General features: G+C 41.6%; 7 protein-coding genes across 11 annotated transcripts; 4 read left to right on the plus strand and 3 right to left on the minus strand.

Annotated features, from left to right (window-relative positions):
• The first annotated feature begins 4,393 nt into the window (after positions 1-4,393).
• Positions 4,394-7,447, plus strand: LOC120805511. The gene is made up of 3 exons (XM_040155802.1): positions 4,394-4,479; positions 4,581-4,735; positions 5,870-7,447. The coding sequence occupies exons 1-3, from the start codon at positions 4,464-4,466 to the stop codon at positions 6,353-6,355; spliced, it is 657 nt and encodes a 218-aa protein (XP_040011736.1). The 5' UTR covers positions 4,394-4,463; the 3' UTR covers positions 6,356-7,447.
• A 409-nt stretch (positions 7,448-7,856) lies between these two features.
• Positions 7,857-11,171, minus strand: spring1 (SREBF pathway regulator in golgi 1). Its single transcript, XM_040156219.1, has 5 exons — positions 10,948-11,171; positions 9,706-9,862; positions 9,438-9,589; positions 9,047-9,160; positions 7,857-8,401 (listed from the first exon to the last, which is right to left on the minus strand). Exons 1-5 carry the CDS (start codon positions 11,041-11,043, stop codon positions 8,318-8,320), a joined length of 603 nt encoding a protein of 200 aa, XP_040012153.1. The 5' UTR covers positions 11,044-11,171; the 3' UTR covers positions 7,857-8,317.
• Positions 11,172-11,682: 511 nt separating this feature from the next.
• rnft2 (ring finger protein, transmembrane 2) lies at positions 11,683-22,362 on the plus strand. Its single transcript, XM_040156218.1, has 10 exons — positions 11,683-11,882; positions 11,988-12,065; positions 13,227-13,744; positions 13,866-13,942; positions 14,842-14,942; positions 15,285-15,438; positions 19,321-19,470; positions 20,694-20,759; positions 20,912-21,013; positions 21,694-22,362. Exons 2-10 carry the CDS (start codon positions 12,019-12,021, stop codon positions 21,826-21,828), a joined length of 1,350 nt encoding a protein of 449 aa, XP_040012152.1. The 5' UTR covers positions 11,683-11,882; positions 11,988-12,018; the 3' UTR covers positions 21,829-22,362.
• Positions 22,363-25,794: 3,432 nt separating this feature from the next.
• On the plus strand, positions 25,795-52,051 carry fbxw8 (F-box and WD repeat domain containing 8). Of its 2 annotated transcripts, XM_040154892.1 has the most exons (12): positions 25,795-26,465; positions 26,546-26,650; positions 27,586-27,750; positions 28,069-28,157; positions 30,988-31,145; positions 31,404-31,600; positions 32,118-32,336; positions 39,736-39,863; positions 43,498-43,671; positions 44,261-44,377; positions 45,106-45,302; positions 51,957-52,051. In XM_040154892.1, the coding sequence occupies exons 1-11, from the start codon at positions 25,974-25,976 to the stop codon at positions 45,269-45,271; spliced, it is 2,010 nt and encodes a 669-aa protein (XP_040010826.1). In that variant the 5' UTR covers positions 25,795-25,973; the 3' UTR covers positions 45,272-45,302; positions 51,957-52,051. The 2 variants fall into 2 exon arrangements, with proteins under 2 accessions (XP_040010826.1, XP_040010825.1); XM_040154891.1 differs by lacking the exon at positions 51,957-52,051 and having other exon boundaries at positions 45,106-45,392.
• tesca (tescalcin a) lies at positions 45,382-56,485 on the minus strand. The gene is made up of 8 exons (XM_040154894.1): positions 55,761-56,485; positions 54,101-54,170; positions 53,552-53,632; positions 51,933-52,072; positions 48,467-48,528; positions 46,681-46,788; positions 46,533-46,580; positions 45,382-46,438 (listed from the first exon to the last, which is right to left on the minus strand). Exons 1-8 carry the CDS (start codon positions 55,819-55,821, stop codon positions 46,346-46,348), a joined length of 663 nt encoding a protein of 220 aa, XP_040010828.1. The 5' UTR covers positions 55,822-56,485; the 3' UTR covers positions 45,382-46,345.
• Positions 56,486-56,508: 23 nt separating this feature from the next.
• fbxo21 (F-box protein 21) lies at positions 56,509-63,782 on the minus strand. The gene is made up of 12 exons (XM_040154893.1): positions 63,554-63,782; positions 62,807-62,942; positions 62,502-62,611; positions 62,188-62,309; positions 61,821-61,967; positions 61,476-61,612; positions 61,226-61,362; positions 60,254-60,433; positions 59,738-59,870; positions 58,992-59,182; positions 58,701-58,858; positions 56,509-57,387 (listed from the first exon to the last, which is right to left on the minus strand). Exons 1-12 carry the CDS (start codon positions 63,775-63,777, stop codon positions 57,146-57,148), a joined length of 1,917 nt encoding a protein of 638 aa, XP_040010827.1. The 5' UTR covers positions 63,778-63,782; the 3' UTR covers positions 56,509-57,145.
• Positions 63,783-64,902: 1,120 nt separating this feature from the next.
• Positions 64,903-100,385, plus strand: nf2a (neurofibromin 2a (merlin)). 4 transcript variants are annotated; one of them, XM_040155135.1, is made up of 16 exons: positions 64,903-65,664; positions 67,078-67,203; positions 67,333-67,455; positions 70,227-70,310; positions 79,155-79,223; positions 79,395-79,477; positions 81,718-81,793; positions 82,392-82,526; positions 82,777-82,851; positions 83,080-83,193; positions 83,337-83,459; positions 83,895-84,112; positions 85,588-85,693; positions 89,050-89,168; positions 90,438-90,597; positions 95,715-96,459. In XM_040155135.1, exons 1-16 carry the CDS (start codon positions 65,551-65,553, stop codon positions 95,871-95,873), a joined length of 1,884 nt encoding a protein of 627 aa, XP_040011069.1. In that variant the 5' UTR covers positions 64,903-65,550; the 3' UTR covers positions 95,874-96,459. The 4 variants fall into 4 exon arrangements, with proteins under 4 accessions (XP_040011069.1, XP_040011070.1, XP_040011072.1 ...); XM_040155136.1 differs by lacking the exon at positions 95,715-96,459 and adding an exon at positions 96,737-98,683 and having other exon boundaries at positions 64,904-65,664; XM_040155137.1 differs by lacking the exon at positions 95,715-96,459 and adding an exon at positions 98,694-100,385 and having other exon boundaries at positions 64,905-65,664.
• The last annotated feature ends 42,568 nt before the right edge of the window (positions 100,386-142,953 follow it).

Below are 142,953 nucleotides of genomic sequence, written 5' to 3' on the forward strand. Positions count from 1 at the left end.
GATGAGAAGAAAATCTGGAAATGTAATCATTTGGTCTGGCGGAAATATGTTTTCTGATTTCCTATCCTCTTAATCATCCAGCAACCGCTCAGATTTGCCTTGCCACCCCATGTGGGTGTCTCGACCCCATGTCGAGGGGGCTCGACTTGGGTGCGGAGGCGGCTTAAGCCAGTGGGCACGGATACTGCTGGGAGCCTGTTACTGATAAACAGTGATGAAAGTTTAGATTCTGGTGTCAGTCCCTCATGTTCAGGGCAACTGCTTCCCTCCTGACCAACCCTTCAGCCCAAATTCAAAGAGAAACCGATCATAGAAGAAGTCGAATTTTTCCCTTACATTCTGTGTTACATTTGAGTCTCCTGTGTCTACCCTGTCTTTTCCCAGTACTTGTCCACCTGATCCTGGAATTCCAGTGGGGGCTGGTGTTTTCTGCTCCAACTCACACCAGCTGTAGTGACATAGACAATGCTACATCTCTCACAGAGCTACTGAGAAGCGACGCAGAAAAACTACTGAATCAATATGTAAGTGCCACCCAGCGAGTCTGTCGAGTTGTCGTTTTTCTATGAATGATGTATTTCCTGTACTACTTGCTGCAAATTTTGCGGTAACAATGTGCAACACTCTGACTTTTGGAGACATTTTGCGCCAAGTACAGTTTTTTTGTTGCTGGCGCAAAAATGTGATCTCGACGCTCTTGCACAGCAGCTGGTGTAAGGTCTTGTGACATAATATCTAAGATTACTTGCAGACAAGATGATCGTACTGCTATTTTTAGTTTGCATTCCAAATTCCTCTGCGAAAAAGCAGTTTTCCCACGACGGCAGGGCACAAACGTTTGCGAGCGTGGGGCCTGCCACCTGCAGCTCGTTTCACAGCCCACCGTGCCTGCTTCGCCTTCCTCCATTACTCCCCTGCTAAAATGAAAACTCGTCCGCCGTCCAAAAATGCCGCGAATGACCATTTCCTTGTCGTGCTGACCCATTTCCGATGAACAGTGGTGGTCAGGTTTTTCACAAAAATCATAAGGAAGGGAACTTTAACTACTGCAGACTGCGACAGAAAACATCACCTTCGGCTAGAACATGCATTGTTGCCAAATACAAAAAATTGAAGTGATTCTTTTTTCTTTTTTTTTTATACACGTATTTATTTTAATCTGAAAGAGCTCTGTAAAATAGACTTTAAATTTCCATTTCATTTACACTTAAATTTCACATCAGTTCACATTAATTCACCCCAACTGTCCTTATGACTTGTGATAATTTGCAAAAAGAAAAGTAGTTCATTTAGAAACCAATAAATTATAATCAGAATTTTTTTCACCGCTGACACTGAAATACTTGCTATTTTGCTCATTTGATCAAAAAAATGCATATTTTACAATGATCACTTTCACTCCACACTTAGATTTAAATGATGAAATCACATCCGACCGTTTCTTTCTTGCAGATAAATGTTCATGGACCCAGGAATGATGCAGTTCCAAGTGATGTCCCAGATTCCACAGTATCTGGTGGCAACGTCACTGAGAAGCTGCAGGACATCTACATTAAGAATGTGCTTTTTTCTTTGCACATTTCAAAAGTACAAGAATATCAGGAAAACGACTGGAGCGACTCAAAAGATGTTGCCGAGCCCTTGTCAGTCGTCAAGGTCAGACTCTCCCACCTTTTTTCTAAAATAAAGGTTCGTCTCAATAGCACGAGATCTGAAATCCCTTTGCCGACAACGCCGACCACAGTGCAGCTGTCCCACGGTGATGCCTATGTTAAAAAAGTATACGGATGGGGTGTCATAGTCAGACTGATGGAGTGGTGTGAAAAAGTGCTGCAGGTGCTCAAGGAGATCGACAGCACGTGTTACCAACAGACAGCAGGGATTTAACGCTCTGAAACGGACTCATTGAGATCAGTTCACTTGCCTCGAGGAAAACTCTGCTGAGGCTGTGCAAAACCACGTGTATAATGAGGGAGCTTTCTAAAACCTGAGAGAATATCTCTGTGGACGTCACCTGGGATCCTTCTCTAATATTTTCTGCCATGCTTCAGATTTTTTACTTAAAACCTGGTACGATCAGAGAAACTTACCTACAGTAACTCTGGGGATTTAGAGATGGACAAAATTAAAATGTCCTTCATTCTCCTCTATTATGAATTTGTGCCAAAAAACTTGTGTAACCAGAATCCAGGTGTGTGTGTGTGTGTGTGTGTTTTGGAGATCAGCTTGTCTGGGGCGCTGCGTAGCTTTGAATAGATATTTATAATTTTAAAATGTTTATTTATTTGAGTTAAATCCATGTTCAGCAGCCTGTGATGTAATTTAGATTAGTATTATTCATATATTTATTGAATATGTATTTATTTTCTGAAAAGGGGGGATCATGTTGTTTTTGTTAATATTATCATTATTATTAGTAGTAGTAGTAGCAGTGTTAGTAGTAGTATCACAGCACTTTACTTTTATTTATCCAAAAGTATTGTTTATGACGTAAGTGATAGGAAAATGTAAGACAATTCCAGTTAAAAGAGGAGTTTTGTCACAAGCGTGTGAAAAGGCTGCCTCCATCCATTTGCACCAGGACCACTTTCCAGACATTACCGTGTGTTTGTGTGTGTGTGTGTGTGTGTGTGTGTTATATTATTTATTTCAGTCCAATGTTTGAGTTAACCTGTTAATAATTTATTGGCTTGGTAACAAAGCAAAACTGTACATTGTGTAGTTTCCTTTTTTTGTTTTGTTTTTTTTGGGTCATATTTATTTTCCGTGCGACGGTGCAGGTCGTCCGCTCAGTCAATCATAGTGAAAAAACGGGCTTGCATCATCAGGCCCCCGTAGCGGTGAGGCGCTGGGTACCGTCGAGCTGTGGGAGGAAGGGTACGGATGTTCTGCTGTACATGACATTCAGCAAAAGCCTCGTGGGTGTGTGTGTGTGTGTGTGTGTGTGTGTGTGTGTGTGTATGCGTGTCCATAGGTAATTTGTAATGTCAGCAGTTACCAAGAGAAGATCTTAAATCAACACTTTGTATATTATTTTTTCATGGTTTGATGCCTTGTATGTGTTCGGCGGCCCGGGCAGGTGGTACTTTCCAGTAGGTGCTGTTAGTGGGGCTGAGAAAGTAAAAGGCTGTTCAGGGATCGGGCAGCCGGAGACAGTAGTTGGCAGCTTGCTGTCAGGTGGCAAGTTTCATTTGTTGTTCTTCTTCTCTTTTATTCAGCTTAAGTTTTCTATGTCTATTTATTTATTTATTTATTTATTTATTTAAGAATTTAAGAATTTCAGAGTTTTCACTTTTAAACAACTGTTATGTATTGAACACACCGAATATTATATGTATATGTTCAGTATATAAACCATATAAAGTAACTGTAACTATAACCTCAGCCTCTGCTGTAAAGTCTGTATTTTGATGCTGTAATGAATATCTCTAATGATTAATGCAGGATACCCTGGCTGAATGCAATAAAGAAATTCATATCTGTAAAATTCTGCATCAGTTTCCTTTTTCTTTTTTTTTTTGGAAAAAAGAGCCAAAGGTTTTAATAACAGCAGAAACTAAACTTTGATTCAATATTTGTGCTAAGAATTGGACCAGTTATTGTCGGTCCTAAACCCGTGTAGTATCGAGTGCTGCAGAATTAGAAAATGCAGTTGGAAGGTTAAACTGGACTGAACCGGGTTGACGTGATAAAGGATACTGTGGAGTTGTGGTTAGAGTTGCATCTACGCACAGGAAGTATTGCAAGAAGGGGATCAGAGCAGGTATGAATCAATCATAAAGTAGAAATATGTCATTGCAAAAGTATGTGAAAAACAATTGACGTATATTAAAGAATGTTGTTTGTCAGAATAAATGTTTAACCTGAAATGATGTCAAGATGAGACAGCTGATTATTTTAATGTTGGGTCCAGGGTAAAAATAATTGCTCATACAAAAATGCAAGTTCACTGCTGTGTGTATATCATGTGAGGTAAATAAAAGCCAGAGAGAGAAGGAGCTGTGTCTTTTCTATCTACAAACCGAAATCCTTTCCCAAACCAAACTTCTATAGGATCCTCTGTTTAAATATGACCCAAAGAACCTGGCTGATTATTACTTTTTCAGTTATATGCAGAATTTTTATGAATGTTTTTTGCACCGGGAAATTCTGCAGGAAGCAAAAGACAGATCTGTTCAATACAAATCCTCCTTAATTTGCAGCGTTTCCTTTCCTCAAACGCAAGGGTAAAGAATACTGTGCAAGTTGCTGACCTGTCAAAGGAACCCAATCTCGATTGGTTTGCTGTTTTACGTTTTTCATCAAAGGATACGACAAAGTTAGTGATAAGAAAAGTTATCTTCAGCAGTTGCTTCACACGCCCCCTTCGAGAGGTGTGCAAATAAAAATCATCTTGTGCGACTGAGATTACATTACTATAGAATTCGGTCCCTGTCCTGTCTGAAAACTTGAGCGGAGTCACTATGAACTACAGAGCAGGTACGCTATGCCATTCAGTTTGACACATATTCTTCACACACTTCGAAATTCATGTGATGATTTTTTGAAAAAAGGCGCGATTGTGCACTCGCAATTTGCAGGCTTTCTGACGGTGGTGTGTGCCTGGATGGCGATTCTACTGCCAAGCCTGGGTGCAGGTCACGCATCGAGGAGGCATGCGGCTGGTGTATCGTGCAGGCCAAAAGAGCTGACAGCCCTCACCAGAAGTCTAGTGGAAGAGAGCCTGGCAACTTTTGTAAGTAGCACAATACGGTGTGTCTCCACAGTACGTCTGGTAGCGTGTGCGTCGTGGCCGTAGACTTCATCACGCCGGAATTTCTTCCCCAAAGTCGGCAATTTGTAATTTCAGTCGCAGAATGAGGAGCACAGAGAAAGTGTTCTTTCAGGGCTGTTTCTGTGAAGCGGCTCTCAACCCCCGTGCAGACATGCAGGCAGCAGTGGAAGGAGTATTTAGATCTTCTCCTTAAGAAAAAGTATTACTGTGTAAAAAAAAATACTGTCCATTACAGGAATAAGCTCTGCATTCAAAGGTTTTACCTGAGCACAGAAATACTCAAATAGTGTTAAAATTGCATATGCAGCGTGTAATATTATTGAAATACTTTAACTTTACTTTAACTGACAAAGTGCAGTGTAAGCTGCCTTTCACTGTTGCGGTTGTTTGAATGACCTCATTGTGTTGAAGTCTTTAGATGTTATGGAGATGCATTGTCACAGATGAAACTATCCAACAAAGTTAAATCAAGGTAAAAATGCCTCTCTGTAAAATCTATAGCGCTGTGATGATATGAAAAGTTTAATCTGAAAAGTAAATAGTAACTATAGCTGTGAAGATTAACGTGGTAAATGTAGGTAAATAAGGAAAAAAGGCAGCATTCCCCCATTTCTCTATGTGGTGTAATATAAGTATAAAGTAGCACAAGATGAACAATACTCAAAACTGTACTTGAGTACACGTAAATGTAAAGTTACTATCCTTGATTATTCATAATATATCTGTGGGTGTCTGAAAGAAAAAAAACATAGGCTTTTCTTTTTTTTTTTTTTTCCATTACATGAGCTTTTTCACTTCCGCGGGTTGGGATGAGCCTTTTGAGATACAGAAATGTGTCTTTATATGGTAGTATTGCCCGTGTAAGCAATTTGATCTTGCACCAATGAGCATGAATGTTGGCTTTTAAAACCACACCCTTATTTATTAATGCGTGGGTGGGGCGAAGATCCATGCCGAGATACTTTTTTTACCTCGTGTGACCCTGCGGAGACAGCGTTTAAAGAGATTGGCGGCATCATTGTGACACAGTGAGACTACAGATTTGATATTTCATGTGATGAGCAAAATAAATTCACTGCTGGTCTTCTCTTTCAGAATAAAGCCAATGGGGAGCACCTTGGCACTTGGTCACCAGGCTTCCCTGAGCTCCAGGTCCACCAGAACGCTCCTCTCATCCCCTCAAAAGTTCATTGCGGCCTCCTCTTCGTGTCTCAAGGCCTGGAGAAAGTCCTGGAGGACCAGAGGAGCAACCTGAATCCCACAGATTTGTCACTTCATAAGGCGATCGGGGACACCATCGCCCACGTCGACATGCTCGCAAAGTGCGTGAAGCACGTTCTCAGAGGGGAATGCTCCTCCAAGCCGTCCGCACCCGAAATGCCCGTGCATGTGTTTGAGAGGAAGCAGTGGAGTCACTCTCTGATGTCGACAGCAAGGGACTATCTGAAGTGGCTGGAGCATAGGCTTGGGGTCCACATTTCAAAGGACAAAGGGACAAGTAACATAAAACATGCAGTTAGTGAGGAACTGTGTCACAAACACTTGGAGGGGAGTGGATACCTTTCTGATCTCAGTCTGTGATGCACATGTGTTTACAGTTTATGGCAGATTTTCTCTAACTTTTTCTTTAACTTTTAAAATTAACTTTAACTTTTAGTTTTTTTTTAAGATATTTAAACAGTTATTTGTCATGTATACTGCATGTTGACTTGCATTTGGGACATTTATTACTTGCACGAGTTCAATGCAAATGCAACTGGTAATTCTTTACAGAAAGCCTAAAGTAGTAAATATAGCTAGTCATTATGATCAAATCACCTTTTTTTTTTAGCCATGTCAGTTTAAAAGAACAGTTTGATATATTGAGAAATACATTTATTTACTTTTGGACAGAGCCAGGCTTGCTGTTTTCCCAGTTTCCAGTATGGAAAAGCTAAGCTAATTGGGTGCTAGCCGTAGCTCCATATTTTCTGTACAGACACGAGAGTGGTATCAGTCTTTCCATCTAATTCTTGGCAAGTAAGTGAATATGCCTTTTTCCCAAAGTTTCATATTACTCCTTTGAAAGGTACATCAGAAATGGCTTCCTTCAGTTAAACTGGATATTTTGCAACAATTGACATGGTTCCCGTGTGACGGCAATTAATCAAAGTGCCAACGAGGCAAATGAGAAGGGGCTCTAATACATTTCCTAATTACGACAGTTTGTTTTCTCAGCCTTCACAATGATTAATTGTTTTGCTCTGGCCATCTATCCCCTGTGAGCGGGCCACATTGCCTGAGGTGGAAAGGGAGGCTGATAGGAATCACCTTCAGAGAGCCCAGGAGTGTGGACCCCAATCACTGTATTCCACCGCGAAATTTGAGGACAGATGGACAGTGCACAGTAAGGCAGATAAGTCCGTCAGACTCCCATCAAAGCAATGATAGAGAACAGCAACACTGTAGAAAAGATTAATGTGGGCCTGGTCCTCCTCAAGTTGAGTGATCAATTATTGTTCTATTAGAGGTTCCCATATTGTATTGTTCTGCAGGAGCTTCAAATGGATCTTTATGCTGAAAATCAGCAGAGTTCGTAATATTTGATGTACTTTGGACAACATGAACATTTTCTAATTGTATTTATATACTTTTTTTTTTTCACAGACTGTTGTCACCAACTGAAATTGTTCCGTCAAAATTTGTCTTTTTTTTTTTTTTACAATACACACCTTTGCTGCTTTGACCAAACTCTTTTTTGCACCCTTACCATTAATATAATGGATGTATGCTCATTTTGGCTAATACAGTAAAATGGTTGGTGATTTCAAGCTCACTTGGCTGCTTGATCATTTTCTCTACTAAATTAAACCCATAGGTTGCCTTGAACAAATCTTTAAATGCATAATTTTCTATGGGCCTTTGGTTGCGTTAAGATTTTTAGCATGCCCGTCATCCTTGCTTTGGATAAACTACACACATATCCCAGTGTTGAACGGTCCTTTACACCTGTAACACAACAGTTTATGAAAATATCAAAGGCGCAAGTAAAGAAATTCTGAATGCCACCGTTCACAAAAAGCATGACTTTAACTGTAACCCATTTCGTTTCACAGTCACTTTTATTAAATAGCCGTCTCATACGCATGCACTATACATAGAAGTAATTACACATTCTTTGCTGTTTTAAAAGATTCAACAAAACATAAAACGGCTGTTATCTTCTTTTAAAATGAAGCCTATTTGATGACATGAACTGGTTTGAAGCGAATCCTGATGGATGAGCTGCCTCTTACGTAGACCTGATGATCATCACGGATGAATGTATGAAGCTTTCTATGCACTTATGAAGTGTAAATAATCAAATCACATACAGCATTTGTCCTTTTTTGAGGTTTTTCTTGGATACCTTCCTTCTTTTGCCACTATAATGCAAAATTATCCAAGAAAGCAGTTCACTTGTAGGGAGTCTCTTCTCCAAGCACTCCTAGTTGTCCAACCAATACACTTTATTGGCCCACTGCTGCTCCTGTACGTCCTGAACCCGAGAGGAAAATCAAATGCTCATACAGGAAGCAGCTCTGGAGGACTCTCTCCGTAGCAGTACTTTGCTTGAGGGTTTCGGTAGGTGTTCTCATGTTGAACGCTCTGCATGAAGAAGTAAATACACAACAGTGCATTTGAATGTACATAGTTGGTTAATTTTTGAAAGGTAAACCAGTATGATAAAATATGATAAAATAAAACATTCGTTCAGCTCCAGAAACAATAAATCACTGATTTTAGGAATTTATCTGATGCTGTTAAAGAGGGCAACTGAGAATTTAAAAAAGTTCAAATTGTGAGTTGTGTAAACAATTAATATTGCGAAGAGAAACAATCAAAGCCAGATAAGAAAAAACTTCAACAATAATAGTCATAAAGAAAACAGCCAAAATTTGCTGTTGACAGTTTTTAACATCCTGGAAATTCATGACAAAATTGCAATGAGTCATACTGTTGCATTTAAGAAAGTTGTTTGCATCTTCTATCTAGCTATGACAGCTGTCTGAAAGATACTGAGATCAACATTATATGAGCAAAATAGTGACTTTAACTGTTAAGAGATAGATGGAACATGTGGTTGCTTATCTGTTGAACTGTTTATTCATTCAGTATTTGTGCTCTATTTCAAAATATTGGAGTAGCTACATTTTACAATCGTTCTGTATAACTGTAATACTTTTTAGAAAGCTAGAAGAGTTGGTCTGTCAGAGCGGATCATTTTTCTATTCCGTTCATCTCATAACATACTTGTGAAGACGTCCTACACTTGGCCAGGCACAGCTCAAAATGATCCTCCACGGCAGTGAAGAGATTCTGGAAACCTTCAGCTGCACGATTCAGGAAGTGCTCAAGGAGAGGTTGCTGGAGAAGATAAGAGAGAGAGCATGTGTAAAACACTTGAGTGCAGATTACAGCCTGTTCAATTTGCTCTTTTTCCCTTGTGGTCACTAATATGCATAGACCTCACTATCAAGATTCAACTTTAGGCCTTATATTATCTGGATTCTTGAGTTTGAAGATCTTGTATTAAAATGTATGCACACTGCAGTACTGCAAGATGAAGCACGTCAACATTGAAGTTGACCCATTTCTGACAGTAATAAAGCAAGCCCCTAAACATCCTCGATGTGACAGATACCTTATCGGGCTGGAGGCAGCAAGACACGCAATACTCGTAGATGCTACAGCAGCCGTTAGCCAGGCAGCTTTTACAGATGTACTGCCTGGTGCTGGGAGCATTGACGTTACAGCAGCCATTAACCAGCAAGTCTTTTCTCTCACAGACATAACCTGTAAAACATTAACACTGATAAGCACATGCACTGATTAAAAGGCAACTAAACAGTCTCATGGCGCTCTTGTGTCGTCATCACTGTATGCTGGTGAGCAATGGCTGCACTACTCACCAAGTTCGTCAGTCAGCAGTGTCTTTCCCTGGATGGAGTTTCTGCACTGAGTAATCTGTCTGCTGCTGTTTCCCAGGTTGAAACGGACTTTCCACGGAATGCGATGGTCTGAATCTCTAACCTCTAAGAGCGTGCGGTCCCGTATGGTCCTTTCCTCCTGGAAAATGCACACAGGGCGTCATGAAACTTCATCGAAGAACAACTTAAAGTTCAGAATGGGGTCAGATGACATGATGACATACCAAGTGAGAAAATATAGTGCAGGCGGAAACTGACTGAACTGGAAAGGTTTCCAATTTGTACAGTGCTGGTACAATACCTGAATTGACAATAATATTGGTGATAATGGTAAAACTATTTTTGATATCTGATATTGAGAACTAAAATGTTTTTCTATATAACCCTTTTTTATTGAATAAAAGAAGACACATTTCTCACAGGTAAATGTTATCCTGACAAAGCAGCTGTACAACAAGTAACTTAAATATGTCATTTTGGGAAAACTGTGGTCGTTTCCCCCCTTTTTAACGACGTATGGAGTGGGGCTCGGGAGTTGGAATATGTCATCTTCTCCTGTCCACATATCGAAGTGTCCTTGTGTCACCACGACACCGAACCCCAAACTGATCCCGATGCCAGTGAGCCACCAACGCGATCAATTTGTCTGTGTGTGTGTGTGAATGGCAAATTGTAAAAAGCGCTATATAAAAGAAGCTATTTACCATTTTATTAGGGCTGTACCTATTATGTTCATTATCGATCAATTTATTTATTATTTCTCGATTAATCGATTGCTTGTTTAGATGTCTAAAACTGTTTAAAAATAAACAAGACCCCAAACCTACCTGGTATTTCAGATAGTTTAACACCGTGCCCTACAACAGAGACCTTTCAAAAGCTAGAGATTTTGCTATGCCATTTCTACAGAGGTAGCTTACCCCTTTAATATCTTCTGTAGCATTAAGGCATTTAGGGCAGTGTTGCAAGTGAACGAGCAAGACTGCTTCACAGTACTGTGCAAAAGTGTTAGCTCATTTTAGATGTTTAGATGTGTATTCATCAGTGGGGCGTCTGACTGACGGCTGATAATCTAAACATCTAAAGTGCCTACAACTTTTGTGCGGGGCTGTGAAAAGTTCCAGAAACGCGGTGCACTCCTTTGGGATATAAAATCGCACATGCCCAGGATCTAATCCAGATAGCTCAACCCTGATGCAGGAGATGTAGTGGGAGTTCAAGTACCTGTTTGAGTGTGCTGGTGAGAAAGTAGATGAGAGACAGTCCGAAAACTACTCCCAGCACCCAGCGCTTTCTCAGCAACCGCCGGAGCACCATCATAGCATGGCTTTGTTGTGGAGACGCCGGGGGTAACGGTGACGGCGTCAGTCAAAAACATCAAACCCCCCGAGGGCGGGTATCGTCTGTCTGACTGACGTATTTGTCAGATATCCGAAACGGTGTCTGACTCACTCAAAAAAAAACAAAAAAACAACAACAAACAAACTGCACAAACCGAGGAATGCTGACCGTGTGCGCTGGGGGTTAGCTAGCTTCATCGGACAGCGAGTGTGACAAAGACGTTTTGTTTTTTCCGACAGGTCCCACACGGGCGCCAGCTAACCCATGTCGTGGGTTCGGTTACTCACAAAACAAACGGTAGCTCTACATATGAATTATTCTCCCAAAACAGCTACGTAATGGGCACGCAAGCTAGCATCATAAAAGTCTGCTTTGTTAGCCTGCTAGCTAGCTGTCGTTAGCATTAGCCTTCTGTCTCTGATAAGCCAAACACTGGTGATTAAAAAAATGTATATATATCAGTATACTATGAAACAACCTAGTGGCGCAGTTTCGTCTCCTTTGAAGAATACTATTCGGTATTGCCCGACACTGCGTCTAACAGCAAGCAGCAACTGTGATAGTTTATCCAGCCAAATCTGACATTCGCCCTCTGCAAAACACATTCCCAACACGGATGTGGTTTGGTGGGAAGGAGGACGCTAATTGGTAGACAGGCGCCCTCGGTGAAGCCACACAGGAAGTTTTTTTTTTTTGGAGCCGGACGGTTGGAGCATCCTCAGCAGCCGCAGCAGCAGCACCACCACCACCACCACCCTTCGCCGATCCGTCCTCTAACTATGGCGAGAGCCGAAGCGCAATACACCGGACTGATTCAGGTAAATTCGTCTACACTGTCACTGCATGTGAGACACACACGCACACACACACACACACACGCAGAGAGAGCAGAGTAAGGCGGTGATGCTGATGTGCATTTGCAGGGCTGGACCATGTGGTGATGAGCGGTGTGCCATGCAGAGGAGACACAGCAGCAACACGGATGGCATGCCCTCTGAAAGGTGGGAGAAGGAGCTCTCAGAAACAGGAAAGCCCTTTGTTTTTTTTTGTGTTGTCTCCCTTCACTATTTAGCCGAATGTATGCGCATCCTCCTGCCCCCCCCCCCACAGTCTTGGGCTTTCCTTAATGGTTTTGCCAAGGCCTCTTAGTTCCATTTAAAGCAAACCATAATTCTCGAGCTTACGGTCATATTTAAGCTGTTATACAGCAGTGGGTTGTATCTCAGAAGCCATTTTTGTGATCCCATAGATGTCAACTTTCCCCCAAGACATAATCAAATGTTTACACCCACGGTTGCCTTAAAGATCCTCTCCAGACATGTTTGAAGATATATATAAATGCTCCGCTTTGAATAATAACCTGTGTCTGATAGGGGCTTTCCATAAAGAAAATTTGATTACCTGGTTAGAAATTCTTAAATTGACATTTACATCTCCTCCCTGATTGGAAAAATCAGGAATCGAATCTTAAAGTCCATTTTCGGTTGCCTACTCGGACCGGGATTGGCTTCCAGACTAGTTGTGATGTCCAAAATTGTGCTCGCAGGTACACGCCTTAAACTCAGACTTTAGGTGAGCACAGAGAAACTTTTCACCTTTTTTGGCAGATGAATTAAAAAAAACAAAAAAAAAACGTCTCCCAGCGTCAAACTCTGAACACACAGTAAATCATTCTTCACAGTGAAGGTCAAACACCCAGGAGAAGTAACAGTGACCAAAACACTTTAAATGCAGCATTTCCGTGCAAGTCATGGCCCCAGCCTGAAACCTAAGCTATGTTCCAGCAAAAAAGAAGAGGAGAGTGGAGCGGTGGTCTGAGGAAACACTACATCATATACAGTATGTATTGAAGTATTGGATGGCACTCTGGGCAGACAGTAGACACCTGTGAGATCACAAAAATACCTCTGGAGATGAAAGCTGCCGCTGCTGTATAATGACAGGACAAAAGGTTTTGACTTTTACGCTTACGTCTTGCAAAGGGTACACAGTGGGACCGAATCACATGGGATGAACTGGAACGTGAACTGTGAGTCAGGCCTTATCACCCAACATTAGTGGCCGACCTCACTAGTCTTCTTGGGGCCGAATGGGAGCAAATCCCCGGAGCCATCGTCCAGGGCCATTGATTCTTTTGCATCCACCCTTTTTTCCCCACTCAGGAGCCGAAGCCAAACTCTGGGATCGGAGAGCAGCCTGGATGAGGGTGGTGTGTTCGACTGCCTGAAGCCTGACTCACCTGCTTTACCCCAGCAACTTTTCTCCGGCCTGGTGGGTGTCCCCTCCGGTTCCGTCTCCTCCGCCCAGCTCCAGGCAGCCGGCTTAGTCCTGGGCTCTCCCCCCGAAGTTTTTATCCAGATGACTGCATCATCCAGAGAAGAAGGGGGCCCCCACCGCCCGGAGGGTGGACCGTTTCTCCCTCGGCCTCCCCAGCACCACCATCACCACCACCACCACCCCTTCCACCACCAGCCCCTGCAGCACAGGACCTCGTCCCTGCTCCAGCAGGCCACCACTGCAGCCGGCGCGGAGAGGCACAGCTCCAGGGAGGAGGCCCAGGAAGACCCGTCCACCCCGGCCCCAGCCCTGTCTGAGTTAAAGGCGGTAGTCACGTGGCTGCAGAGGGGTTTCCCCTTCATCCTCATACTGCTGGTTAAAGTCTGCTTTCAGCATAAGCTAGGTACGCCAGCTTGTGGAAGAATAGTGCTGCTAACAGTGTCTAGTAGCGGACTACTTGCAACAAAGTCTCATTAGACGCACGATGTCTGGTTTAGTGATGATGTTGCCCCTCTCTTCTGCAGGTATTGCTGTGTGTGTGGGGATGGCCAGCACCTTCGCCTACGCTAATGCTGCATTTAGGCACCAAGTGTCATTACGGGTAAAAAAACAAGAAAAACCCCCAAAACTACAGCACAGTCACTGCTGCACTGATTCAGGTTTTTAAAGAGAATAACAACATCCGATATTTTCCAATGTTACCTTAAGCCAATGCTGATATTGACACAGGTAGTCTTAGATATAATTCAGACTAAATTTTTCACACATGCCCACATTAAAGTTATGTTAATGGTTAAAAAGATAATACTGTAGCTGTTCTGTTAATTTGACAGTTGTAATATTTTACACATGCATAGGGATTCCCACTCTACAATCAGATACCATCATTAAAAATCTTGAAGTGCCATGAAGGGAACCTGGCACAAAATAATGCATCTCTATATATTTGTGTTAACATTCTGTTTCCTGATTCTGTGAACCACTTTGTTGATAGCTATACTATACGACGTCCACCTTGAGACAGGAAGTCTTTCTTCATTTAGTCTGATGATTTTGTGTTAATCACGAACAGTGAATAAAACCGAAAGTCGTTCTGTGTAAAAAGCATCCCCCGTATGTCGTAACTTGAGTTCAAGTCTTGTTCAAGCTGTTCTTCGCCTTATTTGGCCGGCTTCTTACCTCACATACCTTTCACTGTTTCTCATGATTCGTGTCTGTCCCTAATGAAAAGTGCAGGGCTCAGGTCACCACAAGTGTGGAGGAAGCAGACAGTTAAAGCAATCAATCAACAATGAAAATGCAGCAAAAAAAAACAAAAAACTGATATTCTCTGTTAGTGAAAATATTAAATGCCCCAGATCATCCCTAGCCACTGTGAGGCAGGATAATAATGCACCTGACTTTCTATTAATTTACGACCTTATTTCAAAAATTGGTGTTGAATTGCAATTTTAGATTGAAAGAAATTTGTTGTAAAGTGTTTCCCTATTGTGTCACCAGGAGGAACGTTCTGTATTTGTTGCTCTTTGGATCTTAATGTTCCTTGCGGGGAACATCGCGTATATCTACTACACATTCAGTCATGAGGAGCTGCACAACAGGTAGTGTACAAACAGGTAGTTTTATAGTAGCTTTGTTTTCTTTGCCTGCCATCTTATGTTTTGGATTTACCTCATATATTTAGGTTTTTCCATTCATTTTGTTTTGTGTAAGTCATTTTATTTTTACTCCCATTTTCTTTAGGGAGTGTTCCTGTTCTTGTCTGGTCTTGTCCTGTGAGTATTTTGTGTTTATTTCGTTATTTTTGTTTCCAGAGAGCTTCTTACATTATGTTAAACATTCGCCTTGCTGTTGCTTGCCATTCTACCATCCCGAGTGAAAACACCAGACCTCAGACCTCTTTACAACAAGTCATCTACATGTTGTTTTCTTTCTTCTTCTAGCCTCATATTTACCAAGCCCAACCTCAACAGCTTTGACTTCTTTGATCTGATCTGGGCAGTGGGCATCACTGACTTTGTCCTTAAGTACTTCACCATCGGCCTGAAATGTTTTGTCCTCTTTTTGCCCAAGATTCTCCTGGCCTTCAAGTCCAGGGTAAGAAATCCACTTTCCTCTCTCTGATCCTTTGTACATCTACAGACAATGTGACTTGTATTCATTAGTTTTGACATCTTTTCATGGGCCATCCATCAGCTGAGTTTACCGTCTAATAACTTAACGCTTTATGAACCATACATGAATGATTTCAACACACAATTATAATGGTGAGGTAATGGACTTTGTTTTCCTTCATTCTGCTTAGTGATACAAATGAGTCAATGGATTTAGTCTTTTTTTAAAATTATTAATTATTATTTTTTAATCATTTTAATGTGCTCATCAAACATAAATGCCAAAAGTAATAGTTGATCCGGCTCCTCTTGTTTTATGTCTTGCTGCTTTTCTCTTTTTCATATAGTTGTAAACTGGCTAACTTTGGGTTTTGGACCGTTGTGTGTTGTAACCGTTGAACAAAACAAGCAATTTTAACATCACCCTGGGCTTTGTGATTAACATTTTTCCTTATTTTCTGCCATGTTGTAGATAACAAATAATTAATTAAAAAATAATGTACAAGTCTGTAATGAAAATAACTGTTGGCTGCATTGCTAGTTATGCAAATTTGAATTTGCCCAAACTGACATAATTGCTTGCTGCTTTTCGCCCAACCAGTTCACGTAAAACTTATTCTACATTTAATGAGCTGGAAAAAAAGCAGCAATAAATACCCGAATGAAGATTTAGACCAAGTTTAAGCCTTGGTTAAAACCTAACTAACCTAAGCTAGGATATCCCCGGTTACTGTAACTCAACACTGAAGTCAGATTCTTCACGGTAAAATTCATCATACTATACCGGCATGCCGGGTTTGATTTTTCCTCTAAACACATTACAGAGAGAGTAGACCAGGAAAACCGTGAAGGGTGTTCTTCTTGGTTTTAAAGGGACACTCCAGCAATTTACTGTTGCACTTTCATAAAGTTAGGGGACTCACGAGACAAAAGTATATCCTAACTTTTAGTCTCTGTTATGGATCAAGCTCCAAAATGGCTGGTTCCTACATTTCCCATAATGCAGCTGAGTAGCATCTGAGTAGCCGATGCCTTTCAAACTCTTAGACTTGACAAAGCTCCTCTGGTTTTATAGTGGGCATTAAACAACTGTTTTCACAAGCTGAGTAGTACTCGTGGCCAGCAAACTGATGTTAATGAATAAAATCTGTGAAGCGCCCCTTTAAAATTTTGATAAACTGGCGTAGCGATGTTTGTCCCCAGCACAGGATAGGCAATGATTGAGTTCCAGAAAGTTAACGCTCAAAGTTGTGAAACTCGGCTCATAATTTAAAAAAAGAAAATTTGCTAAACTATGATGAAATACTCCGCTGAGTGAAGAAAGTGCTAAAGGGTCACAGTGTGAAACTGTTTTGTATTCATAAGGTTTTAAATGGTGCTCCTTAGGTGAGCTTGTGCGTGCGGGTGTCTGTGTGCATTGTTTTGGCCCAAGGCAACAGAATATGTCTGCTGCAAACACACTCACGCGCACACAGATAGACTTCGTACATACAGGTGCAGCTTATATTCCTGGTGTGTGATTTTGTTGTTGTTGTTTTGGACAGGTGGAGGAGGAGAAGGGTTACTAAGTGTTGGGATTAAATTTTTCCGCTGATAAACAGACCTACAGGCCTGTCAGAACCACGGCAGCCGCCGAGCAACTGAGCTCATTTGCCCCCAAGGGGGTTTCAGGGGTGAGGTCATCTCTCCCCGGAGGTGGACCATTACCTTTACCCTCTGCTCACACACATGCAAACGTGTACACACACACACACACACACACACACACTATACACACATGGAGGGATTTGACAGCTTTTAATGGGACACATGTCGAGTTTTAGGGAATCCCAGATTGTATCATCACTGCCCTCTACTAGTTCATACACTACATACTGTAAACTGTACACTACTACTTCACAGAGGCCCAACAGTTGCAGACTATTCCGAACTCTGTGAAGTCACATAATCAACCTCTCTACTTCATAATCGCATCCAACCAGGGACACGCTAATGATCCTACATGATCACTGCAGTCGGCACGAGTCTGCCCAAGGGATAGGAGGCATGCATACAGAAGTACCGTGACGTTTTCATTTTAAAGGCTTTGGCTCACATTTTCTGCTTGTGTTTGAATCATATTAATCATTGCCTAAGTGTGTAAGAATATTCATTGTTGAATTAGAATTTTCCTCACAAGAATTTTTTGGCACCTGTGATATTTCCTAAGTTTGGTGTTCTCGATATCGACCTGCGGTCTATTTTTTGGTCTGCTGCTACTGCTTTACGTGTCTATTCTGTTGCCCTCAAGCAAGACAGGGCCTTCTGTGGCTGAGGGAAATGCTTCAGCAGGAGCACACAAGTCATTTAGTGCCGTGACTAATCCCGTTTCTCGATACTGAATGATTCTGAATCTTTTTAAAGGTTGACTGAATAACATGTTAAAAAACAAAATTAAAAAACAGTAAAAATAATGCCCATAATAAGTTCTGAGAGTCAGAGGTAGTGTATTCAGGTCGATTATTTTCTCCCAATAATACTCTAAAGTCATAAAATACTCGATCTAAAATGCGGAAAGTTAGAAAAGCCGCCGTTTTGCGAAGTTCGAACAAGTGAATGTGCGACACTTTTTGTGAATGTTATATAATGTAATCGTTTCAGCACTAAAGTCCTTTTAAAGTGGTGTTTTCGAATTTGAATGGATTCTTTGGAATGAATAGAAGAGGAACTGGTTAAAAATAAAACCAATTGAAACTAGTCATTTCTGGGTAGTGCAGCCTATGGAAGTTGTAGCCAACAGTTTTAAACTGGATAATATCCACCCCAAAGTAAATAAATGATAAATAACAGTCTAACAGATCAAACTGGGAAGCCGTGTTATTTATGTGTCTGTTTCAGTGTGCAGTGGTGGAGTGGATGAAGCAGTCAGACAAAGTAATGAAATCAAATAAGCAGGAAATTACTCAAACAAGGCCTGCAGTGGAGCTTACTCAAACTCCTTGGCTCGTGTCCAAACTTTAGATTTGACAGTTATTGTGTGGGCATGATGGGCACTGTGGGAAACAAGGCTGAGGGGAAATAAGGAAGATGAATTAGCCGCCAGCGGAGGTCTTCCTCGCCTACCAACCTGGCTGCTTGTGGCCCTTTACCCACAGTCATCAGTCTTTGTCAGCTACCATCCAGGAAGTCATTATGCAAGCTGCGATTGCCACGGGGCCATCGGGGAATCAAGTTTGCCTTCATTTTGATCGCCTCTGTTTTTTTTGTTTTGTTTTTGTTTTTGCTTTTTTTTTTACCGTCCCAAATCACTGAACACACTTTGCGGCAGTGGGGACTTAGACAGAAGTACTTTCCTTCTCTGTGTTTATGGATTGGAGGGGAGGTCCTTTAAAGGCAGCTAGCGAGCCCCCGTAGGGCTGGGTTTAATGCGGGCACTGGGTAGCAGGTGGAAAGAGCCGCTGCCAGTTTCCCTTGCAGAGTGGGGAAATTGCCTGTACCGCTGTGAAACTGTGGAGCTCTGGACACTGGCCATGTTTGGGCTGGAGGCATGCTGTTTTAAGCTTTTAATACCGCACTGCTCTTGACTAGATAGAAGAGTGCCCCGAAGCTGTTCGGCTCTTTCTGCTGTTTGGACAGTTAGTGAGTGGATCAAAGCGACAACACATTTTGTCTGCATTTTTCGTTTGGTTGAAACCTGTGTTAGGACATTTAAGGCTCCTTTTTGTTTCGTTGTTTCTTTTTAGAAAACACCGCCGTTCTCCATAGCAAAATATTAAAGTTGCCGCATTCACAGAGCTGCCCTCCGCATATGGACACAAAGTTTGATTAAAGCATCTAAAGAGGCCTCAGCAGCTATTGTAGTTTCTGATTTGGTGTATTTGTCCAGGGTAAGTTCTACCTGCTAATTGAGGACCTGAGCCAGCTGTTTCGAGCCCTGGTGCCCATCCAGCTGTGGTACAAGTACATCATGGGAGAAGACCCCTCTAACAGTTATTTCCTGGGAGCCACACTCATCATCATCTACAGCCTCTGCAAGGTAATCACAATATGGTAGCCAAATATCAAGCATTTTCTAAATATATTTTTAAATTTTACCCCAATAGAAAGTTTGATGGCTTTCATGGGGACACGTGTTCCCAATAATTTTGGAAATATATACAAAAATTGAATTTTTGATCATTTCATTTAGTATTTCTGGTAGGGAAAGGCGCTGTCTCTGCAACCTAGGGTAAAGATGGTCGAGGTGCTCAGGGAGAAATGTATAACCTGCAAACAGCACTTTTCACAGGTAATTTTTATTTGTCTGCTGGGCTGGAGAGAAATGTGCCCGGATATTAAACACACTAGGTTGTGGGAGTGTCAAGTGGGCAGCGATACTTTAAAACAAGACTGGATGATGAAATGAGAAAAATCACCTAAGCCACGGGACCATTGGAAGGCGAAGGGTGAAGGAAACAGGAAAGCCACAGTCAGATCACAGCAGAGTCAGCCACTGAGCAGTTACATAAAGGAACTTCCCATAAAAAAAAAAAAAAGTTTTATAGAGCTATGAGTCCATTTCAAGTCAGTCATGATATCAAGTGGTAAGCTAGAATAGTGAAACTGAGCTGAGCATGGCTGACTGAATCAGTGAAAGATGCAATGACGCAAGTATTTACACAGTGAGATTGTCACCGTCACAGGTTTTGTAATGTGTCTTGACAACTGCCGTCCAGGCTTCTTTTTATACACCAGTGAATCACCGGATGTAGCGGCCGATGATGGGCTTGTTCAGATGAATTGGGTGGACAGTTTCCCGGGTGTGTCCGCTGAGGTGCAGCGCGTAGGTGTTTTCCGAGATCAGGCCACATTAGTGGTGTGTCAACATTAGAGTAGACTGATGTTATGATGTGCATCAGGGGTTGATTCACCGTTGTCTTGCTGTTGTCACACTGGGCGACAACTTCAATAAACTTTGGAGAAAGTGGCTTTAGAACAAAAAGCTGCACACCGCCCTAACAACTTTGTGATGGCTTTAGTTTAAGTACAATCAATAAAGTTGCTTGGAGTCGTCCACCGCTTTGGTCCGGACTGAAATATCCTAGCAACAATTGGATGGATTGCCACAAAATTTGATACAGACTCTAAGTCTTGTTAACAAATGTTTTATAAAGATAGTACTAGTATACGAAAGTCAGAGTAGCTAAAATAGGAAGGTTTGTAGGCAATTGTAATTGTTCTCATAAAAATGGATTGTGCTCTGTCTGTATTGTGTTGCAGTCCTTTGACATCTGTGGACGTGTGTCCGCCATATGCAAGGCCTTGGTCATGCTTTGCAGCTCCCAGGTCAGGTTCAGACTCATTTTGACCTTTGTCACACATCAGTAAACACCCGCAAAGACGCGCACGATCAGCACGTTTGCATTGAGAGGTCAGAATAAATCCGGAGGAGAGCAGAGTTTAATCCTTCAACTGTCGCTCCCTGTCGTCTCCCCCAGAGTTACGGAGTGAGGGCTGGCAGCCAGCAGTGCAGCGAGGCGGGCGACGTCTGCGCTATTTGTCAGGCCGATTTCAGGGATCCCGTAGCCCTTCTCTGTCAGGTAAGGACTCAGTAAACTAGTTAGAAGAAGGCGTAAAAAGTCAGAAGTGAATTGAAAGTAACAGGTTCCAGTTTAAAGCGAAACCGGGCTGGAAAGTAGTGTTTGACTGTCCTCTCTGGTTGAAAGCGCTCACTCTGCTGAACCTCTGACCACATCCAGCATCACTGATGGGTGGGGCTTGGTGTGGTCAGAAGTGTGATATGTCGTACCTGTCACCGCACATTACAGTGATGTCAGGGTGTACTGATACACACTGAAGTACATTCAGTGTCCAAGCAGCAAGATGAGAAGAAAATCCAAAGGACGGGGGTTTAAAAACAAAGTATTTTGTCCAGCCGGTGTTAAATTACTCTTTAGGCATAAATGGGAAAGGAAACAACTGTTTTAAGCAACAGTTTACTTGGATTTTCCTTTGCATACTCGTGTTGTTAACATTTGATGATATACGTTGTCCTTGAAGGGAGGTCAAAGGTCAGTATCCGCTACTGAAGAGTGCTCACAGATGCAAGACACTCCTCTGGGGCGGATCTTTAATTGGCTGTGATGTTCATACTCAGTAATAATCCGTAATCAGCGTTCGAGAAAATTTAAAGCCGGGGTGCCAAGTGCACGAAGCGTGTTTCACAGATTTTTGGAGAGAGGAATTGAAACATGATCAAATACGTTATGTTCCTCTGCAGCACGTGTTCTGTGAGGAGTGCCTGTGTTTGTGGTTCGACCGGGAGAGAACGTGTCCGCTGTGCCGCTCCACCGTCATTGAGACCCTGCGATGCTGGAAGGACGGCACCACCTCGGCTCACTTCCAGATCTATTAGGCTGCGACAGCCTATCGGATGCATCCGGAAAGATGCAGATCGTGCTGTAACGCAAGTCGGGCGGCGGTGTGTCATATTTCTCTGTTTATCTTAGTGCCGTGATTCTTGTAAATCAGGTTTAAGCATAACTGCAGTAACAGACGATGCCTAGGGGGTCTTTTAATGTTACAGGCATTTGAAAAAAGCCAGAACAGAACATGTGCAGATCACATTCTTTTCCGTGTGGACAAGTTGAGCATCGTAGGAAGCTGGCGGTAGGGGCCACGTGCATAAACATAAACGTAAAGCTGCACTGTTTTTACAGCTGGGCTATTGTCGTACAGTTTATAGCAATAGCCCCATTTTGTGTACATGTTGACTAAGCCGCTGTTGTAAACTGTGAACATTTATTTTACACTAGACAAACGTTAAAAGAATGTTGCATTGATTTAGTGTGGTGATATTGTAAATAGTCACAGCACTTCACACATTTCTTTTATATTCTTCACGATTTTGTCATGTCTGTATTACTCATTTTTTTTTTTTTTTTTTTTTTTTTTTTTTTTTAAATTCTACAACTGATATTTAACATAATCTTTGTCTGGTATTTAGGTTAGAGGTTTGCAATATTTATTTCACAAAAATCCTCCTTTGAACAAAAGTAAATGTCTCAGAATGGAAGATGAAAGTAAGTAACGTAGGTAGAAAATCGGTTCAAACATTTGTTCTGTCTGTAGGTTAAAAAAAAAAAAAAAAAGTTTGTGGTTTGCAAACGATAAGGTTTAGATAGTGAGTAATGAGCGTAAGTTGGTGTGTGACTTTTAATCACCTGGACTGGTAGCAGTACATAGTATGACTGTTTGTGGTGCCGTCCAGGCATCGTAACATTTCGTAGAGTTGTATCAAGTGTGATGCAGTAAGTTTTTTGGTGCAGGCGATGAAGTCAGGAGGATTTGACTTTCCATACTTTTTCATCCACAGCGGGGGCTCATGTCTGACAATCTCCCAATGCTGCAGACTGCATTTAATTGCTATTCTCTATGAATATTGTTCATATGAATCATTTCCTTCAGTATAAGTCATTCTGGGGTTGCATAATGTGAAGAGATTTTCGGTTTTTAATTAAAGCACGTTAGTTCACTATATCCAGGGGTATTTTGTTGTCTAACTGCAATGACACCTGCAGAGAACTTTAGAAAGATTTTATTATTTTAACCACTAAAAATCCATACGAAATATTTAGAAAGTATAAATAGCACACACTTTATAAAAGACAGTTTCAGTAATTCTGCTCACATTACACGTTGTATCAGAGAAAGCTTATTTTCCAGAAATCACAGACAGCATGAACAGCATAGCTTCCTATGCACAGCTCCCGTATCTTGTTTATGATTTAAAAAGCCACTTAACACTGCCCCCGACAGATAATGCCAGTGCACAGGAGAATGCGTAAACATCATCTAAACACTGTAGAAAACATCTATAAAAAAAACCCCAACATTCATCCTCATTATTTACACATGCACTTACAGTGTAGCTTATGTAAAAAAAAAAAAAAAAAAAAAGTACAGTGCATAATGAAGCTCAGAAGAAACAGGCCTGTGTCAGTGCATTTTTCAGGGTTGCTGCACTAATTTCGGCCTGGACACAACTGAAGGTCTGACCGGTTTAACCTCGCTTATGCACTCACACCGTGGAAGGTGAAAATTCAAAGCAGCCCTATTAGTAAGCTTTTCCCCTCCACTCTACCAGGGGAGGATTACATCACTGTTTTCTAACTGGGATGACAGAATCGGAGAGTCGCGCACCGGCTGTGTTGGTGTGTGTGTGTGTGTGTGTGTGTGTGGGGGGGGGACTTGTTGGCTGACTGCGGGGCTGCCGGGGCTTCGGTGCGTCAGCTCGTTATGAACCTGCTGGTGCATCCACACCGGGCCTGAGTTAGTCTTCCCGGGCCAACACCTGGAGTTCGGTCAAACCCCAAGTTCCAACCCTGAAACGCACATTTAACCCCGCTTCTCCCTCCTCCTCCTCCTCCTCCTGCTCCTCCGTCGGTCTTTAACGCGCTGCAGCACCTTTTTCCCTGGACCGCATCCTCCGACTCTCCCGCATCCCATGCTCGCAGTGCAAATGACGCGGGCCCGTTCCTCGTGCGTGGTCCTAAAGGCACCATCTGCAGCACATGAGAGACAATATCTGCACTTAATTGGCATAAAGCGTCCATTAAGCGATGGGTGAGAAGATTAAGACGGCCCTTCCTAACGGGGTAAACAAATGCACCAGTTTTCTTACTCCTCTCCAAGTGTCCATGTAGTCATTACATTTCAACCAGGAAGATAAAACAAACAAACAGAAAATGGCCAAAATTCCGACGTTAACTGGTCAAAGAGTGAAAGGAATTGAGGGCATTTTAAGTTAGAGAGGATAAAACAGGATGGAGGATAAAACAAACAGGCGACGGATGAAAACCTCGACGTTGCCAATGAAAATCATTTACTATTCCTTAAAATGTGAATGAACCCCCCCACAGCTCAGTTTGCCTGCGCTCTATGTGCATTATTTTCCTAACCTGAGCCACCTTTTCTTTTTTTTCTTTTTTTTTTGGAGTTAAATTTAACATAACTTTTTTAAAAATTTTTTTTTTTTAAACGTGACCTAGTATCAAACTGGTGTGTGTTACATGCTTCCAAAGGACTAGATCCAAATTTCTTGGTACACACAAGGCTGGAATGTGTCTGCGCTTTTGCTAAAAAACAACGATGAGCCCAAACGGCCGGTTCAACAGCTCTACTTCTTGCGCTTCACGTTATTTTAAATTAAGTGTAATTTGATGGCCTTTCTCTGGTGTTTCCCCCCTTTGACAATCACGAAGCGTAAACTGCTGTGGTACGGAAATATTCACCAACTTTTGGGAGGATATGAAACACTTTTTTTTTCACTTCCTTACACATTTTTTTTTTTTACAGGTTATCCAGTAAAACAGAGGTGCGCTGTAGAGCAAACCTCCGTTTACGGCTCCTGTGCGGCTAAAGAATTATCCCGCAATTGACCTGAACACCGTTTGAATTAAACGAACCACATGCATCCAGATGTGGAAAATGATTTTAAATGTTACGGAAAAGGTAACAAAGCTCTGCTCATCGCTAAAACTCTCCTTCCCCATAACATCTGGAAGTCGCAGCGCACTCAGACTCAGGCGGCGCGACGCTGGTAACGCACCTGTTGCCGGCGTCGCCGCCTCGCGCCCTACAGGTGTCGCCTCGCGGCGAACAGCACGAGCACGGTGAGGCGTATCGCCGCGCACAGGAAGCCCCTCAGGTGGCCTCCCCCGGTCGCCGCCGCGCCGCCGCTGCCCGTCTCCCCCGCCGTCCAGCCCTTCTCCAGCTGGTCCCCGATCCTCCGCAGGCGCGACGCGAGCAGCTGGGCCACGGAGCACGGCGAGGGTCTGCGGGCGGCGCAGGAGGAGTCGCCGGGCAGGAGCAAAGGCTGGTCTATCGGCAGCCAGCACATCTTCTCTGACGGAGCAACCAGTCTTCTCTCTCCGTGTCCTGGAAATATATGACTTTCCTTCTCCTCTCTCATCAAACCTTAACTGTGTTTGTATCCCCCCTTTCTCCCCCTTTCTCTCTCTCTCTCTGCCTACTGTATTATTCATTACAGTGTCACATGATGTGGGGTTTACATCATCTTTTCCCAAAAGAGAGACGCAGTGGTTAACTCTTGAATCTCTCCTGTCTGGTTTGATCTGAGGACTCTTTTGTTACATGGCGTTCTGGCACATTGTGTGCTTTTTTTTCATTTATTTATTTATCCATTGCTTTTAGCTAAAATAGAGGCGTCTTTGTGCCATTTTCCAACACGAGCGAGTGTGAAATATCTGCATTTTACATTCAGAGCAAACGCCAGTTGTGGCCTCAGGAACGCATATGTCATCCGCGAGCATTGCCCCTTCTATAATAAAACTGCGGAATAAAAAAAAAAAAAAAAAAAAAACTCGCGGAACGTTTGTAGCGCAGCGCACTGTCCCTCGTCGAGCTGTTTATGGTGAGGCACGCAGGCTTGTTTTGCGGCGGTACCGAGCCGTGGCTTGCTTTTACCTGGCGAAACACTCCCAGGACGCCGCTTTATGTCGCTGCGAGGTTATGTCTCGTCAACGGTGATTGAGAAAGATGGCCGAGGACGAGCTTGATGCGTTCAGGGAGCGCTGGAAAAAAGAACTAACTGGTCGAAAAGTTTGCGCTCCGTCCCCTCTCTCGGACGTTCCGGGTCAGTCAGGCCCGAGAGACTTGAAAAACAGGTATTTCGACGACTTCAGGAACCTCAACAAGGCCCGCAGTCCATCGCAACCGGGAGAGGGCGTTTGCAGCGAGGATGGGGGGTGCATTGGTGAGGGGGGAGGAAAAGCTGCGGAGGAGCCCGTGGATCAGCCGGAGTATGTGTCCATTGCCAGCAGCCTGCTGGACGGGAGGACCAGTCCCCTGCTGGACAGGATTCACGAGGAGAGGACAAGGAGGAAGAGGCAGTATCACAACAGGACGAATGTCTGCAGCGAGTCCCTGCGGCTGCAGCAGCTGCAGCAGCAGCAGCAGCAGCAGCAGCAGCAGCCCGAGAGAAAGGTCAAGAAAGACGACGAGCTGGTGGATCAACTCATCCAGGATCTGGTAGGAAGATGATGATGTGGATGGTGGTTGGCCAGAATCAGCGCAGTGTATAATGTCTACTGTAATTCTCTCTCTTGCAGAACGAAGTCAATGACATCCCCTTCTTTGATATCGAGTTGCCCTACGAGTTAGCCCTGAAGATCTTCCAGTATCTCAGCTGTACTGAGCTGGGCCGGTGCGCACAGGTAAGCTGCTGCGGCGAGACCGTCCTCGGCGAGAGCTTTATATTATAGAATGAAATGAAAGAAAGTGTCTAGAGCAGAAAGGACAGGAGCCTCACACCGAATGAAAAGGGTTTGATGAAGGGTTTGGACAAAAACAACAGACTGCAGTCACACAGAGTTTTGGCACAGCTGCTCTAGACCAGATCCCATAGAGGTCTCAAGATAAACCTGAGGGATCGTGGCACGACAGGAAAACAAAAACAAAACAGGAAAAGAAAAATGTTGCAATCAATAAGGTCAATTGTCTGACCTTTCTCAAATTTATGGTACAGCTTGACCTCTTCATTCCTCTAACTATTATTCGTACAAAATCTGAGAAGGACACTTTGGTTCAACAGCTTGCAATTCATCGCACTACGCAACCTTTGCGCAGAGCTCGCGTGTCGACAAAGAGGTCAGGAATACACTACTTCGTACCAGCGATTTCAGACTGCTCGGCGGGACTAATCCTGCAGTTTGAAGAACCGGAGTCAGAGTTCTCAGTCAAGACACAGACAACAAAAATCTTTTCCTGCAAATGAAATGGCAAATTAGAATTCATAAGGATCAGGAAACCTTAATGCTTACTGATTTTTGTCCCTTTGATTCCTGTAAAATGATCACGCTGTGTGCAGCTTGCTGATATCTTGTTCTTGGTGGTGAAGTCCTTAAATTTCAGTGACCTTGCACTTCCCCAAATGTGCGGAATTGCCAGGGACGGCTTTAAGACCTCGTGTGACTTAATTTGGTATAGATTAGTAAATTACATTTTGTGTGACAGATCTACGGTGTGTGTGGTGCACCGAGTCCATTTGGCAGCTGGCCCTGGGCTCGTTAAGCCCAAACAAATTAAGTGATGCAGGCTTATAATGTATGCTGACTCAATCCGCAGTTAACGCTGTCCAACTTCCTCCCAGGTGAGCAGGGCATGGAGAGTCCTTGCAGAGGACGGTGTCCTGTGGTTCAGGATGTGCACACGGGAGGGCTATCATCGGGACGCCAGAGTGTCCGACTCCCCCTGCTGGAAGGGCGCGCTGCGAGACTGCAGGAACTCCGCCAGAGCCGTGCGCGCCAATTGGAAGGTGGGCTGGAGGTGTTCTACTCCGGTGAAAGTGTCGCTCCGTCCCCCAAATACTATACCGGGCCTTTAGGTTTGTCCGGCAAGATTAGCGCACCGTTTACCACGCACCACAGGACGTCAGTGTGGGATTTACAGGACACCATGAACCACAATGCATGTCTCTCATCCCTGTTTGTCACTGTCATATGATACAATGCAATGGTGGGAAAGTCCCCTCCTGGTTCTAACCGGAAATGAGTGTTCAAGTGACCTATAGTGCCACAATGCCACTGCAATATGTCAGACAAATGTTTTCAGCCCAGTAACATTTCTTGTCTAGAATCGAGTGGGATCCATCAGCCAGCTGCAGTTCGAGCTGGGGAAGGTGCTGTGCGACGTCAGCTCCTGTGACAACTTTGTCTTTGCCGGGTGAGTTTCAAAAAGAGAAAGCAGTGTAAGCATATGAATATTCTAATTCATGACTGGGTGTCTAATTAAAAATATGGCGCACTCACTGATACAATTCAATACTGACCCGACCACCAAATGTGCTATTACTGCCGTTAACGTGGGCAGCAGCTCTGTCGACAAGCATGGCTAGTACAGGAAATCGCGCCCCCCCCCTGCAGAAAGCTGGGCCATATCAGCACAGAATTAAGAGAAAACAACACGCTATTGGGCACACAAGCATATTGCGATTCAGTTTTTCAGCTCGTTGACGCGCATTGTTGCTATCGGCGAGGGAAGAGTGTGGGAATAGCAGCTTAACTAAACTGACCCTGCCCTGAAAACAACCGGCCCGAGACAGTGATAGATTGTGCGGGCCCACGGGAGCCTGGGAGACTGCCCGCAAGGAGAGGTGCAGCATCTCCAGGGAGCGATGTGATTAGATACCCATCAGTCCTGCCGTGTCTCATTGGAGATTGTTTGTGTCTTTTCAGGCGAGCAGATGTAGGACACGCTGTACCAAAACAGTCTGTGCAAAATAACACCACTTTGCAAAATCTGAACACACTCTTTTTTTAAAATATTGTAGCTATAAACAAATTTACAACATCAATACTTTTCCCATTATTGGTACTTAAAGGGTAATTTATCTAAGTGAAAGTACTTGAATTTGTTTAACTAGAAAAGAATCAATAGCAGTTACGAGTAAAGAAGAATGATTCAATTGCTTCCACAAAATCTTATTAAAAAATCGGTAGAGTGAGATTTGGCACTTAAAGGCAACAGAAGACACTTTCTCACTAACCCAGCAACTCTTGGAGTCACACGGTGACATAAAGGTCTGCCGAGTCTTGCATGAAGATTGCAGTAAACTGGGCACAAAGTTTCCTGTACATAAACGTGGCAAATTACTTGGATTCAGCATCATCGTCCTGTTGATAGTTGGCATTGAGGTGACGTACTAATTAAGTCAAAGTGTGTATTCCTATTGTTTACTTCCTGTCAAACCCTGCCGTGCAAATCACACACACACACACACACACGCATACATACGGGCGCAAATGTGTTCACCCTCCGTCACGCTCTCTGTCACTGTGTCACGCACTTTGGCTGCGAGGCGGATACTAGCTCAGACGCGATGGTATCTGTGGTGGTGGCAGCGCCGGCAGTTTTGTCGTCCCCCGCAGTGGAAGCTCATCGACTCCGGTGAAGAGCGAGGGAGAGAGGAGGGGGGGGGGGTCCAGAGCAGAGCAGAGCAGAAGCCTGTTGAGGGCCAGGGGAGATAAAGGCAGCGTTTTATCACCAACACCGGACGAAGCGAGATGAGGTTGTACAAGAACAGGGAGAGGGTCACAGTCTAGTGTGTTGAAGAAATGTCGCTGGATGAAATTTGACTTTAAAGGTGCTGCGTGCGGTATTTTAAGATCAATAACTCAATAGCACAGCCGGTTATGAGACATTTGTATAATTGATGCAAAGCGAAGAATAACTGAGGAGATTGGCAGCCTCCGTTGACCTCTGCACTGCAAAGTCTGCAGGTGGGCCGCTACCTACAGTAACTGCTCAAATAGAAACCGAGCAAAAGCTTTTAGATTCCTGTTATATAAAGTAGTGGAAAAGTGAAAGGCCAAGCTTCATCTTTGAGGTGCAGGGCTGCAGCTACCAGTTATTTTCATTATTGATACGTCCGTTGATTATTTTCCCCGTCAGTCGATCATTCGTTGGTATGCCTATGCCCATCACAGTTTCCCAGAGCCCAAGATGACTTCTTCACACGTCTTGTTTAGCAGCATATCCTCACCTTGGAGAAGCAGGAACAAGAAAATGTCTTGTTTGCTTGAAAGCCGGCTCAAACAGTTGATTGATTTATCAAAATAGTTGCCCAGTAATTTTCTGTTAATTGACCGATCGATTAATGATTAATACACTCAGCTTTAAACGTCGGGGGGAAACCTGGTGTAAAGTTTGAGTAACACTGTTGACGGTACGTGAGTTAGAAGGTACTAGACTAGTGCTGAAGCTGTTTGCTGATGAATCAGTTTGTTGATCGACAGAAAATTAATTGACAGTGGTTCTGAAAATCAGTTAAAAGGGATTTATCATACAAAATGCACATTTGCTGATTACACCCTCTCAAACGTGAGAGTTTTTCCATGTTTTTTTCTGTTTTATATGATTCTAATTTGCATTTCTTTGAATTTTTGACTGTTGGTCGACAAAAAAAAAAGCAATGCAAAGGCGTCACACTAGAATTTCGGAAATTGCGTTGGGCATTTATAACTATTCTCTTCTCAAGTGTGGTCTTATTTATTTGTACTTGATAGCTTTGCCAAGGTATCACAGTGACTCTGATGATAGGTTCATGTGTGAAGATGCTACGTTAGATGCTGTAACATTAGAAACCACTGAAAAAATCACTCCTTGCTGCAGTGAATTACAATCCTCAGATGAATTCTTTCACCTAAAGAGGTCTTTGTAATGGACTGAATAGATCGCCGTTCTTACAAGCGGCGTGGTCCAATAGCGTGGGGTGCATTTATCAGCAACCATCTGTGCGAACGACACCCCTTTTTTAGGAAACGAAATAACAAGAGGTCAGAATGAGTACAGGAGGAAGACGTGTGAGAGGGGAAATGACTCAGTGGTGAGACGATGACGTCAGGTACTCTAGAAGAGACAGACTTCTGAAATGGAAAATGGGAAACTGCTCTACTGGGACATTCATCAGCCCTCTTTGTACAAACCGAAGTATTTGAATTATGCCCTGCATGTTTAGTGTGACTCAATGTTTCTTTGTTTGTTTGTTTCTCAGGTACACGTCTGGTGATGTGAGGCTGTGGGATACGCTGCACTGGGACTCAGCAGCCTCGTACCTGAAGCCCAACAGCCTGTCAGCAAACACGGACCCCAGACCACATGTCGGTCACGTCCAGGTCAACACCACAGTGGCTGCTGCTGCTTACGAGGATGGTAAGTGTGTATGTGTGTTCTTGCGGTGGTGAACTATGGCCACTTCTTGGTGATAGTCAGGCATCACGATCAGGAATATATCCTTTATGTCTTCAGAAACTCCAGTTTTAAATAAAGAAAAAAAAGTGGGTGATCTCTAGTCTCTAGAACCCAGTGCTTAGCGTTGCGTGTAACCCCCTCAGTCACCGTGTAGGGAGAAATCAGTGCAGTTATTAAGGGACTCATGGACTGTACTCACGGACTGCTGGACTGGTACAGGCTGTGTGGACCTGTGGAGCCTAGAGACCGGCGGGGAGCCCATCCACCACTACCAGAGCCCAGGGAGGATCCAGGCCCTTGCCCTGAGCCCCGACAGTCCTGTCCTGGGCTCCGCCGCTGGGCCCGACGTTCGGCTGGACTGTGCTGATGATCGCGGCTACTGGAGGACAATCTGCCAGGCTCGGCTACCCAAGACTGTAAGTCAGGCAGATTCATTTCCCAGACGTATGAAATGCTCCATACTGATGTTTATTGTTTTAATTGATGCTTCACACGTTGTCCTCTCGTGTCTTTAATCTAAAAATGTCTCAATTTTTTTTATGGGAAATAATGTTGGAAGCGTACGACACCAATACAGGCAGATGCATTACAGTTTCTGGCAGGAAATTGTAGTAATGTTGAAATGATTCCTTGATTAATCATTTAGTTGACCAGTGCTTATAGCTAGTTAGATGTCTAAGTCATTCATGTGGCAAAAATGCAGAGGATTCGTTGATTCCAACTTTGTTGAATACGAGGATTTTCCGCTTTTGTCAGATATAGTTGTGTAATTTAAAGATGTCACCTTGGGATGGTGACTTTTGTGAAAATTGCGCTATTTGTGGCAAATGCATAAAAGAGTCAAATGGAGGTGAATCCTTGAAGAGAGCGCTGCACATATTCCTGCAGTGCGAGTCAAGTAAAGCCGTAGGTTGATCTCGTCTGATCCGGCAGGTGGAGAGCCTGGTCTTGGTGCCAGGCAGGGGCCAGCGGTGCCCGCTGGCGGCTCTGGCGGCAGGGGAGGCTGTGCACCTGCTAGAGCCCGGAGATGACGGGCCACGGACGGTCCACTCAGTCTACGGCCACCCCGTCACGTGCCTGGATGCCTCCGACTCGCAAGTTGCACTTGGGGTGAAGCGCTCGGGCTGGGCCATGCACGACGGAGGCAACAAGGTGGGTTCAGTGTGCCTGTGAAATATTGATGTGCGGTTTTTAAATTAGAAGCAGATATCTGCACCACATCTGTCAGTGTTGAGAAAAATTGCAGTGACATTAATAGATGTCTGTTGTTTTGCACAAGCAGTTAAAACTCTTAAACCAGACTCTCATTACCAATTTTCTGCAGAACTCAGACTTGGTGGTGCAGTGCTAAGAATACCATGTCTCTAACTTTTGTGGCCCGTCAGTATTTCAAACCTCAGCATTAGTCTTAAAAAAATACTACTAATAATAACATTGATAAACTTTATTTTAAGCGCCTTTGACATAACCCAAGGACACTTTACATACACAAAAACAAGCAAAAAAACAATGTTAATGAAAAAGCTTGACTATAAAAGCCGAGTCTTAAGTCTGGATCCACGACCCCATCTGCTGTTGCTTCATTTGCGCCTCGAGGTTAATAAACTCTGAATTTAACCATTTGCAAATGCAGCGTACTGTAATATCTGCATCCACCACCTTGTTTTGAACAATAACAATCTAGCGTTTGTCTGTTAATGGAACTGATGGAGCCGTATCAAGGCCTGTTTTGTGCTTTCTGGAATTAAAAAGTCTCCGGAAGACAAACCTAAACAAAACCTTGAATGCTGACGAACCAGATGGCAAAGGCTCAGAAATCTGCAGCTGGATTTTAGACATTTTGTTTAAGAAAAAAGAGAAGGAAAAAAAAGGCTACCCAGACCTTGCTAATTGAAATGAAAAGGTTTCCAATAGAGTTAACAAGGTCACCTGTTCTATCAACAGGTGCAAAATAAAGAAAAAATTAAAAAAGGGAAATTATACAAGGTCAATAATTTGGTTTGTGCAAATGGAATGACGCATTGTTTCTTTTAGGAATGCAATTCATTGAGGGGGAAAGCAGTGAGGCCAGAGGTTTTGGCATTAGGCCATTATCAATTTAATCACTGGCTTATAGCTGAAATACCCATCTTCCCTGCTCTCTCCTAAATGAATCAAACTCATGGGAGAAAAGATGCCTCCCGCCTTTTAAACACCGAGCGCACTCTTCATATCGTTACATGAGAATTCTGGTCCACATTTTCAACTGATCTGAATTTTAGATGCTTTGCAAACAAACACTGATCCCTAAACGCATCCCTGTGTAAAGGTGAACCGGGTCTCTCGGCAGTGTGATCACTATTACTCTGTGTCCCCTTAGACCCCTTGGGTCCCCTTAGAAATGAATCTTATGTACCTGAAGGGGATTTGTTTATAGTAGAAATATCTAGCTTAAATAGCAACGAGCCCACCTCGGGCCCTGCTCCTAATTACTACAGTCTTGAAGTGCACTTAGGTCAAGTCTTGTTGCCTGAGCTGCAACTGTTTGTTTCTAATAATGTTGTGTTTCTAAGGACCCCATGCCACCTAATTGACTCTTGAGTCTTTACTTAGAAAGTACAAAGAGCCACGAGACAAACTATTCAGTTGGGATCAGGAAGCAAATACGCAGCAGTCATTACGCTTTCGAGATCGCTTCAGCAAGATACGTTCGTTTTGTTTTGTTAATGTTAATGGAGGACAAATGCTAAAGTAAGCTGCCGCAGAACATGGCAACACTGAAAAAACATCTGCTTTTTCTCATCCTAAAAAAAGCAGATGTTCATTTCTGTAGCGACTGGGCAGGTGGTAGCTTTAAAACAGCCGCAGCCCATGTAGGCTTCTTTGCGTGTGCAGCAATGTGTGTGTGTGTGTGTGTGTGTGTGTGTGACTGACAGGTCATTTGGCAAAAGCTGCACTGACATCACTCCCATTAGAAAAGTGCAGCTGATCAACTGTAGCCCGGCTCGCACGAACACCGCGGCAGCACCAAAGCACCACATAGTGGACCAAGGGGGGAGAGGAACAGTGAGAGATGTAACAGCCTCGCCTTTTCATAAACAGAGCTGCAGTAGGTGATGCAAAGGCCAAAGTCTACCCACTGGTGGATGACTTTTGTTATCCATTTGAATCAACTGTGTAACTAGGAAGAAACGAGTAGTCAAGATGAAACTGGTTTTGAGGTTCAGCCACACAGTGAGAAGAGAATAATACTTTTATTATTATGAAAAGTCTCAGGTCTTTTGAAGTTTTCTCTTAAAGGAATTATCTCATTGTACCTACAACATTTCTTGAAATTACTGAAATTCTTTTATTGGATTTATTATATTTAATTTTGAGATTAAACAGTCGATTGATCGATTAGTCAATCGACAGAAAAATAAATATTTTGATAATCAATCAGCTTTCCTCTGCTTTATATGAATTAAATCGAACATCTTTGGGTTTCGGATTGTGGGTCTGACAAGAGAAGACAGACGTTGATGATGTCGCCTTGGACACCAGGAAACTGGAATGGGCATTTTATACAGAATGGGATTAGTCAAGTATTGAAAAAAGATAATCAACAGATCAATCAATAATAAAAACACTCATTCATTTCATCCCTAATTAAAATTCTATCCCAAGGATTGAAGTATAATCCTAAAATACTTTGTATTTTCGAGCTGTTACAAGTTTCTGTACATTTTTTTTGGTCGTGTTGCTACTACCTACGGTTACTGTTCCTCACCCAGCCATCAAATCATTGAATTCCCAATTTGGAGCTTTCGTACATTTTCTTGTCATATGTGTTAAGAGTTTTGTGGCTGTTTTTTCCTCATCTTCCTAGAAAACTTGAGCTGGCTGGGGAGTTGTTGCTGACATAGTCCCATAAAACCAAATTAATTATTGTACGTTCATTTTCAGCTGTGCAAACAAATTTGTGTTGACTAGAGTTTATAAAACACAGCTCATCCTAGACTCCCACTCCGGCTGAAGTCATAATTTTCATCTTCAGCATTGAAATTTCTAGCACAGAAGCACAGAAAATCTTAAAAACTTCCTTGTTTCCATAGTGAGATCAGCCCAAACTCCCATCTAAATTATACAAATTCCTGATTAGCATACCTCTTTTACTAATTAAAATATTTTACAAATTTAATTAACCTGTCTGTCACGCTTCTAACAGCAATTTCATTCTGCGAAGAAGACAAGGAAGGATGGCTGCAACCGTTGTCGATGCCAGACAGTCTTTAGTGAACCAACATATGCTTCATTAAAATCTGTCAAAATGCATGGAGGTGGCATCCAAGGAAGTCATCTCACACCTTTCCCTCCACAGAGGAGCGAAATATTTTAATTTACAGCATTTTGACTCAGATGAACTCAACCACATTGTCATATTTTTGTTAACTTGACTCAGACTCAGTGGTTATCACTAATTTTTTTGCTGCGGTTTTGTTTCAAAATCTGACAGTTTAAATTACAAAAGCTGCTTTTTGCCAATAACACAGAAGATTCTTTCTCATATCTTGGCCTGCATTGTCGTAGCTTGTGGCTTTGTCTTCTATCCTTCCTCATCTTCGGTGGTGTGGTCAGTGGGCGTGTATATGTTCAGTCTCCAGATCCTCATTACTACTCGCCTACTTCTTGCCAGTGGTCCGGGGGCACCCAGGCATCCACCCAGCTCGTGGCTGGGCATTCAACACAAGCTGGCATCTCCGCTGGCAAACTATCCATCCACAGAGCACAGAGCACGAGTGCTGTCAGAAGAACTGTCATCCACTCCTTGCCTCAAGTTCGGAGGGTTGGATGCAAGAGTTGAATGCTGAACGAATGGTTTGAAGTACCGTATAGTGCGTGGACAAAAACAAATGTAGGACGGATAGAAGTAATGTCGCAGATTAGGATCGTGACATCAATCATCAGGGTCGTGGACTGATGCTTTATAAAGCAACTGGTTTTGCAGATATCGGGGAGTGACACAGTGTTATGATGAAGTTGACAGTTGATGAACTTTGATGAACTCTGAGCCCCAGGTGGATGCTGGCGTTAGTAAATGCTATTTTAATGATATATGAACAACGATTACGGCAGAGTTTTTCGGATGATGATGCGCGGCAGAAGTACTGCAGAGCAGAAGACTGCGCAAAATACTCACCACTTAAATACACTGCCTTGTTGCAAAGGCTAAGTTGAATGTATTTACGAATGGGATTGGGTTGTTCTGGGTTTTAGTCCGCAGTATTGTTCAGATAACGTGGTAAAATGTATTTTTTTAGCAGGGCACTTCAGTCTGCCTAAACTCGCTGGCAAGCTCTGCACTATTACAGCAACCCAATTCAGATAGTACACAGTATTACTGGAATGTAAAATATGTAGGGAGTTGACATTTGGCATCTAGGCTCTGATCTTGTCACTCCCCGCAAACATACAGAAAGGTCAGCACAGCGGAGACCGGGAGTGACCATGAAAACTTAACTGCAAAACCACATTGGATGCAAAGCTTAAGACAAGCCATTTTGTGTAATCTAGTACTTGTGGATGCAGCCTCGTGGCCATTACCCTGTAAGGAACATTATCACGATGGAATATATCTAGTGAGGACCTTCAATGTGAAGGTAGGGAACCAACAATTATGTGATTATTCCCCTGCCAGGCACCTGAGACTATCGGGTTAATATACTGGGTAACTGAGCTGGATAAATATCACTTCATTGAAACAAATTTCACTGAAGCTGGGTACCTACATAGCATAAACACTTACCTACTCTAAGACTGTGAATACAGAATACAGTGCTCCCATGTACTTATTATGGTGCCTTAAGCCCATGGATGGTGCTGTCCAGGAAGTTAAAAGACCAGTATTTGCTTTCAGAACAGTTATCTTGTGGATAACACTGGGCTGACTGCTTTCTTTATTTATTCACCTTGCCTTTGTTTAATCAGTTTGTTCAACCTCCAACGGCTCCTAACCACAAACCCCTAACGAGCCAACTAATCTACTCTCTAATTTGGCTTTTAGTTTTCTTGTTCCTGTGTTACTAGCCTCTTTTTTTTTTTTGTCCATGGAGAAATCAAATCCAACTGCATACACGCCTCTATACAGCAGTGCAAATACAATACGGGTCGTATACTAAAAAATGAAATCGGGGGGTACAGGTATCAGATTGGTTTCTGAAACCTGCGAGGCATCCGCACATGACTAACTGTTCAGTGGTTTGCTGTAAATGAGGCAGGTTTGAGACTCTTCCCTGCCCTGCGAGATGAGCTTGAAATACCAAATGACACGAAGCCACAAACCTGCCATTACTGTGTAGCTGGTCCAATGTGGTAATCTCTGTTTGTCCACATGGTGTGTAAACCAAATCTAGTTCTGAATCCATGTTTGTTTAGATGCGGGTGTTTTGTGTATGATGGGTTTGGGGAATCCAGGGCCACGGAGAGCCAAGAGTCTGCAGGTTTACATTCCAACCATTCAGGCATTTTCACTGGTGACTGCCTCCCCTCTACTTGCGGGAGCATTGATCGGTGACATCAGCTGGTGGGGTCTTTGGTTGGAGTGAAGACCCGCAGATACTTGGACCTCCTAGCGCCACGGTTTTCCATTCCGGTTTATGATATGACATTTAAGATAAATTAAAAACCAAGTCAAATTCTACACTTTGGCCAAATGTGTTCAACAATGCAGGCAACGGCAACATAAAAGGTTTTTCTCTAAAGTGCTGCAATGATTGCCAAAGGTTTCATCTTTAAAAAGCAAAGAGAGTAATTACATTAACATCCCAGTACAAGCCACCATTAGAGTTTCTTTTGTCTGCAAGCCTCAATGGGCCTCCAGCAAGTGCATTAACCTAACAGCTCCTCTATAGTCATGCTCATGATTATTCTTCGTCAAAACATACTGCCGAAGCCTCTAAATGGCCCCCAGTATTATCATAAAACAGATCCTTTGCCTCCCTCAGTGACATTTCTTCATTTTGGTGGGCGTGTTGGGCAGATATTTAATAAAAAAGTGTCTTCCTGTAATGATTCATTGACAGCAGCAGGCTGAACATCATCTCTGCATCCCCCCTCCTCCCTCTTTCTCAACTCGTCCCCCTCTCTTCCGCTGTCCAAATCCTATCAAGCTGTCATTTGAAAGTCCGGTGTGATTTGGGCTTTGCCCCAGGGTGGTGCACAATTAAAGCTCTGCTTGGCCCAAATAAGGGATACATAAAAACTGCTGGCACCTCCTCAAGGCTTACATCATGCGTCTTTTTTTTTTTTTTTTCTTCCTTCAAATTTCTTTATCTTTGTTGCTGTCTCTCCATCTCGCTCTCTCTCTCTCTCTCTCTATCTCTCTTTCTTGCTTTCTGTCTTTACTTTCCTCTCCTACCTTCTGGCTCTCCATTTTCCTCCCCCTCCCTCCTCGGTTTAATTTCTTTATCGTTTTAATTATTCAAAGACAGTTTTGCCTGGCGGTCATCCTGTTTGCTCTGTCTCATTCGGATTAGAAAATACCAGCCGCTAATTGACCAATTAGGCCTGCTCCAGATGACATCATTGTAACTTGTATGAAGAAAGTTTGCTGCAGCCATCGAGCCAGAGGCAATGGTGTGCATCTTTGACTGTAACTGAAGTTTGCCCTTAGGTTGACCCCCCCCCCCCCAACCTTAAATGCTTAAAAACTGCTTTGCTTTTAATGAACTGGCAAGGCATCACTGCAGTTAGCTATATTTGTCTTTGCAATATTATGGGCTGATATCCAGCATCATCAGTTCTATCTCAATGTGTAGTGTCATATCGTGCAATGTGCAGAGAATTAGCAGGTCGGAATTCTGAATCTTGTTCAGGCAAGGTCAAAGAGGACAAATTCAAGGTTTAAGTCAAATGGCAATGGACCAGACTTTGTCTGCATGTCCATCTGTCTGATTTAATCCAAGGTAATAGACTACACCACTGCTACGGTTGGTTGCATCTTCTGATTGCTGTCCAGCATTTAGCAAATTACACGCCTTTGGCTCAATTGAGAAGCTGTACTTAAAATGGAAAAAGGGACTTGAGTGAGTTAAGGAAGAAAAACTTGCCCCCCAGGTGTGTACACAAATCTCAGTATTTTAAGTAGAATAGAAGAGAAAGTAATTGGACAAGTTATAAAGTTATTATCTTTTAATATTTGGTTGCAAATCCTTTGCAGTGACTTTCTCTACATGAAGACATCAACAAACACTGACCATGGTGATGCTCTGTCAGGCCTGTAGTGCAGCCAACTTTAGTTCTTGCTTGTTTTGGATCATCTTACCGTTTGGCCTCTAAAACTCTTTGCTTGCTTTGGCTGTATTTTTAGGATAATCGTCCTGCTGCGTTGCCTTAAAGTGGGACTATGTATAAAACGGGCTCCATTGTTCACCGCGTATTGACGTAAACACCCACAAAAGCTCAGAGTCGGCTCTTTAACCTCATATTCAGTATGTCTTACATCAAACTTTGACATTTGGTGGTTGTGCATTTGGGGGTGGACTGAATTTATTATTTCAAATGACTGAAGTTTGTGTGTGATCCCGCTTTCCAGATCCACGTCTACAGCCTGGAGACGGGCAAACCTATGGTTTGTGTCGGCAGCTCGCCGGGAGATTTCACTTGCATCAACCTGAGGGACAACCCTCCTCACCTGCTGGTGTGTGGAAACAAAGACAGGAGGTAGGACACATTGAGACACACATTCACAGAGATGGGGAACACACAACGTTAATGCACAAGCGCAGAATTCCCCAGTAACGATGACCAACATCACAAATGGTAGAAACTGAGCCAAGAACTTTAGCTGAGAGGAGAGCTTGTTAAGTTTTCTCACAGTGACACCTGAGTAAGGAGGCCGGAAAGCTGAGGCCACTTGCAGTTGAAAACAGGTGTTTAGAAAATGTGTGAGCAGTAAAGGCTCCATTCAGTTTGTGCATCATTCACACTTCTCGGTCTCTGTTGCCTTTTAAAAAGAAAAAAAAAAAAAAAGCTCAGCGAAAAAGGAAGACAAAGGCATTGAAATGCTCAGATGATGCATTCTGTTTTTAAATGGAAATTTTTGCCTGTTACCCTCATTACCTGGAATGCTATAGAAGAACAAAATACGGCCACCTTGATGTCATCCAGCGACAACACGCACATCCACGCGTGTACCCGCACCTGCCATGTCGCTAACCTGGCTCTCCAGATGAGGAAAAGACACATAAAAGAGCCATTCTCATCTATTCTGCGCTTGTTAGCGGCTGCTGCAGTGCACGAGCTGGCAGGAGAGGAAAAAGCCCTGGCACGTCTTCGTCCAAGGCTGCCCCTGCTGTTTCTATTCAGCACCAAATCCATCTGGCTGTTGAGTAGTTGGCTTAAAGTGAAAACAGACCACATCATATTGTTTAGGTTCTGTTTTTTTTTTTTCCCTCTCTTTACTAGTTATGACTCCAAGCAACTGTACAAAGACAAAAAAAACCCCCCCAAAAAAACAACTCAATTAAAAATATTCTATCATGTGCCAAAAGAAAAGGTTCGGCATTGTTTTGATTCTGGTATAAATAATTCAACAGCAGCATTTGAATAAAGAATTCAAATGGCTGTTTTCTTGCCAGAGCGTCGGTAGAGTCTTTATTCAGTTCCTTTAAGCTTTACTTATGGTCTTTTCTTTCTGATAGATGTCTAGTTTATTTTCAGAGAGATACACACACCAGCTTGGCTCTGCCACTTTGGCCCCAGCTGATGCAGCGCACAGTCGAGGACAAATGGAAATGGGGGAGACTGAGGGACAGTCGGCGATCTTGGCCCTCCGACAGGGTGGCTTAAGGCCAAAGCCTAATGCATCCCTTCTTTTTGTCCAAATGAGTTTTTTCCCCTCTGTTTTTTTGTGAGACACAGGGAGTAAATGAGGGGTTGTGATAAGGGCTGTCTGGAGGAGGGCCAGACCTGCGCAAACTGGAAAATCTGGGCAAAGTGCAACATTAGATACAGTAAGGGGGGGGGAATTAATGAGCGTCATAGCTGTGGCTATCGGTCACTTATCATTATGCAGGAGGGAACTTCTTCAGCCCAGACTCAGGCCCACTTTCCTCACGTCTTGGACTTAACCGGAGTTTTTTTCCTGCTTAACCCACAGGTTGCGACTGAGCAGAAAAGCCTGGAACCAAGTTTAGCAATACCGTCGCCGTGCATTTCAGCATTCAAAATGTGTTATAATCTTGAAGGTGTCCATGCGTGTGGAACATCGGACGAGAGCCCTTGGATTCACCCAATCGCAGGTTTGCGTCAAACATGATGTGTCTTGTCTGGCTGGAGGAAACTAACCGTTCAGGAGTTTGCCGATGCCTCTCCCGCCCTTCGCTTATTAGGCAGTGCTCGTCCTGATTAATGAAGAGGAGTCTGGCCTCTGACGGCTCACTGAAGACAGAGCCGTCTCCAGCATTAGATTTATGGTTCCCTGCGGTCTGCCAGTAATGTTCAGTCCTAATTGGTGAAACGTGTGCTTCCATCACGTAATGCCACTAAACGGACAAAACTAACTGTACACAACAAGTCCGCGGTGCCCACTTAGCCGTTTAACTCTGGTTCTTTTAAAAAATTTTGGAAGCAGAAATTAAATCTGTCTGAGTCCCCAAAGTGAATTGGTTTATAGTAATGAAGTCTTGGAAGAAGGCTGAGCCTGGATGGAGTCATGTCCTGGATGCTCTCAGCTGCAATAAATCCACAATGACAACAGATGGAGCTGAAGCTCCCCTGGGCTTGTGCTGCTCATGAAAACCCAGGAAGCGAAAATCCTGCTCTTATTGCCTTTTTTAGATAATAAATACTAACACAATTACTAGTACTTTAATAATGAAAGATCAGAGTAATCACAGTTATCATAATAATCATAAAATGGCATATAACACGTATCAAAGCAGAATTTCTGAAGTGCTTTACAGAAAGGATTAAAGAACAAATATCTAAAACAGAATATTTATTAAAATAAATACATGGGTAATTCCATACAAAAGCTAACAAAAATAAAGACAAGATTATATAAAAAAATAATTCATTCATTAACTCATTAAACAAAAATATGAAACAAAGCAAGGAGTCGGGTGAAATCGAAACTGCTCCAAGTTCAGAAAAAGTGCGTCTAAAACAATGATTTGAAAGACGACATTCCATTGGAAAGCTTGTCTGCTTGTGGCCACAACCACCAGTGTTTAAAACGGGGTCGGTGAAGTCCTCAGATCTCAGTGCATCAGTCGGGTCCTGTGCAGCAGGATCGTTCCTGCTTCTACTGTTGACAGTGGATTGAGTCTTTACTGTGTATTAGCTTCATGTTAGGGATTCACATGCAGCCTCACGGTTTTTCCTGTACATGTAAGATGCCAGACACTGTGGAGCATTATGTACACTAGACACATCCTATATATTCTGTATAGATTTAACATTTTGACATTTAAATTTTTTACCATACTCAAAAAAAATGACTTTCTATATTTATTTTCATTCTTCTATTTTCAGTCTTTCTACAGTATTTACGATGTTGTCTCTGCATTAGGTTTTGCATCTGCAGTTATTTTGCTCACCATTTTGTTGTGTGTTTTGTTCATTTCTATTCACTATTTTCAGGTGTATAAATGTTCTGCTACTTTATGTTTAATGCCGTCTACTTGATTTAATTCTATTATATAGTTTGTGGGGGGGTTTTTTTTCCTTTTCTTCTGATATGCTGTTGCTATACTCCATTTTTACCGTCATAGATTTTTCAAGCCCCATCTAATGTAACACAATTTCCATGTTGTTAGTTTTGGCTTTCTGTCTGTGTGCAACATTTACGTTGTATCTTTTCCATAATATTACAAGTTTATTGTATTTTTTAATGGCCCCGTGTCCAGTAAGAGTTTATGTAAACTTAGCTTGGAGAAATTATTCAATACTTGGGTAGAGGCCAGGGCAAATAAGCCTGGAACCTAAGTCTGCAATGGAACATCTGCTTCAGCCTTTATTTGTCTTTGGTCTCTCGGCTGGATTATAAAAAGTTCTCTTGACGTTCTGAGAATAGTGTCCTTTTGTCTGTAAATGAATGCACGCTTTGACAAACTGCGCTTTCTCTTGTGCTGTCTTGGTATGAGATCTCCGCCTCTGGTAGCAGGAAGTGAAATCGAAAATGACCATGCTTCACTGGATTCTATTGTGCTCACATCACTTATTATTCATCTATTGCGCTCACAAGCTCTCGGCCAAAGACACATAATGCATCATGCTACTCAATTGACCCACCTTAAATTTCCATTTCCTAATGAATTAATAGAAGACTGTATCGTTCTCCGCCGTGCTTCAGGGTGAGGGTCTTTGACCTGCGAGCCGGCTCCTCCGTGGCGTCCCTGTACGCTCACCACCTGGGCGTGACGTCGGTGCAGGCGGACGACTGGAAGATCGTGAGCGGCGGAGGCGAAGGATTGGTGTGTGCGTGGGAGATGAGGATGGGAGCTAAGCTGTGGGAGATGCACAACAGGTGGGACTCTGTTTCCTCTCCCCCGGGGGAAAAAGACACGCGTGTGCAGTTTAACAGTTTTCAAAGATGTCAGATCTGGTTTTGTGACTGATTGTTTTCTACCACATTACAGCTGGGGTGTTTCCCTTTCAGATCAGAGTTGATTAAGGTGTTTATCCAAACCCATTTCACTAGTGATTTTGGATTTTTTTTTGTTTTCATTTCAGTGTCTTATTGACCTAGAATTTATCGCCCACAATTAAAATAAAATTAAAATTTCATGGCAACACAGACAAATTGATCCTGGTTTGCATTAAGAACTGGAATTTTTTGGAAGCAATTTATAACCACAACCACATGAGCTTAATCAAAATTAAAAATGTGAATTTATGCAGCTTTTTGCTGCTCACTGATTAGAAAACATGAATTCTGTGTTCGTCTGAATTTGCACATATGTAGATATTGTGTAGACATAGAAATCTTTATATTGCTTCGAGAACCATTTGTGCAATAACCACATCATACACAAGTAAAAAAAAAATAAAATAAAATACAAGCAACAATGTGATTTATATGTCTTATACCGAAGGTGTGTGTTACTGTCTTGCAGGCATCCTGTCAGGCATGTACGCTTCAACACCAGCACCCTGGTAACAGCCAACGTCCCAGATGACAAATCGCCACGGGGGGCCTGCATCACCGACGATGACCTTACAGCTCACCGCAGGTCACTGATCCTTCTCCGCCACTCTTCGTCTTCTTTTTTTTTTTTTCCCCTTTTGCCTGGATCTCTTTTCTACATCCACCTCCCATCTCCCACGAGCTTGTAAAACTCTTTGAGTGAGAAATCTCTCTGAGTTTTCACCTTAGGTTTTATGAAAGCAAATTCAACCTTTCGACATTCTTAAAGGAAGCGTTTTGTGTTTTAAACCTGCCTAGCAGCACCTCTGAAGCTCACTAATTAACACGTTATATCTTGTTTGCTTGATTTGAACAAAAAATGAAATTGTTTTTAAACCCCGGTTTTTGAGCGGATTAAACAAATGCAATAAAATGTGTTAATTAGTGATCTTCAGTGGTGCTGGCAGGCAGATTTTTTTTTTTTTTTTAAGCTTGCTACTTTTTTACTTTACTGATTCTCAAACTTGGGACCACATATTCCAGTCAACTTGCTGCTTCCCTTTTACATGTGCAGTTGTTATGGTTACATGGTGCTTTGTAGGCTGAAATGGAAAAAAAAATCTCAACTGAATTAAGTCAGGTTTTTGAAAAATCCCACCCCTTATGTGAGATAAAGCTGCATTTTGCTCTTCAGCAGATTATGTCATTGGTTTAAACTTCAGAATGATCCATCTCTCCTTAATGTCCTACCCAAGCACCCAGTTTGAACAGTTCTCCCAAACGTGAAACACACGTTTAATGTTGTGGCTGACATAAATGGTTTTTATCCTTCAGACACCGAGGTGTCATCTGCCACTATGACTTCTCTGACGACGCGCTGTCACAGGATCACATCCTGCCCATCTGCAGGTCCGACTACACCGAGTCCTATGGCTACAACTACAACATCAGCCTGGCGGTGCCGTACGACAGGCTGTCTGGCTCCCATCCATCCCACTGACACGCACTTTCCCAAACTGCAATCCGGCTCAGTGAGTGACTGAACAGACAATAGAAAGTTTCTCACCCTTTATCAGTTTGATTCTCCAAACTCTGTCCTGTTATTTTACTAGTTTCTAGTCAAATCAAGCTTTTTGGGAAATGTAATATATGTATGTATGTTATCTGTTATCTGCTATTAACTGCTACATAGGTATTCGTACTTCACGATGCTGATTTCAGATGTTGTACAAGATCACAGCCTTGTAAACCATTAATGTAAAATTAATGATTTTTTTTAATAGATGTTTGGTTCCCTGGATTTTAATCAATGCTGCTGTGACACATCACAGCAATAAAAAATGTCAAGAAAAAAAACAAAACATATTACACATGCATTTGTTTCATCACAATGCCTTAAATTTATTTGATTAATTAACATAATTCTTCTTCTTTGGGAGAGTAAAGTGTAAAGCAGGCAAGAAATAGTGGATTTTCATGGTAGAACAGCAGTGGATTGTTACATAGACACCAAGGAATGGATGAAATAAACCTAACTATTTTGGGGCTGCAGAGGAATGGTATGTGCCTGCAGTCTCTCACTTTGGATGTTAGCCATAACCGATGACCCATGGATAGCAGAGCAGCCAACGAGCATGACTTACTTCATCTAACATGTGAATCTCTTGACCAGCAGGACAATGCAGAGAGAGGTAGTTTGTTAGTTTGAAATTTGACTGAAAGTAATGGGAGCGTGACATAAGACAGGGAACTAATTTTCTTTGAAAATGTGACACTTGTTACTCTTGGGATCACAACGCCTGAAGACTGAAAAACATGACACTGAATTTTTGAGGCTTATAGGTGAACTGTAGAAGTAAATGTCCTTAGAGTCAGAATACGTCCACCATCTAGTCAAACCTAAACCTGGATCAGCAGACGGTCTTTATAATTCGTACGAAAAAGTCTGATTGTGTGTCGCGGTCCAAAAATATGAGTCTATATCGAAAGTATTTGGCTTCATTCCATCTAAGGGTCGGAGAGGTTCTGCTAAAAACAGCAGCAACATAAAAATTTCGTTACAAGAACGACTTCTTCAAGAGGTTGACCTCCCGCAACGCACTGTTGTGGTGTCTACATCCAAAAAGCGAATGTGCATCCTGGACTCCATTTCAAGCCCATTTAAAATCTGTGGGCAGATGACAGAAGCTTTCATAAGTAAGTGGCAAATAAAGAGTCAAATTTCTTGATCAAGTGGCCCATGAAGTCAGAAAAGTGCAAACCTGTTCAAAATGCTCAAACGTGATTCCTTCATAGAAATCATCAGGGGCCTGAATTGATAAAGAGACAAATGAATCTGTTACTTCTCTGCGGAAATATGCGACTGTGAGAATTTATCGTTAACAGTTCAGTCCTGGCGAGTTGCCTTACCATGTGGGGCACGTTTGTGCTCGCCACTTCCAGCATGGCAGCATCTGCTATTGCCTTGGCAACCTCCTGACCGATGGCTCCACTCTTTGATAGAAGCTCCTCTACTACCTTGGGGGAGAACATAGAACAGTCTTTAATTCCTCCCTGGGGTTTAGACAGCATCGATCTTAGAGCCACATGATGCAAAAGGTAAGAAAAAAAAATTTTAAATCCTCGTCGACATCAGCGAACTACTATATGTACAGCATTGCATGTATACGCAGTCAACTGGTTTCGATGACTTCATGCCAAAGGTTACCAGAGGATTGAAACTGGCGAGACCGGTAGCTGTTGCACCGTTCCAGACAAGTGCTCGCTCACTGATGTTCAGAAAACTATTTGGATTTAACTTAAGGTCTTTGTGAACGGAAAAGCCCTTTTCAAGTTTGCTTTAACCAATGTTTTCAGAGTTATCAAAATCGATTCCGTACTTCCTCACTCGCTTAAAAAGGAAAACTCTGTAACTAGTAAAGTCTAAATCTTGAACCATCCTTATCGTCTCCGATTCACCTCTTCAATCTGACTCAAACTGCATCTGAAATGAAAACCGTAATGCCGTTAGCAACTTCACTTTTGAATCATCCCTGCCTATATTCTGTTCCACTGCAATACCTGGAAAAAACTTGAAAATAAGCAAAATGTTTTTTTTTTTTTTCCTTTTTAAACAAAGATGACCTAAAATGCAACCTCATTTGAACTTTGAGGGCTCAAACCCATTCCGATTGAATCACGTGTCATAAATGCATTTCCTGTGATACTTCCAAGGCTGCGCCATGAAGGGGCAAGTTAAGTTTAAAGGAGACTGCTCAACAATCGCCCTTAATTTCACTGCCACAACGCCAGTCCACCCGTATGCCTTTCTACATTTAGATAGTCATTTAGCTTAGTCAGCTTGTTCTTGTGTTTCTGTTGCTGGCTAACTGCTAGTATAACTTGATGCCCACAACAGCAGCAACACTGCACCTGTACGATCCACCCACACAGGCGCCATCTCATATTTTCACTTATTGTACCTCTTCACAGGACTGCATGGGGGTGGACAGACTGCTTGATTCACGCTCCTGTTACATTACCCATTTGTAGCATCTGTTGGGGTGGGACCGCTTGAAGCTAATAATTGCAAAATAATAATACTGATGATAATAATTATAGCCAATACATGGAGTTTTGTGACATGTAATTTCCAGAATAGCTTTTGTCAGCTCTGCCTGTATGATGCATTAGAAATGGAAAGTGGAAATGACGAAATGGAAAGAATGACATGCATCTTAACACGAGGTGGATCAAAATTTCCTTAATTCAACTAAAATTTCCTGACTCAAGGTTGGATCGCCAGCTTTTTCCGGAGCTCCGACTGCTGAAGAAAATGGTAAGACGCGGTTAAAAGCTCATGAAAAGGCTAGAGAGCGCACCTCGAGATTTTTTTCTCAAACTACTGTTCAAGGTTGAGGACGAACTTTCTCACACACATTTGCTATGATTTACCCCTGTAGCACACAGACATTAAAAGAGGAGCCAAAATTTTGCACGTGCCACAATTAGTTTAAATTTTTCTGTTTTTTAAGTTAATGAGATAAACAGTGAATTAACATTTTTTTTATGTCTGTTTGCTGCAGGGGTTGAATTTACTTCTCTTCACTTCAAAAAAAAAACTAACTAACAAAATATGGGTTTTGTCCAGGGGTGCCCAGTCTCTCTCATACAGCTGTATACCTCAGACAAAGTCAGCATGGTAAAATTGCCTTACCTTCCTGTACTCCACCAGAGTGATGGTGCCATCGTTGTCTGTGTCATGCATGTTGAACAGGACTGGAAAGACAGAGCTAGAGAGTTTACTGGTTGGTCCGGTTTTTGAGGAAATTTCCATCATCAAATCAGAGGATCTTACTAATAGACCAGAGGAAGTTGAGATTAGGGGAGTGTTTATGAAGGTGCAGAGATAAGACAGTAGAGTAACTAAGCTGGTCCCTTTCAGGCCCAATCAGAACCACCCCTGCTGAATGTAAACAGTCACACTCAGGCAATGAAGCGCCCTTAAAATGGTACTACCCTCATTTACGGTGATATTTACACGATTCAGTCCCGTGGCAATACTAAATGTTTATGTGGTCATGTGGCACTAACAAGGAAAAAAAGTGATTTGCTTCCTTAGGCATTGTCCAGTGACATTTTGACTGTGCTCCATTTCTGAAGTTGATAGAACTTTAGCTCTAATGTCAAATTGGGTCATCTTTTCTTTCATCGAGTTTCTGAGGCAGAAACGTATCATTGTGAGAGAGGGAGCTGAGTTGATTTATGCCCCCCCCCCCCTCCAAAAAAAAAAAAAATCAAATCAAATATGATGGAAATAAACATTTAGAAACAACAGGGGACAACTGAGACACAAAATTCAGATAAATGGATTGTATGGCGCCAAGCAGGACTGGGCCATGGTCGGTCTTCAGATACGGTAGGAGACAGACGAGGTTGTGGTATTGTCTGGTAATGATCTCCTCTATCAAAACCGTTGTGCTTTTCCGTTTCCCCAGAAAACTGTTTGTACGGACAGTGTGACCACCTTGATTCATATCAGGGGAGAGCATAATGTAGAAATTTTTCACTTTTGTGAAACCTTTTATAAAAATTCACATAATTACAAAAAATGAAAGTAACCTACCCGATTGTCTCATTCCCTGGAGAGCACAATCATTTAGTGTTCTTATTAGCTTAAATCAAAACTCCATTATTCTACAGTTACAAGAGTACAGCCCGAAATGCTTGTCATTTCTTAAACGCATTTCCCCCGACAATAACTTTCTTAAGCAGCGCAAAACAACGCGGGACGAGGAGAAAACAAGGAAATGCTAGAGTAAACACATATCTTTTTAGCAGTGGTGGAAGAAGTATTCAGATCCTTTACTTTAGGAAAAGTATCAATACAACAATGTAACTGCAATTCATTACAACTAAAAGTCCTGCATTCAAGATTTTACTCAAGTAAAAGTACAGAAGTATTAGCAACAAAATGTACTTCAAAAGTAAAAGTAAACATTCTGCAGTAACATATCACCTGTGACTGATATATTGTCATATATGACATTAGAAATACTGACACATCAGTCTGTAAGCAGGGGTCGGGCCCCCTCCAAAGGGTCACCAGATAAATCTTAGGCATCGTGAGATGATTAGTGGGAGGGGAATGAAGAAAAAAACAAGGGTCTGTCTTATTTTGTACTTTTCTCTTATATTTGGTTTTTTTTGTGAAATATCGGATAATCTGACCCCTTTGGGTCTCAAACAGGTATTTAACAGTTATCTGTCGGAGGAAACCATTTGAGAAGTTTAGAGGGGAAATGTCTCTTTGGTGGAACTGCTGACAACTACTATGCTTTTTGTGCATGGTAGTTTCAATTTTAATGAAAAGTAGTGAAATAAAAAGTACAATATTTCCCTCTGAATTGTAGTTGAGTAGATGTATGTCGTTGCATGAAATGGAATAGTCAAATTAGGAACAAGTTCCTCAGCACTTGAGTAAATGTACTTAGTTACTTTCCAGAATTTTTTTTTTTTTTGGATACTTCAAACGTCTGCACAACAAGTAACGCTTCAATCAAATGATAACGGAATTAAAAAAATATGCCCAAGAGTTTGAATTTCTTCATTCATTTCTTTTTCTATATAACTTTGGTCTCATGCATTGCCGGACATACAAGGACAACTACAACGGAGTATCACAAGAAGTTTCAGTGATCTGAAACATTTACAGTAAATGGCAGTCTGTAAACCAGACAGTAAAGGCTTCTTTCAAGTTCAGAACTGTTTACACATTACAATTTTAATAATATAATGCTGACAAAAAAGAAAAAGAAGAAGAGGGAAGCTACAACCAGTTGAAGCTAATAATGATTTGCATTTTAAACAAGGGTTGTGGCCACAATTAGACACACCCCAGTGAGCCAGCTATTAGTCAGCTATCATGCGTGGCTGGAGTGACCTGCTTGGGAGGCCCCAGGGCCAAAATTTATACCATGGCTTCCCTGATTTCCTTCAGCCTGCGTTCAGCGCTGATTTTGTACGCACATCATCCCTTGCAACTACCCACTAAGGATCGTATTGTATTCCAACATAATGGTTAGGTGAAACAGTCCCAACTGCACAGACAAGGAGCAACACAAAAAACACCCAAAACCAAATTATATCTTACCTATAAAACACAGTGATTCTAACTTGTTTGAATAGTATCTTTAGGACGAGAGTCAGCTGAGGACATAGCTAAATTATATCTTACTGAGAACAACAGGAACGATGGCCTCATGCTGTGTCAGTAAATTTGCTTTCAATGGGTAAACACAAATTTGCACAGGAAATAGTACAATGTTTAGTTGAGTATCTACTGAAATGTCTATAAGGTGGGCCCTCGTTCTAGTTTTCAACGCAGTGCCTTCTACGCAACAAGGCCTAGACACAAGAAAGTAATGCAGGCCCCCCATCGTTTCAAATATGGATCAATTTATGACGATACTATGCTAAAATGATGCATAGTCACAAACACATTTTTGTTCAGTAGTCACAAACCAATTGGCCAAAAATGTAGGGAGCTTAAGGAGCACCTTGGGGTATCAGGCCCTTGGGAAGTTGCTAATTTTTGACTTGTTGGTGATCAAGCCGATCTCGCAGGTGACTCCTGGCTGCTCACTTTGGACTGAAAGCAACAAGTTTACACTCCTAACGTGGAGTTTATAAAAAGTGATTCTGGGAAATGTACGGAGTCACAAATCAACACAAGGCAAGTTGAGGGGAAAAAGATACAACAAAAACATAAACTACCCTGAAAATAACCCTGAAATAAGTCCTTGAAGGGGTTAACATAGCTAACTGAAAATAATGTGAGGGTGTAAAAAAAGATATCCGGGGCTGAATTCGGGTCCCGACCCTGTGGCTACAAATGATCCCATTCTGCTTGCGAAAGTTGTTGCCACGATCCAAACCAAGCTGTGAATACCCACGAGCATCTCCAATGTGATAGCTGACTTGCAATGAGGAATCACAATCTTTGTCGCTTGTCGTTCCTCATTGAAATAAAATATCCACATCACTGATTTGTTATATAGGACGAGAGGTACTCTTTTTATATTTGTAATTTCTAACAGACAAACATGAAGGTTGTACAAAGGAGAGCAGTCCTAGACAGCCACACGTTCAACTGTTATTAAAAATAGAGGAAAGTTACTTACAGCGGAGCTTTTCCTTTCTCATAGATTCCTTCTCCTCCTCTGTCGTCTTCAAAGTCGGAGGGCGGAAGTGGGACATGACCATGAGGAACTGCTCGAAGCTAATCTCCTCGAAGGAGCCCACCTCTTGCTGATGTTGGTTCCTGGGTCACAGACAGAGGAAATAAACCACTGTCAACCATTGTGGTATTTTAAAAAGGGCTACACCAACCAACAGTATCTTCCTCCCAAGTTCCCCAAGTTGTAAATAGACCAATATCTGTTGTTCTGCGTATTCAGTTTTTTGCAAGAATGTTTTCATCATTGGATTCTGTGGTTGCAGTCACACCCAGAGAATCCGGTTTTCCAAAATCCCAACCAGAAGAAAAGTAAAAAAGTCTACTTATGTATTTTTGTGTTTGGCCACTTTAGGTTCCAATTTTGCTCATGACTTGTACGCTTGTGAACAAAAACCACACGCACTCACAGATAGTTTGTTAATTGAACAGTCCATTTTGTGGTTTGGCTTGTTAGACTTGCCGTTCCAAAGCATGAGGAAATGCAGGTTTTAAAATGTCAACAACCGTCACTTTATAGCAATAAAACTTTCAGTTTGATGTTGTTTCCTTTTAGTTAATGGATGGATTGCGTGCCGTATTTTGTTTTCACAAACTGCACCGCGGTTCTTCTGGGTGAAGACTGAAACCTACATTATCAGCCATTTCCATGCACTACAGGTACTTTCAAAGTCCCATGTCTGAAGGGAACTGTTTTCATTTAACTAAACAAACAGAAGTAAAGCACTAAACACTTGAGAGATTGATTAAACCATTCTGAAACATTCCAAGGGTTAGGTCACCTTAAAAACTCTCCCTTTAGAACAAATGACCATCAAATCCTCCCATAGTAAGGGTGACTCAATGCAGATATGCAGTGGGTGGAGATACAAATGCCTGAGGTCTTTAAAAGGAATAGAACAACTCGTGTGTCCGTAAGGTAAATGATAACCTACCGACAGCAGCCGGTCAGCTCATCTTAGCACAAAGACCGAGCACCTACAGGCGCCTATAAAGCTCAATAGTCAACATGTTTCATCTCATTGGTTTACTGTCAAAACAAGCTGTGGTAAGCTAGCCCTTTACTCCTGTGTCTAGTCTTTGCGCCAGGCTAAGCTAAGCCAACCAGCTGACGAGAAACGTCATTGCTTGGAGAAACTGACCTTTGATAAAGAATGTCGGAAGACTTTTTTTTTTTTTTTTTTTTTGGCAGATCACGCGCATTTGTGGCCTGGAGTGTTTTTCATAAGTAGCAGGGTGCCCAAGCCTTTGCGCATGTCACAATCACTGTTGAATGTTTGTAGTTCGTGACATAAAAAGTAACCGGGCAACAACACTCGAAGACAGGCTCATGTTTGTTGTGTGTTTGCCGTAGGGTTTGTAAAAAAAAAAAAAAATCAACAAAATGTAGACTTTAGCCCAGGGGTGCCCAAACTTTGGCATACAAATGCATACTAGGGGTTTGGTTTTGGAAGTGTTTTGAACATACTCAAAGTAATATCACGATAGCGCTGATAATATTAACTGAAATGACCATTAGCTATAGGGTGAACAGACAAGAGTGTGGTATACTTTGACCGTACCCACCTTTTATCGAAGAAGGCGCCAATAATTTGCTTTCTGATTGGATTCTTGGCGAGGGCCGGTATGTTGTCCAAGTTCTCCCTCCTGCAGTGCGACAAGAGAAAGTCCATTTTCATAAAACAGATACCACAGTACAGTGCCAGCACGTTTTTACAAATTTAAATAATAATAAACGTTATTTATGGGCAGTAACGCGAACAGTTTCTCTGCCGGAAGGAATTTGTGATCTCTCTCTACCAGCATGCTGGTTTGGCAGTTTGTGTGCGTGTGCATGAATGGACGTGTGTGTGTGTGTGTGCGCGGTATGTGTCAGCTCCATGTGCCTGACGCGTCGACATATTGTATTTGCCTAATGTGCCCGCATTTGCATTAGTTCAGCCTGCGCGTGTCGCCATATGTTGCTCGTTCGTGTCTGTGCCAGCGATACCAGAAATACCCACAATTCATCGCCACAGCCACCATGCAGGTAGCGTTTCCATCTTTTTGTGGCGACTGCTAAGGCCCGAAAAGCCTTGCCACGTGTGCAGGTGTTTTATTTTCCCCACATTTCACCTTATTGTCTCCTCGTTCCCACTCAGCTGCTGGAATCGATTGTGGAGGTTTTTGATCTGCTCCAATGAAACTGAAAAGAAAAGAAAACCAAAAAACAAAAACACCAACAACATGTATGTTTAATAATGATACACCCATTACTGCACATCCATCAATACATGTCCAACATGCAATTAAACAGCAATAAACAAGTGATTTTCTTTTTAAAAGAACAAAGTACAGTCCATGTATTATCTGGATTATCTTTATCTGTAATAGGCTGAATTATAATTAAACAGTGACACTTTCTGGTAAACTGATTGGGTGCAGCTCTGCTATCAGTCTAATGGCAAAGACAAACACACCGTGCAGCAGCAGGATTTGCTTCTTTTAATGCCTTTCCAAAGGGTTCCTTGAATCATTAACCCGCCCTGTTGAGCGGTGGCCGAAAAACATCATGATCCGGCTCTGCCTGGTTCCGTATCGAGACGGGTTTGGCACTTGTGTCAGTAAAACGCCTGAGTTTCTTTCGACCTCCCCTTCCTTTCAGCGGGGGGCTGCCGCGTGGATGTCTGCAGGTGGCAGCCGTAGCCGCCGGGGGTGAAGATGTTCTACTGTTTGCACCGGGGCAGACTGCAGCCTCATGCACAAGCAGCAGGGTTTTGTCGGTCGGGGCGCGCGGTGCGACTGTCACGTGTGCAGGATCAACAGATGCAGATGCAACACGCCACTAACTACTGCGACACGGACAGAGAAGAAGAAGAAAAAAAGAAAAGAAATACAAACGCAAACAACCGAACCTGTGCTCCGCGAAGCCCGTTGGTCCAGGACGAAGACATCCGTAAATATCCCCCGCTGAGCCCAGAGAGAAACAGGGTCAAAGACACAGCTTGAGGAAACGAGGGCGATAGAAAAAAAAAAGAAAAGAAAAAAAAAAAGGTTCAAAGTCCCCCCCCCCCACATAGAATCAATAAAACTGGGCTCAGTCTGGGACACCAACTTTGTCCCCTGCATAGCACTGCTCGCAAAAAGGTTTCACATCGGGATCCTGCCCTTTTCTTTAAAGAAAAAAAAAAAAAGACCCGAAGACTTCTGTCGCCTCCGTCTGCCTTTCGTTTCATTTCTTAACCGGACATTTCCATCCGCACATCGGGAATTTACGAAGTCAGATGAGGCGCTCGGGCCGCGGCACCGAACTCCAGCCACTTCTACCGTCCTGTAAAACCACCGAAACAAATGGCTGCGGGTACAAAAGTGGCAAGACGCTAAGTCGTTGAACGTGCAGGATGGATTGTTTGTGTGGTTCATAAAAAAAAATAAAAAATAAAAAAATAAAAAAAATGTTGTGTCATGATTCATAAAAACGACGTGGTGTTGCGCTACATTGCAAATCATTGCAATTATTTGTTCAGCTGGTGGCGTTTTTACAGAATCTGATTTACCTCGTTTACTGATCTCGGCAGCACTTGACTTAACTCATCTATATATTGATTATTAATCGTGCGGATCACAGGCAGGTACGATGACCAGGTTTCCCCCCCCCTTGACGATCTGAATTTATCACTGCCGCCGGATTTTTGCACCTTGAAACGGAACGACTGACCACAGACGGCGTCGCAAACACACTCGGCCGCTTTATACTTTCTGCGAGGAAGCTCGGCGGCGGGTCTCCCCTACTCACATCCAGTCTTGTCCATCAGGTCCTGGTACTTGTGCTCGGAGCGCGTCTGCGAAGCTCCCATCGTTGCTTTTTTTCCAGGCCGTGCGTCAAAGGCGCATCGTCCGATTCCAGTGGCTCAACTTTTCTGTGCCGCCGCCGCTTTATCGCGCTGCTATCGGCAGATGCACGTAGCTGTAAGTCTGCCGCTGGCCTCCTCAAGGTCCTAAATCTAAACAGCCTCTGTCGAGATTGACCTGCCGGCTTCCTGTAGCTCGTCGGTGCTCTGCGGTAAACCGCGGTTATTACGGTGCATTACGGTAATAAAGCAAAGCATATGCTCAGCTTAGTTCAGTAAAACTACTCAGAGAGAAGTAAAACTTGAAAAGCTTTATTTGTTTTTTTGGTCATTTCCTTAAAGCTCTGTGTCAAGTCAGAAGTGTCCTTATTGGTTCCTCTTTTGTTTTTCCAATGAAACAGCTCAACGACACTGATGAGCCATGCCACCCTATGCTTTACTTGTAAATATACAGGAAAAAAAAAAAAATTAAAATCAAGATACTCTAAAAATGTGAAAGTTTAACTTTCATAAGTGCATGGAATTTGATTAAAAGATGGGGAACTGCAAGTAAAAGTCAATTTACAAATTATTTTCTCTGTAATCTTTTCTGTGGCACTGTAACGGGGAGTTTAGGCTATATGCTGGGGGCTCGTTTGACTGGTGCTGGATGCAGGGGGGTGTGGAGAAAGGGTTTGGGGGGGGGGGCTCTGAGTAAAAAGGAGCATTCCTTGGTTTTAAGGAAAAGGGAGACTCACAGCACTTGGATGCCCATTCTAAATTTACTTGTTGACTTAATCATTTACTTCAAGCTTATGTTCTTTTTTTACTTCGAGGTGTCGACTTGCACAACATTTTTCCAAACTCAACTTCGTGACCGGATTTGAAGATTACGATGTCTTTAGGTTGGGAGAAATGCATCCCGACGATGACCGTCATCCAGGCCATATCGCTCCAGCGTTGGCTTTGTTTTCACAACAAATACACTGTGATATTTTGGGACGTGTATCGAAGCAGCAACACTAACAATCTCTGCTGCATGTTTCAATACTTTCTGGTATTTTTTCCCACAACTTTTCCAGATGTGGAAATGCTAAAATAAATCTTTCAAGACCTGCACAGGAGCCTGACTGTGGTGCAAAACCACATTTGGGAATTGTTTGCTATTACACCAAATTATCAGTTTCTGAACAGAGTGTATACTGGCGATCTGACATACTCACCAACGTGTCCTGTTGGTGAGTATGTGAAACAGTGCGGCAAAGCAACAGCCGAGTGGATTGTAAATTGAGAATGGGTGACCAGTAATCAGTTAGCCTGGGTCAGCAGGATGCTGGACAGTGCTACTTTGCTACATGGGCCTGGCCCGGTGGTTGTTTTGGTCTGAGGCAGGAGCCTGCCCTTGGTCCCCAGAGCCCGGTGTCAGTCTATGATAGAGCTCCTGCACTGTGCCCAGGGTCTCATTCGTGTCCTCCGGGTATCGTGTCTGCAGTTCTTCGTTGGCGACATAGTGGGTGTCAGCGAACTCAGAGAAGTAGCGGCCCACCTCCGGGTGGCCGATCTCCAGGGGGGCCGAGTGGGGCTCCAGGTTTTCTGAAGAACAACGACGGAAGAGAGTGACATGCCGGTAAGATATAAGGTATATAGGGAAACCTAAATTGTTGAAGAAAGGAAATTCATACAAAAAGGGTCCAAAACCAGGTCAAACGGACATCTCACATATCAAAATATTCCGCTTATCAAGGAAATGTAAATTGTCATTCATTCTAGCATCACTGCTTGGTGTCATATCAGCTCCTGTAAGGCAGACTGAGCGGCAAAGACTGGCGAATAGAAAATCCCCCTCAGGGTTTGTGGAGAACAAGGCCTGCAGGTGAATGTAGAGGTGGAGGAGAGGGCATGGAAAACACGTACAAAACAATGAAAGCTGTGTAACAGCCGACTGAGCAGCAGAGCGAGCGGGTAAACACGGGTGAATACACATTATGAGTCAGCCTGTCAGGTAAGTGCTTTCTTAAGCGGGGAAAAATGTGTAAGTCACAAATAAGGGTGATGCGGCACGGCTGAAGAGTTTGCCTCGAACCGGCTCGCGGACGATGTTTCATTTATAATCAATGATGACTGTCGGTTTTAATAATGCATCAATGGGAAATACCTCTGGATCAACGTATACGGTATGAACTTCACCTTATACCACTGACAAGACATTATTGAGCATCACGGAGTCGCATTAGTTTCAAGTGCAAGAAGCTGCAAAATCTAATAAAGATCATCTCTTAACGGGGGGGGGGCTGGGGCCTCTAAGTTAAACATGAAGTTTTTGTTTTGTCCAACGCGGCACTTTTCCCACGTGCAAGCACATGTGACAGTCATTTATTTTTCCCACCTGCAGGTAGAATAGATCAGCATGATTTGCCCATGTAAAAGTGTCTATATACCCTTTAGTGCCCATTACTTCCTCTTCTCTTGTCAACTAGCTGTTTTCTTTTTTTGTTTTTAACAGATAACATGTCACTTCGTTATATGTTCCAATTCTATATCATTCCTGCAAATGAAATTAAAAAGAGATGCTAGATATTTGGTGAGACATTGAGCCGCTGCATTGACAGCTTGCATTTGGAATTTTCTCCCAAATAGCCAGCCATACAATGCATACAAAGTATGCTTGCGATACCAGAATGGTAGTTCTCAGCAGTGTTTTGTCTGTGACCCTCAGAAATGCCTTCCGTGTAAGCAGACATAATTGTGATATTGACAAAACACAATGTATTTTTCGGTATCTGGCTATTTAATTTGACTTATTACTAGTTGATGCCTGGAGGGTGACACATTCTTTTCCCAAGGGTATTTATTAATTCGCCATAAGGATATTTTTCCATCACCATGCCGGTGTCTATGATCCTTACCCTGTGCTGCGTAGCGGCATGTTCCATCCTGTACGAGGACGTTGTAGAAGGGCTGGTTGGCCCCATTAGACAGCTGGTGGACCCTCATGGTGGTGATCCACTCCTGGCTCATGGTGCATTTGGGGTCCCAGCCGTAGATCACACAGTTATAACCCGACCTGGTGGAGGAGGTGGAAAAGAGCGGCTTCAGTGACCTAATTTATGAGAAGACTACAGAGGGACGTCTTAACAGCGATAAGTTTCAGCTTTTGTTGGGGGAGCATTGCCGTGCCACATCTTAGCGTGACCCACCTCTTGTGTTTCATGATGAGGCCGACTGAATACTGGACCTCCAGGTGTTCTGGAGCGCTACGCATCTTCACCTCAGGTGTCACAGGATGTTTCTTGTGCTGGATGTGCTCCAGCGTGTGCTGCACCAGGTAACCCACGGCCCCATGCTGGGAGGGATCCAATGCCTGGATGTGCTGCAGGATGTCCAGAACCTGGGACGGAGGACAAACATCGGCGGACAATGTGGGTAGGTGACGTGTGTTACCTCTGAGTGCAACTGTTCTATGCAACAACACAATTTGTTACAGATTAAACCGCTTTGCAAGAGCAGAATATTTAGTGCTTTGCACTGACTGGTGCTGTATTTAGTACTTTTCTAGTTGAACTAGAGAATCTAAAAAAAAAAAAAAAAAGCATTAAAATCTGGACTGACACTCAGTAGCGCGCCTACCTCCGCTGAGGCGATAAACGCCCTATCTCGCAATATTAAGGGAAGTGATTAAAAAATGCCAAGATCGGCCCCTTTCACCAGATCTACACCAAAATGTAATGGCCTCCACCAAGTTTGTTGGAAATTGGTTCAGTACTTTTTGCGTAATCCTGCTGACAGATAAACCAACAAATGGACAAACGGACACGGGTGAAAGCAAAAGCTCCTAAGCGGAGGTGACAACACTGGGGCAAGACAGAACAGTAGAGTTTCAGTTTAATAATACTGTTACGGTGACTGGGTCAACTCTTCTTAACAACAGGTTGTGTGTCTTGACCTTTTCTGGCCAGATGCCCAGGTGGAAGTAGAGGCGCGCCTGCAGCAGCAGGTACTGCACGTTATCTGGGTTGATAGTGAGGTAGAGGTCCAGAGAGTCCCTCAGCAGCTGGTAGGATTTCTCATTGCCCTCCCTGAAAGAAACCACGCAGAGCAGGTAATGTGATTCAGCCAGAAGATTGCATTAATTTATTCATTTAATTTTAGCAGCCGTTCAAATGCATTCTAATCACGTATTCAGTTTTGAGATCACCTCTGAGATGCTCTCTCTAGTCTTGTCAGATTACAGGATAAAGGCTAAATTAAAATTGGTATTACTTGGGGAAAAAAAAAAAAAGTGGTTCTAGTGGCTGTAAAATTCCACAATTTGTTCCATGTTAGCCAGCCTCCATGACAGATACATGGAGCAACAGTCATCATCAGCCTATATATTGACTATCCATCAATCCTCCGTCAGCCCTCATTCATCTCTCCAGCGGAAGAGACTCAGTAGCGACAGCTGTCCAGTTTCCCTTACCCTCTCTTGCCAATGTTAAGCAGGTTTCCCACCATCCTGAGGAGCGCCTCCGTGGTGCTGATGGCACTGTAGTAATCTGCCGTCACCTGGTGGCCAATGAGGTACTCGCACTCCTTGGCCGTCAACTGCTTGCCTTTACCAAAGGCGTCGATGTAGACAAAGTCATAGATGTCCTCGCTCCTGCGGGAATAGAGTCGAATAGATCTAATATGAGCATGTATTTACCAGGCACTCATCACAAACTGTACTTTCAGAAAACTGAATAAATCAAGGATGAATATGTGGACTGAGTCTTTTCATATAGCGGGCCTCAGTGTACTGTATGTAGGCAGTATTTTCGGTGCGCTGGACTGGAGCGAGTTCTCAAAAGTGTGGTGGTGGTGGTGGTATAGCGATATAATGAACGCAGTGTGACATTTACTGTAGTTTAGTACACTGTCTCTGATGCCCCCCGTTGTAGTCACAGCGCTCCTGGATTAGCTAATGCGTCGTATATCCAAATCAAGGAAACACATTTAAAACAGTTAATATTCAGCTTGCGCGTGGCAAGGGAAAGTAAAATACAAATATTCTCTATTTTACTTTTTGCTAAACAGACGCACAAAATACCTCATCGTTTGTCCGGTTTTACTGTTTATGGCAGCCAAAATCTACCAAAAAAAAAAAAACCGAGAGGGATTTTTCTTGCAACATATTCTGGTTTCCTTTAATGTTCAACGATATGAAATCAGCGGGAGATAAGATTTGATAAGGACGGAAATTGATAAGCACAACTTGATTTCATAAAACATAAATGAAACACATCCTGTGTAGGAGGAAGAGGAAGTGTCTCAGTGTTGTTGCCTTTCATACAGATTGCTAATAAGACACAATTGTAATGTGTAATGCTGAAATGATGAGCTATGTGAATGACAGCTGGACTCTAAGGCAATGTTTAACGGAATTTTTAGAGACACTGATTTCAAACTGTACCCTCTTGGGTTTTGGCACCAGCGCAGCAGGAAGTGATTAGGGAAGTTGACAGGTTCCAGCTGAACACCCAGCTTCCGGGCCAATGTCATGTAGAGCACAGAGAGGCTTATGGGAATGCCTGTACGGCGTAGTAGCACCTAAATTAAAACCAAGAAGGTGTAGCCAGTTAAGTGAAATATTTGAAATGAAAATTAAGAGATGACTGAAAAGCTTGTGACGTAAAATTAGACATACTTTATAGAAGATCTACCTGATGGATGTAAGAGTTGAGGGGATTGTAGTAGTCAAACTCGTTGCCTTTGTACTGAAGTTGCTCATACAAGACTGAGTTTAGAGCACACACCACCTGCCTCTGGAGATCAAAGTCCTCTACGACAAAGCAGTCACCTACATCACACACGAGAAATTAAAGTTGACGAGGACTCTGGCTGAGAGGGAAATGTAGATCTTCGCAAGCTGACATCTTTGCCCAAATAGATTTACTGTTTTTTTTTTCTAGTGTCTAGTATTGATAAATTCTGGGAAAAAAAAAAAGAAGCTTGGGTCCCAACAAAGCAACCTTCCATTCCAAACGTTCCTACTTTTGAGAGCCCACCTTGAGCGATTCGCAGACTCGGGTGAGACGGGTTCTTGATCCTCAGCATCTTCTTCACTTTTTCCGCGATCTCATCCACCTGGGCTGATATGCTGTCCAGGGTTACCTCCGCCAGTGGGTTGCAATACTGATCCACCAGTACAGCACCTAAAAGGGCAGACGAGACCAAAAGAGGGGAGGCAACAGGTAGAGCTGTAAATCAGATGGCAAAAATCATGCTCTTATTACAACAAATACTATAATAATGAACTCTAAGTAGCAATAAGATACACATCGTGAGTACTGAAAGGACTGAGCTAATTTAATTTTATAATAACAGGGCCAACTTAATGATTTTGGCTGACAGGGAGTCTCTATGAGGCCTCACCCTCTAGAGCTGATTGCTGCTCTGCAGGCTGCTCCAGGAAGGTCTTCAGACTCCTCAGGATGTTCTGCTGTCTCAGGAAGTAAAGGATTTTCTTTGCATAGTACTTCAAAGTCAAGCTTTTCCTAATGATGGGCGGAGAACAGTAGAGACACATTAATGGTCCGGGGCCGGAAGTGTGCGACGCAACAGCTTTCATAATCACGGGAGGTCTCGGGGAGGATTAACAAGACCGACAACCCAAACCCATTAGTGATTGCAAAATGCAGTGTGTGGCAAGCAGCGAGGTGTCACTGGGGGCACGGCGTTGCTCTCACCTCTTGTCAGTGTTGAGTATGAAGAGGAGCTCGTCTTCACAAAAGTGCTCTGGCATCCCGAGCGACTCGATCTCTGCAAAGCTGTCTCCCAGCACCTGGCCAACGCAAGGCTGAGTTACAGATCTCTGGGTTAGTTTGGAATACAGAGAGCCTACGTCTTCTGGCACGAACGCAGAAGGCCAGCCAGTTCACAGAAACAAATAACGACGGTTTCCCTTTATTCACACGGTGCATCTGAAACCAAATCTGCTGTAACAACATAATCATTATGATAATGTATGCTTGATTACAGACGGATTACTTACGACTTCGGTGAAGAATCTCTTTGAGATTGATTCCACTGTCCTTCTTATTTGAATACCAACCCGATGGCGTGTTTTGTATTCTCTGAGCCAGTCGCAGCACTCATTCTGACGGTAAAACCTCTGCAGTCTTGGCCATCTGTTGATGGGGAGAGTGAAACAGTTATGTCAGTGACACTTGTGGGCATGCTCGGAATTGGTTTAGCAGCCTGCTGCCTCAAGCCGTACATGATATGTCTGCGGAGCAGTCGCCGCAGACGGGGTTTCTCTCTTTGCAAAAAAAAAAAAAAGGAAAAGCAACCGGGAGAGTAACGTGGAGCTCATCGCCAACTCAGCCAGGAGGAGGGCTTAGCTTTTGGCAAGAGCTTCGCTGTCCTGCTGATACAAGCTACATGCAACATTCAAGGTCATGCAATTTCAATTTCGGCTGTTCTGGGTAAAACCGAGTTTAAACTGGAATTTGTGAAGGGTTCGCACGCTGAGATTTTACAGTCTTCAGAGCTGTCTGCAGAGCAGCAGCTCGCCACTGGCCCGGCGTAGGCACGAATTTGGTGCATCAGCAAAATGTCAAAGGGCTGACAGCTGACTGTGAGTTCGCCGTGGACGAACCCACCTTTCAGTAGACAATGAGCGACACGGGGGCTCCAAACGGGACAGATAAAAAGGACATGGAGGCTCGTTTCGGCAGACAGTAATGAAAATTTCCTAAGAAATACCACAAAAAAAAAAAAAAAAAAAAAAATCTAGCACCTGAGTTTGTACTGGTGTCCCCAGACCTTCCCCCTTCCATGGCAGACGTCGTGTAGCCGCTTGCAGCAGCAGGAAACGTTACAAATGTCGACATGTTTGAGGACAGGGAAGCACAGGATGTGTTCAAGCAACTCGGTCGGCAGGTCGGTCAGTTTTTTGGTGTGGGAGTCAGCAATAATCCCGTTCAGACTTGGTTGCCCCTCTCCGGCTACAGACGTCGCCATCTTTACTGTTTACCCCGATTACCTCATTGCTCAGGCACCGCCCCTTTATGTCGCAGGGGGCAGGGCTGGAGGCGGAGCTTGTGAGGTGTAGTGCCGTGTGATTGGTTGTTCGGTCAAAGGGAAAGCGGAAGGTATGCTACCTTCAGGCTCATCCGAAACTCCAAACTTTGTTTTATTTATTTTTTCGTTTTTTAATCACAGAATACAACGTTAAAAAGGACAATGACAAAGTGGAATATGCTATAAATTCTTCAGCAGTCCAAAGAAACTCTAGTTTTAAGGTACTTTACTTGTTTCACAGGCAAAGTCATAAAATATCCTCTATCAGTGACAATTAGGTCTGTCTTCTACAGAGGACATAGTGATGAATTTGTGGTTATACAAAGAACAGAAAACTCGTAATATAATATGTGCTGATAAGAAAAATAATTAGGGTTGCAACTAGCTGTTCATTATCAGTTAATCTGCAAATTACTTTCTCAATTTAGCATTTGCTCATCAAAATTTCAGGAAATAGTAATAAATCAGTGCCCTTACAGTTTCCTAAAGGTCCAAGGTGATGTCATCAAAATTGCTTGTTTTTTATGACCAACAGTCCAAAAAATAAAGGATTTCAGTTTGTGATCACATAGGAGAAAAAAAACAAAAACTGAGAAGCTGTAACTGGGGAATGTTCGGCCTTTTTTCCTTGAACAGTGACTCAAACAATTAACTGATTTCCAAAATAGTTGCTGATTAATTTTCTGTCGAGTAACTAATTGATTCATCAAACTGATTAGCTTTAAAAATAATCTCTTACTTTGAAGTAAATTAATTTCTGACTTTTTAGTATTATTGTTTTATTTCAGTATCCAATGGCCTCATGCTTCGGCAGGACAAACAAACTGAAGGAGAAAAAGTATAGGCAAATAATTTGTTATTAAGGCTACATAGCACATGCTATCAAATACCACAAAATCTGAATTAACAGTTCTACTATCAGCATTTTATCTTGAAACAGTATTTTACTGTCAGACAAAGATTTCACGTTCTGTGCCCCACATAAACTCCTTTCTTCTATTTTTAATGTCTTAATGTGCGTTCAATCATTTTTCCAAAATTCTGGACGGCCCTTGAATGCAGCATTGTATTTTGGATATGATAGCTAACAAATGATTAGCTGCAGCTAGCTGAAGCTCCATTTCTACCAGACTGTATGTGCAACAATTTAGGTGTTTTTAACTCTGCAGAGGGGATCTGTTGGATTAATGTTTTCCCGGAGGCGTAGCTGTAAACTCTAACGGAATTCACGGCGCAAGAAAAGGGCTCATATTTGATGTGTAATGTTAGTTAGCTAACTTTTTCTCTGTTTAACCTAGCGTTAACGTTAGCAGCAAGCCTAGGACTGTACATTGCATTCACCAGTTCATGCGAAATGGATTTGTAAACTTTTTCTTTGGTAACTAACGTGAAATTTAAAAAAAAAGTACCATAAAGTACGTTAAGTTTATGAGACATCGATAAACCAATAAAATGTCAGTAGAAGAATCATATATATAAACTTTGATGGAACTTGCTTATAAGCATCTATCCATCGATAGCTGAGCGAGCTAAGGTATCGTAAGGCTGGACAGTCACACGCACAGCCGTGCTTATCTTTTGGTAACCATGCCAAATGACTTGTCTCTAGTCTCCAACAAAGAGTACAAAATATGTAATGCCTTTATAGTGTGCTCAGTTTGGCGGAATTAACGACTTTGGATAACTGAAAAGTTAGTTTATTAGCTATTCGCCATGGCAAGTGCCTTAGCAGCGAAGCTGGGCTTTAACTCACTGGTGAGAAAACAAGCCAAGAACTTCAACGTCAGGATCTGCACAATGGAGTCGGACATGGAGTTCAGTTGCGAGGTGTGTATCTGTTATAAAACTCTTGCTTTTTTTTGTTTTTGTTTTTTTTTGTTAAATTCAACTAGTTACAAAATACCACGTTTGTTATGGCCCTAATCACAGCATCAAGTCCACTTCCGTTCTCCTTCTGACTGCAACAGTAAACGACGTTCATCGCAATGACACTTCTGCCATAACCCGTAGTGGCCGCTGAATTAGGGTTTAGGTACAGCGTTTATCTCGGCGATAATAGTAACGATAGTTCCTTTTTATAAGCATATATGAGGGTTCCACTTTTCAACAGTAGATGGCAGCAAGTAACTGAACACACGCAATAGGTTAAACTGTTCTGCAGAAGACCACATCTGTTACAATTTATCTCTGTCCTATGCAGCAGTGGAATCAGGAAAATTTTAGTCAGTATGCAGTGTAGGACTTGGCTGAAATGTATAGGCTGAAATGTTGAAAAGGAGTGTGCATCATCCTGCAGAGTCGACATAAAAATCAAGTCATGTTGGTATCATACTCTGTGTTTTATGTAGTACATCTTGCCTTCTTACAGTGTCTTTAGAATAGTATATTACTGGGTTGATGATATACCAGAGCCGAAAGCCACCAAAATTACATGCAGACACCATCTCTATACTTAAAAGGGAGGAACTCCGCCACAGTATGCAGTTGGTAATTACAAAGAGCAGCATAATGTTTGTTTCAGGTTTCTACTTTCTGTGCAGAGATGATAATTTTTTATCAATTATGGGTTTTGTAAATAGCGAGAGGGATAGGTCATATTGACAAAATATTCATTCAGATTTGCGAAGGAATTTTTGATTGGCCCTCGCTGCCATCCCTGTGGCATGGTGGAGCTGATATCCTCATTTCTTGAAGTTTTTAAGTCAGTTTTTTTCACACCAACCTTGAATACTCTTGACAGCAGCTTGCACCCTGAGTTAGCTCAGAGGCTACAGATGAAAGCTATCTAAATTGGATGTGTGCGCATGATATGCTTCCCTCGTTGCTCTCAGCTGCATGAGGAGAACATGTGTGGCTCCCAGCTTTGAACCAGAGACTGAGGTTATGATGGATATCTTAATATGTCTGGATTCAGTAGACATAGCATCTTATGAATGGCTTTCAGTATTTAACCGTATAAAGAATTAACTGCTTCTGTTCTCTTGCTAATTCATATACATTTGAGGCAGACAGTGAATGATGTGAATTTTATTTTATATTTTACATGAATTTTATTTTTTATTATTTTCATATCTCAAAATTTAGTTCCAACACACTGAATCTTCATAATGTTTTTAATTTTTTAGTATGCTGCAGGATAACACCTCTTTCAGTATGAATTTGACAAATTCTGGTAATTCAGGATTTTCTGTTTTTCACTTTGAGAAAATTGTATAAGACTAAAACATGTACATGTTTCAGGTCAGGTGGAAAGGAAAAGACCTTTTTGACTTGGTATGCCGAGCTCTGGGACTGAGGGAGACATGGTTCTTTGGGCTCCAGTACAATATCAAGGACACAGTTGCTTGGCTGAAGATGGAAAAGAGGGTAAGTGATTCTAATGTTATACTGGTCTTGTCAACAGCCATAAGCCATGTAAACATTGTTAATATCCAGTATCTGTAGCAGGCATGAAAAGGAAATGGAAATGCTGATTTCTTTGATTCACTGTTGCAGGTTTTGGATCAGGAGGTACCGAAGGAGGAACCTATCACCCTTCACTTCCTGGCCAAGTTTTACCCTGAAAATGCTGAGGAGGAGCTCGTCCAAGATATCACACAGCATCTCTTCTTCCTACAAGTAACTATAAATAATATAAGCCTCCAGTTTTCTCATTGTGCTCATATTTAGAGTTTTGTTGTTTTCATTTCAAGATAAATCAAATTGGAAAGTATTTTGGATATCCTTTTGGGATACTTAACTTGTCATCTTCCTATCTGTTTCACTTGTGCCTGTCATGCCATGAAGGCCCTATGAGAAGGTTCTTTGTACACTTACATTCTCTTCTTTCTCTGCTGCTTTCTAAGTTGAAATTGCCACAGGCTTGCAGGTAAACCTGAAATCCAACATGCTTCTCAAAAGAAGCTGTGGATTACTGTCTGGCTAGTGGGCAGACAACTTTTTAAAAAAAACTTCTCTTTCCTTGATTGTAATCTTCCCAGAGGCGTGCAGTGTTTAAGGCTTTAAAAGGAAGCATTCTTCGATGTGGGTGCCATCTATCTGAGGAACTAAATGAGCTAAAATGAATGCTTTAAAAAATAAGTGTATAAGAACATGGGTCTGCAAAATGCTCTGTAAATCTCGGATTATCCATTTCACCCTTGCACACCAGGCATTTGGCTGATGCTCTTTATCTGTGGCTTCCTCACTATTCTGATCCAGTGCCAACAGGGGGCATGCGTCCACAGAGTTTCTGACAAGTTCTGGAGCGGAGCACTCTGTAATGCACTTTTTGTCCCTGTCTGATTGTGTGCAGCCATGTGGAATCAATGCACAACATATTACCGCTGCCCTTTCTCTCCACTTAATACTCTCCGGGGAATTCCTGTGGTGCCTGCCACACCATTCTGCTCAGATGAGATTTGTTACTGTGCTCCCATCATCCAATACTACTAGCCGCATTTATCAATTACCAATTAGGCTTCGAGGGCTCAGTTATTGGCCCAGTTAATGACATATTCTCCATGGGATGCTTGTCCCCCATAGCACTTCCTTCATATCCAGCCCATTGTGCTGGTTTCGTTATGTGGCTTTAGACAGCAGTACACTTGTGTTCCTCAGAGGTGCTTATCTACTTAAAAAAGTCTATCTGTGTCTTTAATCCGTTTTAGAGGCAGCTGAAGCAATTTATTTATTTCAGAGGGAAAACACGCAAAAAAAAAGACTACAGCCGACAAATTACTCAACAGTTAAAGCAGTACACAGCTACAACGGGAGAAGAATACAAATGTGTTACGCCTCGCATTGCCTGTCTCCTTATAACTTTGCTCTCATTAAATCCCATAATGTCGGGAGCAGGCCTCTGTTCCGATAGTGTCACAGGCATGACAGCTGGATTAGTGCTTATCAGGAATGATCGCCGACCTGGATACAAACACACGCACGCACGTGCGCGAACAAGCACACACACACACACACACACACACACACACACACACACACACACACACACACACACACACACACACACACACCCTCACACACTTTAGACCACTTAAACAAACAGACTCATGCACACGTTCATCACCTTGGCCTGCAATCTTTGCAACAACATAGTCTCATTTGTAAACCAGATTGCAGCTTCAGCCCCTAGCGCTTGCCACGATTAGGGGCTGACACCTCTGGCTCCACACCTTTTGTTAGTTCAAAACACAAGAAGACAGCATGACTGGCTTTGCAAATTATAAGGTCTGAAGCATTAAATTGCCCACTTATATAACTACAGCTTAAGCATGTTTGCCCTATCTAACTGTACAATTGCAGTGTATATGTAGACATGCAAGTTTGTGATTGAATTATTTTGACAGGTGATGGAGCTCGGGAAGCGACACCTGTTGAGAAGTAGCACTTTAATCTGGAAGGAGCTGGTTAAAGGCTTGCCACCCATTTTTAGGAATTCATATTAATAATGTGATCCATGAAAGCTGAGGCAACACTTGTAAGAAAGAGCCATTCTTTCTGTAAGATATAAATTGGAGACCTAAACCTTAAATTTGTCACGCTCACTGACTGGAGTGAATTCACAAACACAGAATCAGCTATTCATGGCGTGTAGATATAACACAAATTGTAAAAATGGGTGGTGTTCTCCTTTAATTATCATTTGGAGCTTTTCTAGGGCTTTCTGTCAAGTCATTATGCTCTGCTGACTGGCAAGCTGATATTCTTGGAGCAGTTTAATGATTATATGAAATACTGTTGGCTGAGATACATAGTTCCTGGCTTTGTGTGTAATAGGTCCCCATGTGGCTATGATACTTAAATCTTACAGTGTTTATTTGGCACAGTTTGTCCTCTTTCGAGACCTCTCTAAAATGAGCAAGTACCAGTGTACTGTATCTGTGGTGGTGGTAGCTGGAAGTCTGTTTACCCAGTTTGTAGCCTATAATAACACTGTGTTTTAGCTGTGTATGGCCCTCAAAAAGTGGAATTAAGGGGGAAAAAGGTCTGGCTGTCAAAAGCACAGTTGTCAGAAAGTTGTGTTTTAGCTTGTGTTGTCACTCCGCTCTCTAAGATATCAATTCTTTTTTCATTGCGTCAAGTGAGATCACCTGTCTCAAGAATTGTTTTGCTCCCCTCATGTAAATCGATATAAAGGAGATGTAATAGTCAAACTGAAGACAAAAAGCAACTGTCCTGATTTATAATGTCGGTTATAGTTTCCCCCCCAAAAAAAGTTCGTACCGGAAATGTCTTCAGTGCTGTTCCAACATTTAACAGTAAAAAGCTTCTGTTCTGATTTATCAAACAACTAAATGGCAGAGAATATACATCCGCTGAATAGTTACTTCTGAAGGTGGTTACATGCATAGCAAAATTAGTAGTGTTGATTATATCTGCTAACTCTTCAGGTGAAGAAGAAGATCCTCGAGGAGGAGATTCACTGTCCACCCGAGGCCTCTGTGCTGCTGGCCTCCTATGCTGTCCATGCCAAGGTTAGTGCTCTTTATGGAACTTCGGTTTTTATTCTCACTTATTTTTAAACAAGATCCGTACATCTTTCAATCCATCTGTCAGCCTGTCCTTTAATGGTTTATTTATCCTTACTTTAAAATTTGCATTACCAAACGGCAACTTCTTCTCCTCCTCACACACATTTTTTAAAATCACTCGTCTGATGAGATGCTAACAGATGGGAATCACTTACTACAAAAGGGTGCTTTCCCTAACTGCACTCAAGAATGTAATGGCTTTAAAGAAAAGCAGTGTAGACGCAGTAATTTTAGATGTTTTGGAGAGATTTTTGTGTGTCACATTTGACACAGTAGGGCATCCAATCAGTTTGAACTCACTGATGGAATATATAACTGTCTTCAGCTGGCTTCCCCACCTACATCTTCGAAATCTGAATGAATTTGTGGGGCACATGGATTTATTTTGGGGAAATTTAGGAGCATTTACTATGCTGTTCATCATCTGAAAAATGTCATATTGCTATAGTGTGTCTTTTTCTCTCCTAGAACAGTACAGAGAGACTGCAAGCTCTTGTCAGCCATGGGCTTGACTATTGTAATCTTTTCATATCTGGCCTCCCTCCAAAAAAGCCATAAATCGGGTACAATTGATCCAGAATTCTGATGTCTCAGTCCTGATAAGGACCAGAGGAGCACACATTATAGCTACTTTTTACATTACCAGCTACTTTTGGAATTAATTTTTAAAAGTCTTTTAGTATTTCATTAAGTGCTACAGGGCCTTGCATGAAATGTTTTAATGTACAAGCCAGGAGCTTGGAAGTACCCTTTTAATTTACTGTTCTAAAATGTTGAACAAACACCTTTGCCAAAGCAGCACCTAGCAATGGAGCAGCCACCTAGCAGATCTGCTGGCAGCAGATAATCTCACCTAAATAAAGCACTACAATCTCATTTAATTAAACTGAGAATACAGTAGCTACTGAAGAGGTGCAGCCAAATAGTAGAGAGTCTGCAGGTTGGTGGCCTCATGTTTGCATCTATGCTTTTTGCCACTGATGAAGTCATGGCGTCTTTGGGGTGTGACCTCCAGCACACAAATGGACTATTTTCAGTCAAATTTAAAGCAATAGGGATGAGGGTTAGCACCTTCAAGTTAGAGGATGTGGTACACTGCTGAAAAACTATGGATATTTACTTTTAGGAGTATTTTTAGATGGAGCAGGGGGATTGACAGGCAGATTATTGCAATGACCGAAGTTGTGTGTGTGTTGTATCAGACTGTTTGTGTGTAATTTGTGTGTAGAAAAAGCTGTTTATGTCTCTCTCTTTCTCTCTCTTTTCCTCTTTTTCTTGTTGACTGTCCCTTGACCTCCCTGTTGTTTCTTTTCTGTCCATGCATTGCTACAATGGGGGGGGGAATTTAACTAGGGCAGAAAGTTGTATTTACAACCACGAAAAGCAAGCAGGCTAAGAAACTGAACTAAACGATGTGTTCTGTCTGTCTGTCTATCGATCTCCTCCACTCCGTTTAAGTACTAAACGCGCAGCACCTACACATGCCCACAACAAACAGCGCTGTCCATGGTTCTGAAACAACAGCTAAGCAATAGTCACATGTATCTCTCTCTATCTGTATTTTGTTGTTTTTGCTATTTTTCTGTAGATACATCAAGCTTAAACAGAGGTGGGAAAAATACAAGCATCTGATGTGACAATCAAGCCCAGAGTAGACGACACATGTACATATCATGCCCACAAACAATGGGACTTACATATTTTGATTCAGGCATCACTGCATGACCTGAGTGATTGATGTCTCTCTCTTTCGCTCTTTTTTTAAATCAGATTTAAAATGCATCCAACATAGGCAAACGAGCGATTTACGAGTAACTTCAATGGGAATTAAAAGAATGACAGAACAGATAACATTAAATATTATACAAAAATGTATTTACAGATTCTGATAGTGACATAGGAGGTCCCAGATCCTATCAAATAGGTGCTAGTCCCAATACGGGAGGTCCTGGGCCTTGTTCTGGCAGGATATGGCACAGATTAAGCCCTGAGTATCAGTATATGATCTCCACACCAGTTGAGGAACTGTAACATCTAAGAGGTGCTTGAAGTAGAACCACTGCTCTTTTGCATTGAAAGGAGCCAGTTAAGTTATTTCATGCATCTGATCAGAATGAGCCCCTTGGGTTAATTCTTATAGAAATGGATAAGATTTGTGGGTAGGCCTGGAGGGGTGTATACTGATGTGAGCAAAGCAGAGGCAGAGAACTGTGAGTGGGATCTATGCAAATCACCACAGCCTCTCTAGGTAAACTAAGTACGACAGTTTATTCTGATATAGATTTTATGTCATTTGCCCAGCCCAGCTCAGAACCTTTTAGACAGGCTTTTGCCAAGAGTATGTTTATGATTGTCATTTGTGCTCTAATGGTTTTATTTAATTGTTACCAGCTGCAACAGAGTGGCTGGTATTGTTTTCACCTTGTGAGTCTTTGTGTGTGTGTGTGTGTGTGTATGTGTATCATCAAGGCAAAATGTGGTCCTTGAGACACCCACTGAAGCAGGAACTAACACAGAGGCGGTTTCGAGTATTTTGGCAGGTGTTAATACGTCTGTCTGTCCATCTGTCTGTCTGTGGACAGATTTTGTCGCTGCGATACCGTCACAACCATGCAACATACACTCATGGAACTTTACAGGTGTGTAGTTGAGATCAAAACAAAGGCTGAGTTAGAAGATGGGTGTGGTCTGACCCATGAGTACTGGGTACTCATGTAATAATGTAGTAATGAGTATATTGCACTCATTTAGTAATGTAGTAAAGACTACAGAGTACTTAGGGGTTGGAACGTCAACATGTGGACTGGTGTCGCTGCTGTGATCCCATCACAAGATGGTGTCTAATTATTGTTTTATTCCCTCTTACTCCAGTTTATTCTTATACTACTTATATTTCTATTTCTCTTTATTTAGATATTAATTAATAAAGTTTGTGTATGTGTTTGGTGATATTGTTTCGCTGTTTGTGTTTTCATTTTTTAGTGTTGAAATAAGCATACTTTATGAGCAGTATAAACTGCATTATTCTGTATGAAAGGCACTGTATAAAAGGTTTTATTGATTTATTGGTTGAGGAGCAAGCAACAGGCTACTTGACGTGTATGGAAATCACTCCGCAGGAAAAAGCCCCGTTAATAAACCTCAAGCGATCTCAGTCGTTTTGGTTGAAGGATCTCATCTCTCTCAAATCCCCAAGAAAAAGATGCTGAGAGTGAGGTGCAGCTTTTTGACAGGCGGACAGGGTCTAGTGAGACTGGAGCTCTACCTCAAAGATTTGACCAAGAGCCCTCAGAGACTCGCCTTTCCCATGCCAATTTACAGGTCTAGGATAAAGGAGACTATGTGGATCAAGAAAAATCAGCAAATCGGCTTGAGACTTGTCCTCTGTTGTCAGCCCCCTCGATCTGGATGCAGAAAAAAATATGGGGCCACAATCTGTTTTCATTTAATCTGCAGTCCACTTTGATTAGAGCTAGTATGAGTAAATTGGCATTGTAAAGGGGAGACAGGTACTTGTTTAGCAGTGCAGCTGCTGGTTTTTGGCAGACTTTCCCCTTCTCCTTTTCTCTTTGTGAGTTGTTATTGTGCAGAACTACTGTGTAGCCTATGAAGGAGAATATATCATACAGTGGGATCTACTTCGATATCAAGTCTCTTCTTCAGTCATTATTATTCCAGCCTGAAGATAACAATAAAGACAGAATAAAGGCATATTCCAACACGACTTTAATGTTTCAAAGACAATTTTTTTCATAAAGTGAATCATAGCTATATTCAGGTACGGACAGTCTCGCACAGAATCTGTGTGTGTAATCGGTTTGCAGTCGGAGCAGACGTTTCTGTATAATTCACAACGGATGCAATAGGAGGCCATAAAAGCTTCCATTACCTTGTATATGTTACAGAGTGCATGAATAGAGGTGCTAATAGAAATTAGGGATAGTGGAGGAATTTGTGTGTGCACAAGTTCTCTGACTGACTCCATATCCATATGTACTGCCTACAGTGGGAGCTTGAACACAGATAAATGTAGATACAGTCGGATTCCAAGGTGTCAGTCCACCACAAAAAGCAATATTTTTTTCATCACTCATTTGAAATATACAGTCATCATATAAAGTGTATAGGCTACAATTTGTAACCCCTTGTATAAGGCATATTTATGGACACTGACACATACATGTCATTTAGCATTTTACAATATACTAACATTATGTTATGTCATTTTATTGTCCTCTATATGTCATATGTTCTAGTCTATTTGACAGGTACTGTATGTTATGATATCTGTATGAAAGTGAACAAGATCATTTAAGACAATATAAAGAAATGATATAGTTCATCACTATACTATGATACATTTTTATGACTGCAACTAGAGAGTATTTTCATTAGAAATTAATCTGCCAACTGCTTTCTTGATTAATTGATAAATTGTTCGGTCTATAAAATATCAGAAAAAAACTTTAAAAATGAATTTTTTCCCCCATTAAGATACAGACTCTTTTATGGCTGGAACTCTGTCAATTGTCTGTCAAAATCTCACATAATCTACATTCAAGTTTTCTCTTTACCACTTTCCAAATATTCCCAAAAATGTTCATTTGGGGTTATGATCTGGTAACTGTTACGAGAATTAATTTAGCGATTTCCTATATTTGCTATATTTGGAATTTGAACATGCCTTGCACAGCTTAGGTGCAGCTTTAATGTCAGTGCCCTGTTCGAAAATGGGTGTTATAGCGAGTTACAGCTGATCTGACTTTTTTTTTAACATTTTACTTGTGGGATACATTGGTTTCTACAGGTATTCTACCAACCTTCTCCAAGACAACAAATACACGAATTCCCAAAATGTCAGAATATTTCTTTATTAATTTATGAAATGTTTTAAATAATCAGATTTGAAAAACCATACTAATTTTTCAGTAGGTATTTGTATGCGTATGTAAGCTGACAGTTCAGCCTTTTTGGGTCAGCACAGGTTTCATAAACTTCAGTTTTGTATTCTGAGTGGGTGCAGTGCTACACGGAGATGTTGGGGGGAATTTCACAAAACAGCCGCTCTGGAAAAATGCAGAGCGAGTCTCTCTGGCACAGAGGTTGAGTAGGGAGTGAGGTCCCTCAACCCCAACACCACTGGGGGCGTGGAAGTTTGTGTCCAACTGAGTGGGGAGGATATATGATGAACTAAATGAAACCGGTGGGAATCATTGTGTTTTACAGGTGGCTTCAACAAGACTTGTACCTAAACTAAATTTATGAAACTTGAATGAGCCTCTAGGCTACAGTATTTTCTCTTTCTAGATGTATTCCAATCTGTTTTCACCTTGCATCATGTGCTACAGATGTGATGATTTCCAATCTGTGTAAATAGCAAAGAGCTAAAGAGAGTTGCACTTTTCAGTTTCAGTCTGGACCACACAATATGTTATTTAATACTTGTTTGAATTTGTCAGCTTTGCCTTGAGAGTGCATAAATCCTGCTTGCCTCACCTGACTAGACTGTCATAATGTTGATACCCACCACAGCTTGGGTGAGCCAGCATTAGCCTGAGGGACAATGAGACACGGACAGGGAAAGAAAACGACATAGCCAATTTTACTGCTAGCTGGTGAGACAAGTCAATTCAGTTACAATTTACAGGCATGTAGTGTAACTGAGAAATGTTTAAAATAATTTGGAAAAGTGTAGGTAAAAAAAACAGACAATATCTTTTGTTGCTTTGTCGTGTTATCTGTTGTTGCTACTCACTTTCACCTCAGATTTGTATCCCACATGGGTTACATTCTGAATATATACAGAGAGGATAAATATTAAGCTATTAAACAAGTCACACCGATACAATGATTATAATTCACCCTGGGGAGGACATGAAAAAAATGTACCAAATTTCATGTCAATCAATTCAATAGTTGTTGAAATATTTCCCCCAAAATCACAAATGTCCACCTCATTATGGTGCAAGAGGAAAAGTCAGGGCATCACCAAGGTGATCCCTAGAGCTATGCCGCTATCATGGCTAAAATCATCAGACACGTACAGCATTTCCAAACTAACCTCTAGACAACAGTTAACGTATCCTTAGTTTTGATATATAGTCATCTATGGAAGTAGCCTAACCAATTCTCACAAGAACAAGTCAAATTTTGATTGTTTAGGCTACTCAACAATAATGCCTTTCATTGGTTTGAATGTATTTCATGACTAGATATGAGAAACCTGTAATTCTCAATTTCTTACTGTAAATTGATTTTCTTCAAAGGGCCTTGAGCTTGTGAGAAATACATTTCCTAGATTTAGAAAGGGGGATTTATTGGACAGAATATATCCATTAGGCAGTGGTCACTGCTGTGCTGCCAGTGATAATTATTGAGTGAAAATATTGACACATAGCTGTCCTTTGAGAATCGATTGTTGCTGTTAGTTTGGGGTTGTTTTGAAATAATTGGAAGAAAGGTGAGTAATCAGAAAGCATCTGAGAGCACTGTCACTGTCAAAATGCCACCCTGTCTCTCCCCGAGCTGAAGCCCAGCTACAAGTCTATATATCATCCATTATGTAGCAGATAAAAACAACCAGGTGAGGAACTGAGGGAGTAGAAGCTGTGAGGATGGGAAACTGAAGGGAAAGGATCTAATTAAATGGCCATCAGCTTCTCCACTCTGGTAGCCACTACAGCAGTGTTCAAGGCTTTCCAGTCTGTGTGTTGAGCTCATTAAATTCAGGTCTGTTAAGTACTGTTTTCACACTTGTGTGCACAAAAGGAAAACCAATTAAACCTTACCAAAAAGTAACACTATAAACACAACAAAACAACATGACATAAAGAATTAGTTAGCTAATTATAGCCAGACAGGTAGTCAGTAGCTTCTAATTTATTTTGTGCAAATGAACCAACAATCAACACTCTAAATTTCATTTGTAATCAATGTTTAAGGACTTAATGGTGTATTTTCGTCCAAACATAATATCATATAACATAAGAATACTTCGTTTTGGTGTCAGAAACATTTTCTGCTCCTTCAGGTAACTGGCCAACTGAAGGTGACACAGCAATGAAATTTTGAGTGCAATTAGAATGACACTTGAGCAGCAGCAAATGGTTTTTCAGCCATCTGAAACCTCAGTTGTAATTTCAGATTTTGATGTCAGCCTCAAAAATGAAAGGAGAATGTGTCTTTCAAGACACATAGACTAATTTCCACCGAGGTACAACCAAAAGGTTCAGTAGTCATAGAGAGAGAAATCCAAGAGAAAACGCAGAGATACCAATTTTTGGTGTCAGCACCTCAGAATCAAAGCCAAAGGCTTCTTCTTCTAAAACCTATTATTTTTCAGCAAGGTTCAACAATCACTTTGGGGCTCTTGGTGCTTTCACTCTTGAGTTTAAGCACTTTATGAGGATGCACTTGAAAACTCTTCTCCAAAAAATTATGTGATTCTCATACATACACCCTGAGCCAATTAGGGTTCAATAAAGAGAGATCAGATTGAAGTGAATAACAAAATTTATTGAGGTAAGCAACAGAGAGAGTTTTTGGTGATTAGACTCCATCGATGTGAAGACTCTTCAATAAGTGCAGACCCATATGAAGATAAGAGATATGATAGATCCCCAGAGACAAAAAAAAATGCCCCCCCACCCTTCTTTTTTTACTTTTTTGTTTTTTTTTAAAAAAAAAACTAGATGCCTATGAGATGATAATTATGTTAGACACTCAACAATTGAGCCAAGATAGCCTAATATTGCTGTTTGATATAACTTCAGTCTACATGAAATACATAAAAAGGTCAGTCCCAAGGAATTTATTAGTTTCTGACTCTGGGAATGTGGGTAAAACAGTAAAATTACTCAAAACTACTGTATCTCTGAACTATCTCTTTGACCAAATCACGTTTAGGTTATTTTATGTAATCTCCTTTTGATAACTTATATGAAAACTAATGTAGTATTTTTTTCACTTCCATTCACCTAACCTCCCCTGAAACTATTTGGAGCCTCCCTGGGGAAGCCCACCATCCACTTTGAAAACTGGTATAGAAGATTGAAGTGTCTAATTTTTAAACAAATCTGTTTCCTGAATAACCCAGTTCTATGGCAGTGTTTTGGAATACTAATGCAAAAAGGGTAAAAAACATATAAATGAATGAGCATATCTTCTTCAATGACCTCCTCTAAATTCAATCAAAAAATTACCAACTAAACAAATCACAATGCAAAGGAAAGACACAGCTAGATTTGATAGGGATATTTGAGAAACATGCAGAGCATGCAGCAATGCACAAGTTAATGTAAATCATTTTGTTACCCTACTTAAATAGATCTACAGTCATAGCCTACTTTTTAAAATGTAGCTACATGTATAATTCATATTTTTCCACCAGTTTTACAGGTGGAAGCCCACAGGAAATACCCCCCACCGCTCAGTCATGCCTAATCCATTCATATCTTTCTTCAAACATCCATGACATACGTAATTTGTACCCCCGCTCTATGATGATAAGTGATCAGTCTCAGTTCTCTCAGAGATATTTCTAATAGCATCATTTATACTGTCTCCCAACAACTGGGCCATTGGTAGTGCAGTGCACGTTAATGACCTGATGGCAGACCTGCCTCCATTCATTTTCCAGCAGACGCTTTTCTTACTGGCGCTGTAGTTTCATCTTATGAACTGCTCCCAGGAGAGACATAGTCTGGGCTGTTATTGGATAAAAGGTGGATAGTGGCCATTAGTTTGGAGAAATTTGAATCTTTTTGGCACTTTTGCTCTATTTAACAGTATGGAGACTACGACCCTAATGTTCACAAATGTGGTTTCTTGGCTGAGGAGGAACTGCTGCCAAAAAGGGTGAGTGACAGCTGGGTTTATTTAATTGTCTTTCATGAATGGAGGTGTGCACATCTTTGTGTTACTATCTAGGCCTAACCCTGCATTATGATACAGTATGTGGCATTGCAGTATGTACTATATTTTCTGTGTGCAGTCATGGATATTTATATCCATCTCTCTCCATTTCAGGTGATTAACTTGTACCAGATGACTGCAGAAATGTGGGAGGAGAGGATCACAGCATGTTATGCGGAGCACAGAGGCAGGACGAGGTAAAAACTGCTGCACTGAACTATACCACTGAAATTCCACAGTCATCAGCACAATTTCAGTTTTTTAGTTCACATAGCATGTGCTTGAAAGGTGGTTCCACAAGATTTTTTTTTTTTTTTTTACAAAACCATAGTCCGTTTTGGCTGTGAGATGCAAACATTTCTCACATGAAAGTTGTTTCTGTCGTAAATTTATTAAATGGAGGGTTAATGAACAGTATGAGCATTTTTAACATTTATTATTGACCAAGACAATTGACCAACACCAAGAGGCATAGCTTATTGCAGCCTATAACTAATCAGTTAAGTGTAATTAATTATACTGTATACTTAAGGGAGAAACAAAATTAATGTAGCTATTTTGAAGAAAGGATCCAAGTGTGGAGCAAATATATTGTAGTGAAAAGGACTATAAAAATTACATTGCTTTAATTGATTCCATAAATGGATAGGGAGTAACTGTGAGGGATGTGGAGTGTCTTAAAACTTCCGTGGGTGGGGAGTTTTGTGCTGGAAATTGAGTTCTAAAAGCTAGAAGCCTAAGCACTTGGAAAAGTAATAATTGAGTCACTGGTGCTGATCAATAACTCTTTCAACCACCAGCAGAGGGAGCGCAGTTGGCACTCCTCACACCTTTAGCTATTTAAATGTTTAGTAAGTGATGTAGTGTAGCTGGGACACAAGAAAGAGGCCTCTGGCCTTCTGACGCCACTATTGTTTCATTTAAGTACCTGAGTACCTGAGTTTTGTTATCAATTTTTAAAACAATATTTGCTCCTTTTTTTTCCGGATACTTTTCTTTAAGAAATATAAACACGTTTTCATCCATGCTAGTGGTGTAGCTCAAAGCATGGAAATTTCCATCTGTCAATCAGTCCACCACTTTGGTTCAGACTGAAATATCTCAACAGCTATTGGATGGGTTGCCATGGAATGTGCTATAGTTATTTACGTCGCCCTCAGGATGAATTGCTAATAACTTTGTTGATCCGTTAACTTTTAATTTAGCACCGTCATCAAGTCAAAATTTTAGTTTGTCCAATACTTTTTAAAATGACTAAATACCCGCAAAAATAATGACAGTCCCATTGGCCTCAGCAGAACTGTGTTCAGATCTAATTAGGATGTTAACATACTAAAGTAAGTTGTAATAAATATTATACCTGCTAAACATCGGCACATTAGCGTTATCACCGTGAGCATGTTAGCGTGCTGATGGTAGCATTTAACTCAATGCCCTGGTGTGCTTAAGTACAGCATCACAAAGCCGCTAGCAAGGCTTTTGATTCTTAGTTGTTTTCCAAACAAACGTTTCTTTCATTGAACAAAAAAGCTAAACTTCTCAAGTGTTAAATGTTTTTTGCACCCAAACATCTGTACAAGAACTTAGAAATAAAATAGTCTTAACACTTTTGATCTATCGGATCAAAAACAAACAAAATTACAAATCAGACCTGACATTTGTAGCTTGGTGTTGTTACAGTTTACAATAGTAGTACTATGGAAACATTTTAGATGCTACCAAAATAGTATTCACGTTTATTATCCAGCACCAGATGAAACTATCTAATGCTTTTCCCTTTCACAGAGTTAATCAGGTATTACCATTTCAAATTCCTCTGACCCACTCTAAAGTCAGAATGTACTCAGTGTCCAACCTAGTTAAGATTGGTTTCCTTGGCATAATGCTCCTTTGCCTATTTAAACTTTGATGAAGCTTAAATCATAAGTTTTCCTACCACCCATATCAGACAGCTAGTTATTAAAAGTTTAGGCGCCGGGATGCCCTGATTTTTCCTTAGCCATCAAAGTATGCTAATGTTCTTTTTTGCTGAGTTGACCCTGAAATCACAACAGATCTGCCAACCAGGCAGCAGGGAGAGAGGAAGAAAAGAGTTTGATGCATTTGTTTTCTCACAATATTTAGAGGTTTCGAGGCATCAGAATAAGTCGTCTTTTCCATCGAGCGTAACCTCTAAAGCCTGTTAGCGAATTATAGTTGTGTTTTGTGTCAGCACTGTGCTTATGTTTTCACCCTCACAAGAGCTTTGTGGCAGTTTTATAGATCACACAACATGACAGATGCTACACACAGAAGCAGAGGGAACAAGGTCTGATCTCCTTTTTCTATCCACTTCTGCACCTCCTCTCCTCTCCTCCCACCCTGCCTCCCTCCTTCCCTCTCTTCTCCATTCCCTTGGATCCCTCTCAATCTCTTTCTCTCTCTGTCTTTGAACCAGGGATGAAGCCGAGACGGAGTATTTAAAAATAGCTCAGGACCTGGACATGTATGGCGTCAATTACTTTTTAATCAGGGTGAGCCTATGCTGCTTTGCTGTATCTTTACAAAGTAAGCCCATAAGAAAGATCAGGAGGCGTGCCAATTTCACCATGGTGTTATGAAATTAAGTGGGGGAATAGCAGCCTCACTCTCCTGTTGTACATTGTTCTTTAGTTTCAAATGTTGAGCATTTTGTGAAGGAATTTGTATGTTTTTAATAATGGCTGGTCTTTGGCAATGTTTTTTTTTTTTTTAAGCAAGCTATAATAAAGAACAAATATGCAATAACTTAAAAAAACAGAAATTCACTTGAGGTGACTCTGGCTTTGATCGAGGCATTCTCTAAAAGGCAGAGACATTTTAAAATAACACCAACAAGTCAACCTCAGCTTAAGTATTTCATTGTAGCATTACTTTTCAAGTAAACAAGCCTTGACGGCATCTACACACCCCCAACTGGCATTGTTCACCTCAGCTCTAACAAATAGCTTTGGCAAGCAGAGTCATCGCAATGCCACCTCTGTCAAATGCAGGTACAAATGAATGTTGGCTGGAGGGTCGGTCTTATAACTGCGTGCTGTTAACAGATGGATAGTAAAAACAAGCTTTGTTTACTCTGCTGATGTGGTTTAGAATAAAAAGGGAACAGATCTCCTTCTGGGAGTGGATGCCCTGGGTCTGCACATCTACGAGCCAGACAACAGGCTGACACCCAAGTGCTCCTTCCCCTGGAATGAGATCCGCAACATCTCCTACAGCGACAAGGAGGTGGGAGAATCTTTTGTCTCATTTAAAACATATCAGTGGAACAGAGTTCACTGCTTTAAGTGTCAGTTTGATAACTTAATATGTTTTGCATACACTTGCCATAATGTGACATATATACATCTTAATTAATATCTTAATTGCTACTGTGAGATTATCACCCAGCCCTACATTAGTCTGTAAAATGTATATTTTTCTAGTTTGCTTGGTGTTTTGACCAAAAGTTTGGGGTTTTTGTCTTCTCGTTGTTTAGTTTACCATCAAACCTCTGGACAAAAAGACCAATGTTTTCAAGTTCAATTCTTCACGATTGAGAGTCAACAAGTTGGTGAGTTCACCCAAAATTGTAAAAGCTGTTTTGACTGTGGCTGGTAAATATGGCTTTTTCACCAAATACTTTGCTTTTCCATATACTTTTGGAAACCATCATTCTGTTTTTTTCTCATAGTTAAGGTAGAGAAAAATACTGGAAGTGGCTGGTGAATTACAATTTTGTTACCATTTTGACATATCATTGTTAATGGCACCCATTCTTGGTTTTGTTTCTCTTGTGCAGATCCTTCAGCTGTGTATAGGGAACCATGATCTGTTTATGCGCCGGCGGCGGGTAGACTCGCTTGAAGTGCAGCAGATGAAGGCCCAGGCCAGAGAGGAGAGAGCCAGAAAACAGGTACTGATAGTGGAGAAACAAAGAAGAGGGTATGGGACTGAACTTGTCAATAGCCAAGTTTCCATCCAAATGTACTGCAAAGTAAATTTTTCCCACAATATCCTCTTTTCTTTGCCCACACTCTGCCTGTCTCTGTCGTTCAGGTTGAGAGGCAGCGTCTGCAAAGGGAGAAACAGCTGCGGGAGGAGGCAGAGAGAGCCAGGGACGAGCTAGAGAGGAGGCTTATTCAGCTGCAGGATGAGGCTCACATGGCCAACGAGGCCCTGGTAAGACTTCATTGGTTAGTTTAACCCAAAATCCACCATTTTGTTGTCTATATCACATATACACAAGGTTGCACAACAAAGTATTTTGTCAAATTTAGCCCCTCTCAAACCACCATCTTGCCTCTTCATTTCATCTCCTTCCGGCATCTCCTCCTTTTCTTGTGATTTGCTAATTTTTTCCCTTTAATGACTCTCACTGTTGCCTCTTTCCCCTCCATAAATCTCCTTCGTACCTGCTGTATTTTTGTACATTCCCCTTCTCGCGCTTCTCTTCCCTCTTTCTGATCCTATTTTCATGTCTGTCAATCCATCTCTTTTTTAATGTCTTTCTCTGCTCCATTTCCCCTCTCCTCTCCCATTTTCAACTTTTCTTGTCACTTGTCCCCCTTCTTGAGTTTGCCCTTTCTCCTCCTCCTGCTTCCTGTTCCTCTCCAGCTGCGTTTGGAGCAGACGGCGGACCTGCTGGCTGAAAAGGCCCAGATCGCGGAGGAGGAGGCCAAGCTGCTTGCCCAGAAAGCTGCTGAGGCTGAGACAGAGATGCAGCGCATCAAACTGACTGCCATCCGTGGCCAGGAGGAGCGGCGGCTCATGGAGCAAAAGATGCTGGAGGCAGAGATGCTGGCTCTCAAGATGGCCGAGGAGTCGGAAAGAAGGTGGGGAGTGGAGGAAGGAGGACCAGGTGGATGAATGTGGAGTGTACAGCCAAAGATGCTGCAGTGAATATACTGTAGCAGCTTTGGCTGCTATGTGGCTTTGTCTCTGTTATCACCATCTCTCTCATACCCAAGTTCTCTCATTGTATCCATCTCACACATAAGCACTCACACACATACAAAATTCATATATTTTTTTAGATCTTTAAATAACTTATTCCCACATGTCACTTACTTTCAAAGACCCTTTTATTTATTTGAAATGCGAATCTGTCGAACTGAGGAAGCTGTCTGACCCATGAGCCTCCCAAATGTTTTTGAGTTACTATATTGTTTAATGTCAAGGTGCGCAAACATGCGACCGCAGATCAGTTTGCTCAGCAGCACAGAGGTCAATTGATATGCTCTGAGCAGACTAGGTGACGCAGCTGCATTTAAATTGCTCGATCAAAGAATAAGAACTTCCGACTTGGTTAAAATCATTATATTTCAAAGGCTTTGTTCTTGCATTGCAGCTGAAAGCAGGTAATCATACAGTTACTGCCACACTGCTGCACAAAGAAGTAAAAGGGAGATAGCTTTTGTTCAGCAGCCCTCCCTGTAGGTCTGAGGCACAGCAGTTAATTGTGCTAGTTAATTGTTAGCAGTAGTATTGATTGATGGTAGGAGACTCCATCAAACAGTCTCTTTTACTACACACTGAAGCTCCACAGTGCTGAAACTGATTTTTTTGTTCTGTTTTTATATTTGTGCCTTAAAAAGAAATTTTGTCATTTTCTCTTTTATACTTCCCGGTGTGCTTCAAATCAAACACTTTGAAATAGGTGCTGTTGACTTTTTTATTTCTTTGGGTGTCAGATGGATAAGGAGATTGGGACTTGATGAGTGATCCTCAATCAGCAGCTCGATAGATGCCAATCATTGTAGCAAAGAACTTAAGTCATTTTCATAATAGAACAGTATACAGTACATAGATACTAAGAATATCACTTCACAGCCTCTACTTCACAATTTATTAGGCAATCATTTCAAATGGCCACCATTAACCACTTGCCAGTAACTGCAATTTCTGGATGAGCACTTTTCTGCACCGGAGAAAATAAACCCATGGCACTCAACATGTAAATGACTATGTCCACTCAAACCCTTGAGGCACATAACTCCCCCACATCAACGAGGAACTGCCGAATGTTCAGGAGCACAATCAAAAGAAATGTAATCATCGCCATATAACATTTCTTACATCACTGTGTGTAACGTCAATGGTGGAATAATGGCGTCGGAAAAGGTTGTCTGCTGGGGTGATAACATTGATCACCTGGGTAATAAGAAAGCCACATTCCTGGTTCATTGAGTACCTATGTGCCAATTATGTAAGATAATTTTGGATTCAATTGAAATAATTCTGTTTCCTTTGAAGGACTTGAGGGTGAATTAAAGTATTAACTTCATCTGTCTGTCCGTCTGCTCTTCAGGGTCAAGGAGGCTGAGCAGCTGAAACAAGACCTGCAGGAAGCCAGGGAGTCAGAGCGCAGGGCAAAGCACAAGCTGCTGGAGATTACCAGCAAGACTGTCTATATGGTAACAGACACATCCACATACTTACTCACATATACTTAAAACACACAGGTTGACACACGTAAGTCATATAGTACACAACGCATTCAACTAAATCAGATGTAAATGTTCAAGAACAAACAAGTAGGCTGAAAGTATTAATTAGTCTATGTCAGGATATAAATTAATGAAAACTCTGCTCACGGACTCTGCTCATTCAGTTCCCTATTATGCAAGAGCAAGAAAAGCACCACATTCTTACATTTGAGAACCTGGAACCATTAAATGTTTGGCATTTTTGCTTGAAAAATAACACGAACGATTAATCGATTTTCATAACAGCTGCTGATTAATTTTCTTTCGACTGATTAATCAATAAATCGTTGCAGCTTTACACATTGGTAATTATCACTCTAAATGTTATGTAATTTACACTATTGAAAATGCTATTTTTCATTTCTAATTTTATTTATTTATTTTTTAAATATTTATTTCCTTTTTAATGTCCTAAAATTAATTAAATAAAATTATTTCTTTTTGTGTAAGTAATTTAAGCAAAGTAAGCAAATTTAATCACTTTGGGCTCATGTTAATTGTGATGAGCATTTCTTATGTCTTTTACACTTAAAAGACAAAGAGTAATGGAATAATATGGAGTAATGGATTAATAAAAGTTACAGCCTTACAAATCTCATAGCAGATAACGTATATAGAGCTCTGGAAAAAATTAAGAGACCACTGCAAATTGTTCTGAAATCAGCATCTCTTCATGTATCACAGCCATTACATTCCAGTGTCTGTTGAATTCCAACACAAGCACACCTCATTCTACTTAATTAGGTACTGATTAGGTGATCAGCTGAACCAAATCTAATTTAACGAGGGAAAGTATAAAAACCACTGCTGTGGTCATCACTATCCTTTTGCAATAGGACCAGCTGGATGGCAAAAACAATGCTAGTAATACCTCAAAAGTAATTGGAATCAAAAAATAACTAGTGACCATGCCAAAAGAAAAGTTTTGAGTGAGGAAAAGAAGGGTTCAATTCTGGCTTTACTGGCAGTGAGCGTCAGGTTGCTTTCATCCTTAAAATTTCTAAGACGGTGGTTCATAAGAACAAGGTCAAGCGGCAGCCATTGGGGACAACAAAGCTACAGACCTGCAGAGGGCGAAAACGACTCTCCACTGACCGGGATGACCGTCAACTCATTCGAAAGTCACTCAGCAACCGTTGGATGACATCAAGTGACCTACAAAAAGAATGGCAAATGGCAGCTGGGGTGAAGTGCATGGCGAGAACGGTTCAAACCAGCCTCCTAGGGGCAGGGCTCAAGTCATGTAAAGCGAGAAAAAAAGCCCGTCATCAATGAGAAGCAAAGAAGAGCCAGGTTGAGGTTTGAAGGGACCATAAGGATTGGACCATAGAGGACTGGAGTAAGGTCATCAACTCTGATGAGTCCAATTTTCAGTTTTGCCCAACACCTGTTCGTATAATGGTTAGACGGAGACCTGGAGCGGCCTACAAGCCACAGTGTCTCGCACCCACTGTGAAATTTGGTGGAGGATCAATGATGATCTGGGGGTGCTTCGGCAAGGCTGGAATCTGGCAGATGCGTCTTTGCGAAGGACGAATGAATCAAGTCACGTACAAGGTTATCCTGGAAGAAAACTTGCTTCCTTTTGCTCTGACAGTGTTCCCCAACTCTGAGGACTGGTTTTTCCAGCAGGACAATGCTCCATACCACACAGCTGGGTCAATCAAGGTGTGGATGAAGGACCACCAGATCAAGACCCTGTCATGGCCAGCCCAATCTCCAGACCTGAACCCCATTGAAAACCTCTGGAATGTGATCAAGAGGAAGACGGATGGTCACAAGCCATCAAACAAAGCTGAGCTGCTTGAATTTTTGCACCAGGAGTGGCATAAACTCACCCAACAGCAGTGTGAAAGACTGATGGAGAGCATCCCAAGACGCATGAATCAGGGTTATTCCACCAAATATTGATGTCTGAACTCTTCCTTAGTTAAAACACTAATATTGTGTTGTTTAAAAATTAATATGAACTTTTTTTCCTTGCATTATTTGAGGTCTGAAAACACTGCATCTTTTTTGTTATTTTGACCATTTGTCCTTGTCTGCATATAAATGCTCTAAAGGACACTATTTTTATTTGGAATTGGGGAAAAATGTTGTCAGTAGTTTATAGAATAAAACAAAAATGTTCATTTTACTCAAACACATACCTATAAATAGTAAAATCAGAGAAAGTGATCATTTTGCAGCAGTCTCGTAATTTTTTCCGGATCTGTATGTGTCAGACAGGTACACAGGTACAAATGCGCATAATACACACATTATGCAGCCCATTAATAAACTCCCAGTAAGGAAGAAATGTACATGCAGTGCATGCAGTGTTTCACAGAAAAATATTGTGCACTTTCTCATTTAGAGTATGAGCTGCTACTGCTGGTATGAAACATGCCATGGCTGTAAAGGTTTGACAGTTTTATCCTGACTGCTAATAGCACACACAAACACTCTCGTACAGTCACACACATACACACACTCACACATGCAATTATAGCCCCACAAAGCCACACTGAACAGGAGATGCTTGCATAAGAACAGGCAAGCACATAAGGCAGCCTACGCAAGACCTTCCAACATGCTAAAACCCACACACTACACGTTCTTCTGCTTACACACATGTGAACACACATACACACATACGTGTACACACAGATACATATTGAACTACTTGCTTGTAAGCTTATGAATGAAGAGCCTAAGCACATATGTACACACTAGTGCACATGCATACAAAAGACATGTTTCCTTGCACAAGTACACACTATTTTCTGTTCCCATTTGCTTTAACCTCTTGTGAAATTGCCCTCTATGGTCTGCCAGACCGTATTTCTGTAGTTTAGATTCACGTGCCAACAAATGGTTGTACATTAATATTGTATAATAGGTCCACTTCTTAACCAGACGGTGTGTAGCCAATGCATTTCAGACATTTGGTCAGGATGTGAAAGCGTATATTTGTGTTTTTCATGGTCTGCAACCATCAAAGTGGTCTTATTTTTTTCCCTCTCCTCCCTTTTAACTGTTTCTATAAACATCGTGCTCTTGTGTCCTACCTGAACACATCTTTCCCATACATTCTGCTGTTCTGCCAATATATACTGTGATCTTCTCCATTTATTTTATTTTCCTCTCCCTTGTTTCCTTTACCCATCCTTTATTTTCCCTCAGTTTTTTTCTCTTTTCATCATCTCCAGTTGTTCTTTATTCTGTCCCATTTTCCACTTTGTTTTTGTGAGTTTATCTGCATTTCTTCCTCTGCTATAATCTCTCTGTCCACCCCCCCACAGTCCCCTGGACTCCCGCCTGACATCATGCCTCCCGACCTGAGCTTCAGCAGGGAGAACCTCAGCTTTGACTTTAAAGATACTGACATGAAACGGCTCTCCATGGAGATCGAAAAAGAGAAGTGAGTGGTCGGCCCTAAACTGCCAATGCTGTCTGATATTTTGGGTGTCAGTCAGTTGGCATTTTAAATTTTCTGGCTCTGGGGTTTGGCCAGATTCCAGTGGTTTGGTGATTTAATTGTTAACAAGTAGAGGGAATTGATTAACTGCAAAGTATCTCTTTCGGAGTACTTTTAAATAACCTGGGAATGTGTTTGAGAAAGATCTAACTTAATGCAGTATGTGCTTGGAGGAACCCCATCACTTTTAAATATGCACATTTTAAATCAGCAGTTCAGGTGAGCAATTGACCTTCAGTATTAGCTGTCACTCATGTCGCTGCCAGCACTCAAGCATTTTATTTCCCCCAGCTCGTGGTGTCAATGACTGCAGACAGGACTAAACTATGACCCTGGCTTTGGAGTTGAATAAATTACCTGTTCGTGAAACTCGAAGAAAGACTGTGATGGAACTGGGAGATGCATAAAAAATAAAATAAACTGTGGCATGCCAGAAAGTCGACCAGCAAATTTTTTTTTCTGAAAAGTGTTGATGTTTTCTCTTTCCATTATTTTGCATTTTTTGTATCCAACTGCTGCATTTAATTGTACGAAGCTCTTAATTTCTCCAGATTTACAATACCTAGGATATAAACAGGCCTGTCAGTCCATGTAATCGGTTATTTACATGCCATTTTATAATTTGCACCTTTCAGTACACTGATTCTAAAAATTTTACATTTCTCCTAATTTGGTTTCAGACCAGAAATTCTGGAAAAATGTTGTCAAACCTTGAGTAGAGCTGGTAAAAAAACAACATTTTTGCAGGGTTGTTCTTTTGGAAATAAAACTTCTTTAGACTTAATTTTCCATAGTTTGAATGTTTTTGATTAATTGAATTAGAGTATTATATAATAATATGTAATTATATAATACAAGCTGCAGAATTGTCAATATAAATTATTCAGTCTATGCCCCTATTAAGAGGTGTGCTCATGGACACTGTATATATTCATAATGACCACGGAAATCCTAGCTAGTAAAGTCAGATCTATATACAAAATAAAGGGGCTTGAAGTTGAGAGTATGGAAACAGAAACTTTCAATGTATGCAGATGAAAAAATTGTGTTAAAATATTGTTTAACTGTTCATGCAGACATACTGTATATACTCATTTGGTGTGAAAAACAAAATATTCTACAATGGTGAGGTGCATTTTTAAAAAAAATATAAGAGTACCGAAAGGGAAATGTACTAAACTGTCTCCCAACCTGCAATTTGTCCATGTTTAGGGTCGAGTACATGGAGAAGAGCAAGCACCTACAGGAGCAGTTGAATGAGCTGAAGACGGAGATTGAAAGTCTAAAGCTAAAAGAGAGAGAGACTCCTCTGGACATCATTCACAACCAGAACACAGAGCAGGGGACCAGCAAGCACAGCAACTTTAAAAAGGTAGCTACCAGCACAGCAGACACATAAACGCGCACTGTAAGACATGCCACAAAATAACTCCTCATATATTCCTCCAAAATACTGTACAGGCATGATTCTCCCCTGTCATGCCTTATCTGTCCACAGTTATGCACACACAGTCAGACATAGTTAGTTAAGAACCTTGTATACATGCACAAAATTCATCAATAGGTCTTTGGTAGCAGAACAGAAAGCTGATTACATCTACCCCTTAAAGTGATATCGGAAAATCGATTCAGGAGCCAGAGATTTGACTACATCCATACACGACCACAGATCTAACCCAAATTCTGCTGAAAAATGGGGGGGGGGGTGATGTAGCTGTCAAAAAAACTGATCTTTACAGGTAACTGTCTCTCTCTCTATGCACTCCTGTGCTTCTAGTGTATGTGTTACCTGCCCCTCTCCTCCTAGCTCACTGGATTCCCCAAACACAAACCTACTTCAAGCCATCCAAAACATTACCGCACTGAAAGGGATATCAGTAACACCATGTACAACTCTACCTGAAATGTTTACATTGCGCCAGTATCATAGAATATGCTGGAGTCTGACGTGTGCACTGACAGTAGAGTTACGGAGAGGATCAGTCAACACAAGACGAGTGATTTTAGACTTATCAGCTAATGCTACTTCCAGCTGGTTCTTAACTTCCCCTGGTTGAAGGCAAAACTGCGACTGCAGCCATGTGGTGTTTTATTTACAAGGACTTTTGCTCATACCTCTTTCATATAAATATCAAATTCTGAAGAATAAGACTGAGTCAGGAACTGAGGTTAAAAATCGACCAGCCAGCAGCTTTTAAATTCCTCCTCCTGAGGGACTGACTAAAAGTATGCCAGAGTGACACTGCCGGTGTTTACTGCTGTTGGTGTGGCAGAGATCTTTTTGTTGTTTTGTTTTTTGTTAGTATTTCCGATTCAGTATTTGAAAGAAAAGTAAATTAAAAAGAAAATTATGGGTTTTAGTCTCACTTCTGTTTTATAAACAGTAAAAATAATCAAACCCTAATTGCAAGTGAGTCTTCTACTGTATCGTATCTTTGCAAATTTATCCATGGGACTCAGGAGGTAGAGCAGAACCAGTGATTTCTAAATAAAACATAAAAGTAACGTAACGGTCGATGGTTCGATCCCTGGCTTCTCCGGTCCGCATATTCAAGTGTCCTTCGGCAGGATACTGAACCCCCAGCTGCCCCCCGATGACTGTGCCATCAGTATGTGTGAGTGTGTGTGTGTGTGTGTGTGTGTGTGTGTGTGTGTGTGTGTGAATGCAATGTATGAATGTGTGTGCGAACGGGTGAATGTGGCATGCAGTGTGAAGCACTTTGAGTGGTCGATAAGACTAGAAAAGTGCTTTATAAGTGCAGTAATTTACAATCCATTATTTTTGTATCAGACCATGGTCTGTGTATGTAGACAGATATCAAATCGCCTAAGAGGGAGAGATATACACCCCTGCTTATCCCTAATGCATCTTAGTTACATGCACAAGTTGCTTTTCGGCTCTTCAAAGCTGTCCCATCAGCTCTAGCCACATGAACTGGTGAAGTGTAAATGGAGTCTTAATACTGATCTTACATCATCTTCCAAAGATAACAGTCTATCAAAGTTTTGATAGTCATTTCTCGTACAACACCCATGCCTCACCATCATATTATTTTAAGGCAGGGTATTGATTCTCAGAGCATCACTTAACAGAAACGGTCTCCACTTGGGCCGGGGTTCATTTTTCAGCCTTGAGTTCTTTCTTTGATGGACCCCGCTGGGAGAGGGGAAGCAATTGTTCATTTTCTACTGTGACCTCTACAAGTGCACAGTAATTACAGGTCTTAAGCATGTTTAAAAACAAAGGGCAACTGAGAAGGGAAATGGGTGGGGTTTTGTATGTAACATATGTCAACTCATCAGTAATAGCTATTTCATCTCACCTATTTGTGCCTGAATATGCTGTCTTTTTCATTGCGTCCTGGTGTAGGGATTATATGAAATGACACAAAAAATGACACAGTCCTTCAGCTTGAGGGAAATTTCAAAATTGATTGGTCAAAGCCAGTGGAATTGTTATAAAAAGTGGATTCTATTTCCAATGTCCTCTGATGAACTGGCAGATTAGGCTCATTCTCCTTTATCTTCCCACACCAGTATCTCTCTAAGTTCAATAAAAGTATAAAATGAAAAAATTTAGCAATGTTCTCAGCACAGTGTATAACAAAAAAACCTACCCCTCCTCCGTTTTGTCTCCTAGTGTAAAATATACTTGTTAAGTGGAACACTAATTGATTTTTGCTCGGTGATTAGTCATTTGGATAGATGGGGGCACCTCTGGCATGCAGGGGATGAAGGAGCTAAGTTTAAAGTGTTGGCTTAATTGAACTAGAGGCAGTTGGCATTCATCTTGTTATTGGGGGAAGGTGTGGGGGCACACAGCGTTCCAGGGAGAAGGAAAGAGAAATCGAGAGTGAGGAAACTAAGGCTTTGTTCAGACTGCAGGCAAATCCGATTTCTTTTTCAAATCAGATCTTTAGGATAGACAGTCCACACTGTTATTTGCAAGTGATTAGATTGGATTTGTGTGCCCAAACATCACCAACCTATCTGCACGGGTTGCCTTGGTAACAACTTAGGCGTAGCGACGCTGGTGACGTAGCTTTACAATGCATCAGAAATGAAGGTCCATCATCTCGCCCCTCCAAACAATCACGGTGTCAAGTCACGGGGCAGAACTCCTCCGTTGCTGTTCTCCACAGCGCCAAAAAACAATATCATCTGATAGCGCTCTGTTAGTAGCAGCATGGAATCTGCTCACTCTGATACTCTGAGTTTGACGTCGTCCTCGTGTGTCATGTTGCAAGTGACGCAGAAGAAACTTTGAAATCCTGATTTGAGCGGTTAGAGCTTCCAGACTGAGACGCGTCTATAGAAATCAGATTGGAATCGCAGTTCAAACAACCATCAAATGTGGTTTGGATCTGATTCCCAAAAAGTGAATGTTGAAAAAAAATGCTCAAAGGATGAGGACTTTTAGGTAGTTGAGTCACAGAGAAATGCTAAGAATGTACTATGAAGTTGGCAGCCAGAGAGGGACAGGATGAGGGGGACACGGACAAGGCAGAGGGAATCTGGAGCAAAGAACACGTGTTCGAGCCAGAAGCGTCAGGACCGGCTGCACCCCCAGGTGAACGTTTCTCTGTCCAGCCTCTCCCTCCCCTCTGGATGATTAATGAATGGCCCCTTAACACGGTCCAGCGCCTTTGCACTTCTACAAGGCCACAGGTTCTGCTCTGTTAGCACCGGTCCTGCCACGAGAGCTCATTCGGAATAACAACATAAGAGCTGCATTGATTCTGTGTCAAGTTTCACTGAGAGGAAATGCTTTTATTTTTCATATACAGCAGTCCATCTAGACCAGTGTGAAGTGGCACACAAAGGAGGTCAACCATTGGGGTAACACTCACAGTGCTAAACAACATACACAAGTATTTTTCTTTTCTGGATATATCTTGCTATTGTGCCAAGCACAACATTAATACTCAGGACATTGAATAGCAAGTGCTTGCTCTTTCCAGCATGGAGACTGTGGGCAGTGTAGAACAAAATGCTAGAGTTACACATAGGAAAACACACACTCAGGCTTTCATGGTCACAAGTGTAGTTCAGGCTGCATGTCAGCAGGGACAAAGGAGGTGATTAGTAAACATAACCCTGCATATCCGTCCCTCTCCCACGCATTATCCGTTTTGATTTGCTTAAGTCCCCCATCTAGACATTTCCCAGAAATAGCCTGGATTTCCCAAACTGTCCTTCATCCCCGGTCTAATATTTACTTTGGCAGCTGCTTTAATTCCCCTTACCCTACAGATGTTGAGGAGAGGAAAAAGTTTTCCCAACCGGTTTGAAGTGGTGCTCTCTTATGCTTTGTTGGACGGGCTAATGGTTAGTTTTGCTGAAGGAGTAAAAGCACAGCCAGTGGCCCAATTTAATCCATCACCAGCTTATTTAAACCTGGAGAGAAAAACAATTAACAGTGCTTTCTCTGGCTGGCATTGATCTTCCACCTGTCCTGCTCTCCCGGTCTGTTTGATTGTCTCTGCAGTAAGTAGAGAGTCTGGGAAACGTACATATTTCTTTGTCAGGGGTAGTTGTAAACCCTGACTGAGGCTGATTTCTGTTTCAGTTTATGTAAATTAAGATCAGTGTAAGATGTATCAACAACTCTGCATGCCTTCACATACCATCAGACATTCATTACAAACAGAATAACCTTGGGGGGTATGTTTTTCAGCAAACGCACCAGAATGCAAAAAGACTCTCCAATTATCTTCTCCTTACAATCACTTAGTCTCCTGATTAGTCAAGGGAAACAAGTCAAAGCATGTGTTGTGGTAGAATGTGCTGTGATTTCTAGTGCCTTTTTAAATTCACTTTGGTGTTCATCAGAGGCATGACTGTGTTAATAAAAAAAAAAAAAAATTAAAAAAAATGGGAACACTACAAAGGTTATACATTTATGATAGAAAAAGCACATTCTTCCGTGTGTTTATAGAAGGGCCGCCCAATTTGGAACCCTCCCTTTGTTTTGGCCTGCCATGGCATTTGACAAGCTCATGCTTATTCTCTTATTTTGAAAGTGCTTTAAAATCCTAGCCATAATGACTATGAAACGGAAATTATGTTTAGCTAAAAAGTACATAATCTGAGTTTTACGCCAATGTACAGCACAGTGATGTTAAGATACCCTATTAAATTACATACGTCTTAGAAGTTTTACATTTTTAAGACATCAACCGAAGGGAGTGATAATCGTAATATATTGTTCATCTCAAGTATAGAGGGTATTTTAATATTATTATTATTTTTAAAGAAATGCTCATGTATTGTGCCTGTCTTACGTCACTGGCTTTGAGTCACCCAGTCAGGATGGAGTGATCGAGGCAGTGGCAAACTGATAAAAGGAAATTTGGAAAAAATGAAATATGACTATGATTTCACTGAAATAAATTCAACAGCAGTTTGTCGTATTTGCAGAGAGTGGCTGTTTTGAAAAAACATGATGTCCGTCGTCACAACGAAATGAAACATGCCCTTTTTTCAAAGTACAGTGGCGAGGAACAAAAGGAGAAGGCAAGTGACCTTCTAGCTGAACTTTACTCTCAGCAACATGCTTTGTTGCAGCCATCTTCAGCAAAAGAGAATGCAACCTGTGCAAGTCTGAGAATGTGTGGCCTAATCAGGCACGGATTTTCTCCCATATGAGCTTGTCTTGGATGACCATTACCCGCTGCGTAGAGGACATGGCTCAAGACATCTGTGAGCTAATCATGGATATAGCAAGTGGATTTTCCTCCTTTTCCGTCGCTTGCAACGACAGCGCTGATATATCTGGTTCGTCACAGTTGATGGTGTTTGTGCGTGGACCCATCAAAGATTCTGAAGTTTCACAGGAGCTCGCTGGCCTTGAGACATTTTCAGGTACGCCAAAAGGTGCGGATATGTTTTTTGGCAGTGGGGAAAGTTCTGGGAAAGAACAATTTGAAGTAGGAGAATCTGGCTGGTATAACAGCTGATGGAGCCCCGGCAATTGTAGGGAAGAAATCAGGCCTCGCTAGTTGGTATCGCAGTTTTTCTACTGGTTTTTGAGCTGCGTGATGAGATCTGGATGTTTCAAGCAAGAACAGAAGGTAACGTTCAAGTACCCATTAGCAAGCAGTTGATTTCTGACCTCGCTCCTCAACGTTTTGGATTCCCCAGCTCCAAGGGAAGGACCAGGTAATCAGCCACCTGGTTGGTCACGGCAGAGCCTTCAAGCAAAAACTAGTACTGCTCAGCAGACATCTCTCAGCAGGTTACATGCCTACTTCTAAAATTCAAATGATCACAAAAAATAATTGTGATGTGAAGTAAATATAGTATATATCCAGCCGTTGGGCCTTTTTGTATTTGTGTTAATCAAACTTTTGATAATTTTATTTATATTTAATAACCGTAGTTTGATTTACGTCTGGCCAGTTTTCTCCCCCACAGCTTCTGCATGCCTATGTTTTTTATGCCCAGCTTCTTACACTGTTCAGTAAGAATCTTTCAGTCATACATTCAGGAAATTTGGCCCATTTCCCCAGTCTTACAGTCGTAGGCTCGATGGAAGACAATGCACCCAAGTACGTGGACATCCTCAGCGATCTTGTGCCGGAGTTTGATAAGCACTTTGAAGATTTCAGAGACAATGCAACAGTCTCCAGACTATTTGCCCTTTTTGGTTAATGTGGACACGGTCAGTGAGGCGCTTCAAATGGAACTAATTGAACTCAACTCTGATTCACAACTCCAAAACTCCAAAACTCTTCCCTTGCTGGACATCTACAGATGTGCTCCAGCAGACAGGTATGCAAAGATCCACAAACACGCACGGGTAATACAGTCCCTTTTTGGAAGTACATACCTTTGTGAGCAGGCTTTCAGTCGGAGGAATTTGAACAAGTGTAAGCTGAGAAAACGGACTGTCTGACTCTCACCTCCATGACATCCTCACTCTGTCAGTAAGTCAGCTGGAGCTTCGTGTTGAAAGACTTTTCGAGGAAAAAAAGAGAAACTTCATGTCTTCCACTGATACTGCTAGTGATAAATGACAGTGCAAGGCATGAAGAATATAATACAAGGTCTGTAATATTGGGGCATTTTGTGATGATGTGTAACTTTAATGTTGCTCAATGATTTGTGATTCAGTGTTGTCACATGTTTAACTTTATCTTTTTAGCAATTTTTCAAGCTGAAGTCAGATTTCCACCATTGATTACTAAGGTGGACAATACAACCGTTTTCAGCTTAATTTTCTAAAGTAAAGTGATTTGTATGCACTTTATTTTAGAAAGGTTTATTTCCTTTTAAATATGTTTATCCTCACAAAAAGAAGCATATGGATGTTTTGTGTTTTTGACAATCATCTCTGCAAATTAAAAAAAATACGGTTAAGCAAATTAAAGAGAAGTTTTTTATTATTTTGAAATTTTATCTTAGATTTTGAATATGTTGGTTTTTCTATAAAATACACATACATTTTAATATAATTTAAATTCACATAACATCAACAGATTAATCTCTGGCCCTCCGTACGAAAGAATTTGGGTACCTCTGTTCTATAGAACAAATTCCTAGCATGGATTAAAAAAAATGATAACTACTGCTTACATAATGTTGCATACCACTCACATGGCACACAACCCCATGCTATGTCATGCTCATGCATCATATTTAAACAATTGTGCAAAGATATCATATGAAGACGTTATGTAAGGATGTTTTCATAGTCTTACTTTCACAGTACTTTTACTTTTGATACATTTTGCTGATAACATTTTTGTACTTTCACTGAAGTACCATTTGTAATGCGGGACTTTTACTTGAAAGAAGTAGTTTGATAGTTTGGTAGTGCTACTTTTAACTAAGTGAATGACCTGAGTACCTCTTCCAGTAGTGATAATAAATCATTAGGAAATACACTTGATGAAATCAATACATTATGGGCATGGACTAAACAAAAACATAATATATGATAATTTAATCTTCATAATCCAGGAAATTTTTATTGTGTTACAGTGCTGAATCCTAATACAATGGCAGACATAAGTGAGTCCATGATTTTTAGGGAGCAGTCAGCTCCCCACCACTGCATGGAAAGAAACTCATCCAGGGTGCCCAAGCTTGTAACCCAAATGTACACAATGAAAAGGGCTGTTGACAGCCAGGGAATTGTAAAAGTTAAGATCTGGCAATATACCATTACCCAGCAAACTTGTTGACCCTCCACACATTGGTTTTTATGGTATCTCGGTTGAAATTCTTGAGCAGACTAGGGGATCGCAGTACTTGCATTGGGAATACACAGAAAGATTGGATCTGGCAGAGAGGCTGAGGGAAAGGGCAGGTGATGATTTCAGTGACATCAGTCTTTAATAAAGATTTCCTGTTTACTTATTTTGCTTGCTTGTTCCTCTGCAGTATGTTCTGTTCTTGTTTACTTTCACCACTGATTAAAAAAAAAAACCCAAAAACTTATCTGATCTGTTATCTCCTCCACAGCTAACACTACAGAGCACCAAGTCCAGGGTGGCCTTCTTTGAGGAACTTTAAACTACGTACCACAACTGCCAAGAACCTCTTTTTTCTACATTCCTGGTCATTGTAAATGACTGACCACACTACAAGGTCTCATATCCCCACTTCCCTTTCTGGGAACCACTATGAAAAACTAGGAACAAAAAAAAAATTCCACTGCCTAGATCTGCACCTGCTCAAGGGACCTCATGTGTACGCACAAACAAGGATGCATGCGTAATGTTCCCGCATAATGTTCCTGCACTAAATCTCAGATTCATAAAAAAATTGTGTGTTTACAGTGAGTGTGTGAAACGCAGCGCGTTCCCCCTGTAAATTTTGAAGTGAACTTGGGCATGGGATTTATTAGTGTCAAAGAATTAAGGTGGACAACGCAAAAAGGACAAAAAAAAAAAAGTTGTGTAATATGACCCTTGACTGCTCCTGTTCCACTGTGGGTTTAATGAGACAGTATTTGTGGAGTTTAGAATGGTTATTATATCATGTCCAATTGGGTTGACCTACATTAGCTCATTGCCTAACTGTTTTGAAATTCAAACAGAAACAAAAAAGGGAGAGAGAATGAATGTTCATATGGCTGATATGTCATCCCTACCCTGACCCTAATGTTTCAAATGTAGTAATTATATATATGTGTGTGTGTGTGTATGGGCGTGCGTGTGTGTGTGTGTGTTTGTGTTTGTGTGTGTGTATAGTGTATACATGTGCATGCGTATGTATGTATGTATGTATGTATGTATGTATGTATGTATGTATGTATGTATGTGTTAGACTTCCTTCTGCTTAAACTCTGACCATTTTTGTCATATTCCATATTATTCATAATGCTAACAAATTAGTCCATATAATATATTCTTTCTTTACTTAATAACTTTATGCTGCCTTCATTGTCTTGTATCAGTAGAAGGGTTAAATGAAAAACGTTCAAGCAGCAATTGCAGGGCATTTCTTTGCCATCATACATTTAAAGAGCCATTTATTGCTAATAGTTGGAGTTGATGGACTGTGGTGGATATTAAGCTTGTTCTCAACACAAAAATCCACTTCTGTGATTTATATCAAAGAATTTGCTTTAGTTTTGTGTGAGCAATGTATTTTTTTTTTTTTTTAATCTCATAATCTATGTCCATGTTTGTGCCTTTATGCAACTTTTTGGGGTGAAGGTAGACAAAGTGTTACGCATTAGGCCTTAGGACTTATGTTTACATCTTATATACACAGAAGCTGTGTTACATATCTCTGGCTGCTTCCAGCAGGTGATTAGGGTGTCCTAAGGCAAGGCACCGAGTGCACTATGCTCTGCTCCGGTGGTTCTTAGAATCCTAACTGGATGAAGGAACTGTGATTTTTAGATGGGAGCTTGTGTCTATCATCCATCTCAGTTTTTTTTGTGTGTGTATGTGTGTGAAGACAACCACTTTTTCGAAACATGAATTTGCATCTATTTTGAATTAATGTGTCTCTTTGAATTAATGTACTCTTTCCCTCTGAAAGCAATTTATTTTTGGGCATTATAATGTGAAGAAATTTTTTTTTCTTGTCTATATGTAACAAGAATAGGAAGCAGTATTTAAAATGAAACTTGGGGTGAAGTTACAGTACCTATATTTCTAGATAGACATTGTAACATATGTATATGTTTTGCCTGTAAAATAAATGAATATCAGGTCTGATTTTTGTGTGTGTGTGTTTTTTCCTTACAGAAATAAAGTTGTGTTAGTTATTTTGGCAGACTTTGATGAATGTCAGCTTTGATAATGCCATTGCCAAGAGCCTCTTCCACCCGACCCAAACAGACATCCAATTACACCTTTGAAATGAATCAAGTGTTACGTAAGCACCTTCCATCTTGTGTCTGATCACATACCCTGTTTGCTTGAGTGACAAGGTCTTTGTGAGTGTGCTTACGAATGCGTGGGTGAGCGGGGTGTGTTGCATGCCCCGTGCACTTGTTTTTGTGCAGGCGTGTGCTGTGTGTCACCACATTAACCCTTTAATGTAAGTCTCTTCCCACAGCTAAGGGTCCCTGAGACTGACAGCCCTCTGACTTAATGAGTGGCGCTGAGGTCAGGGGGGCTTCTCCACAGCTCTGTCACCTCTGGGCTCAGTTGGAAAATGACCACCATTGGCTTGTCAGTGTCGTGACAGGGAGACACCTTCAGGAGCCAACTCTCCCTTGGGGTCCGGGGCTTAGAGGAACAGGGGTGGAAGGTCTGCAGGGGTATCGGGCAAACCGACTGAAACACATATTCTCCTACACTGCTGCCAGCTCCTCAACACTGTCTTCTGAAACAGGGAAGAGGGAATGAGATAGGAAGAATCACATCTTTTGTCATTCTCTGTATCCATTCTCAAGGGATCACATTTGACGTCACAACTGCACACACACTGGTGTACACACAAACAGACTCATCTTGCAGCAGATTGGAAAAGGTTCTCGGTTTACTACAGGGCGAGGGGAGTTGACGGGGATGGCACAGCACCTGCCAAGGGCTTGACTATAGAACAAGCACGCACAATAGGAAGGAAAAACCCTTGTGTCATAATCTAGAGCGAGCATCTATTCAGAAAGCCATTTTAGAAGTCGAAAGAATTATGTAATGATAGTTTTATTGGCTAAGAACAGTAGTCAATAAAATCTCCTTAATATCTTTTTATGTTTAACGGTGTGAACATAAGTAGGTGGTACCTTTAAATCCAAATGACTTGGAAGTAAAGGCATTGGCTTCATTGCAGCCATCTAATAAATGTCCTAATAAATGTTTCTTTAACTTATGAATTGAAATAGAAGCATTAACTTACTTTTCTGCTAGTACATGCATTAATCATTGTTATTACTTTATCCTGAAACACTTCAACACAAAGTATGTACTCAGCAATATTAGACCAATGCTTCATTCACAATCGCTGGCTTCATTTGTTGCCACTGCTAATGTTAAGGTCTGCCCACAAATGACTAGTAAGTAAGTGGTAATTTATGTAACTTTAAGGTAAAGATCAATTTGCTACAAACTCTCAGTGAACACCTTTTACTTATCAGACCCTAACTTTCCAACCCCATTGCTCCATCTCTGTCCCCACCTCATTGCAACAAAGCACTTCCTTTCACATGCACATCTGCTTTGTCCTCCTATGACATTGTGAGCTCGACAGATTAAACCATCCATTGTGTGTTTTATCTGCACCAGCTGTGGTGGAGCTCACTATTTCCTGTGGTCTTATCAACTGCTTCCTCAAATATACTCCCATGTGCTAATCTTTTCCCGCCCATACCTGTCCTAAATTATGCCAGCTCAGAAAACCTCAAGTCATTTTCCTTTATAACACTCTGGACAAATGCAACAATACATTCACAACAGATGATTTCAATTTCTGCGTATCATGCCTGGATAAAGGCAGGAAGACACCGCACCTATCTATAGACCGACATTTTGGTTGGGTTATTTAGACAGGAGATTTTAAATGGACGTAACCAGGGATTGAAGCTAAAATCATAGCTAAAACGTGAGTTTATTCCAGTTTGCCCCATACCACAAAGCTCCCTCCTTTACAGTCACAATTTGACCACCAACTGCTTTACCTGAGGGACAAAACTTACCCAGCCTACTGCTTCCTCCTACTGATGTATTTCCTCCATGACAAGCCTGCTTTTCCCCGAGGGAGTTTGCTCCATGAAGGTTGCCCTTTGTCTAACCCTGTTCCTCCCCTCTCTCTTGCTGCACCTGCCCTACAGTATAATGGATAAAGGAGGCTGTGCACTTCTGGTATGTCTTAAGATACTTCCAACCTTATCTCTAAGCTCAACCGCATGGATTTAAATAACTCTTCAAGGATAGATATGAAGATAGTGTCCAGAATCCTCTTCAACTTCCCTTTGATGTGCAGTCTCCTCCTACTGAGACTGTCCTCACTAGAAAAACAGCACCTGTAGTTTCTTTAAACACTTTAAATGACCTATGTTTACATTTTCTTGTAAAGCAACTTCTTTTGGTCGTCCAAATAATGACTGGCCTCTTTAAATGGCATCGGCAGAAGTTGCAGTTGGGGATGATGGGCGTACAAAGCGGCAACTTCAACACCAGAAACTACAGTTGGCATCCAATTATCCTCTAAAAGTCGACATTGGTTTGTTTTAACCAAGTAGATGATCAGATTAACCTTAATCAAACAGTTTTGGTTGTGTGAAGTTAACCGTATCTTCATAATAAAGGTGACAGATAAGGAAACGAAAAATGAGTTGCTTTTCAAATGGTCAGATGAATCTTTTTGGAAGACACTGGCAAACAGCCTATTTTGCTGGGAAGACTTGTTGCTACCACCTCATCTCCTTCATCTGGCTGACAGTACTCCCTAAAACGACTGGCTTCCCTAAGGCCGTGTGCACAGCCCTCTCATTCACTTGAAAGAAGCCAGTCCGGTGGTGCAGCAGAGGTGCCTCTACAAGGGTCTGGGCTCCAGCAAAATGACGCAAGACTGTCTCTGGCTTTGCTGCAACGTAACACAAGGTCATCCGGCAAGGCACTGCATTGGCCAATCAAATGCAATAATGTAAATGCCATATATCTACTGTTTACCTCACAGTCATCGTAATAAAAGATAAAATAGTTGCTGCCGTGATAATTTTCTGAAGTTGTAAAATCATGTCTGTGAGTATTATAAACCAGAGCTAGCCGGTTATCATGCTAGAAGAAAAGAAGTGATGGAAATAGAAGCAAAACAAGAGTTAACATGGGAGCTGCTTTCAGCCGCTGAAGACAGCTCTTGGCAAGTAAAGGAATGAAGTTGATGCTTAACTCGCAACGTTTGTCTTCTAGACTGGTAAGTACACATCTGTTAATACTAACGTTGAGTGTGTAGCGATAGCAAAAACTTACACGTAGCACCTTCAAAGCATTTATCTGTTACTCTGACTGGACTTTCTGGATTGTATTTCATTGTCTCAGCAGTATCTTGAACATGTCCCAGCCAACGAAGCCACTCGTTATAACGGGTTCACAGACTTCTTCACAGAAGCTTTTGTTTGGCGATGTCCATTGCCGACATACTCATTATTTGAACTCACTGTAGTAGTAGCATGAATCTGAGCTTCTTTTGATAAAGGTCTATATCTTTCACAGTCACAACCCCTATAAGCGCTGATTCTATGATTTTGTACACCTAGCCATATCATTGAAAAGACTACATTTCAATCCCCACATTTGCATGCACAAAATATAGTGTTGTTTTCCCCTTAATTCAAAAAAGACTAATTTTCTACTAAGCTGGCTAATGAAAATGAATATTCCACTAATATGTCGTTTACATGCAGCCATGCATACTCATAGGCTGTTTACATGAACCGTATCATATTCTGAATATTGTCATGTTTGGAATAGTAGTGGAATATTAGCGTGCATGTAAATCTAGTGAATGTAAAGCAGCTCTTAACAACACATTAAAATATAGTCATTGAAATGCTTTTAAAACAATGGCTATATGTAACCAAGACAAGTAAGAAACAATTTTGCCCAGTTTTAACATGGACATTGTTCATATATGCCCTGATGGATAAGAGGTAACGCTTCCTCTTGCTTTTCTCCACCTACCACTCACTGCAATGCCTGAACGACCACCTCCGGTGTCATTATAAAAGGTAGAGGTAAAACTGGAGTCTGACATGCCTATCTCCTAATGCTGCCATGATCTAGTAAACTCTGCTTTTGTGAGTCATCCCTGAATATGTTCAAAATACTGAAAGCCCTGACCATTTCTCTGCAAATCGAAACCCTTCCACAATAGTTGATGAGGTACACAGCCAAAGGCATTAGTAAGCTCTAAAAATACCGTATGGAGATCTCAGTTCTCCAGCTTGGCTGACTGAATTTGGTGCCAAATCATGTTTGTATATTTCATCATCTGAAAACCCCTGATGTTCCAGGGTTTTGCTCTGGTGTGTCGGTTAACTCACTCAAAGTAACGGGACTGTCCTCGCTACAGTGAAGATCTTCACTTATACTGCAAGAAAACAAATAAGTATAACTAAAGCAGCATGTACTGCTTTTTAAATTTTCATTCATGGAATATTCTGCAGCTCTACACCATGATGTAGGAGTAGACTTTTTTCTTTTTTTTTTGGCCAAAATGAGTCTTTTTGCCTACACAAGAATCTCAATAAAGTCTCCAAAAAATGGGCTTTAGTATTCATGTAAGCACATTAGAGTTTTGGCTTGTGAAAAGAAGACAACAATTTGAAACCTCATCTAATTGTGCACTGTGCCAGCATGCTCATCTGTCAGTAATAAACACATTTATCTGCATCTTGTGCAGAATTGTCCTGCCAGGAGGATCCATTGACTCTTTCATTATGAAACACTTCCTCAAAATGGAGAATCCCCCCCACTTGCCTCAACGTGTGGGGGTGATGTGCAGCAGCCTGCCTGCACCTGTGGGAATATTTTATTCACTAGATATTCGGTATGAATCCTCCTTTGTGCTGCTCTTCATGCTGGTATTTATTTGATAGTGCGTCACCTCACCTTACACATATGTTTAGTGTGATTAAATCTTTCCAGTCCCTGGAGAATGTGCGGTGGCATGAGGTGTATAGGATTTGAAAACTTGGAAGCTTTACCGTGCTGCATCAGGTTGCTTGGCGTGTGTGTAGTTCTCTAAAATCCATGCACCCACACTCTGACAGATGCACTCTTACCCACACACATGCACAGAATCACAAAATCCCTCTCGGTCCTTGCGGCCAAATTAGTATCTTCTTTCATTCCAGGATGCAGATGTCTCTGAGTGAAATACCTGTGGAAACTCACCGTAATTGGGTTCATTATGTTGCCTGCAGTTAGCGAGGACGGAAATGAGTTTGGTATTTTAGGCAGAAAAAAAAACAAACTCCCTTTTCAAAATATCAGCTAGTTAGACTCAAGAGAGCGCTGCTGCCTCCCTGTTTTGGTACGTCTCTGCACTGCTTGATGAGGGGCTATGAATACTTTTTCTTATGACCCTGAGATAACAGTGACTTCTGTTTTAATTGTCTCAGTCAATTATAAATTACAATATGAGTATCTACTTCTCTCTCTCATCATGATGTGAATCAATCTTCAGTAATATCCGCTGTCTTTGCTTGTCTGCATCGCTTATTTCTTCTTTTATCTGCTTCTACTTCTGTTCTCTCTGTCTATCTTCAGGAGCCAGTGCTTCTGTGTGAGCCAGTAGTCATCCTGTTCATCCCTGTTATCCCTCTTCCCCCTTTTCATCTGCACCAGAGGAAATAGCAAGAGTGTGCCCACCAAAATGCATTGTATAGATTGTCTATGCGGTGAGACTGTTAAATGTGACCTTGACATTGGCTGACATGACGAGAAGTCAGCTGTGAATTACTAATGAGCGAAACACTATTTGTGAATATTTAAGGCTGATGGGACCATGAGTTGAACCATTTTTTTCTCCTCAATTGCTCATTATGTATGTGCGTACCCTGAGGGACTGCTCAGTGCACCTTTACCTTGCAATTCCTCTCTTGTTTCCAAATTAGTTTCTCTTTACATAACCTCCAATCTAATCTCCTCATCTGGTGACGTGACAGATGGGGCTCGGCCTCTCCTCTACTCCGACTAATGGCCTGACCACTGGGTCGCTGGTGGCTTGTTTGGGGGTGTCAGTCTGGTTTTAAACCCAAATACCAGCAGAGAGGGCAAAAAATAGCTCAGGAAAAGTCTTGGAGGTATTAATTAGATAGTAAGAAGAATGTGTGTTTCCCTCGCTCATCCATCTTGACCCGTTTAACTGACCCACTTTCTTGGCTACCTACCTGTCTGCTGCAGTGTTGTAGATAGTGCATCAGAGATGCTCAGGGAAGAGAGATTTGCATGACTGCTGTTTTGTTTTCCTGCTGGGGGCTTTTCACTGTTTTCGGCCACCTCTGTGTGTACTTGGTTGATTAAAGTACCTCATCTCACCTTGCAGTTTATTTCCATCAGGGAAAAACAGGATAAACAGCTCACTTTATGAGTCTCCCTTGTTTTGCACATTATTTCCACCAAAGAGGGGGAGAGGTCAAAAAGTCAAAAAATCACTAGACCAATAGGGCAAGTGCAGACTTTGCAAATATGTTGTGGGCGCCCTGTGGACTGTTTGAACTCTATATGCTTTTACTCTAGCCTTTTATTTTTTGCTAAGCTGTGTATGATCCGAACATCTCCAGGTCAAAACAAAAGGGCCAATCAATGAATGGCCAAACATTGAAGAGGTGGTGACGCACCAGCCCAGCAGTGGATCTCTAATTGGCTGCTCTATTTACGATTTCTACTCTAGTGTAGCAGTAGCAGCAACGTACAAATGTCTGGGGGGTGATGGTGCAACATGCACATATTTCCTCTCCACTTGGTACTTCTATTTTGATTAAATCTCCTGAGACGGCTGTTTTTGTAGTAATGGCACACCAAGACTTTGAAAGCAGGCACCGAGAAATTACTGGTAGAGATCAGACCAGAATTTACTGTTTTCTTTTCCTTTGGTGTCCAATGTATTTCTGTTTTTGTGCTGTCAAGACTAAAGAATTTTACCCGATGATGGTCTGAGGAACAAAACTTTTTTAATAAAGTGAGTACGAGTGATCGATATTGTGAAGAGTTTTTGATTCCCTGCAATTGTCAGTAAGACTTTGTGGTGCTCAAGAACTTTGTACCAAATTACCGAATAGTACTCAAATGACCAAATATGTGCTCAACACTAAAACTACTTAAAGCTGCTATAATTTTCTTTATAATAATTTGAAAACCGAAAGTGGTCATATTGATGAACTCCCAGAGAATCACAATCAACTCTGTATCCACTGGCTCTGCAGTCCCTCGCATCTCTACAGAGCGTTTAAGCTTCTTTGAAGTAATTGTTTTGATTTTAATTTCCACGACTGTACTTTTCTTAACTTCACTGCTCTGAAAGTGTCATTTTCAGACACAGCAGGTAGCTGTTTGTAGCAAAATTGTGCGCTACCTGCCCAGCACAAGCTGCTGAACATAGTGGAGCATTTGGTAGCTAAAGAGTCAAATATTTCCCTCAGGAGTTGGTGGAGACCAAAACAGAGCAAAAAGGAGAGTGAATTACCACAACTTATGTTATGTTCACAGCTTGTTTCTGCTGCCCCAAAAAAATAATTATCGGAGGTTTAAGGATACATGATATTCTCTATTTTTCTTACTGTCAACAAAATCCCGTGAAAAGACCAAAACCAGCAACTGATCCTACTAACAAGTAGGCAACAAAGCCTGATGTGACACATTCCTCTGTGCCATATACCACCACTCTTACCCAAAAACTACACATTAGTCAACGAGACTGTTGCATTGAGCGTCATGTTCCTTAATTGTCATGAACATGAGCTCTGTAATCTGTTTTGAATCAATCCCAAATACATCCTCTTAATGCCACAAATAACTCAGTAGTGCACCAAATAATAGCCCCTAATGAGAAATTAATGCTCAGCACAAATGTAGTATTTCCTCCTGCTTGAGGATTGTTTGCTAAGGACTACGCTGCTCAGCTGTTTTGGGAGAGTATTAGTTTAAAAAGTATAGTATTAGTATTAGTATAGTGTTTGGACACATTTTAAAAATACTACATCTTCATAAGGAATGAATGGGCTTGGGGCTGAGAGTCACTTACAGGGTAGGCAAGTCAGGAAATACTGAGAAATGGACTGACATCGCTGTTTGTTTTTCCAACGGATTTGTTGGCCATTAGAACAATGTAAAATATTACCAGCCCTATCTTTTAATATTGAGTGCTATTCTCCGTGTAAAATCAAAACTGAAAAAACAAAACAAGGAAGTGTCACTGAATCCAAGTATGCCACTTTTGGTGTATTCGTGCTCTGGGGAATTTGGATGTAATATAGTGCCATGTGACAGGCGGAGATTGGTGAAGAATGTAGCACAGAACGCTGTCTCGCTGCGGAGCGATGTCAGTTGCATTGTTCATTCGTGTGCCTCTCTTTCTCTCCGAGCTGCAATCCTTCTAACATCCTGTCGGCAGACATCCCAATATCCCTGGTTGAGCGTAAGCAACTCATACACACACTTGGCAAAGGCTTCTACTCTCTCACTGTCCCTCTTTCTCTGTTTCTTAACAGCTAAAGAAGCAGAACTCAAAACACTGTCAGGTCTGGAAGTGCTCCTGCCTAGTCCCTATTTTTAGCCTGCATTGAGATTGCACATTTCAGCTCTGCTACATTCATTTTCTCTCCTGCCTAAAATCTTTACTCCTGCAAGGAATTTTTTTTTTCTTCTTCCTCACTTGTCATCTTTGTCTCTCTCTTTCCTACTTCTCTGCTGCTCTATTTCTTTTTCTCTGCCTCATTGTTAGCAGCCACAAAAACAGAAAAATTAGGCAAAACCTCAAAGGAAAGGAAAAAAATCAATATAAACTGTCATATGACTCACTTAGCCTGTACAAAAAATTATAATTTTAACTTGCCATATTGTAAAGTGTCACAAATCTGTCTAGAGCAGTGAAATCAGAATCTCTTTGTAGGTATTTATCAGCTTAGATGCGGCTGTCAGTCTGTCCCATATTTTCTGCCTTATTTTTCCCTTTGTCTGCCGCATGAATCACGCCACCCCACTTCTTCTCCTCCTTGTTGTAGGTTGTGGTTTGGTGACCTGTTTGTCGGCATTCGGGGAGTATAACATTTTCTGGCTTGTCACTTCTTTGCTTCTCACCGACGTCATTGATTTGCATAGGTGTCTGTTTGCTGCCACCACTGACTCAGTACATTCAGGGTTTGTGGTTTTCTATATAAAACCATGTCCAGAAATTACTGGTCTACACTGTTGCGCTTGGGACTACATGAGCACTGACATTTGATCTGTTATAGAGAATATAAATTCTGATGCTGATGTGTAGACGATACTGTATATTTTTTTCAAATATACACAGTTGTCGACTGTTACTATTTTTTACTCTTTGCTATGCCGAGCCCCTCTTACCAACTGTTGCCACACTTGTCAAGTTTACTGTTTTCGCACGGCACATAGTTTATAACAGTGGTGGCATATTTGCCAATTAAACAGTTGGGCACTTAATTCCAGACGGAGGAAGACAAAAGCAGGTTTCTCATTTCTAGCTGATTTTGCCGGCCGAAATGACATCTGTTGTCGACAGATAAAGTGAAGTTTTTAAACGTTAAACTTTATGGGTACTTGTGCTAAAGGATGAACGTTAAAGCTAAAGGTACTTTTGCTCCAGTGTTTTCGGTTTTTGGAAAGCGAAAAAAAAAAAAAATTATTTAAATGCTGAATAGTTCTCTTGCTAAAGCCCCACGCACACTGTTTCAGCATGTGGAGAAATCCAAAGCTTAACAAACCTGCCATGCCAGTTACGGTGTCTAACCTTTGTCGAGGGTAATTATTTACACGGCCACTGCAATAATCCAGCACAAGTTCCAGTAAAATTGCCACAAAGACCACGTTCTACTTTATAATTATGACGAGAGTCTTAATTACAATGATATGAATGAAATCAAGAAAATGATATGTTCCGAAGATCATTAACCCCCAGAGCTCATATTTACATTCTCTCAAGGAAGCTAAAGAGAGAGAGTAGATTGTCATTTCAGGTCCTAAGTGCTTGAGCAGCACCATTGTTTTATTAATAAGGAGGTTGTTCATTTAGAGAGGGATCCTCTGGCTATTCATATTGGATAGACATGAAAGACCATAGAAATTGGATCAGCCACCAATATTTGAAATGGAAAATGGAGCCTGAGGTTAAAGATTGACTGAATTCACATCTCAGAGCAGTCTAATTTTATAGATATTTTTGAAAATCTGCTGATGTTTGGTAGGGTTTTCTTTTTTTTAGCTTTTACATGACCTTTACATTTTAGGGAATTAACTGATGCTTACAAAAAATATTCAGGATAGAGCAAGTTTTTACACAAATTGAAGTACGAGCAGCTGAGGGTTAAGCGCACAATAGGCCAAATATTATTGAGTTTCAAAAAAGTTCTCTTTTTTCAAATCAAATGCGTCCCGGTTCTTTTCTAGACACCAAGATATCTCGGACCTGCCGGTTACCAAATCCACATTTCCTGGCAAAGGTCAAATGACGTGATAACATATCCCAGCACAAATACTGGAATATCTATCTATCTAATTTTTGGCTTAAGAATGAGACTCGTTAGCCTTCACAGTTGAATTGTGCTCTGACACCTGCTACTGAGTTGCGCTGCTGTCCTCCATTCCTGAGCGGTTCAGAGTGTGAGCAGGTAGAGGGGGAGACCAGGGGCGTGTTGAAATGCCAGTAGATGGCAAGTATTTGTTCCAGAACAGAGTAAAGGTCAGAAGGGGATTTCTGAAAGCCAGCCACCTCAGCACCTGGTTAAGTAAGCGTTTAGTCATTTGTATTTATCATCAACCCTATCAAAGCCTCAGATATATGGCTAATTACCCCTCGGGGACAATCCTTACCTTCTCCTTTTTAAGCGTGCGTTTTGTGCAAAACACCGGGCTGCAGAAGAGTGCGCTGAATAGCTGGCACATTGTCAAAGTGGAGCTCATTCACAGTTTGAAGATCGTGGAGGCACGGCAGACAACACAAAAAATACCACACCGCGGTGCATGATGATACCCTGCGTCACCACCGCTCTATTCAATTTCATGCCCACCGAGCATTTCTAGCAGGTGCTCGCAAGTCCAACCGTGTATTTGGTGCCACGGGCAACTCTCCAGGATTCTGTTTACCTCTTGGCTTGTCTGCGAGTGTCTAGCAACCCTGTCGGAAACCTCAGTCACTCCCAGTAGACACACTCACCCCAGGGCAAAGAGATGTCCGCTGATACACTGTGAGCTCCAACGCTTTTTAAAGGCTTTCTTTGTTGCCTATACATGGGTGGATTTCTGGTGTCGGAATTTGTCCCTCTGTGTTTCCAGCAGATGTGCTACAGACGAATTGTGCTGAGAGTCTGTTAACTTTAGAAGGACTTATCCTCAACTTATGCTGCCAGACACTTCTTCTACATGGAGGAGATTACAGATTGGTGAAATAATAAAAAATACTTGTCAGTGTTTGCTTTTGTTAATCTAGTTGGCAGCCTCTCTCGATATCCTGCCAGCATGGCGAAATATTTAAGCATATAATAGCTACAAGAATTTTAATGCCTCTAGAAAAATCACTTTAATTATTCCTTACACTCAAAACTGTAGCTGAGACAGTTTCCATTTAATATTTATTTTGGCTTTGTTTTATCAGTGCTGTTACATTGCAGCTATGATTTATGGCTGTACAAACAAAATAAAACTAATTTCACTCATTTCTCACAAGCATTTCAGAAGCACACATCAGAGAGGACAGCTCATTGCAGTAAGTTATGCTTGGCAATGGCATTAACGCAATGACAACATTTGTGGAAGTACCACAATATCACTGCAAAATTGGATTTTTGTGTTTGCTTGTTTGGCTCTTTTGTCATGATGAGACATGCTGATGTAGCGCTGAAGAACAACTGATATAACTTACACAGACACGAGATAAAGATCCGGTAGGCATTTTCCCAGAACATATTGACACGTACAAAAGTTACAAAAGTAACACAATACAATACATGTAAGGGAAGTAGAGTATAAGGCAGTCCCTTGACCGTTTCACAGACAAATGGCTGCACGAGTGCATTACATACTACATTTACAAAAAGGCAAATTTTTTTACAATTATTGCTACTTTAATTGCATCATTAATACACATTACAAATATGGTTCAAGGCGACTGCCCTTTGGAAATTACTTCTCGCATTCATGCTTACTTTTTTCCACAGCTGCCAAAAAGCCAATTATTTCACCAAGCCTTTCAGTAAAACTAGACAAGAAGAGAGGAAAAAGTGCACTGGGTGAAATTGCCATTTGCCTCCCTCTGGCCTCTGTTGGTCTGCCAAAAGGGACGGTATTAGCTCACTCTTTGTTTTGTTTTTTTAACACATGAGTGAGTTTAATTGGGAAGCAGTTTCATCTTGGGGCTATCAATACCGAGGCCTAGTCGGCTTGGGAGCAGATGCGCGCCTTGTTCTGCGGGAGTAATTTCATTGGGATCCTCTACAATTGGCTCTCCTGTCTGTTTCCATTACTCCCAGAACTAGTGGAAAAATAAACAAGGGGAGATGAATGAGAATGTGTGGTGAAAGGAAAAAGCCGAAGGTGTGTTACAAGGAGTTCCTGCTGTCCGACTTTTATGGTTGGGTGACCAGTTTTTTGAAAAACAAAATGTGTGAAATTACCTTTTTTGGAAGGGAGCAAAGGTAGGTCTGTTTTCAGAAATGTTCCTCTCTGTCGATGCGGTGCATGCACGTGCATGTACTTGTGGATTGAGGGAGAGTAATTACATAATTATGCAGATATTTTCGAGATAACCCTGTGAGGAGATTGAGAAAGACATCTAAATATTAAAAACATCCCGGTGTCAGCAATAGATGTTCTCTTCACTGTGACAATTAAGACAACATTCTGTAGTAATGAAATCCCGCTTATCACTTTGTTTGCAGAGTCCTCCCTCACTGTCACCGATCAGACACAGTCATTACCATCTGGGAGATTTACACAAGTTCCGCAAAACCCGCCTCTTTCTGCAGCTTCCACTGAGCGTGCGGCCCCACGCCTCCGAAGATCCCTCACTTCAAAGGCTCTCCCAGGCCCAAGGTGTCCTTCTGTCTCCTTCTAGACTTCACTCTCAAAACAAGCAACAGTTGCACGTGAAATGCCGCATGTCTAGTTTCAAAAACAAGATACAGTATGTGTGTTTTTTTTGGATGCGGCTATGCTGCACGCAGAAGAAAAAAAATAAATAAATCCTGATTAAATCAAATGGGAATTAAGATGTCTTCATGTCTATTTCACACTCCAGCTGTTGGCCCATGTTGAGGAGGCAAAGCTAATTAATTCAACTCGATTATAATGAAGTTTTATTATTTTGTATAATGTGTTTTAATTCCACAATTAAGTTTTCATGCAATACTATCACTCACTTGACAACTGCCGCTGTGAAATGCAGAATATCATTCTTCTTGATATTTATTTTTCTCATATTTCAAGATCTGACTTCTTTGGTATTTCAAAAAGGTACATATTTCAAATCATGACTGACAATACTGGGCTAAATGTCTAAATGTTTGCTCGATTTTCAAAACATAACCGGGGGTAATTGGTCATTCAGAATAGGAGATTAGTCAAGATTGCAATTTTGCAATACTCTCTAAACTGGCAGAACATTTATAAACCTCTCAGAAGTTGTTTCTGTAACCATCTGTTGGAATAATATTTACCCTAATGGGAGCGGGTTTCATGAACAAAGAGGGTGCAGACTGCCAAATGCGCTCAGTTCATTAAAACACAAACACGTTGAGACATTTTTGCACACGAAGATGTGTGAAGACAGCACGATAGTGCTATTTGAAGACAGTGAAGTGTAGATGTCGGCGAGACAGATGCGGCTTTGAGGTGAGGTGTATGGTCACATATGTCGAGCTTGATTTAGGGGATTTCACAAAGGCCCTAGGTCAAAGGTCCTCAGAGGACGCCTTGCAGTTTGAATAGGAGGAAATGCTTTGGACGTAAAGCCACAGGTCAGTGACGCTTTTCAGGAAAAACAACTGCCTTATTTAAGAGTCGGTGGTCAAGGCTGAGTTGGAGAGTGGTTCATCGGCTTCACACCCTCTCACGAGCAGGGCTGCAGATGCTTGATTTGACACTGTACTTCTTTGTAATAAACCTTTATATGCAATCAGGACGGTGTCAGCGGAGTCTCCTTCATCCTCTTCACATCATCATCACCACCATCTAATAAACTACAGAGGTATCTTAGGCCTGACTGCTAACAGGAGGCAGAATGAGACCGGGAGAGCCCATTCTTGTTTTGAATGGCGAGGTGTATGTGTCCAGTTAAAGCAACTCACGTCTGCTGCCATTTGGTGAAGGGCTCACTCCCGTATCGTCATTTGTTCTCTGTAGTGCACATTGAGCATGATTAATTGTATACGTAATTGGTTTTATGTTGAAGGTCACCCAGCATACAACGGGTGTCCTTGAACGGATGGTTATCTAAAAGCTTTAGATCCTCAATGCACCGGTGATACATGGAGCAGTACTGGGAACTCCGCACTGCATTATTTTGCCTGGGGGAAATATCTAACTCAGTAGCTAAACGCTTCGTTCTGTGCATCAACTAATCATCAGCTAACTTTGTCTCTCTGCCATTGATGCTGGACAGGTTGTGCTACAACGAGTAGCTGAACTATTGGCTTAAAAGCTTCCTAAACACTTTGTAGAGCTGAGGGTAACTGCAGAGTCGGTAATAATTCCCTTCCCAAATCACCCCTTCCACATTGCACATAGTCATTTGACTCACTGATGTTTATTTTCCCTGGCTGTTGTCTGCGGATGGTTGGTTCAACAAAGCATGGGATTTTGCAACACTGTCTCTTAGAAATGATGCTCTAATTTGCAACAGACAAATTACAATACGTTTTTTGAAGTAAACGTAACCGCGCCCGGATTACGTTTTCTATTAACATAAGCAGGATATGTTGTTTGAATTTCTGTATTTGGGAAAGAAGTAAATTGAAATACCTCTCCAAACTACTAGACCTTTTATGTATCTCTGTTGAAATCCTCTGACATTGGACTCCTGGGCCGAACAGTGGCGCCTCAGCATACAGTGACTAAATCATCTTTAACCATTAACCACTAGCACCAGTTCTGGGCACCCTAGAGTGCTCTACCTGCCTTTTTAATGCCCTAAATAGTTCCATCATTAAACCTCAGGCAACAAGGGGGTAGGCTTCCCTTGAAAAATGCATATCAAAGGAATGTGCCATACGTGCCAGGCAAGATGATCTGGTTGTGATTGTCTGTATGTGTGTGAGAGGTTCTCGACAGAACAGGCAAAGCTGGGATTTGACTTTTTCAAAGGCATCTAGCATCATGAAAGGAGAGGGAAATATGCTCCTATGATCAGGTGATGAATATAAAATGACAGAATCTGTGAATTTCTGTGAAATTCTTAAAAGCCAAATCAAATATGGATAAATTAGTGTTCAATGTTATATTAGCATAATTCTGTGATGGCTGTTTCTCTGTGAAACTCAGATTTGTTCATCAGGAGTGTGTCACAGCAGGGTGAGGAGAGTGTTTGATTGATGGCGATTGAGAAAAACTAAACAATACAAAGAGTTCTTTTCGAAGAATATACGCCCATTTCTCTGTGAATGCTCAGTGACAGTAGTCATAGAATAACAAAGACATTTCCATCCTCTGACACACACTTCCAGAGAAAATGCACCACTTCGACCCTACAGTAGTCCACTTAAAAGATGAATTGTAGACCAAGGCAACATAAAAACCTATAAAACCTGCAGTTTTATAGGTTGCAGGGGCACAGTTTACACCCTGCACCCTTGCTAATTATTTTTTCATTTAATTAATCTGTGATGTTTTTAAGCGGATTCCTCCAGAAACTGTGCTAATCTTTGCCAGTCTGGAAATCAGTAGTCTCTTCACACACCATCAGTGGTATTAAAGTTGTGAAGTATATGTTTATGTCACCAATGAGCTGCTTGCATGCTTATGATCCCAGCCTGTTATTTGGTTTTTGCTCGTCTGCCTGCTCACTGCCTACCTGCTCCTGACCGTGTGTCTGAACGAACACCTTAACCTTAACTGCCCTGCTTCTGCGTCCTGTTTTGATTCGTCACAGCTACAGTCCTGCTAGCGAGGTCGTGGTATGATTTTAAGGTGGTGTTGTACAGTTCCCGGGCACTCTGAAACACAGAAATAGAATAGCTCTTTTCTCAGGTAACATCACGTGCAGCCGTCATCTCGTTGGCTGCACATTAAAAAGGTCAGGGTAAAGAAGGTCAAAGTTGTGACTGATTTAAGCTTTGAGAGATGTGGCCAGGTGTGAGGTCCGGGCGGCAAGCAACACCAGAGTGCAAAGTGATTCTGCAACAGATGCTGTTCATACTCCTAATGGGAAAACTGAAAGCTTCTGAAATGCATTGACACTAGCCTTCTTGAATATGAAGCAATAGTACATAGAGATAAATTCCCTGTATCCTCATCTACTATTTTCTACAGTAATGTAGTCGATTCTAGCCTAGTGTAGCCTCCTCTGTTGTGTCTGTTTAGTGCCGTCATGCCAGTGAGTTTTTGGGTAATACACCCCTTCCCAGGGGGAGGGACTTTTTCCAATGGGGCTGTGCCACAGTACCATTGCAGGCAGGTATGTAGCACGGGAGCCTTTGGGTGGGGAAGGTGTAGCGGAGAGACGAAAAGAGGGCCGGTGAGTCTTTGTGTGTGTTTGTGTGTGTGTGCATGCACAGGACTGAATGTGTGTCTCATGGTGGAGAGTAGAGATAGAGAGATAGAGAGAGAGAGGGAGTAAAGCGAGAAAATACCCCCTTCACCCTCGAGTGAAACCTCAACCGGCGTGTAGTGCAGAATCTTAATGGACTCTTCTGTCACATATGGGGATTTTCCGTAAAGGACACACACACACACACACACACACACACACACACACACACACACACACACACACACACACACACACACACAAATGAGTTAGTATGGAAGGAAAGTACCCTGAAACACATACTATGTTCCACAAGTATTTATGTGTACAGAAAATATGAGAGAAAAATTTAATGATAGCCATTTTATCAATCAATATCCTGTTATCTAAAACTGATAGTCCATTATGTTTGCTGCGCGGTCAGCACAGATAGGGTTTTGTCACACTCATCAGTCAGCGGCGAGAGTGAATTCTACTTCAGGGTGTTTACATACATGCACACACATGCACATTTGTGAGTGAGTCAGTGTGGGAATTGTAATCATCCAGGATCTGAGATTGAACTCAAATAGTTGCTGACTGAGGCACTTTTCCAGTCTTTGCAGGAGCCAACGGGTGGTGCAGTGGGGATATGTACTCTCTGTTTGACACAAACTTGTTGTCTCTATTCTAAATCTTCATCACAGCTGGTGTTGGTGTCTTCTCGCTTAAAAATCACTGCGAGGCTACAGAGAGACAGAATGTAAATAAGTATGATTTAGCTGCATATATTTGTTTTTCTCATTTGCAACACGCAACTTTTCGGCATAACTAATTGTTAGAAGAGACTCACCGGTTTTTCATTTTCATTTCCCCTAATGCAAGTGTTTTCATTTGGAGCAACCTCTGTGTAGTCAGGTTCACTTGTTAGCGAATACTTAGGAGCAATGTTTCATATAAAATAACCTTCAGAGAAGAGGACTGTGCTCAGTGGACAACAGACAAGACTGTAGCTGTACTGGGAAACACCCACATGTGAATTTGTCTGTCTTTGCGAGTGTGGAGCAGGGAGTTTATGAAAATGTGCAGAGTTACCATCAGGCTAGGCTATATGGTTTACTGTATTCCATACCTCCTTCATGATATACATAACTTGACTACATAAATTAACTTGAACGTATCCATCGTAAAAATGAAACAGCAGAAACAAATTATGATGGTAATAAATTATGTAGTAAGGTTCGTATTTCATAAACAGCACATCAGCAAATGATTTATTGTAAAAATGATTTATTGCAATTTGTTTTTTCAAAAACCAATAAAGGACTACAGCAGGAGAAAAGTACTAGTAATGTGGCACTCCTACAGCGCTGACACCTGTACACTACAGTATTTTACATTTCGCCGCTGTCCAGTGAAAACCAACAAGTCCTTCAACATGGACCTTCGTCGTCATGGTTACACGCCGAGTGTAATGTCGGTGGTGTGAGCAGGATTTGCACGTTGGCCAGATCTTTACCTCAAAGTTCATGGAAGTCTGGAATTTCCGATTCCAGATGAAAAAGATCAGAGTAAGTCCAGTTCAGTTACCGGGACAACGTATGCTCTGAAACTAACCACACCGGCAGTATTTCAGTAGCAGAGAACTCGACGATGTCGTGCCCTTTCACTGAAGGTCCAGTTGACATGGAGGCCCAAATTATTCGCCAAGCGTTTTCGCCGAGAACGAGTTATCAGACCTTGTTGTGATATTTGGTCCTTTTCGGGAATTCCTTTGTTTTATCGTTTTTCGTCACAGTCCCAAACCTACCTCAACATCGCAACGTCAAGCATTGAGGATTGGCGGTCACATCCTCACAAACTCTGTGCATTGCCCTTCATTTTTTTTCGCCTGTGGCAGCTTTCTGCATAACATTGGACACGCTGAACACATTACAAAAAGCAACAGTGTGCAGATCCATCGAAAAAGGGTGCCTTGCATGAGACATGAAGCAGCAAGGGCTGGCAAAGAGGAATTCTACAAATTAACAGTTTGGTTAATCGTATGCAAAAAGCTATATGGAGGCTTTAGGCAATGAGCTGTTTGAACAATGAATGATCATTTTCTAACATTTCCAAATGTAGTTGGCCGTGTGGACAGAACACAGAGCGCAGTGCCGCTACAACCTGGCCCACTGCAGGACAAGAGCCAGGGTGGAGATGACCACTGGCATTCCCAAGGCCCGGCTCCAGTGCCTGCGTGAGCTCAGGGTAACTCCAAAGAGGTCATGTGTTATACAGTATTGCCACAATAGGAGGAGAATACAGAGGTTGGTCAGCAGATTCCTGATTTCCTCGTTATGTCCCGCAAATAAAATGGAAGGACATGCTCTAACTTATTAACACCATGTACACGAGAAGAAAAATAAAATCATTTTATGAACCCGCCTTTAACTTGTGCTCCAGTATTTCAATTTCAAGTTTAGTTTTTTTTTTTTTAAATTTGAAGCCGTCACATTTTTTTAATTGCTTCTCCGGATGGACTTTATATAGAGTGCATTCAGAAAGCTACTTCACAGCATCAGCCTGCCTCTGTGTGTCTGCGTTTGGGTCCACCGTGCTTGTGTTGCGACCACTGTGACAGAAAGTAATTTGGTTTTCGCTCTGATATGCATTGTCAGCCGTGGGACCTTATATAGACAGGTGTCCGCCCTTCCAAATCATGTCCAGTCAGTTGAATTTACCGCAGGTGGACTCCGATCGAGGCGTAGAAACATCACAAAGATTATGGAGAGAAATTATTTCAGTTAGACACAAGGGTGATAAAGAGACTTATGAAAAGCTTTTCTTTCTAAGCTATGTTCTCTCTTTGAATGGAGATTCATTCACAGGGGAGGAGGAAAAGCCAGGACACTGACGAGCAAGTTTACCTTCTCGTCAGTGTCCTGGCTACCCTTCTCAGAATTTAAGGTATATGTCCATAGGCCTCTCAGTAAATGCTGAGAGTCTCGTTTCACAATACCGGGGTTACAGTAAATATAGGACTTAACAAACAGCAGTTTTGCTGTGGAGCGCTGAGCAATCAATAACTGCGTTCAGAAATAAGTTTTATTTTTATTTTAAAGATATTCCATCAATAGTTGCAAAACTGCCCTACCATGCCCTCATTAAAACTGCAGCCAGAGAAGGATTTAGCTTCCTGTGAACAAGGCAGAACTGTGACAGTAGCGAGGAGAGCACAACTTCTCTCCTTTTGAAACTGCACGCTACTTCTGCTTGTTGATGAATTTGCTGGCATTTCCTTCTCGACTGCTGGAAATTCAGCAGCCCCTCACAGTTTTGCCGGGCAAACGCATTTCTACGTGCACATTTGCATAATGACATATTACGTTGTTTACATCAGAAAGGGGAGCGACAATTAGTGGCGGGCTGCAGAGCAGGGGAAGAGAGGGACACCTGTTGAGATGATAATAGAGACAAAAATACAGGTTTCTCAGGTATGACACTCCATACGATTGAGAGCTGAGGAGATCCGTTGCAAAATGTTACGCATCTATTCGGAAGTCCTTTGGCTTCCAGAAAGGCCTCAGTTAGAAAACAAATAGAAATAAACCAAAATCCTTATAATTTACTAGTGTTTGCATTGCTTTAGTGAAGGAGTGCCACTCTTGCTCAGAAAGAACGCCTCTCATAACAAACAATGCACAACAATCTTCTTTCTCTTTAAAGTAAGAGCATTTTGTATTCAAGTTTCTTCAATATAGAGTTTACTCTTGGACAAAAGCAAATTCCAGCTCCAGGGTTGACACCTGCCATTTCTGCACTGCCTCCTCACATTGCTATTTTCTCTGTTCTGTGTTCTCTGAATAGAGAACAGAAATTATTTAAAATGCGAGCGAGTTAACACCACTACCCAGCAAGCACTGATTAGGTAGCAATTGAAAATTAACACAAAAATGAATATAATTGCCTCTGAGCCTACTACCTACCCAGTGGTTGATGCAACCACTGGCTCTGTCTATTGTTTTTTGAGGTGCTTTTTTTCCTTATTTCTCTGTTCTCTCTCAAATCAAAGTTGTACAGACATGGGAAGCTTTGGGCAGGACTGATGTTTATTTAAATTTGGCAGGTAAATAGTCATTCTGATTGGCTGCACAAAGTAAAGCCAAGCCCTGTGTTTCAGCTGACAACCTTGCTGACGGTCCACACACATTGCCTGTGGTTCTTTGATGGAGAAGCTCCGTTGAAAATGAGTGGACTTTTAGTGACTTGTTGTTATTGTTGAATTCTGCTGCATATGCTCTGTGTGTACAGACATACGCCACACAGATATACATACTGTAGACCAACAAATGTAAATACACAAACCAATGAGCGTGGAAACTTGGGCTCATTAACACACAAACGCTGCAAAACGACTCCAAACATTGCAGGAATTAAGGATGTCTGGCCCAACATCCACTCCTCTTCCTCTGTGATGGCCGGGCTGTAAATCAGCACAAACTGGAGCCGGGCATCTGTGCACACCCTTTCCCACATGTGAGTGCACTGAGAAACCAGTCACGCCACATGGGCATAACCCATAAGGCTGTGTTGTGGTTGGCCTGGACAACTGAGATGGGGAACATCTGCCGGAAAAGAAACTTCCTCCTCCTCTCACTTTCTCATCACTCTCCAGCCCAACAGACTGCACGCATGCACACGCACACACACAAAGACACACACACACACACACACACACACACACACACACCCCTAATGAGATTTACTTGTCAAGCAATGGTAGTTGATTCATGACATGCCATAGCAACATGATAGAATAAACATGAGGCTGCTAACTCTCAGTAGAATATTACTGCCGCCATTTGGCGGATAGGTGGTCATATGCATTAATTCTAGCACAGGTGGCCCCAGGGAAACAAATTCTAACTGTGCTCTAGTTTCCAGGACCACAAATTGAGAACCTCATCAGTTCAAATTTGCTGTAAGGACTTTTTCCCAACTGTCACTGCCATGAAACATTAGTGAGAACTGCCAACTCTCTACTTTCTGCTATAGCAGTCAGATACCACAACAACATGATTGTGGATTTTGGAAAGTCCCCACTGTAACAGCTGTCCACTCATAATGAGTTTGGAAGCGGTGTCTTTTTTCATTTGCCTGACTTAAAGTGGATGTGATCCAGCTGGCGAATACTCCAGTGAAAAGAAAGAGTCGTGTTAATGTAATGAAGGGTTGCATCCAAGACTGCCCCCTGTATGTCTTCGGTAAAAATATTGCAACCTGATCGGACAATACTGAGAAGAAAAAAACAACAACACGATTTTATGTTGAGCAATGTTATGAAAGCTGGGATCCTTTGATTTTAGAAGACCATGATGTGCATCACCCTCAGGTGAGAGATTGTTTGTAACAGGAGGAACATTTCTATTTCCCAAAGGGCTACGTCTCATTGACAGATGTTGGTTTGGTGGGTCAGATATGCCTCGTCTGTCCATCAGAGGTAATCCCATTTGATAACTGTTACGTATCCGAAGAATGTCATCGGTGCCTCTTTTGTTATCTTGTTTCGTCTTCTTCTTCTCCCTGTAGTGCTCGTGTACATAAAAATCTGTCTCGCCGCTACAGCTGCTTCAGAAGCAGTTGGGATCTCAACTAGTTCAAAACCAAGAGCGAGTATCCCCAAGTTTAGGATTTCTCCACTTGTTGCCAGATGGAGTAACATTTATTCTTAAAATTTTACAGATCACATTAAAAGAGATTTATACTGTAGCTATATTGTCAGTTTTGCTTTTATTTTTGCTGATTTGTACAATTCCGTCCGGTGTTAGTTTTTACAGGCGGGCTATGATTAAAAATATTTAATAATTGTTCTTAGGGTAAACTCACTCCTGTTTTCTTCCACAACTTTGTGTGTTTTCACATAGACACAAATCACCATTTCACTGTTCTGACATCTAACATCTGCTCTCTTTGTGTTAGTTTTCGGAGGTTTTGTCACCATATTAAAATTTGTGACGAATATCTAAAATACTGTGTGGTTACATTACGGGCCTGCATTTGTCAGTCGGAACCAAGAAAAGGTCAAATACAAACTAAACCAACATGTTTCCACCTGCATAAGTTTTTAAAAATAGAAATTTAAAAAGGTCTCTGCTTTTTGCTGGGAGGACCTTTTCAAATTTGGACAGCATTTGTGTCAAAGTTGGAAAGCAATGAGGATGAGGTAAGAGCACATAATGGACAACAGTAATGAAGAAGATGGGGGAAAACTGACACCTGTACACGTACTCCTGTAAAACCCACCCGTGTCTAACCTCAGCTTAAACACTAAAGGTGACTTCAAATGGCTCCTAGATCACTAATTAACGGATCAGTTGTATTATTTTTAATCATATAAATTACAGGTTTTTTCACTTACTAGATATGATTGAAAGGTTTTAATTATTGGTGAGAAAAATTAAATTCACATAGTTGTACCCAAATTTAAATTGTTGTCATTGTCAAGTAATCATAATCTAAAATGTAGGCCTGTTTTACTAGCTGTGTTTGTAACTATTTTGTATGTAATCCATCATCGGAAAACCTCATCAATAGGTTCTAATCCCATGCTTTGTATTTTGGTGAACTGCAATTACTGAAAATGTGCCTTTTAAAACAACCAACTCTAAACTCAGACAAATCTGAAGTCATTGTGCTCGGCCCCCAACACCTCAGAAACACATTATATAATGATATAGTTACTCTAGATGGCACTTCCCAGGCCTCCAGCACCTCTATTAGGAATCTCGGCGTGATCTTTGATCAGGAAATTTCCTTTAACTCTCACATAAAACAAACTTCAAGGACCGCCTTTTTTCACCCACGCAACACTACAAAAATCAGGCGCATCCTTTCTCAAAAAGATGCAGAAAAACTAGTCCTTGCTTTTGTTACCTCCAGGCTGGATTATTGTAAATCCTTATTATCAGGCTGTCCCAACAAATCGTTAAATACTCTCCAGCTGATCCAGAATCCTGCAGCGCGAGTACTGACAGGAACTAGGAGGAGAGATCACATTTCTCCTGTGTTAACCTCTCTGCATGGGCTCCCTGTAAAATCTAGAATAGAATTTAAAAACCTCCTCCTCACCTACAAAGCCCTTAATGGTCATGCACCATCATATCTGAAAGAGCTCATAATACCCTATTACCCCACTGGAACACTGTGCTCCCAGAACTCAGGCTTGCTTGTGGTTCCTAGGGTCTCCAAAGGTAGCATGGATGGCAGAGCCTTCAGTTGTCAGGCTCCTCTACTGTGGAACCATCTTCCAGTTTGGGTCCAGGAGGCAGACACCCTCTCCACGTTTAAGAGTAGGCTTAAAACCTTCCATTTTGATAAAGCTTACAGTCAGGGCTGGTTCAGGCTTGATTTGAACCATCCCCTAGTTATGCTGCAATAGGCCTAGACTGCGTGGGGACTTCCCATGATGCACCGAGCTCCTCTCTCCTCCTCTTCCTCTCCATCTGCACGCATTCATATCCCATCAATGCTCGTTACTAACTTGACTTCTTCTCTCTCCTCTAGTTTTGTGCTTTGTCGTCTCTCTCCTCTCTCTTCCTGCCGCTTTCCGCAGGTGTTTCTGCCCCTGGTGCTGCAGAGTCTGGATCTGTGACTGCAAACCACCTACTGCCCCCATGATCCTGCTCAACACCCACTGCTTCAAATATTATGATAATCAACTATTATTATATTTAGTTTTATTAGCATTATTCATCCTATTATTATAATTACTAGTTTTATTATTAGTCTCATTATTGTTACACATCTTTATGTTATACGTCTACTGTGCCATGCCCCCCTCCCCACCTTGCTTTTCTCTCTCTCCCTCTCTCTCTCTCTCTCTCAACCCAGCCGGTCGGGCCAGACGGCCGCCCACCATGAGCCGGGTTCTGTTCAAGGATTCTACCTGTTAAAAGGGAGTTTTTCCTTGCCGCTGTCGCCAAGTGCTTGCTCATAGGGGAATGTTGGGTCTCTGTAAATACAGCTATAAAGAGTACGGTCTAGACCCGCTCTCCATGAAAAGAGCCCTGAGATAACCTCTGTTATGATTTGGCGCTATATAAATAAAATTGAATTGAATTGAATAGACTTGCAAACGTTCTTTTAGTTAAACTCCTCTGTGTATTTATCATCTTCTCAATGTTTTTTTCTGCTTTGTGTGAGTCTCATTTTGTCTCCTTGTTAGGCATGTTAAAGAACATTTTCCATGTGTTTTTGTCTCCGTGTAGACGGCTTTATAAACTCTTAAATGCTGCTGAATTAGCTCATGAGAGGATGATGCATCACGCTGTTCTGATGCCTGCACGGTTTGTGTGGGCGGACACATTAACTTGATGTCAAACGCAATACCGAAAAGTACAGTATGTGTTACAGACTCACTGTCATAATGGAGTTTACCTGATATACACTAAGTAGTTTGCACAAATCATTTGATTTCTTTTTAACGGGCCTCTATTCCTCAGAGCAGAACTAGGACATTCATGCTCATAACGATAAGCAGCTCAAACATTTAACATTTAACTCACAGGCAACTTTGCTGCCATTCATTATGCCAATCAATGCACGAGGTCTAGGTTAATGAAAACAAAGACATGATAATGAACACAAGCACAGAAATATTGCTTGTGCTGTAGCTTTTGCATTATATGTACAGTATGTACTGTGTATCACTGTATAACTCATTAAATTTTACAGCAGCATTCTACTGTAGATGGTAAATATGTCATTGATGTATAAATTCAATTGTATGAATAACTGTCACAGTTTCTTTCTGAATAAATGATTGTGGCACTTGTCTTCTGTCTGCATGATGAATGCTATGCCTGCAGATCATTTCTTCTTTTTGAATAATTTCGTGCAGATCTCCAAAGTTGGCTCACATTCCAACTCTTCCGCACCAGAAAGTGCGTTTGCCTCTTCCAGAATGTCAACATCAACACCGTCAACTCTAGACAGAAATATACCGCGTCAAACATTTTCCCTCTGTCTCGTAGAGTTCCTTACAAAGGCCTCATTTACCCCAGGATAGCAGTCAGTGATGTTATATTGATTTGTGGCACCAAACTAAGCAAAGGCCTTGTCTCGGGCTGTGATTGACAGCGCTGCCTCATGCGGGCACTGACGCCGGAACTGAAACATTAACTGCAGGCTAGAACCAAAATCAATCAAGATCACTTAGGCATGACCAGCTCAACCTGTCTTTTCTTAACCGTAGCTGTCAGGTGACTTGTCAGACGGAGAATTGACTTGACTGTATGATGAAGGGCCTATGTTAACATTGTTGGGGGTCCAGTGTGTATTTCCTAGCCAAGCTATTAACATGACTTCATCCACATGACTTCGGTTGCTACTGTTGACATTAATAGCAACCGGATTAGTGCAGCAGCTAGGGACGGCATTGTCAAAAACGTTGGTTCAGTCAAACTACGGTTTTAATTGTTGTTGTGGGGAAAATGGCCCTGATAAAAGAAAAGCAGATTCATGTATAGTAGTGTGCAAGCTTAATTGTAAAATTGATCTGTGCTTGTGGTAAGATTATAAACTAGTGTGAACGCCATTTGTTAGGAAGCAACTCTGGCAGTTCTCTGTAGTCCCACACAAAGTTTACAGAATGTTTCTGCCATAATAATATTGTTGTACTGCGAAAAAACAACAACATACACCAGGGACAAAAGCAAGATAAATATTATCTAGAAAATAGAAATGTGTTGCATAATATTCTCTTGGAAATACAATTCTTGACTTATCACAACTTTGTCGTTTTTTTTTTTTGTCCTTGAATCTGATCTTTTCTGCCTCCGTTCACCTTGATGAATGATGAACTAAAGTAAGCACAACTAGCCCCTTTAAGATGCAAATTGGCATTCATTTGCTCTGGTCCTTCTCTCTAGAGCTTTGGTTTTTGTCTCTGCCAGCTCCTGATAACAAGACTGGGTCAAAACCTTGTATATGGCTGGACTGTGTATGATCAAAGTGTGAAATGAGGACGTTGTCCAAAACTGTAGTGGAACCGCTGTAAACAACTACTTTATATGGAAAGTAGCTAACGTCTGTTCAAAAATTTGCTAAATTTTGCTAGATGATGTAATATGCGAATTAGCATTTTCATGACATCTTTGCGTCGTATTTGCATTCTGGAGCCGCTTTCAGCCCTTTGTCTGTTTGCCTCTCTCCTACTGTCTGTGCTCACATATACAGTGTTCTATTACAGCCGAATTCCCAACAAAGCTGTTCCCATTTACACGTTTTTCTGTTGTCAGACATCAGAACAAATATGAAACAGTAACTGAAACGCGGCCCATTAACACTACATGTTAACCAGCAGTGAGCTTCGAGCCAGGGTCCAGCTGCTGCTCTGCACTGCTGAAATCCTGATTTTATAACCGCGACGTCGTCTGACAAAATCACAATATGTGATGCAGAGATACTGTATATAGGGCAGTTCTCCATGTGTATGCATGAAAATCCCTCCCTCCCTCATCTTTAATGGGAAGTTGTTTTGGTACAAAGCTTTATATAATACTTCAGAGGTGCTTGCCCTAATCTTTACTCGGGGATGGAGAGGACAGCCCATTTCAGACAGCAGCGTGGGGAGCGAAAGGGGGGTGTGTGCTTTTTTTACACTCAAATGAAGGCTCCTCAACCTCTATCAAGGCATATGGGTTGATGTTCCCCGACAGGCAGAAATACATTAGCCCTTGACTGTCCATTTCCCATTTGACAGCATTACACAGTCAGACCGAGGCGGGGGGGGGCACTGAGGGACCGCCTCAGAAACCCCCCACTTTTCCTGTAAAGCTCTGACCGTCACCTAAAGTCACCGCCGTCAGTAACGCAAACAACAAATCACATGCTGATAAATGCTTTGAATGCATAAATAGCAAAATATCAGAATACAAGCGACCCTTTCTTCATGTAAAATACCCAACAACTTATTTGATCAGCAGTGGATAAGGGATGATTTATGATTCATTGTATGCTCACCATTCTGGCAGCCAGCACAATGTATTGATATGCGGATCAAGTAATGTTTTTGGTTCACTGGTTACAATCAAAGCTGGTGTATTATAGCAGTGTAGCTCCACCAAGAGAGCAGCAGAAGAGAGAGAGAGAGTGAGAGAGCATGTATGCAGGAGTGTGTATGTATCTGCTGTATATTTGTGTTACCGTGTGTATTCAGGCTGGAGCTTATTTGGTGCTAATGCATCTACAAGAGCAGGTCCCTCGTCTACCACTCTGTCGTACATCTGACCTGTTCAGTTTCACAGTTCACGACTCCCTGTTGTTAAGAGAGGACAACCGTGGTAAATTACACATGTTGTCCACTGCTATGTGTAAGGTACAGTTATATTAAATGTCAAATGCTGTAAAGAAACAGATAAAAACACAGACAAAGTGAAGTAAAAATAAGACCATTTTATCTGTACGGACAACTCAAAGGCAAAAAGTCATCTTTCTCAAAGGTGGATTTGTTCTCTGAAGTCCAGCTTGTCTTTGGAGGATGTGACTGTCAGTCAGTCTTTTGCTGACCTTGCTCATGCTGGCACTGTTCCTGCTCTGTTATCATTCTGGTTCATCACAGCTGCTGTAAAGCTGCTCTAGATAAGGTTCTGTGTTCATGGGGACCCTTCATCCCCCCTACAGTCTCTTAATCCAGCTCTCAAAAAGACAAGCTTGTGCACTGATATGTGTTTTTTTTTAAAATTCAAATTGTAAAATTAAATACACAATGTTTGAAATGCATTTTAACGTTTATCAAGGCATAAATTCTTTAAATAGATACAAGTAAGCCAACCTCGGACTCTCACTGATCCAACAGATGTCACTGAATCCTTAAAATGTGACACCGATCTAATTTTATGTTACTGTCACCTGTATTGCCAAAGAAATATCTAAACTGTCTAGTGTCAAAAGTATTAAATGGAAGTCTGTCCTTCTGAAAGTGTCCATTATAAACAGCTCCTACCTTAAGCATCATATTGAAGCTCAGGTGTACTTTTTTCCATCACTGATAATGATGGAAAAAAAGTAAAAACACAGTGTAAAAACAACTGGATCGGTACTATTACTTAAAGGTATAACGGACGTAAGACGTTTCTCTATATCATCCATTGTAATTCTGAACGCTCAAATAACTATACTTACAATGAAGTTCTACAGGTTGTGTTTTGAAATTGTAGTAAAACATAAACTGAGACAGAAGGGGAGAGAAATTAACGGGAAAACCTGAATAATTAAACTATGACAAACGCAAATGCTTCCATACAGGACAGGAGGGGTCACTGAATTGACTAAAGTGTAGAAAATGATGTGGCTCAAATGCCATTGTTTTTACTGTCCAACAAGTCACTCCAAAATCCTCCGTAGGTGTTCAGTTGGATTTAGATCTGGTGACTACGCTTGCCACCACCACCATGAAAACACCAAATGCGGCACTGTCTGTTGCATGAACGGTATTCCAAACCACCAGTGAAGTTCCAGAGACTTGTAGAACATCTGCTAAGGAGCTCTGAAGCCGTTCTGGAGGCTTGTGGTGGACCAAGACCTAACAAAGACCTTCGTAAGGTGTCAGTTTTTCCTTTGTCATCCATCTGTATTCAAGAGGACTGACAGGGTGTTCCTCTTATCAGAGGTTTGTGTGCTCTCTGGTGATTAATTCACTGTCACTGTTAGTATGAGAACCCAGTGACAGTCCAAGATAAGGATTTTTAAAACAGGTATTCGACTTTGTGCGGGTGAACTCTGTTGTGTTCTTAACAAACAAGGGTCAGTACAGAGGAAACCGAAAGCTGGCAGTACGAGAAATAACTGACATTCATTACCTCTAGGCTAGAATTAAAAATAAGAAAAATTAATAATAAAAAAAGAAAACAAAGCAGAGAAGCTGAATTGGAATTTTGATGACATCGAGATGTGTTTGGGCTCTGACAGGCCCTACTCTTTTTGTGTGAAGGTAGCTTTTGATCGCTTGTATGTTTCTCTGGAGAAATTAACTGGTATTCTTTTCACCGTATAGAGACAACTTTGGATTCTTTGCACATTGTTTGCACTTTGGATGTGTTTTATGCACCACCTCACGATCCTTTTTTCATTTCAGTAAGAAAGGGCATGTTTTCGTTCCCTATACCTTCACTGCCCTTTATCTCTTTTAATGTGATGAACAAATCCAGCAACATCAAAAAACATTTTCTTCCTGGTACGGGCAGGGAAAAATCCTTTTCTTTGAAGTCTTGACATTGATGTAATGAGTGATTGCAAAGCTTTTTACAGGGCCCAATGTGTCACAGTTATACAACATGTTACCATCCAGCACAGATTGAGTGGAATGCAAGCAGTGGAAGAGGAAATAACGCTGGGTCCATCTGTGTCGATTCTTGGCTGCGAACACATAGTCATAGTGTCACAGGGAAATGGAGTCTCTCACAATGGGGGAGTATCGACCACAGGCTGTTACCTCTGAGAAATACTGTTGTGATGGGAAGTTTCGGGTCGGGGGAATGGGGGGGAGGGGGGCAAATTGATGGACAGGGCCCATTGAGCGGTTCCATTGAAATACTGCTTTGTTAGAAGTCCATCCATCAACAGCGATGAATCTGCACGTTGGGCATCTGGAGGGCTCCCTGAAAACTGTGCAGGAATGAGGGACACTGCTCACGACAAGGACAACGCGGTGTCGTTCAAGGGTGTTTGGAAGAGCAGATTGGAAACAGCTTTTTCTCTGACTGCCCATCTGACAGGCTGGGACCCCAAACACCTTTGAGTGAAGAGTGATTTCACCTTTGTATCAGTAATTCAGGACTCTGTAGGACTCTGAGTAATCCAACCAGAGTTTTCTGTATGTATTGCAGAATTACAGAGCAGCACATCATTACTATATATCTATCAGCTATTCGACAAATAAAGACCACAAAGAGAAGAATTTACCCAAGTTCAGTTAAATTTATTCCAACATTTATATTCTTTACAGCTACAAAGAATAATTCATATAGGCAAGATAAAACGGACATTTAATTTACTCGGATGTTTAAATGAAATGAATTTATCACTTCCAGTATGATTATTACAGAGTGAAATATTAGTGGAAAGTGACACTTAATCTGAAAAAAACCCCCCACATATTTAAAAATGAAGGATATAATTAAGTCCTGGTGTGAAATTCCTGCTGTTCCATAACAAGTCCAGCGCAGTGAAAATGATGGGTGGACTTGCATGCAAATATAATATGAACCAGAACCATCGGCTACAATTCCTGCACTTCTTTTCCATTTCTTTTGTCACAGTCTGGTGGTTTGCACCTCATAGAGCGCACACAGGTGTGGAGTGGTGGTGGTGGTGGTGGTGATGGAAAAATGCAGGTCAGCATTCAGTTCAACTTTTTTTCTGATTTATTAGTGGGTCTCACAACAATGCAGTAATGTACCGTTACGATATTGACAGAGGAAGCTGAAGATGGAGCATGACTTGTTAGGTATTCAGGTGGAACCCCAGTGCAGTAAAGTGGAGAGGAGCTGTTGACAGCCAACAAATACAAATGAAAGTGTGCGGCTGTCAAACTGAAGCCTTACTGACTGCTGTGATCAACCCTCGGGCTTACACTGTAAATAAACACATAATGTGGCTCGGAATGAAAGTGAAGCAGAGAAACCAGCTGATTGAGAGACTAGTACAGAGAAAAATGACTGACTTTTTTATTGAATCAAGTGCTGTCAGGCAGCTACAATAACCAATATGCAACTTTTTCCGCGTCGTAATTATTAAAAAGGATATTTCACTGAATATTACTAGTCTTAGTCTCTCTTTGAACCTGAGTCTTGACCTGAAGATGACTTTGTCAGGTGAAGGTTTTGCTTTTTACTACCTGCAGGAAAGCCAGCAGCAGCATTTTGATTAGCTAGATATGCTGCTAGTCACCGGCTACACGACTACAGAGCTCGCGAGCGTGCTGTTTACAAGCTGACGTAACCTCATTCTTATATTATTTGGAGTCTGCAGAGTCAAATGTACAACCCATTTTATTCTTATGGGTAGAAAGTAGTTAGCATGCTGGCTCTACCATAGCCTTGATACAATTTGGAGTCTGTAGAGGCAAAAGAAAACTCACAACCTATCTCACTCAAAAAGGAAGGTATTTGTTAGCATGCTGCCTATAGGCTAACATGACCTTGAGTCTGCAGAATGAAAAGACATGTTCTGAATTTGGGATTTGTAAAACTTTTTTGTGGTTTTCTTTGTTGCATTGCAATAAGGTGTGCTCACCATTGCTTTGGAAACTCTGTTAGAGGGTGATAAAGATGAAACTCACAGGCACATTGCAGGTAAATTCACAACAAGAGATCATTAAAGGAATGGTCTTAATTGACATACATGCCACACGAAAAAGGAGTAAAGAGTTTAATGATTAGAATTTTTTTTTTTTTATTGTATTTTAACTGCATTCATCATTTCCTTCAGCTAATGTGGTGCTGGGTGTCTATAACCTCAGCCTTTGTTTAGATGCTGTTAGGGGATAGACAGCTCATCACAGTGGGTGACAAATGTGTGGGTGGAAAATAGACTACAATAACTAACTTATAGGGAGAAGGGCATGACTAGCAAACTCTTGGCTGACTCATGCTGGAAAGTAACATGGTAGCTTTGAATGGAGGCTAACAGTTTTTTTTGTCTCTGAAAGTGAGGCCATGAATGTATGATAAAAGTTAGTATGCTTGAAATGATCAGTGAAAAGGGGCACGTTGATTAAATCAGTGTCTTCTTTTTAATTACCTTGTAAAATTCTTCTTTAAGGATATTTATTTAAGATCTTTTAACCATAGTATAGCATTAACCATATCAATTCATTGATATAGCAAATCAATTTATTTGCAAGACACAACCTATATTGCAGCTAATTCACTTGAAATGTACTGCAAGGACATGTCTAACAAGTAATGACCCTCAAGGAACAGTTTCCCAAGTAATCTGTAAAGAGATTTTATCGTAATTGCCTTTGTGACTAATGTAAAAAATTATTGATATTAAAGAAGTATTAGGATTAGGGTTATATAGTGTTAGAGATGTGTTCTCCAACTGCCAAGTGTATTTATTGTAGGGCTTTTAGCTCCAATGGTAATTTTAGCAGAGAAACCAATAGAACACACACAGTACTGGGAGTAATGTATTCAGATTAAATTCTACACTAAATGGACTGAATATGCCGTTTTTTTTGGCTGATAAAATCTTGAACAGGTGCTTTCAACATTTTATATTCACACTACCTGAACACCTGAAATCTGTTTAATGTGTTTGCATACACCTATAACCTGTTAGCTATAACCTTCTCCTCTACTATCAGGGTATTTCGCACATGCTAATAGTTCCGAATGTGAACATGAGATTTAGTTGAGAAAAAAACATGATAATGAAAATGAAAATAAATTTTACCCTAACCACTGACCGAAAAATGAGCTTTTCCCAATTGGCGCCACTGCCGTTTCCAATGAACTGGTCTTTAGTCTGAAATTTATCCCCAAAAGTAACCTAAATCACACACACACACACACACACACACACACACACACACACACACACACACACACACACACACACACACACACACACACACACACACACACACACACACACAAATTTGTACTTCTTTCTTTGTGAGGACACTTATTGACATGATGCATTCCCTACGCCTTACAGTAACCTTAACCATCACAACTAAATGCCTGACCCTAACCGTCACCCTGACCTAAACCTTGTTCTAACCTGAACCCTAAAACCAAGTCTTAGCCCTCAGACAGCCCTTTGAAGGTGTGTCAGAAAGTGAGGACCGACCGAAATGTCCTTAGTTTACCAAAATGTCCTCACTCCGTAAAGTATAGAAGTAAAATAGGTCTTCACAAAGATATAGGAACAAGTACGCACACACACACACACACACACACACACACACACACACACACACACACACACACACACACACACACACACACACACACACACACACACACACACACAAACAGTTCCAGTCTCTAAAGGCTGCTGAGGAACAGTGCACACCCTGTCTTTATAAAACATTCACAACCTCTCAGCACTGGGATAGCCAGTGAGACTCTACACTGAAGAGATGCTGTAACCTTTTCCTATCTGCTCTTGCAGACCTGTCTACAAGGCCCATTTCCTCAGTGGGCTTCAGTCACGGCGGAGATGGCAGTGGCAGGGAGGGTTTGCCCGGATACACTCTTCATCCTGAATGTTACTCACATTATGCTAAAGGGTTTAGCTTGAACCTAATCAAACACACACACACACGCACGCAGACTTCGAATCATCTTAGGAAACTGCCAGAGCCTGCACATCCCTGGAGATGACTGTGAATAATTGATTTTAACCAGGGAGACGTTTGCATTTTTCCCCCCATTTCCATATAGAGGAGAGTCTTGAGGAGGTGATTCAATAGTTGCAACACTTTGGAAAAGTTTGATTAAGCATAATTTATAGGTCTAGGATGTGTCCCTAAGTTTTATTGAAAAATGTAAGAAAATTTGTATGAATTTTTCTCTACAGGTTGAGTCGGATGTCAGTGTTTAAAATAATGTGGAGCGGCAACCTGGCATGCAATATGCTAAACAGATGACAAACACCAGAGCCCTTAAAGAAATGTCTGTATTTTCACGTTCCATCGGGACATTTTCTGCCCTCAGGAACATTGATGCAAAATAGACTACAAAGAAAGTTTTCACCAGTGTCACAGTTAGCTAATCAGACTTCACCTCACTCTTACTGAACTTGGAGTTTGCTTAACTTTTTTCAAAAGGCTAAAAATCCCTCGTGGTTTCTCTTTTCACTGCCTTCCGTGTTGTCTTTTCATTTCTGGGTCATAAGAAGGAAAACAGACTCGGGCGTTTTTGATACGGTTCCTGCAGAAAAGGTGTGTAAACACTTGGCAGCTCACTCAGGAGGTAAACATGACGCGGCTTTCTTACCCTACTTTCGACAACTTTGATGTCTGGGAGATGGCATTACCATTCTGGAGGGAGAGCGAAACTCTGTGCTTGCGTTCATCATCTGATATCCCTCAGACTAGGAGCTGATGGCAGAAAAGTCTACCAGGAATTTTTCTGCTGTAAACCCTGAGCGCTTCTCGGATTATTCGGTCGCTGTTCAGATGCCTCTGGCTGTTGTTAACACGGTCAGTCTAACATTACAGGGGTCTGTGGGAGGAGCTGGGGGCGAATGTGCGACGACTTTTCAAAAGATGATGTCTCCTGTGTCTGCTCAGTATTATTACACTGGGAGTTGTCGCAGTACTGCAGCTCTGTGAAGACTAATAGGCATCCAAATCATTTAAAATCTGATTGATGCACTCTTAATGGAACAGTACGGTTCATGAAATGGCTGGGTGATAACCCTGCGCTGGCCGGCAGCACAAGGTTCCCGGTTTTAATGAGTGATGGCCTGGGTGATATATACACAGTGGTATCTTTATTTTCACAGATTGAAAATAAAAGTGAAGTGATTTGGCCTTTTCCCAACCCTACTGCCAGGAACATCAATATTGAATTATTCTACAAAGCTGGATGATGTTCAGTGGCAACAATTTTCTTATGTCCAATGCCAAGGTTTTAAAAATTCTCATTTTCTACTATGCATATCTACGCATGACAACTATATTATAGTTAAGGTTAAGGGAAAAGTTATGGTCATGGCATATAACCTACGGTTGAGGGTATGGTTAAGGTTAGTCGACTAAACCCTTTTTGACTGAGTAGTTCTAGGAACTATGGAAAAATGAAATAATCAAAAAACTAAACTAAGAACTAAGAGCCCTTTTTGTGCATTCACATTTGTCTTCCCACTACATCTGAGGATTTAAAAGCTAAACTCAGAGCATGGTTTCTCCAGTGAAACAGCCAAATTTGCTGAGATCCTGAAACGGTTCCTGGTGCCCATGGAAAAGTCCCGGTGGTGGAAACAAGCTAGTGGTTAGGGAAAGACTGTGGTTATGGCTATTGAAAAGGTGAACGTGCAATTGCACATGCACCTTGTGCGCTCTAATGAAAGTCAGATGTGTTGCACATCAATCTGCCACTCCAACATTCACACCCTGACTCCCTGCTTCTCTACACAAAGGGCACAGTACTTATTGCACTTGATATGAATGTTGGCAATGGACGTAAATTGTGACATACACAATTGTCCTAGGGATACTGGGCTTACTTCACTGCTCTGTTTTAGTCTTTTTTTTATGCACTGTTTGTGGGATTTCTTCCTGATTTTATGGTGCTTATTTAATGATTTCCCCAGACAGATTTTTTTCTAACCTTCCTGCCTGTCAGGAACTGGCTGGTCTGTCAAGTTTTGTACGTGTGTTTTGATGAATCTCTCTGGTGTATTCAGTCACAAGTCAACCCTGTCAGTTGAACAGGGTTCATAATTGTGCCCAGGGACAGTATCGCAAACAGAAGTCATAAATATTGTAAATGGAACATAACGAAATTTTATTCTGTAAAAATATTCATTTTTCATAAGTAAGGGGCTGTTCATCTTTTCAGCAAATATAAGCATAAATCCATGGATGTGATTCCAGTGTTAAATATACTGTATACCTAATACCAGAAATAAATATCAAGACATATAAGCTGGCATACAATATTTTGAATGATGCCATTCTTCCTGTTCAAACTCAAAGGACTGCAAAGTCTCTTTTCTTCACTCACAACAGTACCTCAAATACCCTCAAAGTCTTAGCTTATGCAAAGGCTTGCATGATTTTTTTTTTTTTAAAGATCAAGAACTTACCACAGGGAGGAACCAGTCTGTATCTGTTTGCCACCAGGGGTTGCTGTTTCATTTCTTCCACAAACATAGAGGTTTTCTTTTGCTTCCAAATCCAATCTTTTTTGCCTCCTACACCACCTCCCGGCGGAAGCTCCCCAAATAGAAAAAGCAACATTTAAACCAGGCACCGACATCCTCTGAAAACCATTGAAGGGGTCCAGGTTGGGGCTGCCCGGCAAGGAAAGGAGGAAGGAAAGAGAGGAGGGCGTATCATGGAGATAAACACAAGCCAAAACACCTAGGGAATACATGTTTGGGCCTACAGTGCAGCTTATGTTGATCCTGCAGCCTCATTCAGAGGCGGATTCAGCGCAGGCACCCACTGGCATATCCATAATTCCCTCATTGACTTGAACTCCTCTTCCTACAGCCAGAAACTTAAGAATGGCAGCACCAGGCCAACCATGTTTGGTAGAGGAGAGAGGCATAATCTGAAAAGAGGGATGATGCCAGTTTTCCCAACAGAGTAGGTCTGGATGTGTAACGGGACTGAGGGATGGTGGAGTGATCCAAAGTAGAGCTTAGATGGTAATGTCCGATTTTTGTCAGCATTTCCGACTCCATTTACGGGCATTTCGTAAATGCATAACCTGAAGACATTAACTACTTGTAATGCAGAGCTTTAATGCCATAAGTCTGTTCAGGGGTTTGTGAAATGACGAAATCCGTCTTTGTTTCTCTCAAATGGAGAGGAAAACATTTTTCCTACAACTAACCCCTTCAGTCTCCACCTCTCTCTGCCTCCATGCTTATAATCCTGGAACAGCTTAATGGGCTCACAGTATAAGCCATTATTCACTCCAATACTTTTTTTCTCTTCGCTGGTCAATAACCAAGGCCGTATTCAGAATTGAAAAGGTTTATTTGTTCCACGGGGGCAGACAGATCTGACCACAGGGGCAGCATGACAACGAGCCCTCATCTTATGGCCTCTGTGGCTCTCCTTCCACAGAACACAGGAAATGTCCACATATGTTTTTAAATATGGCTTTGTTTTTTGTTTTTGTCATCCAGGCTTTCCGGATGGTGTTATTCATTCTGAAATATGGTAAATCCTCGGAATGAATAACTTCTGGCAGGTTGAGCCTGACATAAAATTGCAGTATATCAAACCTCTTTCCCTTTAATCTGCAACAATTCAATCCAGGCAGCTTGTGTGCGTACCTGGTTTCTTCTCTGTGCTTTGTCCTTGTTACAGTCTTGTCAAGCCTCTCTCTGCGCTTGTCTGAGGAGGAGACGTGGGGAGGAAAAGAAGCAAGGGGGTGAGGGTTTCATGTTTTTCTGATTACAGTCAGATTAGCTGAGAAAGACGAGTTTGAAATCTGTCAAGTCCAATTGTCATTAGAAACCAAAGGGACATGAAGGTACCAGCCTGTCATATACACCTAATGTAATTCAGACTAATATGACAACATTTGTGTTGTCATATTAGTAATAAAATAAAAGACAAATCATTTTTAATGGTAACATGTTTCCTCTTGATCTTAAGTATCGAAAACAACAGTAATAAAAAAAATTGTTGATATCATCTACCCACTTCTCAAATCAACATGACCCAGGTTTTTAACAGTCATGCAATGTGCAGTAAGGTAGCTCAGGCTGTCCCCTTTCAAACTATCCTAAAAACAGTTGTAGTTGATGTAATGTGTGTAAATTCACTGCAGCAACATGAATCGTTCTATGAAGACATAAATATAAGTAATTCCCACTTGAAATCCACAAGAGATTCACACTGTAACATTTTGGTAGACAGATAGACAGGTTTATTTTTCAATTATTACATTTGCACCAATCAATATCTTTACATTTACATTGGAAAAACTGATTTTGTGTAATGTGAAAGGAGCCACTTGTAGTGAGGAAGAAATGTATCACTCAACTTTGCAGTTCCCAGTAGCTCCATGGAGAATTTTAGTGTCTCTCAGCTCATTGTTTTGGTCTTACAGCCTGTAACTTGACTGTTGTGATTCACTTTTAGCCAACAAGCACAGGTAAACCACCTACCTGCCCAGCACTAGACGGCAGACCAAAGTTCCCCCTAGCTAGTGAACATGGAGAGTTTAAGTAAGTAAAGAGCCGAACATTTCCGTCAGGAGTCAGTGGAGACCAAGACAAAGTAAAAAGGAGAGTGAATGGTGGACAGAAGGCCTGACACATGACTCCAAATAGCTGGTAATGTTGCTTTGTGTCTGCTTGATGTGTAAATACGCAGCAGTCTTCCAACATTATAACTTGATAATATGGCAGGGTTTAAAGCTCGCGGCGCTGCCCCCAAGTAGTCAAAAATAAACAAAATAAATAAATGTTTCAAAAAGGTTTAATGTAAAGACAAGAATGAAATCATACAGTTACGACATACAGGTTAATTGTCAAAGATAAAAAAAAAATTTAAAAAAAAGATAGCTTCATTCCATCACGATCTTTGTTAAGAAGGCGGAAAGACTGGATGACATGTCTGCTTGTCAGGCAGGACAGTCTCGGTCTTAGTGTCTCGCTTATCAACGAAATTCACACTTTTAGTGAAATCACTTACATAATGATTCGAGTGATTGATTCTGCGGCACAAGTAGTTCTACACTTCTCAGTCAATAATAAATGACGCGGCGGTAGCTTTTAAGTGATTATTCAGAGACTAAAAGCACTTGAATACTCAATGAGTTCTAGACTCTGAGTCTCAACTTCCAGTCTTGGAAAGAGGAGTTTATGAGCAGATGAAAGCGGCAAAACTGTTCCGCCAAACTGCTGCAGGGTGATGCATGGTGAATGAAGGAAATCTAGTCCCTAACGAGGGAAATATTGGACTATTGAATCCACACTGCAATCATTTGGCTTCCCAACACTTGTATTATTCTGCTGAACTGTTTGAGGTCATTTGCCGCTCATTTTTTGCACTTTTGGAACTCAAAAAGAACATTTTCATGTTTCCGCTTCAGCAGATTCAGACTTGCACCCGCTGTGCTAATGTGGACATTACAACTTCAATTTTTTTTTTTTGATTTACCTGAGGGTGAGTAGAAAATGACAGACACTCACTTTTCTTCCTTTTTCTTTTCTCATCTGGCATCATTACTAATTCAAATAAAATTCTAATAACCATCCATAAATGTATAATTTTTTTGTTTTCAGGTGGACAGATATAATCTAATCTTAAAGTTTCCTACACATCAATTCATCTGCAGTCGCAGCAGCATTTAGCGACCCAACAACAGAGTGAGAAGGCACTGGGGTGGCAGGATCAGCTGTCATCTAGTGCTAGCCTTAACACCAGCTCACTTCTCACATACAACCGGGGGTGTATAACCAGAACCTGAGAGACCTTAGCCCTGTGGGGGGCAATCATTAAATATTTTCAGTGACAAAAGAGCCCTATGAGGCATTGGAGTGTAAACACTTTGCCCACTGGATTCTGAAAGCGGTCTGACCTTCAAAGTTTCCTCCCGTAGAGAGGGCTTTAGGTGGGCTGTTTTTGCAGAAATAAAAAGGTGCCACATGTCACCAGAGGGTACGAAGTTTGCGGTGCCCTTTTGTGTCTAGCCAGCGGTTGGTGGACACTGCAGATACTGTCAGACTGACCAATGCTCCGTTGAGCATTAGAAAATGCCAGCCAGGACAGTGGATGTTTTTTTTTTTCTTCCCATGTGTGGACTCAGAGAATGTAGCAACTCGGTGACCAAGTAAAGGTGGAGTTTTGAAGAAATTTTAAGGTTTTTCTTGGGGTTATGTCCATTCAGACATTACATATTCTTACTAATCAGGGCCCGGTTGTGGCACAGGTAAACAAGACAACTCCTGTAGGGCACCAACCTGTCCCTGAGGCCCCTGTGTACGTTTTTTTGTTCTCAAATATTTTTCATAGACTACGTGGTTTAGGTTCTGGGAAATGCACCCTTGTTCAATTGTGAGAATAATGATGTAAAGCCTCTTAACCAGCTGGAAAAAAATAAACAAAAAACTTCATGAGTTTTATGAAAATTGTTTATGGACATGATTTTGAAGTGATGACATGTTTCAGATGTCTGCAACAACAAAAAAATACACATTGCATCTGTTTGGGGCGTCAGAGACTGCAGCTATAAATACCATGGATGTCTATGTGCTCTTTATCTGTGATTGATGTTGACAGTACCTTTTAGGCAGCACTACCCTCCCTAATCCCTAACAAATCTATTTATATTCATGCTGTTGGAGTTTTATAATAGTTTGTTCATATAAGGTCTAACAGGCAGTAAGGCCTGTCTGGGGTCTGTTGACATAAGTAATATCACCATGTAGGATAACACACCGACCATTTCTTTGTCTATGAATGACTTTTTGGCAAACAAAAGGAAGATACGCGTGTTCATGCATCGCCCCTATGAGATAAAACAAGATATATTTCCTTATTTGGCTTGATAACAATGATTTATGGTCATTTTCACAGTTTGTCACCGTGATCAAATGTGCCAGCCCGGTTTGTGACAATGGGAAGGGTTACCATCTCATAACCCTTCACCATATTATATTCATACTTTTCTAGATATTTGGTATTCAATGAAAAAAAATGTTATTTTTTTCAATTAAAAATATTATTTTTACATATATAGAGGTAGGGCCCGTGGGGCTCCAAACCATCATGAAGTGAAGCCAATATTAAAAAAACATAAGGGTTGCTGTGGAGCCAGTAAATGGACTTTGGGAAAATTTCCATAACCACTTTGCATAATAATAAATCGCTTTTATTGCTACATTCCCCATAACGGATCCAAAGACCTGTCAAATAAAATGCTTTACAAAGATACAGCGAGGGCACAATCTGCAAATCTCACCTTAGGGCGCCAAAAAGTCGATGGCTGGCCCCTGTAATTGATTGAAACGAAAATAGAGGGAAGAAAATACCTGACGTGCAGGCTCCTCACAAGAGAGGGGGGTAACATTTCAGGGAATTACTGAGAAGACGGCCAATGGTCATCAAAAATTCAAGTGGCTCCATTCAGCGCGGCCATGCTACATCTTACCCTCAACTGCTCAGCGGACCGTGTCAATTGAAAAGTACAACGGTTCATTTCAAAGGGTCGCTCTGCACAGATAATGCAACTCGGCATAGATTTGGAAATGAAGCTGCAGAGGCTTTTAACCCTGTTTCTCTTTCACAAACTACGAAATACTTCCCACTATTATGTCCCGAGGCCTCGTTCTATACGGTCCCCTCGCTCTGGCCCAACGAAATCCGCAGCAGTAGGTGCAGCTTGAGCGTCACAGCAAAAGTTCAGACGCACAGAAAGGTGCCAGGGGGCATCGGCCGTATGGATCATAATTTAAGCAAAGGGCACTGGCAAGGCATCACTTTGTCTTGAGAGCGTCGGCACGGAAAAGATGAAATCAGCCGTGCACCTACCGGTCATCAATCACACCCTGTGGTTTTAGGGTAACGTTGGTGAGAACGCTCACGGTGAGAGTCACCGAAGAAAAATAAAGAAAAACACAGAGGGGAGGGAGGACTGCCTACACCCATACCGTGTGTGTGTGTGTGTGTGTTTGTCTCTCTCATACATACGTCTGCGCGCACACACAGAGTGACTGGGGTGAGACGAGAGAGAGAGAGAGGGGGCTGACTACATAGCTGATCCACGCAGAGAGCGTCCTTTCACAAAAACACTCCTCCACTCCTCCACTGAGGATGGAACGACCGGTTCGCAATGCGCCCCCGTGCCCATGACCAATTAAGACGGCGCGAGAGCAATTGCTGTCCTCGAGGAGCCGGACGCGCGCCTACCCGTCGTCCTTACACGCTCTCGAGACACACGCTTAGGCGTTCGGTCCATGTCTAAGTGTCACACGTCCGTCTCCGTGGATTATATGCAGCTGGCTGGATCTTGAGGACGGTGTGCGTCAAGCGAGCGCGCGTATCCAACAAGTGGATGCGTGGATTTGCTCGCAGCAGACAAACCCCGGGACTAGACATACGAACAGTCAGTGGATTGATGATCTACAGATTTTTGGATCGATTGATCGGTTTTCAATAGAGACGCATAACCTGGTCTCATCCTCTCCGCCTCAGATGTGGAGCTTGCCTGGGTTAATGGGGATGTATATATGTGCG

Source organism: Xiphias gladius, chromosome 19 (assembly GCF_016859285.1).
Source record: "Xiphias gladius isolate SHS-SW01 ecotype Sanya breed wild chromosome 19, ASM1685928v1, whole genome shotgun sequence".
Classification (NCBI taxonomy): Eukaryota; Metazoa; Chordata; class Actinopteri; order Istiophoriformes; family Xiphiidae; genus Xiphias; species Xiphias gladius.

Coding starts and splice junctions, on each gene's coding strand:
- nf2a (XM_040155135.1), top strand. CDS start 65,551: ATGGCAAGTGCCTTAGCAGCGAAGCTGGGCTTTAACTCACTGGTGAGA. Junction 67,204..67,332: donor GGCTGAAGATGGAAAAGAGG/GTAAGTGATTCT, acceptor TCACTGTTGCAG/GTTTTGGATCAGGAGGTACC. Junction 90,598..95,714: donor AGCACAGCAACTTTAAAAAG/GTAGCTACCAGC, acceptor CTTTTTTCAAAG/TACAGTGGCGAGGAACAAAA.
- fbxw8 (XM_040154892.1), top strand. CDS start 25,974: ATGGCCGAGGACGAGCTTGATGCGTTCAGGGAGCGCTGGAAAAAAGAA. Junction 28,158..30,987: donor GACAACTTTGTCTTTGCCGG/GTGAGTTTCAAA, acceptor TTTGTTTCTCAG/GTACACGTCTGGTGATGTGA. Junction 43,672..44,260: donor CTGTGGGAGATGCACAACAG/GTGGGACTCTGT, acceptor ACTGTCTTGCAG/GCATCCTGTCAGGCATGTAC.
- tesca (XM_040154894.1), bottom strand. CDS start 55,821: ATGGGAGCTTCGCAGACGCGCTCCGAGCACAAGTACCAGGACCTGATG. Junction 53,633..54,100: donor GGGAACGAGGAGACAATAAG/GTGAAATGTGGG, acceptor GTCGCACTGCAG/GAGGGAGAACTTGGACAACA. Junction 46,439..46,532: donor CGTTTGAGCATTTTGAACAG/GTTTGCACTTTT, acceptor ATCTGCCCACAG/ATTTTAAATGGGCTTGAAAT.
- rnft2 (XM_040156218.1), top strand. CDS start 12,019: ATGCAGAGGAGACACAGCAGCAACACGGATGGCATGCCCTCTGAAAG. Junction 13,745..13,865: donor CTGCTTTCAGCATAAGCTAG/GTACGCCAGCTT, acceptor TCTCTTCTGCAG/GTATTGCTGTGTGTGTGGGG. Junction 13,943..14,841: donor GGCACCAAGTGTCATTACGG/GTAAAAAAACAA, acceptor TTGTGTCACCAG/GAGGAACGTTCTGTATTTGT.
- spring1 (XM_040156219.1), bottom strand. CDS start 11,043: ATGATGGTGCTCCGGCGGTTGCTGAGAAAGCGCTGGGTGCTGGGAGTA. Junction 9,863..10,947: donor TCACCAGCACACTCAAACAG/GTACTTGAACTC, acceptor TGCATTTTCCAG/GAGGAAAGGACCATACGGGA. Junction 9,161..9,437: donor GCTGCCTCCAGCCCGATAAG/GTATCTGTCACA, acceptor TATCTTCTCCAG/CAACCTCTCCTTGAGCACTT.
- fbxo21 (XM_040154893.1), bottom strand. CDS start 63,777: ATGGCGACGTCTGTAGCCGGAGAGGGGCAACCAAGTCTGAACGGGATT. Junction 62,310..62,501: donor ATACTCAACACTGACAAGAG/GTGAGAGCAACG, acceptor GCCCATCATTAG/GAAAAGCTTGACTTTGAAGT. Junction 61,968..62,187: donor GCAGCAATCAGCTCTAGAGG/GTGAGGCCTCAT, acceptor CTGCCCTTTTAG/GTGCTGTACTGGTGGATCAG.
- LOC120805511 (XM_040155802.1), top strand. Junction 4,736..5,869: donor AAGAGAGCCTGGCAACTTTT/GTAAGTAGCACA, acceptor CTTCTCTTTCAG/AATAAAGCCAATGGGGAGCA.